General features: G+C 46.3%; 1 protein-coding gene across 7 annotated transcripts; it reads right to left on the bottom strand.

Annotated features, from left to right (window-relative positions):
• Positions 1 to 25,846: 25,846 nt before the first annotated feature.
• Positions 25,847 to 143,332, bottom strand: PLPP4 (phospholipid phosphatase 4). 7 transcript variants are annotated; one of them, XM_082720204.1, is made up of 7 exons: positions 142,681 to 142,997; positions 99,870 to 99,978; positions 89,943 to 90,033; positions 84,984 to 85,047; positions 83,226 to 83,350; positions 36,035 to 36,205; positions 25,847 to 26,399 (listed from the first exon to the last, which is right to left on the bottom strand). In XM_082720204.1, exons 1-7 carry the CDS (start codon positions 142,734 to 142,736, stop codon positions 26,200 to 26,202), a joined length of 816 nt encoding a protein of 271 aa, XP_082576330.1. In that variant the 5' UTR covers positions 142,737 to 142,997; the 3' UTR covers positions 25,847 to 26,199. The 7 variants fall into 7 exon arrangements, with proteins under 7 accessions (XP_082576330.1, XP_082576329.1, XP_082576331.1 ...); XM_082720203.1 differs by lacking the exon at positions 142,681 to 142,997 and adding an exon at positions 115,096 to 115,176; XM_082720205.1 differs by lacking the exon at positions 36,035 to 36,205 and having other exon boundaries at positions 142,681 to 143,332.
• Between the last annotated feature and the right edge of the window lie 847 nt (positions 143,333 to 144,179).

Raw genomic sequence — 144,179 nt, 5'->3', positions numbered from 1 at the left:
GGATAGGTTGACTATTCAAATTGTAGACTCAATTTTAGGTTAATTTCTAGTTGAGTTCACAGCAGAAAATCTAATTATTAGTTTTAAAATGTGTTTGTTATTTTAACCTGCAACTTAGCAAGGGGCTTCTAGAAGTTTACAAAGATACAGGAAGGAAAGAACTGAACGAGCTATCCTTGGAGGCCATAACTTTCAGGCTTTTCTCGGCTTTCCCAAATGAAATGTAGCCTTCTCACCAGAGGTAAAATCATTATAGTGGGGCATAAAGTTTAAAGATGTACAGAAAGAAGGGTTCAAACACTTCGTTCAGCAATATTTGTTAAAGTACCTCCTGATATAAACTTTTGCTATCACTTCCTGAAAAAGTATTTATTTTGTTTATGCCATGTCCAATTATGAGTATGACTAATATCTGAACCAAGGTTTCTCAATCTCAGCACTATTGCTACCTGGAGCTAGATTTTTCCTTGTTGTGGGGCTGTGCTCTCTACTGTAGGGTGTTTAGAAACCCTGGCCTCTACCACTGGATGTCAGTAGAACCCCCACCACTCTCTCACCCCATCCCTCCATTGTGACAACAAAAATGTCTCCAGGTACTGCCAAATGCTCCCTGGGGGAGGACCAAATCACTCCTGGTTGAGAACCATTGTTCTGAACAAAGTCTAAGACTCTTGTCTACTTGATCTTTGCCACTGCATATCCTACTGGTACTTGGAAAACAAGACTGCCATGTGAGGTTGGACAGGTCCTTCAGTGCATGAGAGCACCCAGTCAAAGATGTAGGAAAGACCTGAAATCCAGTTCTTGCTCTGCTTGTAAATCCAAAAGCCCTAGAATGAGGCTCTGTTCTGAAGAAAGGCCACTTTAGAACTCCCATGGAGGTGACTTGCAGACTAGCTTCTATTAGCAAATTAAAAAATGAATATCATAAAAAATGATAATGGCAGATGCTAAATTCATCTAGCCCAACTCCTTCAGTCTTACAGATTGGAGAACTGAGGTCCATGGATTATTCTGGAAAGATAACTGTGAGAAAATCCATCAGTCTCTAATTTCAACAGAAAACTAGAGATAAGAAGGCTGAAGCTCTTGCTCTTTGGGGATCTTGACCATCAGATGGAAACATCTAGCACATATTTGGAGAAGGGCCCTTTCATGGGCAGAGCAAGGAAGCACAATCCAAACTTCAGGCAAGTATAAGACAAAAAAGTAGGACTCTTCTAGGAAAGATATGGAATGGCATGCCCTTGACCAGGCAGGAAATACCTCTGGAGAAGAAGGTGCTGATGTTGGCTGCTGAGCTCCGTTCAAAAGTAAATCCAGAGTCTGATTCACTCTGTGGCCTTTGGGCTCATGCCCGGCGCATATTGTTAGAAAGCACAAGCACAGCAAAGCCCAACCCTGGACAACAATATTGTTGACAGCGGAGACCTGGCGGCAGTGTAAGGGGGCAAACTGTCCAGGAGGACCGAGGGTATTCCGAGACACTACGGTTTCAGTCTTCCTCACACTCAGAGAGTTCTCTTCTCTCTACAGGAAAGCGTGGCTAAGCATAACACTCCTCCTCTTCCAGATGATCCCCACACCCGAGGAAGTAAGGTAAGCTATAACCTGTCTACCCTGCCCGCTGGATTCACTAGCTGGAACACATCCCTTCCCAAGCAAGTGGGGCTCTGGGTCTCTGAGCCCACGGACATCCTGGAACCTCAGCACACGGGTGTCTGTCCCAAGTGCATGTTGTTCTTCTTGCCTTTGCAGGTCAGCTTTGCCTTGTTCAAGTGCTCAGCCCCTCTCACATCCCCTCAAGAATCCTGACCAAGCCCATGACAGGTCTAACAGAAGCTGTAGCAAAGGTCAGAAACACAAGCTCAGAGACAGTCACTGACACACTGCTTCCCTCTGGGCTTCTGGCTGCAACCCCACGGCCCTTAGCCTGGTACCCTCCTGTACCCTCCTGCCGAGGGACCTCACAGTTTCCCTGATTCCTGTCTTTCCTGTTCCTCAGGGGCGATTTCAAACATTTAGGAAGCAATTACAATGCATCAACTACTCAGAGCCAGCGCCTGGAGGCCCCCTGCTGGGTCAGATGTTAATTTGCTGGTGGTTAATTACATGGAGGTGCTGGGTCCTAGGGACTGTCCAGGCCACACAGGGACAGGGTGTAGGTCAGTGTTCTAGCCCTAGTGGGGTCTTCCTGGTAGATATCAATCCCAAGTCTCTCCATTCTTCTGGGGTGCGCAATTGGACTCTGCCTGTCTCTTGCAAACTCATAGAGGCATCTGCAGCTTTCCTGAGGACCCGGGGGTACTTCGAGCTCTAGACAACCATCCACCCAAAGAGAGAGGTGATAGGGGCTAGAGAGAACTCAGAACACGATTCCTTTGCAGTTTTCATGTCCACGGAACACCAGCTGGGGCACGTTTTCGGGAAGAGCCTCATAATATAACCCAAGTTGCTGACTCCCCTGTTCAGCTGCCCAGCTTCACAGACGTTTCTGCGCGATCTGACTCTGTAACAATCCATAAGGCACCAACTATGCCAAAATTAAAGCGTAAAAATCAATCTGGCAGTAGCACACAGCTGGGGAGGGATTTATCTCCCATGCTGTCCCCAGTGGGCCACAACCCTCCTCTGGCTGCCGTGGCATGTGGCAGAGGGCATTATGTCAGCAGCATGAAGCCCAGCATGTCCCTTGGGCTGTTACTTCCACGGCAGGGGTTTGGGAATTAGTCGCAGGCACTGCAGTGACTGTGACAGGGAAAAGCAGCTCTCAGGCTAAGTGTAGTTAGGCAAGAGACTCTGAGGATGGAATTCTGGGAACACTATAGTGCAGGTGTAAGATTTGGTACCCAGCCAGGGTAGGTGTGCAATTGAGCAGAACAGGCAGGAGATCTGGGACCAGGAGAATGAAGGGAGAAAGTGATCCGGGCCAGAGGGGAGGCAGAACCCGCAGCATTTCAGACTAAGGTTTTCATTGGTAGAGACTGCCCATCAGATGTATTAATTTAATTAAATCTGCTTGGCATTTAAAACTGACTACATATCTACTTAACGTGTGTGTGTGTAGATTATAATGTGAATTTCATCTTTAATGGCTCCTGTTATTCTCTTAAAATTCCGAAATTAAATTAAAAGAAATCTTGGATATTGTTAAGGGGAAGTGATACACTGAATCTGTATTTGGCAGAAGTTTCTGCAGCGTGGACTGCCCTGCGTAGATTTCTCTTTTACATGTGTTCAGTGGGGTCTCATCGAAGGGTGTGTCCTACGTAGATTTCTCTTTTATATGTGTTCAGTGGGGTCTCATGGAGGGGTGTGTCCACCTAGAACCTATGATGTGATCTTATTTGGGATCTTCTCGTGGTAATTGAGGATCTCAAGATGAGACTATCTTGGATAAGGGTGAATCCTAAATCCAATGACAGGTATCCCACTAAGAGAAAAGAAAAGGAGAAAGCACACAGAGAAGATGAGGTGAAGACAGAAGCAGAGAGTAGAGTGGTAAATCTGCAAGCCAAGGAGAGCCACAGATTGCCGGCAGCCACCAGAAGCCAGGAGAAGGCACGGAATGAATTCTCCCCCAGAACCAACCTTGATTCAATACCTTGATTTCAGACTTCTGGTCTCCAGACTGTGAAAGAGAAAATTTCTGTTATTTCCAACCACGCAGTTTATGAAACTTTGTTTTGGCCATCACAGGAAACTACTACACCTTGTAACTGGTGACCAGGTTGGGGAATGGCATATAATGCTAGTTTGGGGGTCAGAATAACCTGGATTTGGATTTGAGTCATGCCTCTGTCATTTTCTATTTGTACAACTTCAGACAAATGATTTCTTAATGTTCCCTTCTGTGCAACCAGGTTAGTAAATACTATTTATTTCATGATGTTATCAGAATGAAATGAGATGCAGTGACAGAACACCTGGCACACAGAAAGTACTGGATAAATGTTACGTATTATCATGACCTATTATTAGAAGTTAGTTGAACACCTAAGCTAATGACTAGCTAAGGGGAAGATGGGCAAGCACACAAGTAACTTTGAAGTAGGCATTCCAGAAAGAGACAACGCCTCCTCCTCTGAATATTTGGAAGAAGTGCCAAAGAGAGTCCACTGGTTGTATTTGAAAAGAGGAGAGAGAAGAGAGAATTGGGCGAGGAAAGACGTGAAGGGAGGACTGGTTTTAAAATAAAATAAGTATTGCTATTTTGGAAGCTGAATGGGGGGTATTGCTCTGCGTTTGGGAGGAGGATGGAAGTGGAGAGATGATTATTCCAGAGAGAGGGAGAAAAGCTGTAATTATAAAGGGGATGTGCATGCCCCACATGCTGGGTGATTTAATGAACATGATTTAAGGAGGCAAGAGAAAGGAGAAGCCCAGGGAAGGATACGTCTCCTAAGTAGGATGCCTTCAGGTAAGAGAATGGGTATCTGTCTATCTCCTGGGCTGAAAGAGATGACAGGTCACAGATTTCTAGGCAATAGGGCAGAATGAGGGAAAGAGCAGTGCCCGGTACTCATGTTGGGCAGTTTAAAACACCCCAAAGGGTACAGAACATGTCCATGGGGTCTCACCAAGACTGAACTAGTCTGGGGGTGTGGCTTTGACAGCAGAAAGGATGGAATATGTTCTGGAAGAAAGAATAGGTTGAGCAAAGGTGATGGGTGCATCATAAATGAAGGTGGTACAGGAGGGAGGAACAGGCATGTGGGCATGTACAGGGGAGCCACGGGAGAGAAAGGGGAGAGGGACACGGGCACCTCTCACTCCTGAGCAAGGGGGTGCTATGAGCAATGCTCTGGAAGGTTACTCAGGCAGCTCTGGGTAGAATGAGTGCGAGAGGGAGGAGCTATGAGGATAGTGCTTTATTAAAAAGTTTAAATTAGTGCCAATATTTAAGAATCGATATATTTTACTTAAAAGCCAGACTACTGGCATCTCTTGCCAAATCAGAAGGTCTGACAGTTCCAGGCCCATATTCAGGTGTGGTCACAGAGAGTTTGAGGCAAGGAGTTGCTAATGTTTCAGAAGCTCATACTCTCTTTGCCTGGCTCCACCTTACCCACCACTTCACTCATTTCCATGACCTGCTTAGGCCCTGCAAGCCCGACATAACTAATGTAGATGTTACCGAGCAAAGGGTGATGTAATATGTTCCTGCCCTCTCTCTGCAAGAGCTAAGCTAAAATGCATCACTGATTCCATTGGTAATGTCACTTGAATCTTCTTTATCCTGAACTATTTTTGTTTGTTTTGTCTACTAGTTTTATGAATTACTGAGAAAAGAGTGCTAAAATCTCCATCTGCAACTATGGACCAGTCTGTTTCTCCAATCAGGTTTATGGGGCTTTGCTTGATGCATTTTTGAAATTTTGTTACTAAGTGTATACATATTTAAGATCAAAGTATCTTCCAGAAAAAATCAATTCTTTCATCATTAGTCTAATACAAACACTCCAGCTTTCTTACAATTATTGTTTGTCCTTTACCTTGAACATTTATATTTATATTTAAAGAGAATTTCTTATAGAAAGTATGTAATTGAATCCTACTTTTTTCATCTCTGCTTTTTTCTTAAAAAATATTTTATTTATTTGTTTGTCAGAGACAGAAAGAGCACAAGCAGGAGGGGTGGCAGACAGAGGGAGAAGAAGGTTCCCTGCCCAGATGCGGTGCTCATCCCAGGACCCTGGGATCATGACCTGAGCCGAAGGCAGACACTTAACCAACTGAATCACCCAGGCATTCCCATCTCTACTTTTTAGGAGTATTTATAACATCTACATTTAATGTGAGTATAGATACGGTTGTGTTTAAATCTGCATCTTGTTTTGTCTTCTCTTTGTCCCATGTGGTCTTTGGTCCTCGTTTCTGGTTTCCTGCCTACTTTTCTATTAATTGGATATTTTTAGCATTCATTTTTTTAATCTCCTCTAATAGCTTATCGACTCTCTTTTTTTTAAGTGGTTGCTCAAGGATTTAAAATATGTGCCTGTAATTAACCAGAGGCAACCCAAATAGCATTAGAAAACTTCAGGTATAACCTAGGAGCTATGTAATTCCATCCCTCTAGCCCTTCTTTATTATATGTGCTATTATTATGCCATATTTTTCTCCTACATATGTTATAAATCCTATAATAAACAATAAGTTTTCCTTTAAACAAAAGTAATTCAAAATGAGTCACAAATTTAAATGTAAAAATAAACCCAACTCTTAGGAGAAAATATGAGAGAAAAATTTTGCCACTTTAGAGAAAGCATAGTTTTCCTTCTGCTTCAATTTTTTTTAAGCAGAACGAAAACTTCCAGACTCTTTCTATGAAGCCAGCATTACCCTGATCCCCAATCCAGGCAAAGACCCCACCAAAAGGGAGAATTTCAGACCAATATCCCTGATGAATCTGGATGCTAAGATTCTCAACAAGAGATCTCAACAAGATCCTAGCTAATAGGATCCAACAGTACATTGAAAAGATTATCTACCACGACCAGGTGCGATTCATCCCTGGGTTGCAAGGGTGGTTCAACATTCACAAATCAATAATTGTGATAAGTCAATAAGAGAAGAGAGAAGAACAACATGATCCTCTCAATTGATGCAGAAAAAGCATTTGACAAAATCCAGCATCCGTTCCTGATTAAAACGCTTCCAAGTATAGGGATAGAGGGAACATTCCCCAACCTCATAAAATCTATTTATGAAAACCCCACAGCGAATATCATCCTCAATGGGGAAAAAGCTGACAGCCTTCCTTTGAGATCAGGAACATGACAAGGATGCCCACTGTCACCATTCTTGTTCAACATAGTATTAGAAATCCTAGCAACAGCAATCAGACAACAAAGAGAAATTAAAGGTATTCAAATTGGCAATGAAGAAGTCAAACTCTCTGCCTTCACGGATGACATGATACTTTATATGGAAAACCCAAAAGACTCCACTCCCAAACTACTAGGACTCATTCAGCAATTCAGTAATGTGGCAGGATATAAAATCAATGTACAGAAATTTGTTGCTTTCTTATACACTAACAATGAAAATACAGAAAGGGAAAGTAGAGAATCGATTCCATTTACTATAGCACCAAGAACCATGAGATACCTAGGAATAAACCTAACCAAAGAGGTAAAGGATCTGTATTTGAGGAACTACAGAACACTCATGAAAGAAATTGAAGAAGACTCAAAAAGATGGAAGACCATTCCATGCTCATGGATCAGAAAAATAAACATTGTTCAAATGTCTATACTGCCTAGAGCAATCTATACTTTCAATGCTATTCCAGTCAAAATTCCACCAGCATTTTTCAAAGAGCTGGAGCAAACAATCCTAAAATTTGTATGGAATCAGAAGAGACTCCGAATTGCTAAGGAAATGTTGAAAAAGAAACAAAACTGGGGGTATCATGGAGCCTGATTTCCAGCCTTACTACAATGCTATGATCACCAAGACAGCATGGTACTGGCATAAAAACAGACACATAGACCAGTGGAACAGAGTAGAGAGCCCAGATATGGACCCTCAATTCTATGGTCAAATAACCTTCGACAAAGAGGAAAAAATATACAGTGGGAAAAAAGACAGTCTCTTCAATAAATGGTGCTGGAAAATTGGACAGCTATGTGTAGAAGAATAGAGAAAGCAAAGTTTTCTTAGAATACAATATGTACCTATCATAAAGAACAAAAAATGATGAATTCACTTTATTAAAGTTTAAAACACTTATTCTTTGATAGACACTGTTAAAAAAATGAAAAGGCAAACCACAGGCTGGGAGAGATAAATTGCAATATGTTGATATGAAAAAGGACACATAACCACAATATATAAAGAACCCCTATAACCCAAGACAAATAACACAATTAAAAATGGGCAAAATATTGAAAACAGAAACACATTTCACACATGCAAATACATGCACATACGTGCACACACACACACACACACACACACACGAATGACCAGTAAGTACACAGGAAAATGCTCAGTGTCATTAGCTATGGTATTGAGGTACAAATTAACGCCCCAACTATATATAAAAACTCACCCACTAGAATGGCTAAAGTTTTACAAAGAATGACTATACTAAATGCTGCTGAGGTTGTGAATTAGTCCACAGAAACAGAGAGCAAGAAACTAACTCTTTCAGTGTATTTTTGTCTTTTATCCAAAATTTTCTTCTCATAATTAGCAACTGCTTTTATCCCCATCAGACTCTTTGAGTATGAAGCTGCTCCTGTTTAGCGACCATCTGATGTGCTTGACATCTAATTAACTAAACATTTACAAAAAAATTTCAGAAGCCAGCTGACAGCCCCTGCCTAGGAAGAGCCAAAGGCTTGGGCTTGCTAGAAAGATCAAGAAAATCTGCTTAACCATGGCACAGGAGAATAATAAACACTAGATACATTCCTTCCAGGGAGATGATGTGCCCATTTCTTTTTCAGTTCCCCTGGCCCTTGTAATATTGTCTCCATCCCAACCCCTTTAGTGATTTCAAAGCCAATGAATGAGAATTCACTGTGCAAATATTGACCACCCTCAGAAGAAGAAACCTGGGAATTGTAGAAATGAGTTTTTGTCAGGATGGTACCTTGGTTTCTCTATCACTCCTGGGGAATTATGCCAGATTTCTTTTTTTTTAATGGGCACATTAAGAAGTGACTCAACATTTAATAATGATGATTTACAAATTGCCGCCTAGCACAGCCTGCAGAAAGTGGCAGCCATTAGGTCTGTAGAATACAGTGTGCCAAGAACAGGTGGGAGAAGGAAATGTTTTCCATCTGGATTTCTAAGTAGTAGTTTAGGAACTTAGATTTTGCTTAGCTTCATAAAAAATGGATGAATGGCAGAGCCATGCCATCGTTCCAAATGTTATTATGCCATATGTCCTGGAGTGTAAGTGCTTCTGCCGTGCCTCTTACTCATGTCATTGTGTGGGTGGCAGTGCTCTGGCCAACAGTGACCATGCGGAGTTTGGGGCTGAGCGACTTTTATAACCATCTCACTGGGTTCCGAGAGCTCTCCAGAGCTGACAGCACACAGCTAATTAGAAAGGCAACTCAAGTTATTTACCAGATAATGAGGGGAAATGCCTGTGATTTAACTTTTACCTACTATCGCTCCCTGTGGGGTTTTTGAAGGGAAGTAATCACCTCCTCATTACGGCGAAGTGTGGCTTGGTGTGTGTTTTGTTGTTGCTGCCATAGTTTTTCCTCCTCTGAACTCTCCACGAGCCCAGGAGTTATTGTTCCCGAGCGGCTCGAGCTCCTTCAAGGTATTCCATTAAGATCACCAGTAAGATTTCCAAAAGTCAAATGAACACAGACTCTCAGCTGTTAGCTCGTCTAATATTTTTTCCTAATGTATGAATTTCTTCATCAACACACACTCTATGTTGTCTGGTCTCTGCTTTGCACAACTTCAGACAGGAGCTCACTACCTCACTTGGAAACCCATTTCTCCGTGAAGAAAATTTTTAAAACAGAACTGAAGTAGCTCTCCTTTACTGGTTCTAATTCTTTCTTCTGCCATTCAAGAAACAAGTCTACTCCATTTCCATGATGGCTTCTGTGTCAGATGCTGCTCCCACCCCTTCAACCATCTCCCAAGACATGTCAACGGCCAAGCATCCTCCGCTCCAGCCAAGGACACTGCAATAGAATTTTGACTGTTTCTTCTTCTTTTTCCCTCTTTTCCTGCTTTTTGGTTTTTCCTTCATTCTCCATTCCTTCCTTTCCTCCTCCTTCCTTCCTACCTTCCTTCCCTCCTTTGTTTCTTCTTATCAAAAAACATTTGCACTTGAGACACTGTTCAGAAACACAATCACAATCCTCCCTGTGGAAGTACTAGACCCAAATCTGCTCCACACAAGGGCAGCTGTTTTCCTAAAAACAGAATTTTAGGTCCTATTTACCCAAGGAATCATGCTTTGACATTTTGTTTTTTTCCAGAATGTCAATATCTATCAGACTCAGACCTCAACTTTTCATTACTCTATACATCATCTGAGCACAGATGGGCCTGAGAGTCAAGACACTTACTTGGCTCAATTCATATGACAAACTTCTTGGTCTACTGTAGCAACTGATAGAAGAAAAAGCATTTCATGAACATGAGGCCCTCTGATAAGTGTTCAAAGCTTCCCCATGACCATGTGAAGACATGGCCTCTGAGTGTACACCCAGCTCAGTGACTCTCTTGCCCACTAAATCGTGGTGTTTCTCTTTTCATAACCAACAGCTCAGAGTCTAGAAGTTTCCCATCTGCTTGCAGAGGGATATGTCATTCATGAAATGAGGCAATTGTGACAACCCTTACGAAACACAATCATCGTAACTGTAAAAGTAAATTACAAATGGTATTTGCCTGTCGTTATTACTTGCTATATTGATGGTGTGTTATCCGACTTTCTTCTCGTTTCTATGGAAAACAAACCACGAAGACCTCATTTTTCTCCTCCGGTCACATCTAAGAGCGAGCGGATTTAAATGTACATTTGTCTACTTCTATCCACATATTTGGCGACATTGGACAGCCCGATCCCTACGCTTTACAAATTGACATGATGGGTATCAGTAACACGGTGAAACTGCGGCCCTGAGCCATAGGCCAGAAATGGCAGTTGCAGCCCAGCTGCACGGACACACTCTGGCTGATGAATGCGGGCGGTGGAATTCAAACCAGCGTGCTGCTTTGCATTCCGCCTGCATCACCGGAGACAGAACAACAGTGTGCGAATGACGGCGAAAGTTGAGTAACACAAAGTCCCACTCCACAGGTTCCAAGCATCAGCCGGACGGTGGAGTGCCACGGCTAGCGAGCCCCAGGGCTGGAGGAGAGCAAGCCACGGACCGGGAGCAAATGAAACTCTTAAAATAACCTCAAGGCTCAGACTCCCACGCCAGAGAAGGGAGACCAAGGAGGCCCTGCTGGGCATTGCAGGGCTCGGACTCACTGTCATTGGCATTCGCTGAAAGCAGTGTCTATTTTGTTTAGACACATAAAGCGCAAAATGAAACCACCTGGATACAGAGGAAAGGGGGATTCGCTGGTTCAAGGAGCTGAAAGCCAGGGGCAGGGCTGGTTTCCTGCACAGCTGGGGGTGGGGAGCAGGTGACGTCACCCGTTTCGCTCCCTCCGTCTTTTGGCTCTGATTCCCTGGGTGGGCTCCATCTACAAGCAGATGCCCTTCTTCTGCTGGTAAGATGCCTGCAGCCCCTCGAGCTTCCCATCTTATCCTCTCAGCGACCCCAACCAATAAGGAGCTTCCTTTTCTGCAGTTCCCACCAAGGTCCTGGAATTCAGCTGCTCTGATTGGTCCACCTCTCAGCCAATCACTTAGGTCGGAGGGATGTGATCTTCTGATTGGCACATGCTTCTCCTCTGACACTGAGATGGGGCCAGCTCTACTCTTACCGCTTGGACAGAGGAACGAATGGGTAGTTCCCCCCACAGTTAAATGCTATCAGGGGGAAAGTATGAAGGACAGAAAACAGAAGTAGATAGTCACATGGCGGTAACAAAATTGACTGAAGGGGCCGAGGTAGAGTTTATGCATGGCAAGGCTCTGCTATATATAGCACTAAATACTGCCTTCTTTTGCCATCATCCCCGGTGAACCCACACGTTCTGGGGATTCTGTACCCAATTCGTGTTCTGCTCCTTCCAGCCACCATTTTGGTCATTGCCATTGCCAAAGTCCTGTAGCTTCCATCCTGGTCTTGTCGAGGATAAAAGCATGAGATTGTCCAAGACAGAAATGAATTTGTCCTCATTGGTAGTCAAACGTTCTGAGGACGATCATGCTTAAAATGTACAGGGGTTGCCTTTATTCCTGGCAGCTCGCTAAGCTTCCATGTTTTCTTTACTGACTCTCAATAGTGAAACCACTGTTATGGCTTATTTATAAAGTGAGTTTCCAATGTGAACTTGTAAAGTTATAGATGCTTTTCTGTTTCTTTCTGGTTTATTAGAAGCACCAGGGATTATCATTTTCTAAGTTTGTCGATTATGCTGATGCCTCTCCCAAGTGTTCTATTACTCTTAATACTAGACAACTGGGAGAGATTGTTCTGAAAGTCACCAAGAGCAGACAGGAGGCTTCTGGCTGGTGAATTCACTTAAGAGGCCAAGAGGAAATGTCTTCTCTCTAGAATCTGTTAGTCACTCCTACTGACTCATAATAATTCCGTCTCTGGGCAGAAGTTCCCTTGAGGCAGGTCCCTGCCATATGGCTGTTTCAACTGATGGAAGAATTCAGTGATGTTTATACAGCAAAGAGTTCTTGTGACTCCCAGGCAGCAGTTCAGGGTCAAGTAAGAGAGACCAGTCTTGGCTAGTAGGCATGGCCCTGGCTGGCACTGCCAAAAGTGTCACTTTAACCTCCATACTCTTCTTTCTGACTACCCGTTCCACTCCTAATCTGGCCATTCATTCCACAAACACCTGACTACAGATATCAGGGCATGAGTGAATGAGAGAGAGAACATGCAGTCTCCTCTGATCATAGTCCTATGGTTTCACAGGAGCCTGAAGGAAACCAAAATGTCACCTCAAAATGTGACTTTGGTATAACAACTACTTAAGGCTGAAGACTATTAACAAAATTTAACCAGATAAATGGGAAGATCTAATTGGTTTTATTAATGGATGCATGAATCAGGCAGCATCCCATCTAACAAGTAGGGAGGAGCTCTGTGGAGTTGTGCAAAATGGAAGTTTTTTATAGGGAAGAGGATGGGACAAGAAGTTAATAGCAAAAGACTAGAAGGGGTTTGATCAGGCGACGTCACCTTCCCTTAGGGATAAGGGCAGGGGGTCTTATCAAGTGCATTACCTCACCTTCGTTTGGGAAATGGACAGAGTCCATGTGACAGATTACCTCTTTGGTGCTGACCAGAAAATTCCAGATTGATTGGCTTAAAATTCTACTGGAGAGGTTAAAACTGCAATTAAATCTTGGTTTTCTGTCCTGGGGATGAGTGACAACACCTTGGGCCTATGGCTTTGTTTTTAGCAAGGCAATTAAGACAAAGCAGTTACCAAAAGAAAGCTCTCTGCTCTTCCCTATCTCCCTAAAAGCAGGACATAAATTTACAAAGTGTCTCTTTCCCTGTCTCTGTCAGGAAGGGAGACAGCTTTAGACCATTATCAATGTGGTGATAACACCAGACAGAGGAATCTACATGAAAAACTTCACTAGGGGTGCCTGGGTGGCTCAGTCAGTTAAATGTCTGACTTCTGATTTTGGCTCAGGTCATGATCTCTGGGTTGTGAGATCAAGCCCCCCACTGGACACTGAGCCTGCGTATGATTCTGTCTCTCTCCTGCCCCCTGAAAAAGGAAAAAAAAAACTTTACTAGCGAGGCATTATCTAACATTAGTTTTCCCTATGTTGAACTTCACAGTTTATTGCCCTCAGAAGCCTAAAACCGCTTTCCTTTGTCCTGTCATTTCTCTATAAACTTACTTTTTGTTGAAGGTGCTATATATGACTGGATTCTAAGCCATTTCTTTGAGCCACTCACCCCTGGGCACTCCCACGTGCTACCTGTGCATGACACATGGTAACAAACTTGGTTACTCTTCTTAGTCTGCTTTGTTACAGATGGCAGCTGAGAACCCGGATGGGTGGAAGGGATTTTCCGTCACCCCTACATGCCTGAAAGTCACCTTGAGAGTTAAACAGGGCAGGTATCCATGCCAGCCTACAGGTAGGAAGACAAGGCTTGTCCAGGCTCACACTGCCATCTTGGACCCTCTAGCGCTTCAGGAATCCATCTCAGAGCGAGGGAAGAGACTGTGGGTCTGCTCTGCAAATTCCCATCAGTCAAAATCATCTGCATATTAAGGACCGTGACCACCCCTGCTCTCTTCATGTTTCCTATAGCACAGTCTCACACTCTAAGCCTATTGAAAAACCAATGTCCCTCATCCCCCACAAGGAACCAACATGTAAGGTGGCCAAAGGGCCCTTGAATATGCCCACGCCAACAGACACCTAGAATTTATGCAGCCACCCTCTGGCAAACTTTCTTCTGTGAGTTTATGAACCACCTTCTTTGCTTTAAAGTCTTCCCTTTTCTTCTTTTTCATTTCTATGTCACTCACTCTTTGGGGCAATTATCATTGCTTACTGGAGATCTCAGTGTTCCGAAGGAGGAAAGATGTGCTTGTGGAACTCTGTTGAGGTTACGGCGGTACACACAACCCAACCCTGCCCTATCTTCTCCCTGTCGTGACTCGGATTATTGGTTGGTCTTCTGTGAACCCCAGATCATTCTCTTTAAGTGTTAAGCCACCGCATTGTTAGTCCAGTTTGGAATCATGGCTTTTACCCAATGTTAGGCCCTATGTCCATGGGATTCAGAGAAGGACAGAGCTTCAGAAATCATCTGGTTCAAAGCTTCCCTGTAGGTGGTCACTAATTCCTTTCTCTAAGAGTATTAAGAAATAGAAAAAAAAAAGAGCCAGTATTTCTCAGGTACTTGTCAGGTGCCAAGCACTTTTTCAACATGCTTTCCACGCACTGTTTACTTAATTCTCAGAGTAACCCCCTCTGGTGAATACTGTCCTCACTGCCATTTTACAGATGGACAAACTGAGGGGAAGAGAATCTAAGTAACTTATGCAAGGCCATGTTTTGGGCTGGGATATAAATCTGTGGGTTTGAGTCTGTGTTTGAGCAAACATCGCAGTGATTCTAGAACCGTCACTCTAACCCACCCACTCAGCTATATTTTTCCAACCAAACCAGCCTTGAGCTAACAAATATATGGGGAGTAAGGGACAATACTGAGAAGAGCGAAAAAATTACCCACCTACACAGTGCCGCTAAGCACACAACTTTCATCATAGTCTGGGTAAGACTTGGAAATTACAAATTAAATGGACAAGACTTGTCAAGTTACTTTTATCTTCTTTAAATCTTTAATTTTGACTCAGGGCGCCCACCCCAATTCTCCCGGCCTGACTGGCTCAGTGAATGGGGGGCCGATCCCTACCTGGCACTCTGGAAAGGCTCGGGGGTCTTCCCTGGAGAACCTTTGAGAGGCTCTCATTGTTGCTTGAATATCTGCCGACCCACTCACAGCCCAAACCTACATGCTTACTCGGATGCAGAAACTCTGCTGCTTTCTCTTGCACGCATCAGTCTTTGCTGAGGTTGAGGGCTCCCAGGCATAGGTGTCCCTCTCCTCTGGGCAGAGCAACCAGCTAAACCTCCACTTGCCTCCTGCATTACCCAAAGGTCCTCTTCCCCCTACTGAACCCATCATGGTTCATCGTCACCTCCCCAGTATGAGGAGCACAAGTGCAGGAATGTTTTGTGCTCAGACGCCTTCCCAGTGCCTAAGTCAGAGCTTGGCACACAGACTGCTGCCCCTTCCAGAAGGTCCTTCCAGCCTCTCTAACCCCATCCTTACAGTGACCTCAGGCCATCAAGAAAAGCAGGTTCTCAGAGGCTGGGAGAGAGAGAAACCTGGAAAATGGAATGGCAAAGACACTCATACTGTCTAGTTCTTCAGCAGCAAAGACAGAACCCAAAGTAGTATCTCAATAAATCGCCCCACCCCTCATGGACCAGCCAATGAGCATTTGGCACTATTTACCCATCTCCTAGCCGTTGGGGGAACAGACACATGTGTGAAGGTCATTTATAGCTTTCAAACGTCTTTCTGACTAAAATGACGAAGTTTGAGAGGTTCCTCTCTTCAGCCCCAGGATAATGAGACCATTCACACAGTTAAAGGGATTTTTTACTCTCCACAGGGCTCTTTTGTTCCACACAAGAGCACAGCTTTCTGTGTGGGGGAGGCGGACGAGGGTCCCCACAGCCTGACAAGCGCAGCACCCATTAGCTCAGGCAGCCAGATAAAGTGACGAGAGAGAGAGAGAGAGAGCGCCACATCCAGAGGCAGACACACGCTGGCAGAAGTGGGGAGAGAGGTGACAGAGTGTAGAAGTCACAGACACACGGCGACACACAGAGTCCCAGAAAAGGCACTTCTGAAGGACATGGAGACAGACAAGGCACCGCTGAAAAGCAAACAACAAGAGTTAGAACACACCAGGCCTGCATGACCAGTTAGCTGTTCTGTCATTCCCCAAAGTTAACTAATTTTGCATTAAAGCAGTGGCCATGCCACTGAGGCAGCTTAGAAAAAATGATTTCATTTTATGAGCTGTCTTACAGCAAACCCGCTTCAAGGCTCAGCCACTTGGAGAAAGAATCTATTTGCTCAGCCACCCGATGCTTAGGACTTGCCTCCTCACAGCTCTTGGGCCCTGGATTAAAGCTGCGCTGGCATCTCCTTTCCTGACCTTTCCAGCCAATGCCTCCTGCTGTGCAGGTGTGTCTTAACCAACGGGCCTGCAGCTCCTCGTGTGGGACAGACAGCTTCTGGAAAGATCTCTGTAAATCAAATTCTAATAAATTATATGGGATCGGATTGGGGTGTTGCTTTATCAATCAGTGTGATGGTCAACACTTAGTTAAGGAAAGAAGGCTTTTGTCACGTTAGTTGGTTTGCTTTAAGGTAAATAACCTTGTGTCTGGGTTTGGTTGCTATGTTTTTGGTTTTGGCCTCTGCCTCCACAGTCCAAAGGAAATGGCTTTGAACCTTCTGAAGCATGTTCAGAGAATAAGTATTCCAGAGCCTGTAGAAGGAAGGGCAGAAGATTTTATTTTATTCAGGAAGGACCCCGGGAAACTATGGAGTCATTGAGATGACACAGGACCAAGAATCAGGAATTCTCTTGCTTTCAGCCGTGCCACCTTCAGTGGGTAACCAAACTGTGATGAGCAAAGCTTATAGAGGTAATGGTGAGAAAAAACAAAAGAAGTGCCCACTCATTAATTCAGACACCTGTCAAGGACCCCTTCTGTGCTAGCTGTGCCAGGCCATGGGGACAGACTGAGGAGACAGAGGAGATCCCTGCTCCCATGAGCGCCACCCTCTGGTGAGGGTAGAAAGGGGGACTAAACAAATATCCATTCGCTAGGGCTGCTGTAACCCAGACCACAATGCGAGTGCCCTAAACGAGAGTCACGCATTGTCTCACACACAGTTCTGAAGCTGGAAGTCTCAGGTCAAGGTGTCAGCAGAGTTGGACCCTTCCAAGGCCTGGGAGGGAAGGACGTGCTGTTCCAGGCCTCTCTCCTCCGCCTGCCGATGGCCCCCTCCACATGGCCTCCCCTCTGTGTATGTCTGTTTTAGCCTTCTTTTTTTTTTTTTAAGATTTTATTTGTTTATTTGACAGACAGAGATCACAAGTAGACAGAGAGGCAGGCAGAGAGAGAGACAGGGAAGCAGGCTCCCTGCTGAGCAGAGAGCCCGATGAGGGACTCCATCCCAGGACCCTGAGATCATGACCTGAGCCGAAGGCAGCGGCTTAACCCACTGAGCCACCCAGGTGACTGTCTTAGCCTTCTTACAAGAAAGGACACTAGTCCTTAGATGAGGACCCGCCCTAAGGACCTCATTTTGACATGATTACCTCTGTAAAGACCTTGTCTCCAAACTCACGTTCTAAGGTCCTGGGGTTAGGACTTCAAAATATGTATTTTGAGGGACACAATTCAACTTATAAGAATATAAGGAACAATAAGGAACTATTTAAGAAAATAGGAACTAAATAAGGAACTAAATAGGAAAATACAGGAGCAAAATAAATGTGTGTGTGGTAGAGTTGGGGGACGGCTTGGGGCGGGAGCGCTGAGGAGGGGGCGTCGAACCGAGCCCTGAAGACAGAGCTGGGCGGGAAGAAGCTGAGGCAGAGCCGCGGGTGCGGAGGGCACACAGGGCAGAGGCGAGGAACTGCCCGCCTCGTAGTTACTGAAGAGAGAGGAAGCAGCCTCTCAGGCAAAGGGGCGAGGAGACGGGCCATGAGGCCGGTGGATCAAAACTGGAAGTCCGAGACAAACGGCAACATGATGCTCTGTAAAAGGTGAGTTTGAGGGAAAGCAGATCTGTGGTCACCGGGCACGAGGGGCAGGAAGAGGGCCATGGGGAGCAGAGGGACGAGAAGAAACTTCTGGGATGAGGAAGCTATTCTAGATCTTGATTGGGACGATTCCACAGCTGTCTACAATGATCAAAATTTAACAAACAGCACCCTTAATATCGGTGACGGTTCTTCCACGTAAATACTACCTAATGAAAGGGCACACACACACACACACACGCACACGCACACGCACGGGGCATGTGCTCGGCTCCTGAGTGGGATGTGACCGGGGGATGGAGCAGCATCACCGTAGTTTGGGGGAGAGCGGCTTGCACGAAGGCGACAGCGCAGGCGGGAAGGAGGGCACGAGGGGTGTGTTTTGAGGGCAGGTCCACGAGGACTGGCTGAGGATCTGACAAAGGACAGACAGCAGCAGGGGCGATGTCAGGGAGTCCGGCTCAGGCAGGCGAGCTGAGAGTGGTCCCCCGGCACAGCAGCTGAGCCTCTGTGTTCACCCTGCTCCCTCCCGAACCTCTGTGACAATGACCGCCGCGGAGTCACCCACCAGCCGGTCGCCCCTCCCAGAGAGTCGGAGAGGGGGACACAGCCGAAGAAAGGTCGCGCTCAGCCGTATCGTGCGCGCTCCATGTTGGGATGGACCGCATCGGCCTGTCCTGCTCTGACACGCGCCCGCGGGGGGCAGCTGACGGGGACCCTGGGGAGGCCGGAGCGCTGACCGGCCGGGCGGGCGGGAGGACACGCAGAATTGCCACAGGCCCGAAGTGTGTGTCGTGAGTACACGTGCCAGCTCGGGGGGTGGGTTTGAGGGGAGACTGCTGGGCTCAAATCCTCCCTTGCCGTGTGATACAGCTCACGTTTCGGAACCTCCCTGTGCCTCCCAGTCCTGAGCAGCACACTGGCGGTGGCTTCAGTGCCTCCCCCACAAAGCTGTCCTACGTGTGGCGGAGAGCCTGCGAGGGCCCCCTGGGGCAGCCCTGGACACAGTCATGGCTCAGGGAGCTAGTGTTGCTGTGACTCTTCACCCCTCTGCTCCAAGGGCTTTCTAGCAGCCTGCTGTCTCAAGCCACTCCTGCCCCACCCCCCTGGTCACAAGGCCCCTGGTCACCTGTCGCTGAACCTCCCGGACCACCCCCATCCCCGTCTGGAGCTGGGAGTTTCCCTCCGGGCCCTGATGGCTGCCCTGCACTGCAAGGATAGTCAGCGGCCAGAGGCACAAGGAAAGCAGGTCAGGCTTGTCTGAGGAGCAATAATCACATAAAGGGAGCATTTCTCGAGGAAGGAAAGCAGGACACCCCAGTCACAGTGCCACACAGATGTCACCAGCTGGATGGCCTTTCCTGAGTGCAGATTTTAGGCTGGACAAGACCCTAAACTTCTGTGCTGAGGAACCCCGGCTCAGCTCTTTGGGTAGGGAGACCCACCCCCTTCTTCCCCAGAGAACCTTCTTCCCCGCCTCTCCCTAGTCATCTGCCCACGGCCAGCCCCTCTGGAAGTCCATTTGGCAATCTGGAGACTCCTGTGGAAAGAAAGCACCTGCTAGTCCCTCCTGTGGCCTCCAGGCCATCTCTGCTTCCTCTGCTCCTCCTGGAGTCTGAGCGGTCTGTTCCCCAGGAGCCTGGCCCTTCCTCCTGACATTGAGGTGGGAGATGACAGATCCACAGCACAGAGACAACACTGTCCACGCTGCAGCAGAGCCACAAGGAGCACAGGCTCTGCGGTCACACAGGCCTGGATGCCAACGCTTTCCTTTCATAAACTGTGTGACCTTGGGCAGATGGTTTGCCTTCCCTGAGCCCCAGTTTGTTCATCTATAAAGTGGTAGAAATTGTATGAATGACCCTGTTATCACCCATTATACAGTATTCAAGTGCTCTTCAAAATCATGGCACCGGGTTCTTCAAGCAAAGGTAATATTTTAGGGCGCAACCTCTGGGCGAGGAGAGCTCAGGGTATAGAATTCATCTATCAAAGATTTTAAACAAAAATGGTCACCAGGTGAGAACGACATCTGATGCTCTTTTTCAGGAAAATCCAGTCATGTGGAACACCCCATGCCTCACACAACACAGTGACAGAGCACAAAGGACAAGAGTAACGCACACTTATTGAGCACCTACTGTGTACCAAGCTGTGCGCTAAGTAAGACCTTTCTGTACACGCTTTCCTCATTTAATGCTGACAAAAACCCAATCTTACACATGAGAATACTGAGACTTCAAAGGGCTTTGTGACCTGTTCATGGAGCTTTTCGAGCTAGACTTGAACCCAAGCACAGCCCAGAGCCAACTCCTACCTGTTGTGTGTGTGGAACTTAATACAGTGTTATGCTAGCACCTGTTCAAGTCTGCCTCAAAAGGCAGCCGCTGCTTTGGTTTAAATTTCCTCTGAGATGTCAGCAGTGAGCCACGAGTCCAAGTGTCCCTCCTGGGACCAGGTGCAGATGTAAGGTAAGGCGGCAGGCCAGGATGACCAGCCGAAGATCAGAATGTTCTACGACGTCCACTTCAGGCAGCAGCAGGCCCAGGTGAGGATTATGAAACCGCCGCACTTTCAGACAATCTCCAGTGTGTGGTGGAGGCGGGGGGGGGGGGCGTGCAAATGCACAGGAAAGGGGGTCTGACTCTCATTTTTTAAAATAAATCTGGGCCGCCACTTCACGACACTCCCCTTTCCTGACCCCTCTGCAGACACATCCACTCTCTCGCTCAAGGTTTTTCTTCGTACCTGGCACACAGGTACAAGCATGATTTTGCCAGAGTTGTTTCCATGTGAACCACAACATTCTGCGACCCTTACGAAGCTCCCAAGCCTTTGAGTCTTTCTGTAGCTTTTCCTAATTCCATGCTTTTCTCCAATAATTCCACCTGCTCCCCACCCCCCCACCCCATTCCGCTGCTTCCTCTTCCTAGGGTGGCAGGGGTCCTCCCTCCCGCTTCCTGACTCTTCTCCTTTCCCTGGGCAGGGAGACAAGGGCCCACAGGTCTCTCCCCACAGTGCCGATGCTGCCTTTACAGAGGGCTGGCTTTCCTCTCCCACTGCAGAGACATATGACTTACTGTGAGCCCCTCTTGGAGATACAAATTCTTATAAAAACCAACAGTGAAACTTACTATAATATTAACTCAAGCTTCTTAGGTGAGGATCTGGGCTCCCTAAGAGGATAAACTGTACCAGCTGGTGCCTATTGGTGGCAGCAGCCATCAGTAGAAGGCTCATACCTCAGGGCCTTAATACTAGATGGTCATCACAGTGTTGCCCCGAAAAGCTCTCCTTATTTGCATTACAGTGATCCTATAGTCTTCAAGGGGTTCTCTAATCCCAGACTGCTTGCTCAGAAACCCCAGGATTTCTGCAGCACAGCTGTCATGGTCCAGCTTCTTACCTTCTGGATTCCCAAGCCATCCTGCAAAGTCTCCCAAGGTTGCTGCTGTTCCCACCTTGCAGATGCAGGCAATGAGTTTCAACGAGATTGAAGCCATTTGCTCCAGGGCTGCCTGGCCCCATTCTGAGTGCTTCCTACTCTCCCCGCAGCACCTGGAGGGGTGAGCATCTGTTGATGACTAAGCACAAGTATGCAGACAAAAGCAGGTGTCCAGAACCATGGTGTGGAAGGAGCCAAGGGCATCCATGCCTGTGGTTTGTCACCAGTCCAGGGAGCTTTCTAAGACAGATCAAGATAAGACGCTGTACCAGAATAGCAGGGTCATCCCCAGGGGCTCACCCACCACACAACATTCATTGTATGAAGGTGTCTCTCACATTTTCCCCGGGAAAACTACTATTCCGGATTATCTGCAGAAATCCACCAGCAGTCATGAGCACATTGCAGCCAGAACTGGTGCCAAAAGGTGTCACTGAGAATGAAAATGGTCAGTTTCTTTAGTGCAGGACTTCTCAGAGCCTTTAATATGCTACTACATTTTAGATACTATGGGGGAGTTAAACCACCTGTATTACACTGTACTATATTATACTGTGTTGTATTGCACTATACTGTATCATATCATATCATACTTCCTGTATTATACTGTACTAGACTATACTATACTGCATTATTCTCTACACTATACTGCATATTACACTGTACTGTACTATACTGTGTCATACTATATTACATGGTATTGTATTATACTGTACTGTATTTAGTATGTATCATATCATACTGTATTTTCACAAAGCCAGACCAGTTCTATGAAAGTCCCTTTGGGAAATGTCAGTATAATATCAGTTACATCTTCTCTTTTTTCTTCCCTCCCAAAAGAATTTCCCCTGGACTTCTAGTACTCAATCTTCTCTGCCCCCCAGATAGCAGCACCGGTATGAATCACCCTGAATTTTAACTCTAATAGAGATTGGATTCCTTTGCATTAGGATGGTGGTATTCACGGGTATCAAGGTCATTTTCAAATATATCAATATTTCTGCTTGATATATATCAATAGTTCTGCTTGATAATAGTGGGGTTACCATATCCCCAAGCAAGAGGCATGATGAAAAGAGCCAGCCCCTGCCCATCAAAGTTCTCAAAGCACAAATATACACATACAAGGGGAAAAAGACTCCTCAGAGAAGCACCACATCTTTAAAATTCATGGGAAATTTTACACTGAGATTAGCAATTCACTTTTTTAAACCTAGGAAATGCGGGGAGGCTTGTTTTGTTTTGCAAAACAAGGGGGAGGGGGCAGAGAGCAAGATCAAAGCACCACCTCAGCACTTCCTCCTTGTCTTCCTTGTCTTAGCTTGTGCTGGGTGTTCTTCTGCTCAGTGCGTGCACCAGAGTTTGGAACCACCCGCCACTGCCTCTAGAGACTTGGGGAATGTCCCAGTTTAGATTACCACCTGCCAGGAAGTCTCTGAAATTTCCAGCTGGAGTTTGCATGATGGACAGGCTCATCTTTGGAGAGCCCAGTTTGAAAGCTGGGAGTGGAACTTGAAACCTGGTGTCATTGATAGGATCTCTGCAAACTCCTTGTAAACAGTCCCTCCAATTCTGGAGAGTGGTGACTAATGAAATGAAAATTCTTTAAAGGCAATTTTGGTCATAGCAATGGAAAGCAACTCTGGTAAGGGAAAAAAAGCGTTTCCCAGCACCCTACAGGCTGAAAATGGTTACTCTCCCTTCCAAGCTCCCCTTAAATCTAGGGGATTTAATTGCCATAATTGCCATGTGACACAATTCTAGTCAATGTAGGCAAAGGGAATTTTTCTCGGCAGTGTTGGGAAACACTTTCTTCCTTCTAAAGAGAAGCTCATGAGAACATTTATCTTGTCACATGACTGGATTTCTTTCTTCCTACATCTGAGCATGACTGAATGGAGATGTGATTCTTGGGGATACTGCAGCCACTTTGTGATCATGAGGAGAGGATCACTGGCATACTAGAGATGATCGTGCAAGAGGATGGGAAGGACTGGGGGCCTTTGAGGCCGCCTACCTCCCAGTTTCTTTTTTTTTTTTTTTAAGATTTTATTTATTTATTTCACAGACAGAGATCACAAGTAGGCAGAGGCAGGCAGAGAGAGAGGGGGAAGCAGGCTCCCTGCGGAGCAGAGAGCCCAATGTAGGGCTTGATCCCAGTACCCTGGGATCATGACCTGAGCTGAAAGCAGAGGCTTTAACCCACTGAGCCATCCAGGCACCCCACCAGTTTCTTTTTATAATATTAATAAACTCCTATTGGTCAAGCTATTTTCAACTGGGTTTTTTATTACTTGCATCCTAAAGCATCTTAGTGGAAATAGCAATCTGATGTAAAACCAAGAATTTCTACATGAGAATGCAGATTCTTGACTTCTCTCGAAAAATCAGAAGATCTGGCAACACTGGGCTTGTCTTCCTACCTGGCAGCTACTGGAACTAAAGAGAGCCAGTTCCTTTTACCTGGGGTGCATGTGCTTGAGTTGTGCAAGGCTTCCTCCACTCCTGACTCCTGACCTCCTCTCTCAGGTCATTCCTCTGCTAGTCCGTGCAGGAGTCTGACCTGTGACTGCTGGTCTCTGAATTGATCTGAGCAGGTTTACTCATTGGAGGAAGAAACATCTCAGGGACCACAGCTTCAGGGTGGAATCTGCTGGCAACACTGTGTCGCCTGCTTTGCCTGTGAGCCTGCATTAGGAGCCCTTCATGTCCAGAAGAGACTGGGGCAGACAGAAATGCCTCATTCATGCACTATGGTGTTACTGAGCCTTCACGTTCAAAGAGCACGAAATTAACATATACGGATTCACAAAATCACTCTTCTGTGAACGGACACAGAGATAATCTGTGCATAGCTTCATGCTATCACATCCTCTGTCATTTTATAATTTAATGAAAGCTTTGACATGGCCCATCAGAGAAATTTCCATTCAATTTTTAGCATTAATAATGCTCTGTTCTTCATTCCTTTTCAGAATACTTCCATTGATCTCTAAATATAAGTATTTATATTAAATTTACATTACGTGGCCCAGGATTTTAAGTCCTCAGTATGAAGTATAACTCTTACCTTCCTCCTGCTTAATAAGTAGAACTTTGGTAAGTATAGAATCAAATAAGTATTTGACATACATCAGGTAGTTTTGATTTTGTGTGTGTGTGTGTGTGTGTGTGTGTGTGTGTGTGTGTTTTTAAACAGTAGCAAAGGTTCCTTTTCCTGCATTTTTATTTTCAACTATTTTAGAAAAGTATAAACATTTAGTTGAATCATACTATTTAATCTTCTAATATTATATGAACTTGAGCTCTGGATTTCAAATCATGTCTATGGCTATGGCTATGATTAAGCTCTTTAAGTATATCACATCTGTTTTCGAAGTTGTTTATGGGTGTAACTGTTGTAATTTTTTGAAATCAAAAGTCTGACTTTAGATGAAAGCCAACTCAAGCCCTCTGTTCCCCCACCCCACAAGGGGAGGGTCTCCCCACAGCCCTGTGCTGAGCCCAGTTTGGAAGGACTGCAGCTGGAGAGGGCCGCACAGGGGCTCGCTTCGCACGGTGGTGTGTGCACTCTAGGCCTGAGTTCTCAGTGTAGACAGCTGATCAGAACATCCTGGTGGTTCTCACTGGCACCCCCAGCCCAGAGTTGCCAGGCAACAATCTATCTGTACAGCCACATGAGTCTTTCCAGAGACATTTTGTGGCAGCAGCTGCTGCAAGGGGACAGTCCTTAGTCATCAAAGTTGTGCCCCTTGGCTGCAGGCCCAGGGACCTGGAGAATCACAGGTGTGTCTGCTCAGAACAGAACGAAGGGAAGGCTCACTGCCTTGGAAAGAACAAACTGGCCCAGGAGCAGCAGGCTGTGCTCTCAGACTGATGAGGGTTCTGGACAGGCTGAGCTAGAACAGAGCATTCCTGATTCTGTTCCTGTACTTCCTACAAGAACCTGGCTACCGTGCTAAATGCTACTGGCCGGACTGGAGTGGGAAGGTGCCACTTTCTGAGGAAGACCTCTAGCAGAGCCCTGCAAAACTCAGGTCCTAGAGGAAAAAACTCCTCCCCGGAGGCCACCTCTTACTGCCAGAGGTCCCCCAGGCACTCCCTGCGAAGGCTCCAGAGCCCCCCGGCCCTCAGAAAACCGCAGTGACCTCCTGTCCATCCTGGCCTCAGGCCCCTTTGTTTTCCCTGCATTTGCTGACAGCCTCTGTGTGAACTCATTCGTCTCATTTCCTTCTGAATTCCAGGATTCAAAGGCTCTGGAAATACCAGGCAGGAGCCTCAAACTTCAGCTCCATTTTGGGAGCCTATGCCCTGGTAAGCTGACCTTCCAGGAAGATTCTAAAGCTTGGCGCCCGGAATGACCCACAGCCAGACCTGGACCCGCTCCCCACCCCGGCCTTGGCATCTCCGAATGACTTTGGCTGCCCTGGCCAGCCCACACCGTGTCTTCCAAGTGGGAGGTTTTATTAGGTTTTACGACCATGAAAACACAGGACGGTGGCGGTTACAGCGAACATTTCAGATAAAGGACCGGACCGCGTCGCACCCGCCCTGTCCCCGCGGCCTTCTTCCCTAGGTCTCTCACAGATTCTCCCTGCGTCCTCCCTTTGCAAATTCGGGAAAGTTGAGAAGACACATTTAAAGTAGCAGGAATACCACCAGCAAAATGGAAACAGAAGAAAACTTGGAGAAACAACGGATGAGAAACACGCTACAGAAAAACCTCTTCTACTGCGTTAGGGTGCGGGGTGGGAGAGCGTGCCCCGGGCTCAGCGTCCGTCCCCCCGAGACCCTGGTCATACGGGGCCTTCGGTGATGCCCTCCAGAGGCATGCTGGGCGCACTGTCAGCGGTGGGCCGCTCGTCCTTCTTCAGCGACGTCGGGACCCGGAGGCTGACGTAGGGTTTGTGACAAGCTGTGTTGGCCAGAGGGGGGTAGTGCTGTCTGTAGCAAATGTAGGCAAAAATGAGGCCAATGACTCCACCGACAAACGAATCTAGGCAGAAAGAGCAAAACGGGAGAAAAGTGTTATGACGCATTCAAATGTGGCCCGTTGCGTTTTCCAGAAAGCCCTCTGCTCACCTGCTGCCGTGAGTGGCTTGCTTGCTGGACCCCTTGAGAGACTAAAGCAAAGAAAAACCACGCTGGAGTTTTAGATCTTGGTGGCCTCTGCAGATCTTTCTATTTCAAGGACATAAAGATCCCTTGAAAATGCTTCCTTAATTTGCTCTTAGGTCTTTAATATGGTCCCAAACATCGCATGAACTCAGATTTGCATTCTTGGATGTTAAAACCACTTCTAGGTTCTGGAAGAAGTCCAGCCATGTCTATAGGATTGAGACACCCCGGTGGGGGGCTGTGCTTTCCTATCCTTCAGCAAGTTCCTGCTGGAGGCCAGCACTGCTGGAGAGCTACAGAGACCCACTGGGCGTGCGGTCTCTGCCTCGCGGTCAGTGATTTCTCAGGGAAGAAATACACTTCGGAGTCGCAAACGTCAGCATTTTATGGCGCACCAGGCCTGGCAACTCAACACGTCTCTGCTGTGAGAATCCCAGTCCCTCCAGCATCTCATCAAGTTGGGGGGTCGAGAGGGTCGGGGAGGTGGAGGCAGGAGGGGGCATCTGCAGCCAGAACAGGCCCCTCCACGGCGGGGCAGTGGGGGGCAGCCCCTTGCCCAAGCAGACATTCGGCTGATGCCTAACAGAGACCGCATCGGAGCAGTCCACGCCAGCAACCCTCACTTCGTGTGTGTGGATGTGCACGTGTTGCCACTTTAAACTGTGTCTGTGGGCTATTCTTGCCAGAAAGACCCTAGCACACTGGAAAACCTTCCCTAACAAAAGAAACTGGGGACCCCTTCGAAGATTTCTGCCAGGATGAACTGTCATTCTCCATTTGGGGTTTCTGCTTCCACATTTTTAATCTTGTTGGGCTGCACACACCTCTTAGAGGCAAATAGCATCACGGATTCCCGAGTGAGGTCACAAGGCATAATTCTTCTTTTTCTTTTTAATTTTATTTTATTTAAATCCGATTAATTAACACGTAGCATATTACTAGTTTCAGAGGTGGAGCTCAGGGGTTCATCAGGCGCACATAACACCCAGTGCTCATTCCATCAAGGGTCCTCCTGAGTCCCCATCCCCCAGCCACCCCATCCCCCACCATCTACCTCCCCCCCAGCAGCCCTGCTTGTTTCCTAGAGTTAAGAGTCTCTTATAGTTCGTCTCCCTTTCTGATTTCATGTGATTTCACTCATATGTGGAATTTAAGAAACAAAACAGATCATGGGGAAGGGAGGGAAAAATAAAATTAAGACAAGGCATAATCAACAGGATTATACCAAGTTCCTCAAAAGGAGAAGCTCTTCACAGCGCCTGTGGCCAGCAGCCTATAAAAATATGCCAGGACTCCAGGGTCTGAGGTCGGAGAGTTCCACTGCGGTTTTGATCTTTCTCTAACACCAGGGAGCAGCCGCATGGGGCCGTGGTTTCTTATTCGAGTCTGCGGTGACCCACGGCACCTGCATTTGAGTCACCGACTTACTGAGCAGACCAAAGAGCAAAGCCTACAAATAATGTCATTTGGCTGGCAAGTTTCTGGGGTAGGGCATCTCCTTAGGTGTACCACTGGCCATGGGACATAGAATCAACCCGAGCGAATGTTCTCCAGGCTTACTGGTGGAGCAGCACGCGAGGGCGGGGCGAGGGCCACCCACGCTGCTTTCCCAGTGAACGGGAAGAGGGGGACGTGGTATCACAGGTCCACCGGAGTCACCAGAAATAACAAGAGCAACGCAAGGTCCAGGCAAGCTGCCTTCTCGGCTGGTCATGCGGCACTTTGTTTATCACAAAGGTGGTGAACGAGATCCAAAAACTCACTTCCTTTAGGAGGGAGATGGTCATCAAGTGCCTCAAGTGGGCCACTGTTATGATGATGAAATCACTTTCACATCCTGTCGGGCCTGTGCTAACAGAAAAGCAGGCAGGGGACAGGCAGGACGTTATTATGGGAAAAACAACTTGGGATTGACTTTACCCTACATATGGCAGCATGGGACTGGAGCGTTCAAAAGGGGAATCAATGGATCTCGGCGTCCCTGAAGGACAAGATGCCAGTCTCCTTACTCAGCATCAGTGCTATTCCATTCCTCCCACGTCTGTGTTCCACATGGGTATCAGGTGTCCGGTGCTATGTCTGGCCCTCAGGCACAAGGCTGAACAACACAGACACCTCACAGTCCAAAGGGACCAGATGGATCTTGACTAGTGACAGGCTTATCCGTGAGCCACAGCCATGATACACATCTCAAAGGAGAAGCGTGGGTCTGTGAGACCACCCAGAGGAACAGCCCGTGCTAGTCCCGTCGGACTAGGTGAGTTTCATGGAGGGCACCGCCCCCTGCCCCCCAGGCCAGGCCTGCAGGATGGCAGGCGTGAGCCAGGAGAAGTGAGAAGAGGAGACAGCAAGGATGCCTACAGTCTTCCAGGCAGAGGACAGAAGGAAGGGGCTTGGCAAATTTGGGAAACAGAAGAACCGACCATCTTTTACAAAGGTCTGGTGTCTTTATCATTCCGTAGGACAGAAGTTGACCATCAGGTAGTCCGTGTACCCTCAAGCATGGACCAGGGACCCCGCTGGCTTTCTGGGAGACTGTTCACACTTCTTAACCTACACCTACCACTCAGGGCTCACTTCCCCTTGATGGCTTCCCTCGTCTTCACTCCCCAGAGCCCAGCAGTCATTACTCGGTAAATGTCCGGTGAGCCGGAGCGCATCGACCCACACTGACAAGATGGAAACCCTAAACCAGCTACATCACCAGCCACAAAAGACCCCACACTGTGTGATCCCATGTATGTGCAGTGCCCAGAATAAAGAAATCCATGGAGAAAGGAAGAACGATTAGTGGTTGCCAGGGGCTGGGGTTGGGGTTTCTTTTGGGGTAAAGAACATTTCCTGGAATTAGATAGTGATGATGGTTGCACAGCTCTGAACATACTAAAAACCACACAGTTGTGCACTTTAAGAGGGGTGAACTCCAAGTTACGAATTATACCTCAACAAAGTGGGGGGGGTGGGAGACAACACTAGAGGGGCTCCAGTGGTCGTAGAAAGAGGCTTTGCCTCAGGCAACGTGAATTTTAATCTTATTTATAAAATGGGCATGACCCCTTCCCCCTTCTCATGAGGTCAAAGGACAAGAGAGGATCCCACTGGGCTTGGCACAAACAAACAGAAAGGCTCTGAAGATGGGCTGTCATGTCCCCTGGGGGAACACATCCCTCTCTGTCACCATGGCGACATCCAATATCACTGAGCCACCTTGACTTGGGAACGTGTACGCCTTGGGCTGTATGACCCAGGACACTACAGGAAAAATCAGCTCTGACAAACTCAACAACCCCACATGAGAGTTTCTGTTCCTTTCATTCTACTACTAGTGAAGCTTCCTATTTTTGTGACTTTGAGCTATGAAAGAATTTCCACAGCACAGAGAATAGAAGATCTGGCTGGTGTACCGGGAGCTGGAAGGGCGGCCGCCATGTCTGTCTCCCCACACATCGGGGGAGAATATGTCTGGGACACCGGCACAAGTGACATAATGACGGAATGAAGTCTTCAAGTCACATTTTTTTGTTCATTTTTGAAGGGAAAGAACTTGTAGAGGAAAGGTTAATTTTAATAACACCCCCAAATTTAAGAAAACCAGTGTGAAGAAAAAGATGATGCTACTAAGAAAGAAACATGATTTGGTAAGACTCATTCATTCATTCATTCCCTCATTCAACATGTCGACTGGGCACTGTTAGGAGTTGAATTGTGTCTCCCCACCCTGTAAAAAAGATAAAGTGAAGTCCTAAGCCCAGTACTTCAGAACGTGGCCTCATCTAAGTACAGATTCTATACGGGGGTCATCAAGTTAAAATGATCCTGTGGGTGGGCTCTCATCTACTGTGACTGGTGTTCTTAAAAAAGGATAAATTTGGACATAGGGACAGACCCCCACAGAAGGAAGATGATGGGAAGAAACGCAAGTTAAACACGGGAGGTCGAGATGGGAATGATGCGCCATAAGGCAGGGAACATCCGGGGTTACTAGACGCTGGAGGAAACAGAAGGATCTTCTCCCTACAGGTGTCAGAGGAAGTGTGGCCCTTCTCACACCTTGACTTTGAACTTCCAGCCTCTAGAACTGTGAGACCATTTCTATTGTTCTAAGCCACCAGGTGTGGTGGCTTTTTATAGACCCTAAGGAAACGAACACAGGCACCTACTATGTGTCACGGCAACAAGAGACAAAAATCCCTGCACTCTAGTGTGGAGTTTCCCAACTACGCATCGCATGAGCTACCAGCTCCGTGTTGTCCATGGCTGTTTGCACACGACCACAGCCAAATCCTGGAGTTGCAACAGAGACCGTCCGGCTCACACAAAGTCCAAGATAGTTACTGTCTGACCCTTTGCAGAAAAAGCCTGCAGACTTCTGTTGTAGTGGATAAGGACAGACAATGACCAACACACCACAAACTACGCGGTTGGTTAGCCGGAGATGCGTGAGCACGATGAGCGCGACAGGGAGCGTGGGAAAAGCGCTGCGCTTCCAAGAGCGGCCATCACCAAACGTCCTCACCCAGAAGGGGACACTTGAGCCCAAGCTAGGAGGGGGAAGGGAACGAGGCCCACCTACAGAGAGAGTCGGGTTCTAGAAATACCCTGAACAGAGAACCCACAAGAGACACCAGAGAAAATGAGGGGAAGTAGAGGGAGAAGGATGGGAATGACGAGAAGCCTGGAGGTCATCAGCGAGACTTGTGAGCAGCCGACATCCCTCTTCCCTGGGGACCGAGCAACAGCGGAAGGCCAGGGCTAGCCTGGAGGCCGAGAGGGCAGAGGGCCTGACTCATGCTCCCCTGGCCTGGCCCAAAGCGCCGTCCAGTGGGTTCTGAGGGAGGGGGCAGACGACCGGGGGTGGCAGACTGCCTCAGCCCGCCTGTGCGGGACGCCTAGGATAGGAAGGCAGAGGTGGGCAGACTCATAAGGCCGAGAGGCGAGAGGCTCCCAGAGCCTGAGCAACATTCCACAGCTGATGCTGAACGTGAATACGGACCCTGCCACAGAGGGCAGCCCACCGTGGAGCGAAAATGGGTTGAAATCAGTTCACTCCAGACCGAGAATATCTGTGGGAGAATATCAGTGTTTCTGTTTTACTCAAGGCGGTGGGATCTTGTTAGGAACAGAAATATAATTTCAAGGGCTCCTTTTCTTTTCTTTTCTTTTCTTTTCTTTTTAATTTAATTTAATTTTTCTTCCCAGTGTTCCAAAATTCATTGTTTATGCACCACACCCAGTGCCAAGGGCTCCTTTTCAAGTCACTTTGTTTAGAAAATCTAGAGACTGCTTCTGACAGAGCAAGGAAATACCTGGTCAACAGAGTGTATCCCTCAACTGTGTGTGTGTGTGTGTGTGTGTGTGTGTGTTTAGCGGGGAAGGGGTAGCAGCCTCTTCCTGGCTCTTCCCAACCACCTCATCTGCAGGGCTGATCATCTCCTGAAGTCTGGTAACTACACAAAAATTAATTTCAAATCACAAACCCTTCACAGCCCAGTCAGGGAAACATGGGGTAGGCAGTGGTAGCCCCTGAACACTTCAGCCCGGACAAATATGGCGTCTGTGACGGCCACGGACGCTTGCTAACCTCGGGCTGGGTGGGAACGAAGGACTGTTTCCTCCCCTGAGACCCACTTTTCTGTATTACATTCAGAGGGGATGTTCTTTCTTAGAGTGAAACACCACACAAGCAGCCAGGGCTGCTTAAACAACATTATGATTCCAGAAACCAGTGTCGGTTGGAAGATTACTCCCAAATGTGGAGTCGCATGAGGAAAGCCTAGATCCAGATACGGGAATTTGAGGGGCAGAGTGAGCTCACGATGATGTCCAGTCACATAACAAACAATACCTTCCTGCCACTCCTGTGATTTCTCACTGACTAGAAATCCTAAACCCACAAGCCTATGAGAGTTGAGGCAGAAGTGAGTTCAGTAAGAAGCTCTGCCCTTTCTCTACATTTTTCTCCACACGTTTTTCTCAGCAGGGGAGTTCCCTAAGTTTTAACTCTTGAAAACACGTGGCTAATCACAAAGGTCAACCTCTTTTTGAGGTGCTGGGCTTGGCAGTTAGCATCACCCATGAAACCCTGCAGCTTCCACTTGACCTGAAAGGCAGCATATCACAAAGACATGGAGACTCTCAGCCATGTACGGCCTTGGGACCCAACCATCTGGCTTTATTTCTGCACAAGTCCTGCTAAATGCTTCACAGGCCTCTTCCTGCCATGGCCTGTGCCCTCCATCTTCTCCACTTAATAAAACAACAGGCTTGTCTGGTTGGAGTGGAGCTGGGAAGGCAGAAAAGACGAGAAGGGTGTTGATAACAGAAAATAACCATGGTAATGGAAAGAGGGAGGCATTTGGGATTGTGGGCTATTTATTGGATAAGAATATATAATTGAGTCATTGGATGTACTTCTATATTAGACACAGTTGTGTAAGTCAAAATTGAAATGGAGTCATAAAAGCCTCATCATATTAATGCTGTTAACTAAAGTCTATAATGAGAGGGACTTGGGTTTTGCTGACGCCTCCGGGGCTCTGCGTGGATTCTCACCATGACGGGCGGCGCCTGCCCACGGTCACTGGGCTCAGTCTGCGAAGGAAAACAACTTATTTCTCTCCATCAGGCATCCTGCCTCAAACGCACACCCGCACTGCCCATCCCTTCTCCAAGCTGGAAACCTGGGAGGCCTCCCTGGTGACTCCCTTAATGAGTGAGTGTTCAATGAATAAGATTCCCCGCTCGTTGGACACCGCAACTGCTTCTCAACCTCAGCAGCAGCCATCCAGGGCCGGGGAGGTCTGTGCTGTGAGGGAGGCACCGTCTTGTACACATTGTAAGAGGTTTAGCAGTAAACCTGGGCTCTCCCCACCAGGCTCCGGGAGCAGCCACTACCACCACCAGCCCCCAGTTGTACAGACCGAAAAGATATCTGCAGATATTACCAAATGTCCCTGGAGGTACAGTCACCCCCTGCTGAGACCACGGGTGTCGACAGCAACAGACGGTCTCATAAAAGGGAATTCAGGTCAAATGAGCCAGACTCATTTCTGAGCCCGTTAAAGAGTCCAAGGAAAAGCACGCATGCTCCTCTCCTGGCTGATTCTGGGGTTAAGAATTGAACAGACGACACCAGTGAACTGGTCTTTGGGCCACACCAATGACCTAGAACACCCCACGTACATTCAGTTTTGCCTGTGGGAGTCTAGTATAGCTCAAGTCTGGCCCTAAACATCACCGAACATAAATTCTCTTGCTCTGCTTTCCTATCAGCCCACAGAGCGTTACTAGTCTCCATCTACTGCTCCAAGCTCCTTTCTGCATCAGCTGGAGAAGACAGGTCTCAAGCCCTGTTGCTAGCAGGCCTCTAAGGCCCCGGCTGCATCACGAGCCCACCACCTCCAGAAAGCCTGGGATTATGAGTCTTCATCCTTTTCTGATGTACCGGCCCCAGCAAGGTAATGAGGGAAAACCAATCAGGACCACAAGAGAGGCCGATCTCAGGTCTGAAGGTTTCAGGACAAGTTCTGACTGCCTTGTAAGATGAAGCAGCGCTCTATTCAAGGATGAAACCCTTCATCGTTTCACAGATCCAAAGTGCCCGAAACAAAGTGCAAACCAGGGACTCACGGCTTATAAACAGACCACGTTCCAAAATCACGTCTGCCTCTAAATCAGTTGTTGGGGAAACACAACCTATCCTTCTCCAGAAACAATGCGGGAAGCAACAACAAGGCCAATTTGCGTTTGTGTAGTATGTTTTCGCTCACAAGATACATTCGGATCCATGATTTCATTCGGTCTGTAAAGAAGCATGTGAAGTACTGGGGGGGGAGGGGGATTGTTCCCAAGCTCAGAAGAAACTTCAACTCACAAGGGAGAAATAAAAAAGGCGTCCATAAGACACCAGCCAGCCCGTCCGGTTCTTCATGGAGAGACGCCCTCATCATCTGAGCAATAATGATTCTGTTGGAAACCAGTGCCGGGCGCGGTGGGTAGGCCTTGGGGCTGCTGGCCCGGCGACTCTGCCCCTGCCGCCCTCCCCTGCTGGAGCTTTGTGTCATCTGGAGCTCCGTCTGAGTCGTGGTTCAAAGCAGATCGCAAGGGAGGGCACAGGGCTCAGCCTTATGGCTTCTAGTGACTGCCCCCCTCAGGAGGGCCTCAAGACCCTGATCCCTACTTGACCCATCCACCTGCGGAGACCATGCCTCAGTCTCTCTCCTGACCCCGAAGCCTTGGCTCTTAGCTCAAAGCTGCTGCTAGAAGGGAGCCCAGAGCACGAGCTCCAGGAGGCTGGAGAGTGGAGCTGAGGCCAGGGAAGGAGCAAGAGAAGCTGCAGAAGAACCAGGAGGAGTGGGCGGCCCCAGGAAAGATGGGGAGATGATGTCCCCAGCTAGAAGCGCCCCTCCCGTCTGGCCTCATCTGCTGCATCACCACCCCTGGAGTAAATCGCTGGGAAGAGGCCAGAAGTGTGCGGGAACACAAGGCAGCTGGCTGCCGAGACAGGAAAGGGGGAGGAGGAGAACCGCCTGCGGGCAGCCGGAAATGGCCAGGGAGAGGATGGGCAGACCACAGGCTGATGGGGAAAGTCATTCAGATCGCGGGAAACTGGATTTGGCACATGTATAATTCAGTCTGTTGGCTTAAAGTCGACACACTGGAGCTCTTCCCCACTCAGCTCTTCCCCGCTCAGAATTCATCAGAAATAACCGACTTGCATGTTAATGCAGACGCCTGGCCACCGCTCCAGACCCAACCCCGGAGCTGGCTTCCTGTGTCAGGGTAGCCTGGTCTAGGTGACCTGAGGCTCGCCCTGTGGGGAACGTGGCCCTCCATCCTGCGCTGCTGGGGGCGCAGAGTCCCATGGCCGTCCCCTCTGGCCCTGCTCCCTGCTTGCCATGGCAGGTGCTGGGGGCGGTCAGCTGGCTGTGAGCCGCAGCTTATCTGCTGGGGGACAGGGCGTGCTGCAGTTTTATTCCAGCTCCGCATGTGTTGGCTGTTACTTTCCCTTGTCTCCAATATTCCAGGAGTCACGTACAGGTAAAACTCACAACGGCCTCATAGCAGCGGCTCAGAACGCCACTGGCATTGATCCCTGGGCTGGACCCGTCCTTTGGAAGTGCATCTGTGGTGAGAGATACGTTCTTGCATGACAGATGTGAGATGTGAAAGGAGCCAAAAACCACTTGGCACCAAGTCTAAAGACTGAGGCAAGTGATGGAGCAGGGTGATCACGGTTGTTGTCTGAGGCCCAGGGTCTGCCTTCCTGCTGGAACCTGGGCACAGAGGGAAAAAAGGGGCTTTCGTGCTACCTCCAGTAAGGGCAGTATGGAGGTCAGAGCTCACACGAACAGGCAGGTTTTCTCTAAAACTGAATCTGTGGTTATTTCAACCTACACTGGTCTGACAGTGGGCAGCTGGTTCTCCCTGAATGGGTACCTTTCTACACCCCTCCCTTCGGGAGAGTGTCAGACGACACCATGAGGACTAGGCAGGCCCTGGGCAGGGACTCACCTTGCCAGTGATGCTTGTAGTCACACATACGGGACAGGGCAATCATCATGGCGCAGTACAGGGGCAAGATGGCGGCACAGAGCCGCCAGCTCTTCCCCCGCCCACTCTCGGTGAAGCAGTGCAGCTTGCCAGCCAAGTAGAACGTCGTGAAGCCCAGGCCAGAAAAGGCAACTGCCAAAGAGAAACAGCAGGTGTTACACTAGCAGGTGGTAAGCGGCAGGGATACAGCATGTCCTGGGCATCCTGTCCACCATCTTGCACACCCCAGGGCCAAGGCATACTGGCACCAGGCACGGTCTAGGCAATCTGTGCTCTTGCTAGAACCACGCTGGTATGAAACTTTTAACAATGAGAATGACCTTCCAGGCTTGTGTCTGATCAAAATCTATTCTATTTCATTCATTCATTCATTCATACACTCAACAATGATTTAATGGGTAGCTACTGTGCATTAGACAGACACTGCTCTAGGTGGGGGAATATCAAAGTGTGTCCAATGCTCTTTCTGTGTCAAGGGTCTCAAGGTCTGGTTGAAAGACACAGCCATGTGTAGAGAGGATTTCAATATAATGTGTTGGGTTCTAGAAAAAAGTGTGCACAGAATATAAGACTGTGATGACTCCTTAGATTTGAAGAGTGAGGGAAAGGGAGAGATTTGGGGCTTGGTGGTGCTCAGTAAGATGGGTTCAGCACAACTATGGAGCAGTGAGTTTGATGGAGAGGTTGGCATTGACGAATGCCTTGTTTTCTTCTAAAAACTATGGCTATTGATTTTTAGAATTGTAAAGACAACTCATGACTACACTAAATCTGTTTTTGAAAGTGTAGAGATCGAGTGTAGCTTGTGTAATTCCAAGACTTCTTACCCAGTCAGGTTTAGAACACAGCTGGAACTCAGTGAGATTTAAAGCAAGTTTTGTGCGGGTTTAGTCTTCCGTGGGTTTAGAGTGATCTGCAACCCTGGCTACCCATGGAGTAGGAAGGTGAAAACCTAAAAAAACCTAGGAAGCTTTACAAAATCCTCATAGCTTGTCTTGCTGCTGAACATTCTGCAGCTGCCGGTCTGCTGGTCTAAAGCACATGTGTGAGTGTGAGTGTGTGAGAATGTATGTGTGTGGGAGTGTGTGTGTGTGTACATGTATAAGTGAGTGTGCACATGTGAATGTGTATAACTGTATATGTGTATGAGTGTGTACGTGTGTGCGTATATTTGAGTACGTGCATGTGTGTATATGTGAGTATGTGTGTATAGGTGTGAGTGTGTCTGTACGTGTATGTGTGTGGGTATATGTGTATGTTTGAGGGTGTATGTGTGCATGCACGTGAGTGTGTGAGTACACATGAGTTGTATGTGTGAGCATGTATATGTGCGTGCACATGAATGTGCATGTCTGTCTAAGCAAGCATGTCTGTGTGCGTGTGTGTGTACGTAGGAGCATGTGTGTGCATAAGCATATGTATACGTGAGTGTGTGCGTGTGTGACTATGCATGCGTGTACTCCCCGAGTGCTTCCAGCGCCAGCCAGGGTTGAGCTTTGCACACTCGTAGAAGCCGCAGCCCCTGCCTCCTCTAGACACCAGCCTAATCAAAGCTTTCCTCTTGGAGAGAAAATCCCGCAGAGGGGCAGACTGCTTGGTAATCAGCCCCCACAGGGACCTGGTAAGAACCGTCTTGCAAACACTCTGGATGCCAGGCCACCCACCGCGTGGAGAGACTGCCGGAGCCCAAGCAGCAGCCTCAGCGTCCCCAAGTTAGGAACAGATAAAGAACGTCAGGCTGGCCCAGACCTGCGGAGTTAGACTCTGCATCTCGCAGGGTCCACGAGAGACCAGCGGGCACTCTCCAGTCTGCGGGCCTGCCCCAAACACACTCAGCCTCTTTTAAGACTCCCTAAGAGGGCACCTCAGGGAAGTAATCCAAAAATATGGACAGCTCTAGAAGATATCGCGGCCGAGTTATTTATAATCATGGAACAATGGAAGATGGGGAGTGCAGAGGCACAGAGAAGCAAACTGTGATATTTCCATGCAGGGGACTGTGACGCACTGTGTGCAGGAAAACCACAGCTCACACGGCGCGACAGACCATCCTCATGGTACCATGTTAAGGGGAAAGAGCTGGACCTCAAATTGTAGGTTCAAGATAATCATGGCCACAGCATGTAAAAATGGTTAAACTGTAGCTTTACCAAATTATCTCTGACAATGTATCTTTTTTTGAGAGAGAGAGAGAGAACAAGTGGGGTTGGGGAGGGCAAGGAGGAACGAGAAAAATTCTTCAGCAGGCTCCACGCCCAGTGCCGGGTTGGATCCCACGGCCCTGAGATCATGACCTGAGCCTAAATCAAGAGTCAGATGCTTAACTGACGGAGCCACCCAGGTGGCCCCCATAATGTGTCTTCTTAAAAGGGCACAAACATGAGCTTAGGCCAAAGTAAGAATGTTTCCAACAACCAAGTTAAGGTAAGTGAAAGGGGTTGGTTTTTGCTTTTTTTTTTTTTTTTCCTTTTTAAACAATATTAAATCAGGTTTATCTCAGGAATAAAAATGAAGCACTTAAACATTTTTGAACAATGATTAGCACTTAAATAAACAGCAAAGCAGTGCCCATGCATATTAAATACTCCATTTAAAAGAAGAATATGTAAGGAGCTTCACTGTCCAGGCCTGTTTTACATTTTTGCTATGATGGAAGGTTTTTAAGTGACTTACGGGCACTCGAGAGTGGTCCCCTTTGGCCTCCACCCTAGCAAGCATGATGGGTTCTTCATTTCCCGTCCTTACCCACACGTTGCTCTGCTTCTTCTATCCCTTTACACCCTCCTCTACAGTAGCAGAATGGGAGGGGGAGGCTGGACAGTTGGCTCTGGTGGGTACTGGCCTCATCCTGAATTCTTAAGGGGGAGTAATGGAATTCACTCAAACCAGACAGCTTAGCAAGTCTATCTGGCTAATTATGCTGAATGTGGGAGCATAAAAGAACTGTCCTGGGGCTGTGTAGGGTTATGGATGAAAGTCTCCAAGATTTCAATCAGAGAGGCAGCCTTAAGTGTTGCCAAACTGGCATCTCTTGGGAAAAGAAACACAACCAAAAACAGGACAACCACGAGTACAAGGCCAATGAGGGCAGGAGTTTGTCTGCGTCCCCGTAAAACAAATTGATTCGGGGACTTTACGCCAGACAAGTCCTAGCTCAAGCAGCCACCCGAGCCTTGAGGCACAACACGGGCAAGGAAAGGGGCTGCTGAAAACCCTCTAAGTTCAAGACCTGGGGCAGGTAGCTCAAGGCCAGGCCCTCAGACTGCACTAGATCACCTCCTGGTCCCCCTGGAACTCGAATTTGACCAGCTTTGGCAGCCACAGGCTGGCACACATTCTTTGGAGAGCAGGTAAAAGGCACTCTCCCTCATGCCCTGGGACCCACGCCACAGTCCTCCAAAGTGTGGGAGTGTCTGTTGCTTTGAAAAGAAGCAGGGACTCACAGGCATTTTTTATTATTATTAAATTATTTATTTTCAGCATAACAGTATTCATTATTTTTTCACCACACCCAGTGCTCCATGCAATCCGTGCCCTCTATAATACCCACCACCTGGTACCCCAACCTCCCACCCCACCCCCCTTCAAACCCCTCAGATTGATTTCCAGAGTCCATAGTCCCTCATGATTCACCTCCCCTTCCAATTTCCCCCAACTCCCTTCTCCTCTCTAACTCCCCATGTCCTCCATGCTTTTTGTTATGCTCCACAAATAAGTGAAACCATATGATAATTGACTCTCTCTGCTTGACTTATTTCACTCAGCATGATCTCAAAAAATGGGCAGAAGATATGAACAGACACTTATCCAATGAAAACATACAAATGGCTATCAGACACATGAAAAAATGTTCATCATCACTAGCCATCAGGGAGATTCAAATTAAAACCACATTGAGATATCACCTTACACCAGTTAGAATGGACAAAATTAGCAAGACAGGAAACAACATGTGTTGGAGGGGATCTGGAGAAAGGGGAACCCTCTTCCACTGTTGGTGGGAATGCAAGTTGGTGCAGCCTCTTTGGAGAACAGTGTGGAGATTCCTCAAGAAATTAAAAATAGAACTTCCCTATGACCCTGCCATTGCACTCCTGGGTATTTACCCCAAAGATACAGATATCGTGAAAAAAAGGGCCATCTGTACCCCAATGTTTATAGCAGCAATGGCCACGGTCGCCAAACTGTGGAAAGAACCAAGATGCCCTTCAACGGACGAATGGATAAGGAAGATGTGGTCCATATACACTATGGAGTATGATGCCTCCATCAGAAAGGATGAATACCCAACTTTTGTAGCAACATGGACGGACTCGAAGAGATCATGCTGACTCACAGGCATTTTTAAAGGCTGGGTTCGACTGTCCGGATCCTGCGGGCACCCAGCAGGAGCTGCTTTTCTACATATTCTATTGGGCCTTTGGGCAACACTTTTAAAGCAGCACTTTATGCCTTGACTTTTCTAGATGACACGACAGGCTCCAAATTCATGCTAAACGTCATGCTTGTTACTTTCTCAGTGGCATTCACGGCAGCTGTTGAGCCAGCAGAACGTCCTTTGGCAAAGGGCTTTGGAGGCTCTGCCTTGTGGCCTGGAAGGCACATGGGAGCCACGGACACAACGAGCACTTTGCATTTCTGCTTTCCCGAATACTGTCCGAATTAGAACTAGCCTCTGCCAAACCGCACTGAATTCATAGGATCCCGCATTTTGTTTTGCCGCCTCCTCCCGGGGCGGGGAGGGCTGGGGGTTTGGGACCAGCCTATAATCTCCCGGGAGCCATCCAGCTCTCGGATCCTGGGGCTCACTGGGGCTCAGATTCGATTCAACTGGGAGAGAAAGAAAACAGGGAAGCCTTTAAAGAAAGGCTTTCCAAGGCGAGCCAAGCGACACCCTATTCTCTTCTCCAAGAAACATGCACTTGAGACCCTGCAGAGCTGAAAAACCTTTTATGCTCATGTAGAACAGGTGAGACCCAGTTCATTCTGCCGGCCTCTCCCCTTAAACACAGCCCCTCCCCCCACCCTTCCAGCATGATTAAGAAATGGAACTGAGAGCAGAGCAGTCAAGGCGACGGACATTTCAGAAGACGGAGATCATGAAATAGGGGAAATGTGTTCCCATTGTGCTAACATCATCAACAACAGAGATATGATTAGAGCGCGCCCAAGCAAGTGGGCAAGAGGGTGCTGCGATTCTAGCTGTCCCTCGGACTCCAAACTTGTTCATTTGCTCTCCAAAGTTTGAAACACACACAAGCTCTCACAGTGATCTATGAGGAAGAGCATATGCCCCTTGCTTTCAGAGCCGGTAGCAGGTTGTCTGAGCTAGAAACAGCTGATTGTAAATATTTATATGTTGATCTGGCTGTGAAAAGCAAAAATGTTCTTGGAGCCTGTAAACTAGGAAGCAGATGAAGGAGAATGATTTCCCCACCCTGTTTCTGGCACTTTCAGCCACACTCCTGGCATGGTCCTCAAAGAGAGGAGATAAGCAAAGCATCGCAATACAAACTCCTGGCCCAGGACATCTCAAGTCGCCTCCCCTGTACAGGACTCTCTGCCTGCCTGGGGATTCTGAAAGGGAATCACTGGTTCTTCTCCCAGGCTTCATAGACCAATTGCCACAGGTTTATAACTCTCTCTTTGCAAAGAAAGTTCTATTTATGGAGTTAGCTTAGGTGAGATAAATGTGGTTTCCCTCCCCACCCATCCCCCTCATTGACTTTTAAAGCAAGTTGAAGACTTTCGGACCCCAGTGATTGCCAGAAATGAGAAAATTGGCATGCACAAACACAAAGATTTCAAAATAAAATGAGATAAGAATTGGGGGAACAGATTCTGCTTTGCGTGTTGTGTTTTTCACTTTTGCTAATTTTAATGAATTTCCCCAGGCAAACTGATCATTCCTGGCACCATAAATGGAATTGTACCCTGATGAGGTAATCTGTACAAATTTTCCATTTTATGATGCTCAAACAGCTAGAATTTTCTTCTCCAGGAGGGAGAAAGGCAATACCAGATGGCTGAATAAATCTTAATACTGAAGGGGGTTTTGAGAACATCAGTGCATCTCTGCAAGACCATCCAAAACCAGGACATGGGAACGAGCATGTCTGGTCGGTACCTGGACATTTCTCATCACGGCTCTGTCATGAACTGAATACATGACATCGGGCAAGTCACTTTCCCTCTCTGGGCCACAGTTTGGTCTGTAAATTGAGAGACTGAACCATGGGGGCCACCAAGTCATGCCCACGGAGGTCAGGCAGATAGGGAACAGGAGTAAAGTAAACTGGTATTAAAGGCAACTTTTTGCAGCAGAAAAACCTTCTGGGTCTATCTTTCATTATTCCACTATTGTTAGGAACACAGATAACACTTCACTTTCTGAAAAAAATCAATGGCTCATTTGTGATGGTAAATGATAACTAACACCTGACCCCACAGTGGGACAACAGCTGGGAGTGGGGAGGACTGGGGAGCACCTGCCTATTTAAAGATGCAGCTTTGCCATGTCCAATGCACCCGCATTTAAAAATGCAGCTGGTGTCTGCCACGTAGAAATGTGGGCTCTGTGGTCCTAGAAGTTTTGATCTTCTGCAGAGAAGGGAAATCCCAATGTGTGCGGTAAATGTCTCTGTTTTAACATATTAACAGCTCATCAAAAATTAATACAGTGCAGACCAAACGAAGCTTATCTATGAGCCAACACGGCTGGATCTGCGGACTGCCAATTTGACAGGTCACCTGACCCCTGTCTTCCAGTGCCATCTGGTTAAATCCCAACTGTGCCTGAGCTGAAAATTACAAGTCCATTTGTCCCTGCTCTCTACACTAAAGCAAAGAAGTACTTGAGCTTGGGATGATTTTGTTTAAACCAATAGCAACAGCAAATTAAGTGACACAGGAGATTTGGGACTCAGGAACCCATTCAACAGCAGGGACTACGGACAGTCCCCAACTTAAAAGGGTGCAGCTTACTTTTTTTTTGTTGTTTTGTTTTTACTTTATAATGGTGAGAAAGCAACATGCATTCAAAAGAAACCACACTTCAATTTCTGAATTTTGTCCTTTTCCCATGTTTGTGACATGCGATACAATCCTTTCTCATGATGCTCAGCGACACCGGCCGCAGCCCCTGGTCAGCCCCATGATCCCCAGGGCAAACCACCAGCACACTTACAGTCGTTCTGTTCTTCACTTTCAGATCAGTGTTCAATAAGTCACAGGAGATATTCAATACTTGATTATAAAATAAGCTTTGTGTTAGATGTTTTTGCCCAGCTGTATGAGCATGGTCGGGGGGGGGGGGGCAGGCTAAGCTATGAAGTGTAGTAGCTTAGGTGTGTTAAATGCATTTCTCAACTTATGGTATTTTCAACTTACCGTGGATTTATTGAGGTGTAACCTTATCAGAAGTTGAGGAAAATCTGTATTGTGTGCACCTAACTCCCATAAAAGCTCACCCTCTTGGGGTCTCAGTTTCCTTATTTGTGTAATAGGGTTACTAGCCCTTGCCTTACAAAGTTATCTTGCAATTTAGTTCATGAGGAATTGTATAATGCTTTGCTTAGTCCTTGGCACCAAGTGATCATTGCCTAACCCATAGCCTTGGTTCCGTAAAGTTCCATTCTGCAAGAAAAACCTTCACAAAGTCTACTCTTATAATCTGCAGTTCTCCAGTTATATAAGTGCATGCTTGTTCTGAGAGAGTTCTAGAGCTAGGTATCAGGCTGATAAAATTCTTCAGCCCCCAAGGCTCTCAGTAGATATAAAATGATCTTAGCCAGTAAAATGAACAGATTTGAAGACTCGGGGAGATGAGTCAGGGGATATATCTTTCTGATCCCTCTTTGCAGGATGCCTGAAGCTCTCAGATGAGAGGGTCAGAGAGCCAGGAGGCTGTGTGTGCGCTAAGCGACCATCACAGAGCTTTTCTCCTAAGACTCCCTAGGAACAAGCTTCATTGTTTCGGAACCTACTTTGATGTCCCTGTGGCCCCTGATGTCTTAATGTGACTAGTTTCTCCTCCATAGTTTTCATGTCATAGTTTCTTAATTCACAGTTCAGCGTAGCCAAGATGCTTGTTCTGTTTTCTATGACAAGCTAGACTCATTAATACTCTAAGATATCGGTTAAGAGATTTTTGCTTAAAAAGAAAAAAAGATGAATGTAGATTGCTACAAATCCTAAAGAGAATGTGGATCTACAGTGCATCTGTAGCCTAAAACCATTCAGTGGAATTTAAGGAATGACAGCTATTTATTCTGTATAAAATTATCAATAGAAGATCATTAACATCGGATTTCACTACCCAAACAGGGTTACAATTTCAAGGGTCAATTTTGATGAAACCCACAGAGCAGACTCAGTATCCACAGTGATTTTTTTTTTAAAGATTTTATTTATTTATTAGACAGAGATCACAAATAGGCAGAGAGGCAGGCAGAGAGGGAGAGGGGGAAGCAGGCTCCCTGCTGGGCAGAGAGCCCTATGCAGGGCTCAATTCCAGGACCCTCAGATCTTGAACTGAGCTGAAGGCAGAGGCTCAACCCACTGAGCCACCCAGGCGCCCCACCACAGTGATTTTTAAAAAGTGGCCTGCCTTCTCTCCAGTTAAGGAGCAATTAGATTGTTTCTGCTCAGATGAAGGAGGCAAAAAGTCTACTCTTTGGTGAAAGAAAGAGATTGTCAAAATCCTTAAAATATTTTTAATCTTATATCAATCAATGATTCTTCTAAAGTTTCTTTTAAGGACAAGAGTTCATCACAATCAATATAATTCAATAGCCCCCAAAGTATCAACTAATTCAACTAGACAAATGAAGGGAAAGGATTTAGGTCCTGATTTACCTTAATAGGCATCTACACATAATTCCTTTCTTTGTTGGGACCTAGATCCCCCTAGACCATAACCTCCATGAGGGCAGGAATACTATCTTCTTCACCCTTGGATCTGTACAGTCCTACAGTACAGTGATTGGCCCCAATAAGTATGTGTTGAATGGAGGAAGGACTTAGCACAGAGGTATATTATTGTCACACATTCCTTCATTCACTGTCTCAACACCTATCTACCGATGGCCTCAAGGAACCTCGGACTTTGCTGGACCACAGTGGTGGGAAGATGCGTAAGACTCAGTTCTTGCCCTGGAGGAGTTTTGTCTGGAAGGGAAAACAAGGGAAGCTCCATGGAGGAAATAAAATTGGAGGCTGGCAGACAGACAGAAGGAAAGACTTCTGCAAAACCACCTCAGTTATCTGGGATCCAGGGGCTAATATCATTCAACCCTGTCATTGAACTGCCTATGAGTCTACGCATGGTCACAGTGGCTGTGTCAGCCTCAGGAAGAATGATTTACTCTAAGTATTATCAGCCTTAAGATTTAATAAGAATTGGTGTGTTGGTGAGAAACTGAAAGCCATCTGTTAGACCAAAGGAGATTAGGTAGATCCTAAGCAGCTTGGGGAAGGCAGGCTGGGCCTGGGACTGTTGAAGCCAGCACCACCCGACTGTCTGCTCCAGAGGGATGGAGAGAACCACCTTGACCCACTACAGGAGGCCAGCTGGCCACGCAGACCTGTTGGAGACAACTCCAGAGATGTTACATAAATTGAGAACCTACAGCTAGTCAGAGATGGAGTGAAGATCTAAGCACAGGTGAGAAGAGCTGTGTAGCCCAGCTGAGTGCACTGATGTATGCATCCTGACCTCACTACCTGCCACCTGTGTGACCTAGGGCAAGATGCTTAACTTCTAAAACTCAGGCTCACCATCTGTAAAATGGACAGGCCAGCAGCTGTCCAACAGAGTGATTGTAAGAACCAATCACAGTGTGCCCACGATACACTGGACAAACTGCATGGCAGGCATGAGGCTCTTTACGATCGCCTGATCCCTTTCCCCATCCCTCCTCCTTCCTACTCATGCTCTTTCTCAAAAGGATGCTGCCTCCCAAAGTGAATCTGCAAGTGTGGAAGAGGAAACGAAGCAGATGCACGTACCAAGGTAACAAGGGTGTGAATCCCGTGGCACCATGACAAAGACAGTGTCGACATCTTCTGCTATTATATGACCCACACCAAGGACAGTGCCAAACAAGTCATGGGTGCTCAAAAAAATACAAGTGAAGGAACCCATTAATGAAAGGAAGGAACGGTAGGATAAGACAAAAGCCAGATCAGGGGGCTCTATGCCAGCACAGTGTTGAGCATCCCTTCTGCCTAGCTAACTCTACTAACTCTTCAAGTCTTAGCTTAAATGTCACTTCCTCAAGGCCCTCCCGGGGGCCCCCCATCAGGTGTATTGGGCTCTTACTATGCCTTCATAACACTTAACACCACACTCTTCTTTATATGTGATTGCCTAGCATCTATCTTCCTTCTACTGGATTCTGAAGCTCTCTGTGGGCAGAGGCTGTGCTCCCTGTGCCTGCTCTCACTAGGTGCTCAATAAGTGTGCACAGTGAATAAGTGGCTGCAGTTCTGACACGTGGGGAAGCTTTCACTAAAGAAGGAGGAGGCAAGGATGCACCCAGTGACGGAGAAGGGGTAGAGTCAGGCACTGGCTCAGAATAGCATATGTGAGGGAGACAAGCTGGAGGGTTCATGCAGTTCTTCCGTGCCATATCCCACCCTCCAGAAATATACATAGTCAGTCTCTCTTCGTCTCTCACACACACTTCCTACAAGGTTCTCCCTACAAGGATAACCCCAGAATCCTCCTGGAGCCTTCTGAACAGAAGTCCCTCTGTTCCCCAGGGACAGACAGGCACCCGCCCCCCACCCCAGATATCTGGGCTAGGTTCCAGGGCACAAGGAGAGATGCTCACAGTGTTCTCAGATGAAGTGAAGCTATAGAAAGGGAAGCAACACAAGATTCCAAGTGTCTGAAAGGCAGACAGGTGGAGCGGTGTTTCAGTAAAGTAGAAAGGAAGGGAAGAGGACCCCGAGCTGACTTGAGCAGGTTCCAAGAATGTTCTGTCAGGACGGCAAGACCATCAGGTGCAGAGGGACTCCATCCGCCAGGCACTGTGCTGGATTTCATTACTGGCCTTACTTCATCCTTGGGACAACACAGTGACATAGGTATTAGGCCCATTTTATGGATGAGAAATGGAGGCCCAGACAGGTCCAATTACTAACTGAAGGTTAATACAGCCCTTAAAATGGGTGAGTTATTTCTTTTGATGGGGAGGGGCAGAGGAGAGGGAGAAAGACTCTTGAGCAGGCTCCACGCCCAGGGCAGAGCCCAATATAGGACTCAAACTCACAGCCCTGAGACCACGTCCTGAGCCAAACTCAAGAGTCGGGTGATTAACCAACTGAGTTCCTTCCTTTCATTAATGTGTTCCTACCTGGGCACCCAATAGTGAATTATTTCTACATGGAACAAGAAATCACAATCTTCTTAGCATAACTACAGTTACGGCACTGCTAACTGCCTATCTGTTTTGATACCCCCAGGAGGCGTGTACATTTCAGGGTCACCACCAAAGCCCGAGGATGCAGCATACTGCCTGGCAAGATAAGTGATCAACACATGGTAACCAAATGAATATATAAATGGTAGAGACCATTTATTCATTTCACAAACTTAACGGAACTCTATCAAGTACTCCGGCAACAGGCCAAGGTCCTCGGGGTCAGAAAAATATGATGGCCATGAAAGGTCACGTCCTTCCTCCCCTATTTCTAGGCAGAGAGACACTTAAACGTCCTGAGCCAGATGAGATTCCCATCCCATGATAGAAATGAGAGTCCTGTCTTGTTTGAGGAAGAGCAATGGGGGGGGGGGGGAAGGAACCAAAAAGCTCATAATTAGTCTGAAAGCAAATGTCAGGGACAGGAGACGCAAACAGAAGAGGGAAAGACTGGGAGCTCCTTGCGTAACCCCAGTCCTGCATCTGCAAATAGGATTCTGTTCTGAGAAAAAGAACCCACGACCAGCTCAGGCACGATGCACAAGAAGTGCCGGGGGAGCTCCAGTGGCTGGGAGATGAGGGACTCTGGGGGAAGAAGGTGGCGGTCCCTTTGTTAGTCCTCGGAGGCACCCTCCTGGGAACAGGTGAAACAACAGAGGAGGAGTAAGGAGTTTTAAATGACAGAAGTCACTCTGGCTCCCCCATCCGCCCCCCCCCCACCCTACACTGTTTGATGACAAAGCCTTGTTAGGAGTCATAAACGGTGCTCGTCACCCTAGATAGAGCTATGAGCAGTCACCAAGATGGGAAGTGCTTTTGCATGTCAGAGCACCCTGACCTATAGAAGGCCTAAGTTGCCAAGACAACTTTGGCTTTTTTTTTACTGTGATTATATGCCACAATGATCTGAAACATAAATATAAAAATATGCCCTCAAAATGGGGAAATTATCTTTTTCCATAACACTATCAGGGGGAGCTGATAAAAGCAGGGGCCAACTTCAGATCAAGATAACATTTTAATGAAAAGTAATTTTATTTTGCCTCCAAAGGCCTTAGCGGAACATAAATTTGATGGTGAAATTTCAGTAGCAATGCATGCGCTGGAGAAGCAACTAAAAAGGCAGTCGCCATGACTATGCCCAGTGTGTTCACTGGATCAGCCTCTCCACGGGGTGCATGAACTTCAGGAGAAGGCTTTGAAGTCTTAACGATGGCTACTGCCCAGCTATCTGTCAAGGACATTACACTACCTGCAGTTGTTGGGGAAAACCACCTTCTAACCCACCCCAGCACTAGCCCGGATCAGGGATCTCAGCTCACACAAGAGGAGAACATGTGAGATGATAGACTATGTATATATTGGTCTTTGCCCCTGGTTCCTGGCACAGAGCTCCTAAAGCCCTTATAAACTCCCAGGTGATAAGCCCTAGGAGCATCTCTTGTTCTAGTGCGGTGGCTCTGGCTGGGTTCCTGGATGGGGGCTGGTCACCAGAAAGACCAAGCCATGAAGAGAAGCTTGGGACCTTCAGCTACACCTGCCATTCTCCAGCAAGGAGAGAAGGGCTGGAAACAGAGCCGGTGATCGATCATGCCTACGTGATCAAGCCTCCATGAAAATCCCCAAACTGTGGGGTTCAGGGAGCTCCCAGGCTGGTGAACCTACCAGGAGGATGACCTCAACTCCATGCAGACAGAAGCTCCCGGGCCTTATCTCTGATCTCAGAAGACCTTCCTTAAGACAACATCCAAGTGGCAACTTGCTCTACACAGTAAACTGAATCCCACCTGCGGGGCTCAGAATCAACCCAAAATAGAAGAAAAGTAGAACTCCTCCAGGTGTTACACGATCTGGGTTCCGGGTCAGAGTGGGGACCCCACCAGCAGTCTTACTAGTTGCCAAATGGGGACAATGATCTGTCTCACCCAAGTCTCAGAACATGATTTTTGTGAAAGTACTTGGTAAACAGAAATCCACCATACAAAGGAAAGGTGGCATTAGAGACGCTGGGGAAACCGATGAGAAACGCCACAGCTGGCCTCAAACGCAGATCTGTCTGCTTCTCGGTCCGGGACGAGTCTCCTCTCCCAGCACAGAAAAGAGCTGACACGTCCCCAACCCAGGATTTCATTGCTGATGGAAGTAACTAAATGCTGAGTGAAATACAAAAGCGAGCAGCAATCTTTTCCACTTATCACTGAACTGACACGCAGAGAAGAATTAATGAAAGCAAGTTCCCTCAAAATGAAAGGAAAGCATGGGTCTTAGATACAGGGAAACGGCCAAGTCAGACTGTGCCCTGAGTGTGTTCACAGAAGCCAGCAGACCTGGAGCCCCTACCCTGAGGTCGCCATGAGGTCCAGGGGTGAAGAGATACAAACCCAGGCTTAACCCAGCTGGTGAGTCTAACAGGAGACCCCAGAATAAAGCTTACTCAGAGTAAAGAAGGGAGAAACAATAAGGAGCCTTGCTTGTCTCTGTCTTTGTGCTGTGTGGAGACCTCACAACCGTGACACGCCTCTCGCAGGATTTTAGTGTCCAATTTGTTCTTCTCATATGGTCCCCACACAACATAATGGGCAGAACTAAGTCTGGATGGACCCGGAGCAGGTAGTGATCTCTGGAAAAATTCCCCCTCAATCCAGACATAAAAAATATTCCTCCAAACAAAGCTTTAGGAAAAAATTAAAAGCCCAGTTAATGGGTGTCTGGATGGCTCAGTCAGTTAAGCACCTGACTCTTGATTCTGGCTCAGGTCTTGATCTCACGGTCGTGAGACTAAGACCTGCACGGGGCTCCCCACTGAATAGGCGTCTGCTTGAGATTCTCTCTCTCCCTTTTCCCACTGCCTGCTCTCTCTGCCTCAAATAAATTAAAAAAATAAAATCTTCCAAAAAAAAAAAAAAAAGCCAGAGTAAGAAAGCTCGAAACACAAAAGATTTCAGGGTATTTATAGGAAAAACAGACTCATAACAACTTCAGATATTATAAGGCATATAATGTAAGATAATTATTTGCAGTGTATTTAAGGAAATTATAGGGAAGCCAGGAAAAGCAGGACAAAGAACATGTACTATAAAAAAATAATAATGAAGCAGATTTTTTTAAAAGAACCAAATAGAATTCTATAAATAAAAAAATAGAGTAATTGAACTTAAAAACTTGATAGATTAAATAAGCATGTGAGACATGTTGAATGGAAAATGAATAAGTTGGAGGACAGATTCAAATTTTTTCCAGAATGCAGTTAGAAGGCGGGGGTGGGGATGGGGTGCAGAATTCGCAGGACAGGTTACGTGACGTGGATAATACGGTGAGAAAATCGGACAGTGGCTCCAGAGTAGAGGCAATGATGATAGAAAATAGGGAGGAGCAACGTTCAAGAGACAACGGCAGGAGCCTCTCAGAATACTGACAGACACAAACCTGAGATTTAAGGAGCCCAGTGAATCTTGCACAAGATATGTGAACGGAAATCCATGCCAAGACACATAATAATGAAACTTTATGACACACAAGAAAAGCAAGATGGTAAAAGGACCCGGGATGGAAAAACACAGTATTAACAAAGGAGCAGCAGTAAGACTTACAACGGAACACACAAAAACACCAAAAAAAAAAACTGAAGCAAGAGAACAGTGAAATACAATCGTCCGAGTTCAGAGAGACAGTAACTGTCAAATTAGAACTCCACAGTAAAGCCATCTGCCAAGCGTGAGGTCAAACAAAGGAAATTTAGAAAAGTCAAAAACAAGGTATTTATCCAAAAAAAAAAGAATATCCAAGAAGGAAATGTAATGGCTCTGTTTGAGGCAGAAGGTGGACGGGCTGAGGTGGACAAGGATGGTAAGCAGAAGTATCGGTCCACACGCGGGTCACACGCACACAGGTTGTCTGCAGGTTGCATGCGCATGGGTTATACACAGGTTACACATGCATGGGTTGTACATGGCTCACACACACCCAGGTTGTACATGGGTTCCACGCTCATGGGTTGTACAAGGGTTACACACATGGGTTGGTGGTTCTGTTGGGGGAGAGAGAGAAAGAATCAAGGTCGAATGAAAACACTAGAAATCTACCAGGTAAGTGAGGATGCAATTGTCAGAGAAAAAGCACTCAGTGTCTCCATACTAAATGTTCAGAAGGGAAAACCAAAGATATTAAATGACTCAAGACTTGGTTAACTATGTGTGTTAAACTAGAGAATTGATAGAACCTCTGAAGAAAAGAGGAAAATAATGAAATTATAACATAAAAATTGTACAGGAAGGAAGGAGAAAACACTATGTAATGAATGATATAAATAAACCCTAACATAGAAGTAATGACAACATCTGTAATTAAAATTAGCTCCTCAGCTAAAAGTTAAAAAAATACATACATTAAACTCAGAGCACAGGCATAGAATAGGAAAAGATGTAAAAAGTAAATAGTAACCAAGAGAAAGCTTATTTCAATGGTAAAGTCTGATACTGTTTATTATAAAAACAACTTTAGAGATAAAGACAGTCATGGCTTAATTATAAAGGTAGAAGAAGGTAGAATAGGAAATATGACAATTCTAAACTATGTTTGCACAGCCCTTCAAAGTATGCAAGCAAAAATATTCAAAATTATAAGACCCCAGAACTATGACATCTACTCTGAGGGTAGAACTTTTTAATGCACATTTTTGTAATTAATGAATTAAGCATAAACAGAAAAATTAGACACATGAGATTTGGCTACCACAACAAGCTTGGACATAGGTACAGCTTTAGATCTTGCAATTTTAAAATTTACATTCCTTTTTAAACCATATGAAATGACAACAGACCATATACTAAGCCACAAAGCTAGCCTCAAGATCGAAGGATTGGTAATTTTCCGATCCCATAATCCAATCACAATGCAATTAAACTATAAATTGTTTTAAAAAATATAACAAGAAAAATATATGTTCAGGATTTTTTTAAAAAGCCCTTGTAATCAACTTATGAGTCATAGAAAAAAATGGAAATTAGAAAATTTTCAAAAGTAAATTTAAGGAGAACTGTGTATTAAAACTTACAGAATGTAGCTCAGCAAAATTTATGGGAAAATTCACAGCCTAAGTCGCTTAAGTTAGAAAAGGAAGAAAGAACAGCAATGTGTATAATTTTAACTCAGTAAGTTAAAAGAAAAAAGAGCAGAATAAAATGAAAGTTGCAAGTGGGAAATACTAAAGATAGCAACAGGAATAATGAAAAGTGAAGCAAACACATAGCACAGAGGCTCATAGGAAATGGGCATATTGAAAAGAGTATCAGATTAAACTCTGACAAGATAAACAAGAAAAGAATTCAGGGTAGAAAGAGAAAGAAGGCACATATAGCCAATATAAAAACTAGTAATGCAGATATTACTTGAGAACAAGTGGATATTATGAAATACTTGGTATCAATAGATTTGAAAGTTTATGTGAAAGGACTAAGCTAATCTAAAAATACATACAAATTATCAAAAATATCTCAAGAAAAAACAGGTAAAACAAAAGAGCTTTATAACTGTAAATTGATTCAGTATTTTAAATTCTAGGACCAAATATTTTATGGGCCTACCTGTCAGACATCCCAAAAGGAAATAAATCATCTTACACAGACTCTTTACAAAGAATTAAACATGAGGGAAAACTCATTTTATGAAGCTTAACTGTGCTATTCAGATCTTCTATATTTTCCCACTTATGTTTGACCTGTCAGTCACTGAAATAAAGAATAAGGCTTCCAACAATTTTGGTGGATTTTGTAGGTCCTGTCTTTCTTTTTTGTACTCCAGTCTGCTTTTGGTAATAGTGATTACGAAACCAGACAACTGCGGTACCAGAAATGAGAATTATTAACCAATATCACTCAGATATTGTCTTTAACAGAATATTATCAACCAAATCTAGCTTTAAGAAAAAAGGGGAACACAGCTTAACCAAAATGGGTTAATTACAAGAATTAACACTTGTTTCATATTTTAATAATTAATGACTATAAATCATCACATTAGCAAACTAAAGGAGAAAAACACAACTTTTTGACGCGCAAAATTCAAAACTCATTGCTACAAATTAGAAATAAAAGGAACCTAATAAAAAATGTCTACAAAAAGTCATATTTAGTAGTAAAATGTTTAAAACATCCCCTTTACATCAGTAATGGGACGTGGATGCTAGCTATCCCCACTTCTAAAACACTATAGGGAGGTCCTAGCTGGTGAATATAAAAGAATGAAATAAAAAAGATTTAAGAATTGGAAAGGAAAAAATAAAACTGTCATTATTTATAGGTAAATAGATTTTCTTTGTAGGAAACCCAAAATAATTTACATATAAGTAATCAGAATTACTAGGGGAGTTTGAAAGAATTTCTGCATTAAAATATCAATATACCAAAGTCAATTATATTCCTGGATAACAGAAAACAATCAGATAGAAAACACAATTTAACAAATAAAATTTACAGTAGCAATATGAATATAACTATCTAAAATTAATGTGCTAAATGATATGGAAATAAAACTACTCACAGACATTAAGACTGAAATACACAATTATACCATGCACTTAGACAGGAAGGTATCACAGCTCCCCAATTGAACCACAGATTCAATAAAATGCCAATCAAGGTCTTAATTAGGATTTTCATGCAACTTGACCAGCTGATTCTAAAATGCATATGGAAGAGCAGATGGTTGAGAACAGCCAAAACACTACTGAAGAAGAACAAGGTCAGAGATGTCGTAGTCAATCCTCTAATTCTAATGATTAAAGAATTATATTCCCCAACCCCCTTGAAATTAGATGTGGTCATGTGACTAGTTCTGCCAATGACATACAAGCAAAACTGACATGTGCCACTTCTAAGTATTTAAGACATGATCCTCCAAGCTCTATTCTCCCTTGTGGGAGCACACAGTGAGATGACAAAAGTGTCTGGGCCCTGAGTGACTACAGTTATACATGTCACATAAGCAAGACACATTTTTTTTTTTTTAAGAGAGAGTATGCACATGAGTGGGGTGGGGAGGGGCAGAGGGAAAGAGAGAGAGAATCTCAAGCAGGCTCCACATCCAGCGCAGAGCCACACATAGGGCTCAATCTCACAACCCTGAGATCTGACCTGAGCTGAAATCAAGAGTCACATGCTTAACTGACTGAGCACCCAGATGGCCCCAAGAAAATCTTCTTTAAAAAGTTTTAAGCCACTGAAATTTACACTCAAAAGACAGCCCAATCTAGCCCAACATGGGGATTTGCTCCACTAAATCTCACATTATTGTAATGCAGAGTGATTAGAACACTGTAGCATTGCTATAGAAATAAGCAAAAAAGATCTATGGGTCAGAACAGAGAGAGCCAAGGAAAAGACCCATCCTTGTGTGGACAGGAAATATGGCACAGCCTGGGTTATAGATCAGTGTAAGTCACTAACTAGCGCTGGGAAAGATGGGGATCCATACGGAAAAAATAAAACTGAACCTCTATTGTAAAGCATACACCATACCCAGAAATCAATTCCAAATGGATTACAAACCTAAAAAAGACAACAAAATGGAAAGCAGTTAGAAGTTAGCAGAGGCTTGAGGTTGGAAGACGTATTTTGATAAAAACACCACAAGTACTAATCATAACGAAAGGACTGATAAAACTGACTGCATTTATTATTGAGCATCTGGTTCATCTAAAATCCTGCATTGGATACTGGCTTGACCACCAGTGAACACTGAAAATATCTGAAGATGGCTTGCATATGTCATGAGATGAACATGTACTCAAATGGAAAGGGAGACATTATTGACTGAATTTTCATTTTGAACACACACACACACACACAGACACACACACACACATTGTCCAACCCAGAAGAATATGCACGAAGGTGTTTTAATGTTGCTGACTTCTGGGAAGTAGTAACTTTCCATTGTATGCATGTACTACTTCTATAATAACAAAACAATTATTACAATGAATGAATTAATAGAAGAATAAACATACAAATTAAATCTGGGGGGCAAAACCAAACAAATAAACAAAAAGATCATGAAAAAGGTAGGCACAGAGAGGAAGAGGTTTAATGCACAAATAACCAACAAAGAACTAATATCTAGAATATTTTTTCCAAAAAAACCTGGAAGTCAGCGAAATAAAAGCAGGCAATCTAACTGAAAAATAGGCAAAATACAGGAAGAGTAACGTCTTATAAGGCCTAAATCTAAATTCCATTAAACTTAGAGGAAAAGATAGTCATCAGGAAGATATACATGGTAACCCCCAGACCCCCACCCCCAGACCAATAAAACCTACATTCTGATGGCCCCAAGTACAGACTAGGCTGTGGGCAGGAGAAACTCTCCTACCTTGCTGGTGAGATTATAAGAACATTTGGCATTATTTCTTAAACTCAGAAGATGAGCAAACGCCCAGAAATCTTACTGCCAGAAATATATCTAAGAATTATTTTTGCAATAAGTACACCAGGAGTTCATAACAACACTGTTCATAATTGGTACAAATTGGAGATGACCCAAGTGTCCGTTAACAGAATGATTTTTTTTTCCCAAAAACTGAGGTATTCATGCCCTGGAATATTACACAGCAATGACAATGAATGAACTTCTGCAATCTGCATTAATAAAGAAAAAAATCTCAAAAACAATGATAAACAAAAGAAACAAATCACAAAAATGCATTCTATATGACTCCATTTATGTCAAGTTCAAGAATAGGAAAAACTAAGCAATAATTTTAGGGATGTGTGTGTGTATGTGTGTGTGTACGTGTGTGTGTGTGCATGTGTGCAAGACTATCTGGAAAAGAAATAACTTATTTTTAAAAACTCAAGATAATGGCAGCAGTGGAAGAGAGAACAATAAGGCACCATGAAGGATCCTACCAGAATTCTTAGAGTATTTTTCAATTCTATCTGGGGGTCACACGAGGGTCTGTTTACTGTTATCATTTAATATTTATTAATGCTGTTACTTAACTTATTACTATTACTGTTGTAACTATTACTAAATTTAATATTATTACAAAACCATACAGATATGTTTTATTTGTGACTCTGTACATATATCTCACTGTTAACTAACCATCCCTATAAAACAACAGCAGGGTACTAAAAAAATGATCTAGTCTAGAAACAAGTGCAGATAAGACCAGACAGAGACAGCCACCAAACTGTTTGCCATATATTGTGAACTATTCAGCCATTCATTTGGTCATCAAGTAAGTCAGGCTACTTAAAAAAGGGACACCAAGTTCAAGTCCCCTGCCCTGGTCTCCTTTCACTGGAAAGCTTACCTATAAAAGCTCCATGACCACAGGGCAGGTACTGTGCACACCAGGGTATGGGTGTCAGCTTGAGTCACACACCAGGGAACCCAAAGTACTGGATTTGGTTTTAGGAGATGCTAAGTATCATAATAATGGAGACTTTATTGCAATTCTATGACAACAGTGATTTGCTAACTAGAAAACAGAAGCAATGCTCCTGAAGAAAAAGCAACAAAGGAAACCTACCCGAACATCGCCTCATTATTCAAGTGCAACCAACTCCAACTAATACTTAATTACAAGAGGCATTCGGAGGCTGCCAGTAGAATAAGACACGGCATTCTCCCGAGGCACTTGATTGATTTCTCAGATTATAAAACCCAAGCCACTGAGAATTCTGAAAACATTGATTTAGCAAGAGAGAGCCCAGGGAGCGCTCAAGGCTTGTAATGAGAATAAATACAGAATAAATGAAACTGGCCAGGCTGCCTGTTACAGATTTTACACTAGGACGTTTTTCAAGCTTCATTGCTACTTTATTTTTCTAATGTAACTATTTCTTGTGGGTGAAAAGACAGACCTCATCCCTTTTCTCCTGTACATCCAAAACACCCAACTACAACTCTGTGTCTTTTGTTCCAGATCTACACAGGCTCAGAAATACGCTAAGTCAGGATGTGGATTGTTTATTTTCTTTGAAATTGATTAGCAGCGAAGCATGCTCCACAAACATGAACATTAAATATCTTGTTACAAAGTTTTCGAGGAAGAAAACAACTACTTTGTGCATACATGATCAACTGGAGATTTTTTTCAGCTAACATCTTACATTCCATATAAGGTAGGTAAGTATTGATGCAAAGTAACATCTAAGTGCCTGGGTTTGAATACTAGTTTCATTATTTACTATCTTTGGAAGCTTGGACAAGATACTTAACCCTATGGGTCTCACCTGCAAAATGGGATTTATAAGAATATCTACCATACAGAGGTATGGTATTCCTGAGGATTGACCAAGACAATGCATTTAGAACAATTCAGTGCATGACCAGAATATAGTAAATCCTCAAGAAATGGTAGCTGTATAGAGTCAGGAGAAAACCTCTAAGCTTAGTTCAAAATCCTCCACAGCCAAATGAACTTCCCTGTGTCCCTTCTATTGCAAACGGCAAGCTTAAATTTTATACTCATATTCACACCATCTGATGTCCTACCCATGAAATTAGACCACAACCTGCACCCATAAACAGGTGCTTGGCCCAGAAATAATTTAACAATTCTTTTCCCACTGCGATTTCCAAGATGAAAAAAGGGAATAATTATTCCCTAAACACTGAAAACCCTTCCCTATGAGACTGAAAAGGACTTCCAGGAAACTTTGCGAAAACATGGAAAACAAGAAAGGTGCCAGAAGCCTGATGACAAGCAAAGACTTTAATTTTTTTCCTTATGATTTATTTATTTATTTAGAGAGCGGAAGGGAGCACGTGCAAACGAGGGGAGGGGCAGAGGGAGAGGGAGAGAGATCTCAAGCACACTCCACACTGAGCACAGAGCCCAATGCTCGGACCCTGAGACCATGACCAGAGCTGAAACCAAGAGTCAGATGCTTAACTGACTGCATCTGCCAGGTGCCCTGGAAATAATTTAAAAAAAAAAAAAAAAAGGCTTAAAGAGAAAATTGGAATTCTGGAAATGAATGATGGAAACATCTGCCATTGGTCTCTGGCAATCTTCATAGCCTGGAGTGTGATCTCCTGACAGTGCTCACCATTTTCCCAAGGCAGAGAAGAGAGGGAGTTAGTCACACAAGCCCTTCGTCTACAGAAGCCAAGGATCGGGGTGATGCCCACCTCTACAGCCTGGTCGGTCTTCTGGAAGGCTCCTTCCTACACTGTCTTGACTTCTTTACTGGGCTTCGACACATAATTCGGTGCCTGGCACTCAGGAAGAACCAATACATGTCCTTTGGGTGAATGAATGTCAATCTTGTCAAGGTCACCATTGAAAGTGACAGACATGCAACCCAAATTACATTCCTTCATTCCTTCATTCATTCAAGCAGGCATGAAGCTAGTCAGACTTCCCAAATCCCATGCTTTCTGCCTTGCACAATGACACTCTCAGTGAGTCTAAATTTTAATGAGGTATATTTGCCAAAATCTCACCTGAGAATTTTAAGAGTGAGCAAGAGGCTGGGGGTGGGGAGCGGTGTGAGGTGCTATTTTGGTAAATGACAAAAAGGCTAGGTTTTTCTTTTTTTCTCTAGAAGCAAAACTAAGGGCTTTGCTATTTGGGTCCTACCTCTTACGGTGGTTTGGGTTTATTTCTCCCTTACTGGTACTATTCTCCATTCCCTTCCACACCTACTTTCCAAATTTGGCACTCAGTTTAACCAACAGCTTCTAGGAGATTATCAGCACTCTCATAACTTCCTAAAGGCAGGAAGAAGTCATATGCTGCCCAGAGTAGGTGGGCAGAGCCTGCTGCCATGCATCCAGATGAACAGGTGGGGAGGGGGAGTGGCCAAGTCAAGAGAGCAGCTCAGGCCATGTCAGATCTATCTCTCTACCTCCCTGTGATTCTCTAAAAGCTTCAGACCTCCACGGGCCTCAGGAGGTCTGAAACTTATTCTCAGGGACAGGCAATCTCACTGCAACAAAAAGTTACTTAAAGTGAATCTACTCACAACAGAAAGCGACTTTTCATATTAAATAGTGCAGAAGAGTTTTACTGAGGTTCCAGCTCAAAAAAATTGAACTACAACTTAGGAAAACTTTATCTATATTTAACACAGTTGGGTTACCATTGCAACGAAATGAATTTCTACAACAAACAATAAATCAAGTTTTGGTTGTTTTTGACACAATGTAGAAAATAAGAGTGTGCAGCAATAGTGCCCATTCTGCCCTCCAAATCACTAGGAGGAACTTTCTGCTCATTTGTTATAGAAATATCAGTAGTATTCATCATTTACCCCCAATTCCATTTCATAATCCTTTGATATTCAAATTTGTCTCTTCTGAGGCAACTCTACTGGCCTCATCCTACTGGATTTGCCTCTTCTCAATCATTAAACTGGTCTCTTCGGTCCAGCAGTCCTGCAACATCACTTTCACTGATTTCATGAAATCCTGAATCTTTCTCAAGATGTGCAGTCTGCCTCCACCACCCACCTGCAATGTGCTGGCACCATACTGTCCTATTAAGACATCCAATAACCACTGAGAACCGAGCAGGGGTGGCAGGTTCCCACCAAGAGCATAGATGTTTGAGAGCAGATTAATTTCAGTGGTTGATTCACTACTATAGCACATTGATGGCAGCTTCCCCATGAAGCTCTTAATTGCAAAGAATCAGATAACAATTTGGTTGTTGAGCACCCCGATGTCCTTGCTCCTCTCAAATGCAGTGGGCTCAGTCTATACTGTACCAATCATCAGAAGAAGAGAATTTAAGGGCCGGGGTCCCAGCGTCTTTTTATTGCAGCTTTTGAAGGCTTTTTCCTGTGTGGATTCCAGCAGCTGCTGCCCTAATCACTCAGCTCCTTGGAAGAGGAGAAATCAGCATAGCTGAGATACCTTTCCAATCATTGATGCGAGCCTACAGCTTTGGGGAAATGAAGCCCAGAGGTGAAAGCTCATTTGTGTTCTATTGTGCCAAAGTAGGTCATGGAGTCAGTCAGTTCAGCTGAAGAAGGAGGAGGAGGAAGAGGAGGGAAGGGAGAGGAGGGGGAGGAGGGAGAGGAGAAAGAGGAGGAGGAAGAGAAAGAGGAGGGAGAGAAGGAGGAGGAAGAGGAGGAGAAAGAATGGGAAGAGCCAGCCACTGGTCCTTGTCAATTCAGTCAAATGGTCCATCTGGTCCACCAGCGGCTGCTTTCCTGGGAATGAGCATAAAGGGTGCATGTGTGATACAGGGAATGATAAAGTTCCTGAATCTTCCCAAGACACTCTTTGATGAACAAGGTGATAAAATAGGGGGCAAAATGTCAAAACCCTGCAATCCAGTCAGATTGCAATTTTCTATCCGGAGGAGGGACAATGACACGGTGCCCTGATTTTAGCTTCAGCCATTAGAGATGCTGTGATCCAATGAAAGGTCATGCAAGTGGCGGCGGCTGAATATCTGAATTTAGAAAAAATTGACTTTATTCCCTATGATGACACAAGTTTCTGTCATTGAATAAGATCCTGGCCTGCAGGATGTAGAGAAATTGTGGACTCCACACGACACAGAAGCGCGCGCACACACATTTACTAGAAGTAATGATCACCACCACCACGTGGGGTTATGAGGTTGAGAGTTTTATCATGAAGCTCTTCAACAAATAGTTGTTTAATTCCTGCTACATGCCTGACCAGGTGTCATGCTCAGCCCTGGGGAACAAAGAAACCGACTTGGTTCCTGGTCTTATGAAATCGAAAGATAAAAATAATTATAAACTGTGAACTGTTCGGAAAGGAACAAATAGGCTTTTTAAAGAGAAGAGGATGGATGGGGTCAGCAAAGGCACCTCTCTGTATAAATCTGGAAGATGAGACAGAGCTAGATAAGCAAAGAGCATCAGAGAGAATGTCCATGGTAGGGAACAGCAGTGGAGCCCCGAAAGGCAGAGCGGTTGACACAACCAGGGACGGTCAGGTCAGTGTGGCTGGAGTAGGTCATGGCTTTAGATGAAGCTAGAGGGTTAGGCAGGAGATGGATTTGATTTTTTTTTTTTTTCCTGACAGGGAGAGAGCTGGGCAGGGATGGGCAGAGGGAGAAGGAGAGAGAGAGAATCCCTAGCCGCTGAGCCTGGAGATCAACACAGGGCTCAATCCCATGATCCTGAGATCACAACCTGAGCTGAAATCAAGAGTAGGATGCTTAACCGACTGAGCCACCCAGGCCCCCCATGGGCTAGATTTTTATAGGGCTTTGTAGCACACAGTTATTCTAACACTTTTGAAGAAAAACAGTAATCACAAATCCATTGGTTGCTGTGAATGACCCAATGATGAGCAGAAGACAGTAAGAGCCCACAGGTCTGAATCACTGTGTCAGCGGACAACAGTGACCTCAGGTGACCCTATTATTTTCCAATGTCATTTCAAATGCCACTTGAATGTAATCACAATTGATAGTCTGCTGGGTTTTCAAGTTAAAATAAATGCTATGGGAAAGGCTTCCTCAGTGACCAAGCTGTTCCTAAATAGCCTTGAGATTCACGAGTATGTGGACAGTACATCTTGTATGTCTGAAAATTTCTGCTTTTGGCCTTGCTTTTTTTCACTGAGATAAAATTTATACACATTGAAACGCATAGATCTTCAATCCTGTGGGTAAAGATACGCAGATAAGAACATAAGGAAAATCCCCCAAAGATACTCCCACCATTTCAAGTGAGTTCCTCCCCAGTCTCAGATGCCCCACTCAGAACAAACCTCTCTGATTTCTACTCCCTAGACCAGTCTGGACTGTTCTTGAACTTCTCGTTAACAGAATACTATAGCGGATACTCTCCTGTGTCCTGCTTCCTGGTCTCAGCATAGCGTTTCTGAGGTGCACCTAGACTGCCATATTCACCAGTAGTTTACTCTGTTCTACTCATAGACACCTGCGTTGTTTCTGGCTTGGGCTGATTGGGAATAAAACTGCTGCAATAATCTAAGTCCTTTCAAAGACATGTGGTTTTGTTTCTCTTGGGTAAATATGTTAGAATGGACCTGCTGAGTCACAGGGTAACTATATGATTAATTTTATTTTAAAAAAATGACTGCCAATTTACAGAGCAGTTACACCAATTTCGACCAGCAATACATGAGAGCTCTACTTGCATCGTCCACGTCAACATTTGGTGTTGCCGGTTCTTCTAAACTTAACCATTAGCTAATGGCTAAGAAGTCGTCTCTCACTGTGGTTTCAATTTACATTTCCCTAATAAGTTTTAACTGAGCACCTTTTCACATGCTTACTGACAGTCATACGCCTTTCTTTATGCAGTCTTCTGTTTGCCTGCATTTGTATGAGGTTATCTTTTTATTATTGATCTATAGGAGCTCTTTACATATTCTGGATATGAGTGCACAAGTCCTTTGTATGACATATGAATGGCAAGTATTTTTTTCCTTTTTTTTTTTTTTAAATTCCAAGTATTTTCTATCAGTCTGTGACTTGCTCTTTTCTTTTCATGATGATGTCTTCTGAAGAGCACAACTTTTAAATTTTGGTGAAGTTCAATTTATCATTTTTTAAAAAGATTTTATCTATTTATTTGACAGAGAGAGAGAGCACAAGTGGGGGGCAAGAGAGGGAGGAGGAGGCCCCCCACGGAGCAGGGAGCCCCGTGTGCGGCTTGATCCCAAGATCCTGGGGTCAGGACCTGAACCAAAGGCAGACATCTAACCATCTGAGACACCCAGGTGCCAACCCCTGTCATTGTCTTTATTTTCAGTGTTTTTGTGTTTCTTCTAACAAATTTTTTACTATACCAAAATACCAAAGATATTCTTCCACATTATCTTCTAGATGATTTCTAGATTTAACTTCTATTATATGGTTCATATCAGTTAATTTGTACATATTATATGAGGTAGGAGTCAAGGTTAATTTATTTTTCATACTTTATTCGGGCTTTCTAGTATCACTGATTTTAATCTTTCCTTTCACCACTAAGTTACCTTGGCATCTTTGTCAAAAATAAATTGACCTGGGGTGCCTGGGTGGCTCATATGGTTAAGGGTCTGCCTTCACCTTGGGTCATGATATCAGGGTCCTGGGATCGAGCCCCACATCAGGTTCCCTGCTCAGTGCAGAGCCCTCTCCCTCTGCCTGCCACTCTCCCTGCTTATGCTTTCTCTCTGTGTGTCAAATAAATAAATAAAATCTTTAAATAAATAAATAAATAGATCACGTATGTGTGGATCTATTTCTTGGCTCCACTCCATTCTCTACCTATCCTTAAGCCATACTAGCTTGATTACTACAGAGTTCTACAAAATCTTGAAATCAAGTTCTATCACTATTTCAAGTTTTTAATCTTCTTTCTCAAAATTGTTTGGCTATTTTAGGCCCTTTGAGTTTTTTCTAAATTAAACCCTATAGTTCAATTAAAATATATATATATATATATAGCTTTTTCAATTTCTGTTAAGTTTATTCTTGTGTTTTCATAAGCTGATGCTACTGTAAATGGTACTTTTAAAATCTGCACTTTCTAATTCTTTCTTGCTATTGCGTAGAAATAAAGTTGAATTTTAGATTGGCCTTGTGCCCATGATCTCTCAAAACTGCTTATTTAATTCGGTTTATGGATTTCCTAAGATTTTCTAAATAAATAGTAGTGTGATCTGCAAATAAAAAGAACTCCTTCTTCCTTGCTTTTTATTTTTTTCTTGCTTAAATGCACTGATTAGAACCCCCACCCACCTTTTAACAGATACTGGGACAATAGACAATCTCTTATGATAGTCACAATCCAAAGGGGAAAGTATGCAGTCTTCTCACTAGTAGGTATAAAGTTAACAGTAGGTTTTTCATAGATGTCTTTTTATCAAACTAAAGAAGTTCCATTTTCTTCCTAGTTCAATGAGAGCTTTTACCATGAAAGTGTTTTTTCTACATCTATTGACGTGATTACATAGTTTTCTCCAATATTTTGTTAACTTGGTGAATTTTAACAATCAATTTTTAATTTTTAAATCAACTTTACATTCCTAGGATAAACTCCAATTCTTTTGTATGCATTTCTGTACTTGTTAATTTATTAAGAGTTGTGTGTCTATATTCGAGAGATATTGGTCTATAATTTTTTCTTCCCTAATATCTCTGTCATATGTTGTTATCAGGATTATTCTATAACCGTATTTGTATAGTCTCACAGAACTAGCTGGGAGGTGTTCTATCTTTTCAAAAGTTTTGTGGAAGCTTGGTATTACTTCTTAAATGTTTGACTGCAAATTCCAAGGAAACTATCTGAGCCTAGAGATTTCTTTGTACAAAGGTCTTGAACTACAAATTGTATTTTGGTTTCATCTCTATAAGTTCTGATGAGCAACGGTTTGCAAGGAATTTGACCATTCCACATGCATTGTTGAATTGTTGGCGGGCAACTGTCCACAAATGCCCTTATTATCTTTTTAATGTCCTCAGGCTCTCAGGACATTAAGAGGCACTCTGCTTTCTTTCCTGATACCGGTCATTTGTGTGTTCTATTAGCCCATATCAGTCTTGCCAGGAGTTTATCAACTCTATAAATCTTAAGAAATAACAAGTAAGGGCAAGTCCAGTGGAATTGCAAGTCTTTTATCTCAAAGTTCTGGTACTCCAGACAACTGTTGAGGGGCGCCTGGGTGGCTCAGTGGGTTAAGCCTCGGCCTTCGGCTCAGGTCATGATCCCAGAGTCCTGGGATGGAGCCCCACATTGGGCTCTCTGCTCAGAGGGGAGCCTGCTTCCCCCTCTCTGCCTACTTGGGATCTCTGTCTGTCAAATAAATAAATAAATAAATCTAAACAACCGTTGCCATGAAAAGCAACCCCCAAATCTAACAACAATCATCTTGGCCCACATGCAGTCATTATTCCTAAGAAATTCAACAGCATGTGACTAAACCACATGAAAAGATTAGTTCACTTTGAAAACTCAGTGATCTAATAGTCCTAACAGTAATATGAAATATTATTATAGTTACTTCGAAGATGGGGAAACCGAAGCTTAGAGAAATTAGCCATTGCCAAAGACACAAAAGCTATTTTGGATTCACACTCACGTCCTTCTGATTCCAACACCTGTGTACTTCCCACTTCAGCCTCAAAGTGGCCATGAGTTAATGACTCAGGATCGTATTACCAGCATTGGGCACCCTGCCTCTGGAAAGGCTCCCCATAGGACTGGGATAAATGCAGATGGAAAAAGGAACATAAGAAGAAAAGATGTCCCTCGGTTTTTTCACATGGCCATGAAGGGGCACACCATAATGAACAAAATGCTATTGTTGGTGGAAATTACAGAAGCAACACTTTGGTCAAGTCTAAATGGTTGTAGCTCTTTTTTTGACTTTTTGATAATCATTTCCTACTGGGTCTCTCCTCCAAATTACCATTTTTTAAAATAAATATAATTTCAACTTTCACTTCAAAACTTGTGATTGATAAAGAAGGGAAATGTCCCTTGCAAGCTTGTGACGTGCGATGTTTGATCAAAATGCCATTTCCATTGTTTTGGTAATAGGTCCTCATAGAGTGAGGCTTTGCCTTCTCATTTCTAGACATTTCTTTGAAAACCATTTATTTATTTTTTTAAAGATTTTATTTATTTATCAGAGAGAGAGAGGGAGAGAGAGCGAGCACAGGCAGACAGAGAGGCAGGCAGAGGCAGAGGGAGAAGCAGGCTCCCTGCCGAGCAAGGAGCCCGATGCGGGACTCGATCCCAGGACGCTGGGATCATGACCTGAGCCGAAGGCAGCCGCTTAACCAACTGAGCCACCCAGGCGTCCCTGAAAACCATTTATTTTGTCTTAGTTAAAAAATACTAGGGATTAACTAAACGCTATTTTCAGTATTATTCTTATTGAGTGTCTTGTTTTAGACAATAGAGAAAAATAATTTTCCTTCCCATTATCTTTGCTCATCATTCCTAAAGACTGTTTTTATAAAAGGCAGTTATTTCAGGAGTACCCATTTTAGGAAAATACATACTGTCTGGCTTCCCTGAACTCTAGCAGGAAATGGAATACACATGTTAGTCCTATTCCCTGTAAACGGCTGCTGTGCATTTCACCTCTTGCTCAATGCACAGAACAAATCATGCCATGCTAAAAACACAGAACAGTGCTTTCGTGTTCTTCTTTGCATCTGAATTTACAATGGGCAACGGTTTTCTTGGGATCTCTCTCGCACTATCCACACGGCCGCTCTGCAAGAGAAACCACGTGGAAGACGATGGAGAAGCGAATGAGGGACTTCATCACCACAGCTGGCTTGCAGGAAGACCTGGGAAAATGAGTCCGGCCTTGAAAGATGGGGCGGCAGGCTGTGCACTCACTTTCTCAGCCCTACTCTGTGCCAGGCAGGGGTGAAAGGGGAATATGGGAAGAGCCAGGAAGGCATGACTTGCAGGGGAAGACAGTGAGCCATAGGCTAGGGCAGCAGCTGTGGGGGTCTGAGACTGCTTGGCTGGAAAGGTACGTGCTGGAAAGGAGAGGGGCGTGCTCTCCCCCAAAGTGAGCAGGAGAGCCTGGTGGCTAATATTGTGGGTCAACTTGGCAGAATCACAGGGAGCCTTGGTATCTGGCTGAACATTACTCGGGAGAACGTCTGTGAGGCGGCTTCCAAACTAGCCCTCCTCAGCGGGCACAGGCATCATCCAATCTGAGGGTCTGAGAGAACAAAAGGTAGAGGAAGAGGGGACTCTCCTCTCTGGCTGACAGCTGGAGCGGGGACGTCCGTTCTCGCCTTCCCTCGGACCAGGCTGCACACCATCAGAGCTCCTGGTTCTCAGGCCTTCCAGCTCAGACCAGACTGCACGTGGCCAGCTGTCCCACGTCTGCTGCGTGTAGACGGCAGATCGCGGGACCCCTCACACCCCATAATCACGTAAGCCAATCCTCATTATACATACACACCCTTGGTTTTGCTTCTCTGGAGAACCCTCATCAGAGAAGACACTCACGCGGGTTCAAGCAAGGTCTGGGAAGAACCCCAGAAGAAACTTCCCCAAGAAATTCTTACAGAAACTGGTGAGTGACCGTGGGTGACACAGGTCCCCACGTTCTCAAGGCGCTGCATTTAGTGCTTCTGGTGCCAGCATTGGGGAGGGAACAGAAGAAGGAAGGCCGAGAGGGGCATTTGGGGGCCGGGGGAGGGGCAGCATCCAGGCCGATAGCTCCTTCTTGGGCAGGAGTTAGAAATGAAACCCTGGAGGACAGCCAAGCCTCTATCCAGACACCTTTATGCCACACGGCCCCTTCCAGGGCAGAGGGAGGGGAAGAGACAACATCCGGGGACCCACCTCTGGGTCTCAGGGGCCTCGCCGGCTCTGGCCCTTCCGACCACAGGAACTGGTAGGCGACCACAGGCTGACCACCCAGGCAGAGCACCCCATGGCCAATAGCTATGATGGTCGGTGGCAGGATCACCTGAGCTCTGCCTTACCATCTACACACAAATCCAGGGCTGCTCAGACAAGAAGGATCTGGAAGCTGACGGTGCTCAGACACGGACTCCAATCCCTTGGGTGTCCCTGGGGCCTCCAGGTTTCTGCAACTCTGTGACATTACTCACTCAGCTCGCAGCGGGCACCCCTGCGGCCAATGGGTCCTCCAGCTCCTCCTCGCGCCTGTCCCCAGCAAGGGGGCCCAGCCCTGACGCCCACACCCACGCTTGTCCCATGTCCCAGAGATGCTGGAAGCTGTGGAGAGGCAAGCGAGCCTCCTCACCTCCTCCTACCGTTCATATCATCTGGGGACAGAATTCCTGTAGCAGCCTCACTTAAGATAAAAGCATGCGGAGTGCCCCCAGGAGAAGAAAAACTCCATCTGAGTGAGCGTGGCACATGTCCGAGAGAATTTTTGACGACTTTGGAAAATGAGGTCATCATTTACCAGCAAGCAGGTGTCTGACGGTTCCAAATGACCGAGACAAGGAGGGAGTGGCATCGGCGGTCATGCGACTGTGGGTTTGGGGTGGCTGTCACCGCATGGAAAGCTTTTACTGGCCAACTTCTCGGCACCAGCTAAGGAATGCATGCGCCTGCTAGATGCAGAAACCGAGCAGACTTGCACAAAATCACTTCTTGCTGAGGTTCACACGGCTCCCCATCGTTGGCCAAAGCCCTTCAGGGGCACCTTCTTTCCTGGCCTGGGCAGCCAGCTCCTCTGCCACAGACTCAAGTCATCACCCCCGTGCTGCTCCGAATCCCACCTCCTAAACAGACTGGGGGAGGCTCAGGGAGCAGTGGTTCTCACGTTGCCTTTCAGTTTTGTGGACAACCGGCCCAGCTGGACCCAGAGGCTTCCTTTGCATCTCTAGCAACCGCCTTGATAAACTATGTTACTCACTTAACAAATGGATTGATCATGCTCTTCCTGGGCTTTCTCCACCTCTAGTGAGCAACACAATGAAGGAAACAGCATGATGACTTTCAACTGGGCCATCTAAGGTCAGGCAGTGACTCCGGCAGTTTGTGTCTGGGCCCATGGTGGCGGACCCACAGACAGATCTCACTCTGGGTGTCCCCACCTCTGTGACCTTTCTAGGTGTTCATTAACCGACGTTCTTGGAAATGAACCTCTCCAGCAGGCCTCCCCACCTCCAAGCCCAAGGCTGGCAGGCCAGGGTGCCATGTGGTGCCACGTCCCCTAGCCCAGCTCGAGAGAGGCTCTCCGAAGCATAGGACGGCTTTCAAGAATAGTTCAAAAATGGCACACTGCCATTCGTAAATGCAGACCATAATTGGGGAATGATTTTTTTTTAATGTTTTACTTTCTTTTCAAAAATTGTAAGACACTGTGTTTTTGAAGCATGTCGATCTATACATAGGATCAAATTAATACTGTAGGTGTACACATCAGAACCAACACAAAAGGCCTGCGTTGACTGAATTTATCACACGGCTCTCACAGCAACACGTCTGCCAGGAAAGAAGTCACACATCATGTAATCGTCAGACCCGTTCCTTGTGGTAGGGAAATAAACCTCGGAGGTCCATTCGCAGGTCTGGTCCGCACCAGTCCGGTCCGGTCACGGCTGCCTTAGGAGCCAACACATTCGAGCGGACACCTGGTGTGGGGACAGAGGATGCCGTTTCTCCCTTGTTTTCTCATCTGCCAAAGGGGACAGAGACCAGACTTCTCCGATCTTCCCAGAATCAGAGTTCAAGGGGGAATGGCAATAAAGGATCTCATTTCACGCCCCCCCCACACACACCTTGAAAGGTAGGAATTGGGACTCTATCTACAGATACGTGAACTGAGACACACAGTCTTGGAATGATCTGCGTGACACTGTGGGGACTGGAGCCAGGCCAAACTCGGGTCTGTCGGGGTCTGAAAATCATTCTTCTCTACCATAGTCAATACAGAAATGCTAAACGTGCAAGTGTTTATTTATGTGGAGCAATCCAATGATTACAAAAACAAATAGGCCATTTTTAGTGCCAGGCTAGCTCTTAAAATGGCACTCTTTTGACATCCAACAATATGTAGCTACAAACATATGGAGAAAGAGGAAATAAATGAATGCCCGGAACTCTGAGTGGGAATCCGAAAGTCATAAAATGATCTACACGTCCTGGCCCTCTTCCCTATCTGCAGCTAACCCATGGCCCTCTCCTCCACACGCGTCGTGACAAGGGACAGGTGAGTGCAGGGTCTTTCCGGTAAGAAATGTTCTCACCCCCTCTTCTCGGATCTTGCCCCACACTTCCCCTAACATGAACTGTCCCAGACGCCTCTGATCATGTAAGAGACACCACTTTAATTGCCAGCTATTATATATTTTTACTCCCAGTGTGTCAGGAGTGTCATTAAATGGCCTTTTGTTTAATGGCCAGTGCTGTCCATCGGGGCTCTCAGGAATGGCTGTTGGGGATGCTCATGGCTCCGGAGCGCCCCGCCACAAGGGTAGGCTGCTCTCTGCCCTCTACACCCTGTACCTGGTGTTGCATCTGCCGAAAGAGACTCGTTCTCCTCAGTGACACAAGTACCCTGTGGGCTCACAGAGGCCCTGGCCTTGAACTCCGCCACAACAGGGACTGGGTCTGTCTTACCCCCCACCATCTCTTCCTGCACCACGCACAGGCCTGGCACGAACTCGGTGTCCAATCAAAGCGTAGGCACTAAATGACTGACTCATGACAGAAATGAGTAAATACTTTATAAAGCATTTAGAGAGTCCTGGAAGGTTTCCCTTAGATGTGGTGACAAAGTCCCCATTGTCACCTGTCACAGCAGCTAGGACAGCAGGTTCAACAGCAGGAGGAGACAAACCCTGGGGCTGTGGCACCAAGCCGTGGGGAGGAACAGGGAGGAACGAGCAGCTGCTCATGAGGCTTCCCCACTCTAGCCAGAGTCAGCAAATGCCTGTCACTTTTCTTTTCCAGAAGGAAATAAATGGAAGCTTGTTTTAGTTGTAAGGTATGATAAGTAATACCCAGGCAAAATATACGAACATTAGACCAAAAGGCTATATTCGTAAAGGACAGAAATATCCATATTTTTTACAAGGTTACTAATCACCATGGGATGTGGAGAGGTTCGGGCAGAGGCTCTCAAGAATATTCCCTTTTGGGGCGCCTGTGTGGCTCAGTCGATTAAGCCTCTGCCTTTGGCTCAGGTCATGATCTCAGGGTCCTAGGATCGAGCCCCGCATTGGGCTCTCTGCTCAGCGGGGAGTCTGCTTCCCTCTCTCTCTCTCTCTCTGCCTGCCTCTCCCCTTACTTGCTTCTCCCTCTCTATCAAATAAACAAAATATTAAAAAAGAATATTTCCTCTTTCTTTCTTTTCTTCCTTCCTTCTCGATGAAATATTGCAGAGCTCCTCATAACTCAAAAACGAAGGGAAATAATCCTATGGAAAAGAACAAGCTGTAGCCTGAAACCGAGTCCATTTACTGGTAGAAACAGGCACGAAGAGGCTCCCCAAACACGTTTAACCTCTGAATGTCTACTTATTAGGGGAAAAAAAAAAAGGAGTCCTGAGTGTCAACACTCTGAACTAAAGTTGTCTTGTCTCCCCCCTCAATACGCACCAAAGTCCCCAGGTCCTGCTCAGGCTTCCAGACGCCAGTGACACAAGTGGTCTTCCCGGTCATTAGCAAGATTCCCAGCTCCATCGGAGGAGGCGGACTACGACTACGAGCCGGCCGCCATGCAAGGTGCTTCCCCACCTTTAGCCCCTTCAATCTCACAAGAATTTCTCTGGCAGAGAAGCTGAACCCTCTCAGAAAGCTGATGACACCAAGGGAGAACCACAGAGCCTCAAAAATCAAAGTAAGCTACGCCATCCTATCCCGCCCCTACCCCTTCATGTTCTACGAGTCAAGGGGAAAACTGAGCGATCAAGGGTTTGCTGCTAGACTTCACAGCTGGGGGGCAGGACAGCTGAGCACCTGACCCTAACAGCTCAGGTCTCTCTCACTCTAAACAAAGGAAAGTGTGGGGTATTCTGGGGACTTGGCATCGATGATGAATTTGGAGTCTTGCTCACACATTTGTAGCATCTACATGGCTTCCGTTAAAGCTTTATTCAGTTAAGACAATAGATTGGTTAGTTCAGTAACTATTTGGGCATTCACAGTACTGGGCCCTGGGACACATCAGTGCTGGAGAGGATCAAGGCTCCTGCCCTCACAGAGCAGGAGTAGAGAAAAACAAGCAAACCACCAGGTTGCATACAGACACAACTAAGTGCTACAACAAAAAACGGTGGCTAGAGCATCTGGGGTGTTCAGGATGGCTGCTTTCCTAAGGCCACATAGACGCTGAAACTCAAGGAAATCATGAGAGTTAGCCAGGGTAATGTCTTCCTTTGGGTTCCCTCAGGATGAGATCCTGAGGTGGATTCAAGTGCAAGTTGTCTGTTAGGAAGATGATTCAAGAAAACACCAGTGGGGAAGAAAGACCCGGATGGGAAGGAAGCCATAGATGGATGACATTGTTAACACAGGTTACCACTCTGGGAGGCAGGAGCCCACTCCCGCTGGGGCTCTCGGAGACAGTAAAATCCACCCTCTGGCCCTGGTCCACGTACGGGGCAAGGGAGCCAGGACAGTTTTACACCAGCGTGTGAGTCAGCGGCTGAGGGCTGCTGGAGGGCACCGGTGCACGTTCCTTCCTGGCACACCCAGTCACCCACAGGCAGAGAGAAGCAGGGGCTGGCGGCTGGGAACTGGATGGGTATGCCTGGCACCGTGAGTGCTGGAGGAAGGTGGGCAGGCTTCTGACAGGGTCTGAGAAGTGAGGGCAGGGCAAGTGCAAATGCCCAGAAAGGAAAGAATGTCTCATTTGGAGGGAGCTGTCAAAAGTTGGGGTCTAGGGGCACCTGGGGGGCTCAGTTGGTTGAGTGTTCAATCCTTGATTTTGGCTCAGATCATGATCTCAGGGTTGTGAGATGGAGCCCCACATAGGGCCCCACGTTCAGTGGGGAGTTTGCTTAAGATTCTCTCTCTCCCTCTGCCCCTCCCCCTTTTCATGCTCTCTCTCTCTCTCTCAAATAAATAAATCTTTAAAAAAAAAAGTTGGCTCTGAAGTCAGACACTCTGGGTATAAATGCCAGCCCTGTGACACGCAGGCTGTGTGGTGTGGAGGCCAATCATTTTCCTCCTCAGCCTCAGTTTCCTCATCTGCATAAGAGGACAAATGAGAGTGCTGACCTCATAGGTATGTTGTGGGGACTCAACAGGATAAGTCCTTTAAAGCTGTTAATGCAGAACCTGACACATTTTGTGTGTTCAATAAATGACAGCTGTTTGCAGGCCATCCAAAGGACAGAGCAGCTAGACCACGGGAAGTGAGGCTGGGAGGGGGGTGAAGGACGGGAAACTGAAGAGGCTGCCAGGGCCAGAGCATCATCCGGGCCTGGATTATCCTTTAGGTGCCTGGGAAGCCACTGAAGAGTTTGAAGCGCTGGGGTGTCCTGACATCATCTTTCTAGAATGTCATACTCTTCAAAAGCTTGAGATGCTTTTCCTGCTTCCAGATCCCCAGAGCTGAATCCACTCCCAGAACGAAGGTGCTATTTAGCACTAATTAGCAGACTCCAGAGACTGATGGGAGCAAAGAAGTGCTGGTTTGAATCATCCAAAGCTGCCCAGACTTGGCTGGAGAATCATCCTGTTTCATTTTCCTTCGGCAGACTTCACTTCTTAATTAAGTTGGCTCCAGCTAACATTCAAATGACTTTGCATTTCCCCAAGAAGATGCCAACAGAGGTAGGAGAGGCAGCCCCCAGACCCACCGGGAGACATAGGAAGCAAATCTGGATTGAAAACTTTGTTGTGGAAACCCCCATAGGAATAACTTACATACTTTTATGAGTTCTACCCAGAAGGGAAGAGAAAACACACTGGTAGTAAGGATATGCATGCTAGATGTGAATCTGAGAAGACACAAAGAAAAACGCTGGTGGTTCTGAAGGTAATGTTTCCATGGCAGGGCCCCATCTAAGGAAGGGGATCCACTCAGAAATGGGACAATTTCCAGAGATGGGGATTGTGGGACAGTGTTGGCTCATAATCAACTGGTTGATTGATTTCTTTCCTTTTTTCTTTCTTTCCCTTTCTGTCTCTTTCCATCCATACACACATATCTGAAAGATACCCATTACAGAGGATATGTGATGATTTGAATTTCTATTTTTGGAATCCAACTACCATCTTGAATGGTCTCTGGGCCCATATTCAGAAGACTGTGTTAAGAGTCAATGGTTTGATATAAAGATAAAAGGAGCCCACACAAAAGAGGTGTCTATTGAATAATTCCTTTACAATTCAAGTCTATTCCCTCTCCAAGGGCTAAGAACAAGGTATCTATTATAAAATTTTTTTCACAGTTGATAGACCCAAGAGCCCTGCACCTATAAGAAGTCATTACATAATATGGGAAGAGGTAGGATGAGGAACAGAGGACATTTCCTAATGATTAAAGAGTCAAAATACCAAGAATCCACAACAATCAATCTGTATGTGCCTATAAACAAACCTCTTAAATATACAAAGCAAAACCCAGTAAAATTAGAAGAAGAAACAGATGACTCTATTGTCCTAGTTGAAGAGCTTCACACCATATTCTTAGTAACACTGAGAATTCTTAGAGAACACCGAGACAAAAAGAATAAAAGCAAGGATCAAAAATTTTCGAACGACACCATGGTAACTTAATGGACACATATGGAAGGACATACTTAACATGTGCACAAATAAATACGTTTTCAGGTGTGCATGGAAAGTTCCTTAAGAAAAAGTTTTCAGTAGGGAATAAAACAAACCTCAATAAATTTTAAAATACTCAACATGTTTTCTGCTCATAATAAAATGAAGTTAAGACTTAAACCATTAAGATAGCTAGAAAAGTCATTTGGAAAGTGAAAAAGTCATTTCTAAATAAAAAAGGTCAAAGACAGAGTCAAAGATCAAAGAACAAAAAACAAGGGCAGTTAGAAAATATTTTGAGCATAACAGCAATAAAAAATACAATACTCCAAATTGTGGGGGCACCGCTAACACAGAGCTTAAGGGAAATCTATAGCTGTAAATGCTTCAGTTAGAAAGGAAAAGTCTTAAACAAGTATGATTTAAATTTCCAACTTAGGAAATTAGAAAATTATGAGAAAATTAAGCAAAAATTAAAAATAAGGAATAATACAAACAAGAGCCGAAATCAAAGATGTGAAAAAGAGACAAAAACAGAGAAAATAAACAAACAGAAAAGTTGGTTCTTTGGAAGGATTAATAAAATTGATAAGCCCAACATATAATTAATCAAGAAAAACATAGAGAAAATACAAATTACTATAACAGAAACAGAAGAGGGTTGTCAGCACTGCTCGTACAGACATCAAAAAAGTCAAGAGCAAAATATTATAAACAACTTTATCCTAATACATCCAACAACCTAGATGAAAGGTATAAGTTCCTTGAAAATGTGATTAAAACTGACATAAGGTAATTCCACTTCTAGGATGGCAATGTGAGGACCTGTGTGGACCCACTACCAAGCGAAACAGAAGAAAATTATTTTTTAAAAAACTTTTTAAGTCTGTGGATGGTCCCAAGAATATACAAAAACTAAATAAATATTTACTCAAGAAAATGCACTAAAACTCAGCAAGAACAGCAAGAATCTGCGGCATTTGAACCTGACCTGTTCCTTCCTCCTCACTCGAACCCTAGTATGATAGAAAACGCCACTCTAGGCAGGAACAGCCCAGAACACAGCGCTCCCTCCTTCTCTTCCCTCAGCAATAAAAAGAAATTACTGGTGACTCCCGGGTGGCTCAGTGGGTTAAACCTCTGCCTTCGGCTTAGGTCATAATCCCAGGGTCCTGGGATCGAGCCCCACATCGGGCTGTCTGCTTGGCAGGGAGCCTGCTTCTCTTCCTCTCTCTCTCTGCCTGCCTCTCTGCCTACCTGTGATCTCTGTGTGTCAAATAAATAAATAAAATCTTTAAAAAAGAAATTACTGATACTCGTGACAACCTGAGGAATTTCAAGCCATTATATTGAGCAAAAGCTGCCAGCCAAGAAAAGGATATACGGCACGATTCCAATTATATGGAGTCTTAAAATAGGCAAAACAAATCAGAAGTTTAAAAACTAAAACAAAAACACAAAACCTGCAGCGGCTATCCTGAGGGAATGAGGATGGACTGAAAAGGGACATAAACGAACTTTCTTTCTAGGTTTATGGAAATATTCTATATCGACGCAGGAATAGGGTTACATGATAGGTGCACCTGTCGGAACTGAATGGCGATGACTTAGCACTGTGATATAAATTTTACCTTAAATTACTAAAATAATTTCTTCCAAAGGATCATTAGTACTGAATGTGGTAGGAAATGGACAAAGAAAAGCAGAAAGCGAGAAGAGCAGGACCTCATGCCGGGGCCGTGGGTATTCAGTCAATTTGTCTTCTGTTATAGGTCTGAACTTTTGTATCATAAAAAGTGAAAAAAGAGGGGTGTCTGGATGGCTCAATCATTAAGCACCTGTCTTCGGCTCGGATCATGATCCCAGGGTCCTGGGGTCAAGCCCCAAATCTGGTTTCCTGCTCTGAGGGAGCCTGCTTCTCCCTCTCCCACTCACCCTGCTTGTGTTCCCTCTCTCACTGTCTCTCTCTCTCTGTGTCAAATAAATAAAAATAAGATCTTTTTTTAAAAAAAGCAAAAAAAGAAAGAAAGAAAGAAAAAGGCATTCAGCTTGTATCTAGCTTTCCCTCTTACCCTCCCCCCTTTTTTTTTTCTTTTTAAATAGAAATCAAATAGTGGGTCGAGTTTTAGGGGGAGAGTATTTTGAATTCATTAATACAGTACCCATTTCTCAACCTATCTTACTCAGTCAGACCGGGACCTTTGGAAAGGGGACAAATTTCACATGTGAGTGACTGACTTCTGCCACATGTCTACCTAATTCCCTGAGACGAGGGTTTCTCAGCCCGGACACTACTGACATCGGGACCAACCTAAGTCTGTGTCGTGGGGCCCGTGTCTTGATGTCTAGCAGCACGGGTGACCTCATGGGGCCTGTGTCTTGATGTCTAGCAGCACGGGTGACCTCATGGGGCCCGTGTCTTGATGTCTAGCAGCACGGGTGACCTCTGTGTACTTGACGTTCTCGGTCCGTCCCCCCAACCCCGCCACTGACTTGTGAAAACTACTTTCTTCAGACATTCCCGAAAGTCTCCCGGTGGGTAAAACTGTAAAGTTGATAACTCCCACCCAAACCAGGCATCCTCAACCAGGACAGCACTACCCCCCGCCAAGGGGATAAAAACTGGCTCCTGGGGAGATGAAAAAGTCTTAGGGATTGTCATTGCTGGTGGCCCCCCCAAAAAGGGCCGTGGTACATACACAGACAGAATATTGGTGGCATTAAACTCTCACAGTAGAAAGGAGGAATTCGTGGGAGAACGATCTGAAACCAGGAGGAGGAGTAGTAATGGAAGAGAGATTAAGAAACCTCTCCCATGAAGAGGTCTACCGTCCTCCTGACAGCAATCATTCCCTCCCTGCGTCTAACATCCCCAGAGAAAGGGGAGTCTTCCTCTGCTTGAGAAAGATGTGGCAGATGAAGCCGTTACTTCCCAGAACCTTCGAAATTGCCTTCAAAGCTTGAGATGTAGGAGAATACAAATGTAGGGGAAAAGCCATGAGGGGCTCTTGCTGGGTCTGAGGCTGTCCCGTGACATGCCGGAAGCTTTCCTTTAAGTTCTAATGGAAACCACACAAGTTGAGCTGACCTCAGATACATGACCATGGGTCGGTCCTGGCCAGAACAATGACCTCAGCAGCCCTGCCATTATAGACCGTTTCTAAAAGAAGAGAAAGGGGCATTTTTCAAGTTTCTCATCTACTCAAACCCACCCAGCAAAACCCCTGGATGGTAATTCCAGTTAACTCAATGGTGCGAAAGAAATGAATCTTAGAATTTCCTGTTTTCCTTTTCCTGTGTCTTTATGCAAAGGCTCGCCTAACACTTGAAGAACCAGCTGGTTTATAATCCTGAATATTCATGCTTCGTGGAGTCACACCTGGCCAGTTAGCATACATGGGACCCTGAGATCATTTCGCAATCCATACTTAAAATGCATTCAGATTTGTTCAGGGAAAGCAAACTCCCAGACGTTCAGCCTACAAAGATGCCGTAGTGGGCGCACTCCACTCTCAAGGACTCTATTATCAGAGTAACACCGAGGCTGATCGAGAACCTTCTGACATGCGGTATATCTGTAACTGAGGTATTTGAGCGTTTTGGTGGTGTTTCGGATTTTTAAATGTCAGAAGGAGGAAAGAACAACAGTGAGACAGCTAATTTTACGTGTCATCAGGGACAGACCCTGGTGCCCAGTTGTTCTGTCAACATCGGTCTAGATGTCGCTGGGAAGGTATTTTTAGATGTGATGAACACTCCCAATCAGTGGACTTGAAGGAGCTTCACTCACACTCCCCAGCTGGGCTGGGCCTTGCCCAATCAATGGAAGACCTTCAGAGAAAAGACTGAGGTTTCCCAAATAAAATTCTACCTCAAAAGACAGCAGCATGGAAATCCTGCCTGACTCTCCAGCCTGTTGACTGGCTCTGCCCACTTCAAATTCAAGACTATAATATTGCCCATTACCTGAGCTTCCAGCCCGCGGGCTGACCCTACACATTTCAGACTGGCCAGCCCCCAAAACCATGCAAACCAATTCCTCAAAATAACTGCTCCCTTTTCTTCCTCTCCTCTGCATCCCCTCCCCCGCACACATACTCTTTGTCGGTTCTGTTTCTCTGCAGAACCGTGACTGATGCAAACAGGACCACACATTCTACCTCAGATGAAGCTAGAAGCACCTGGAGTCCACACCACAACGAATGCCAAGGTAAGCAGCTGGCAGAGAGGATACCTCCCGGAGCCAGAAAACGGAGTCTAAAGCCTGCCGAGGCTGGTGCTGATGGGAAGTGGGAGGTCCCTTATTCACCAGCTGGGGCCTGCAAAGCTCTGAGCGGGAGGCCCTGGGAACTGCAGATTGAGAGGGGAAAGCAGGGGATGGAGATGAGAACCAGGTGGGAAGTCTCTATTATGACCAGTCAAGCTCTACACCCATCCTACAAACCAGGAAGAAAACTGCCACCTCCCTGATTCTTAAAGATAAAAGGTTAAACGATGTGAGGCTTCCGCACTTTTGGAAAAGCAGGCAAGTAGAGCCCAGGGCTGAGGAACAAGACAGAAGCGAGGGTGAAGGCTTAGTCCGCAAGGTGACCTACAAGAACCCCAGCCTCCCAGCCCAGCTTCCAGAATGCCAGGTGCAGGTCCACCTGCCAAGAGCCTAGGGAGCCTCCGCTGGGGAAAGAAATAACCTCAAAGAAAAGGCCAGATGCTAACACTCGGGGTCAAACAGAAAACCTGGCTCACTCCCCCATTCATCCTTCAGTGAAGCTTAATTAATGAGCTCGACCCTGTTAGCTTAGTGCTTCCAGCTTAAATAAGAATCCCAGTAAGGTACATGACCGTGGAACTTCAGATGGCCAGAGACAGAGAGAAGATTCTAAGAGGTTCCAGAGAGAGAAAAATAAAATCAAGGAAAGGAATGCTACAGGGCTTCTCTCAAACACTCTCTAAATGAGAATCCTGAGCCACAATGATTTTTCTACCTAGAATTCTGCATCCAGCAAAAGAATGGAAAAAAAGACACTTCAAACATAAGTATCTCAAAACATTGTAGCTCATATATCCTCTCCTAGGAAATGATAGGAGAAAGTGCTTTTCCTCCCAAAGCTCTTCCTGTCCCCTCCTTGGAATTCCTAGTCCCCAGTTCTGGACCACTGTGGTTATGTAACCGGTATTCATCCTTGCCCTAAAGAGGACTTGGCCATGTCTGGCCGTCCTGCACCCTCCCGGACTACCAACCCCATAACCTACAAGAATAAATGCTCAAGAACACTTACTTTCTATTCTTCTCTCTGAAAGCTATCCTCTTTCTAGAATGTGAAATAATGCCCGATCAAAAAGCCCAAGACTGCAATGAAAGAAAATTCCCTTTTCAGAATATCCCTGCTTTAAAGCTATATTGCCTTTCTCTGCTTTAAATCCCAAGTTTCTGGGGACACCTGGGTGGCTCAGTGGGTTGAGTGTCTGACTCTGGGTTTCGGCTCTGGTCACAAACTCGGGGTCATGAGATGAAGCCCTGTGTCAGGCTCTGCGCCCAGCAGGGAGCCTGCCCGAGATTTCTCTCTCTCTCTCTCTCTCTCTCTCCCTCTGCTCCTCTCCCTGCTCATGCACACACACTCTCTCTGTCCAAAATAAATCTTCAAAAACAATAAAAAAATAAATCCCAAGTTTCTGGTAACTTCTTGGTTTCTGGAGGAAGCCACTTGCTCTTTGAAATGGTGACTCTATTTTTCCTACAAAGGAGGCCTGGGACTCCTTACGGAGCAAGTACCACAAGATGGCCATTGGAGGGCTGGAAGCCACCTGAGCACGTTAGTAGAGAGCTGTTTGGCTGCTTCTGGTCAATTAAGCACAAGATCTTCTGTTTCTAAAAGAAACCAGTGTTGGTTCTTAGGTTCAAAGAAAACCAACTTCTCTGCAGGATGGTATGTAGACATCAACTACCTTCCTGTCACCGGTTATCTACAAAGCAAGCCTGTGATTCTTGAGCATGAGGAATTCATCTTCGGAGATCCTGTGGCCCTCTTAGAATGCCTGTGCCCACTCACTCCTGCGCAACCTACAAAGCTGATCTGACTGAAGGGAGAAGGAGTGTGTGTATCACCACAGGGGTCCACTAAAGTCATCTGCGGAGTCCAGCACCTCCTCCAGGAGCCAAGGGTCATGCCAATCACTTCCTGGTAGCCACAAAATCCAAACAACAGCCCTGATGGCTTTTCTAAGTGGATGTGGCAGCTCTCTGTAAGGCAATCACTGACCTGTCACAACAAAGAAAGAGAACAGATAAAAATACTCTCATCGAAGCCTAGAGGCTGGGTAGAATTCCATGTCTGCCAAGTAGTTAAAATCCATAACATTTTAAACAGTGTCTTAAGCAGAAGCTAGTAACAGCCTCTGTCCAAAAGCTGGTAGAGTACAGATGGGACATCAGCCACACACTTGACGTGGCAGCTGGCAGGTAGCTCTCAGAAAACGATCTGATAGGGAAGGTGTGCTTCCACAAGGAACCCTTCTGTGGGGCCTGGGCTCTACTCTCCAGGACCAGCAGTCTTCTGGGCTAAGTTACTCACACGACAGCTGTTTCCAGGCCAACGTCAAATGCAGCACTGGACACTGAACTGTGCTAGTAGGCCTCAGTCAACCATCTAAAAGCCAGCGTTTAGGATTTCACTTCTTTCAGCTTTGAGCTTTGGAAGCCCCTTCAAGCTTGGCACTGAGCCTCTGGGAGGACAAAACATGCCCTAAGACAACAGAGAAATCGGGAGCCCAGGAGTCTGAAATCCAGGTGTGGGCAGGGTCATGCTCCCTCTGAAGGCTCCAGGACAGGATCCTTCCTTGCCCCTTCCAGCATCTGGAGGCTCCACGTTCCTTGGCTTGTGGCTGTACCATTCCAATCTCTACCCCCATCTTTATGTGGTCTTCTCACCTATGTCTCTGTGTCTCAAATATTCTTATGTCTTTCTCTAATGGGGACATCTGTCATTGGATTTAGGGCCACCCTAAAACCGGGATGATCTCATCTTGAGGTCCTTAATTCAATTACACCTGCGAAGGTGATTCTCCAAATAAGGTCTCGTTCACAGGTTCCGTGGGTTAGGACTCGGACATATCTTTAGGGGGAACATTATTCAACTCCCTATAGTCCAACAAACCAGACAAGTTATTTATTTACATGAACATGGGATACTTCATTGTATTTCATCACAGTAAGCCCTGAGACACTATCGAGTTAGAGGCTGGTAGGAAGGTCAACTAAATGTCCTTGAACAAGTTACAGAGTCTGTCTGAGCTTCACTGTCCTTACGTTAAAAATGGGGATAACCCACCCTGGTGAGGCCATTGTGCAGATTAACAGTCATTCACGTCGAGTGCTTGGCACCCCAATATCTTGTTGATAGGGCTCCAGTCTCTAAAGGCTCTGAGAAAAATATTCAACAAACACAGCAGGAAAAGGCATCCAAAGACTCTTTGATCAAGCCACTTTCAGGAAATGTCTTACACACTTAGAAAAAACAGACAAGATCAAGGTAACAGGCCTGCCAATGGCTGACAATGTCACACCAGTGAGAAATCAAGGACTTCAGGCCATAAGAACAGCCTCTCCCAAGTGGCCGCCTGTGGCCACAGTTTTCCAATGATCCCAGGGTCACCAACCTAAATATACAGTGTGCCACTGCCTCTAGAGTCCCCAGAACACAAGCTATGTCTTAGTCATCTCTGTGTTCCCAACACCTAGCACCGCTGGCACCTCAGTCACCCAAAAAACATTGCTGGAATGAACCAGAACACTCTGGAACCTCAGCTCTGGTTACAGACAACGATACGGGTACATACTGCTGATTTAAAGCAGCATCCTGAGTACTTCACATACACAGTGACTACATTTGATGGGATAATGCCCTACACGCCCTGGCATAGCAGCTGCTCCAAATGTCAGCGACCAGCAGTCCTTCTCTTAACCCTCACCCCAGCCGGAATGGAAGCATCATCATTCCCACGGTACACCACAGGCGCTGAGGAAAGAGTGGGTAAGTCACAGAGCTAAGACCTGGCAGAGCAGGGTCTGTCACTACAAAGACCTGTGTCCTCTCCACTACACACCCTACACCTGATCGAAATATTTAGTCTTGGCTCTAAGGCTGGTCCCAGCCCACATATCTATAACCAGACTACACAGTGAGGCGTGCACCCACACACGTGTGTGTACTGTGTGTATGTACATGTACACACACACAGTACCATCGCTGAAAGAATACGCCAGAGAGAACATGGAGCTGAAAAGCCAGTTGCCAGGGAACACGGTAAATTGCCCTGCCCTGTTAAGCTCCTGAATCATCCTGCCAAAGGGCCAAGTGTCCCATGTCAGGCTCCACTGAGCTCACAGAAGCAACATATACAATATCTTGTAAACTCTATAGAGCCTCATCCCCAGGTTTATTACTTTCTGTTGAATTTGTGTTTCTAAGCCTACAGGGAAAGAAACATGAAATGTGCTCAACACTCGTGTCCCAGCACTTTCCTCTCCACCGAAACTCCCAAGGGAAGTGGCCAGGAGACATGACCAGGAATTAAAGGGCATCCCAGCCTCGGAACTTACAGGAGGAATGGATGCTGGGGAAGCTTTTGCGGCCCTCGGACACCAGGTCAGGGTCACCCGTGCAGTGCATTTCCGAGTTCATCACTCCATCTGGAAAGCAGCGGTAAAAGAAATCGGGGCGAGGTCTACAAAAGACACCATGGACATTTTCAATATAAAATGCTGCCATCACAAAGGAACCCCCAGCTGACCCCCGCCTTTCCCTGCTGCCCCCAGCTCCTCCTGCTGCTGTCCACACCAATGCTCCCCCGGCACCACTCCAGACTCAGTGATCTTGGAGAAAGCTCAGGTTTTGGGATCAGAAAGCTCTGAGTTGGAACTCTCACTCTGCCACATACTCATTTTCGGACCTTGGGAAGGTCCCATAGCCTCCCCTAGCCTCAGCTTCCACATCTGTAAAAGGGGAGATGAATACCTGCCCCAAGGGAAGGTCGTGAGGGCTGGAAGAGTGGACTGATGGGAGGCACCTAAGCACGGTGCCAGCGGAGAAGGTAGTTCCTGCCTCCAGCGACAGCTCGTATTCAGCAGCTGCTTCCAGAAGCCCAGACTCCAGGCTCCTCAGGTCCCCACATCTTGAATTTGGATGGTCAGTTGCCCCTCTTTGAATAGCGGGTCTCACCTAACCTCACTGAGACCGAGGACCCAACAGCTCAGCTCCATGGTACAGAGCACATGGCCAGGTAGGCTGTCCTCCCTGGCCCAGGTTGGGGACACAGACCTCACGGGGCGTGGGCAGAAGTGGGGCCCAAGGTTGAACCCCCTCCCGCAGGCACAGCTGGTACTTATGGAGCCATCACCAGGTACCACACACAGTGCCAAGCACGGCACCCCCATCGTATTACATGATTCTTATGCCAACTCCGGGACTTCCTTCATCTGACAGGTGCAAAAATGAAAGTTTAGAAAGATAACACTCCTGTCCAAGGTCACATCCAACCAGCAAGTGGAAAAGGCAAGCCTGCGCCCCAGTGACTGGATTCCTGCACTGACACACTTCACCCCGTGTTTTTCTGCCTTCCTCTGGGTGAGGATTCTCACAGAGATGGGTGATGGCTAATCCCTTCCCACTAATTCAGCTAATATTTGCTGAAGGCCAGCCATGGGCAAGGCTTTGCTGGTGCTGAAAACACACAGCCCCTTTTATGCACATAGTGGGTCACACCAACTCTTTCCATCCCTGAGATCTAGGCCTAATAATAATCTATCAATATCAATAAAATATCAATGATCATCATCAAAAAATCTCTCAGAACTTCTGGGGTAATCTCTCCCTCCTACTTGGCTACTGCTTCTCCAAGTGTGGTTATTCACCTACTGAACCAGAACCTCAGAGCAGACAAGGCCTGGGAACCAGCATTTTATTGGGGCCCCAAGACAACTCTTAACACACTAAGTTGGGAGTACACCACTGCCCCACGGCCAGGCACTGCCCAATTTGTAGCTACCTTCTTCCCCCTAGGTGCCTGGCTAGCACCCTCCCCCAGGCCGATAATCAGTAAATGCTGAGCTTCTGAGATGGGAGCTAACCTGTCCAAGGCCAACAGCCAAAGTCAGGCCTCAGATCCAGGTCTTTCTGACAGTTCATCTCTATGGAAACTAGCTCACTTCTGGAGCAGTCGAGGGAAAGGGCAAGATAAATGGAGAACAGAAATCATGTCCCGGGGGCAACCAGAAGTGTTCCTTAAGCCAAAGCTCAAAGGCCAATCCACAGATGACCTTGAGAGTCTTAGCCACCCTTGGTTTCTTCCTGGAACTTACCTTCCCACTATTAACTTAATAGTGTTTGTGCAGACTCCATTCAGAGCAAGAGCCAAGGACACCGCTACAAAACAAAACCAACAGACAGAAGAATAACCAGCTGGCTCTCAAACCACAATCATCGTCATCAACATTATCATCATCATCACTGTTACATCATTATACTATTCATTACGACTACGAACATAAGAGCCAATAGTTTAAAAGACAGGGGGAAGTCTGAGTGGCGAGAGTAAAATACATTAAGGCAAGACTTTGGAGAATGGCTCATAAAATCCCAAGCTTCTAGGACACAAAATTTATCTATTCTCCTTGACTAAAATTTTTAATACTGGAAAGGAAACTATCCATTATGCTTTGGCCTGATATGAACAGATTTAATACTACAGGATGTCGAGTTTCTTTCACATGTTCTTTACAAAACATAACTTTTTAATTTGTTTCTGGCAACTTCTCAAACATAATTCTAATCAGAGCAGCTGCTGGACTCCTTTAGAGTAGGACATTCCCACTCCACGATTATCTCTGTGTTGACCATCACCTGTTGACCGCTGTCCCTTTGTTACCAAACAAATCACCCTCTGAGAAGGTAAAGAGTCCCAACACCTCCCTGGGTTCTGAGAAGGTTTGCCTAGGTGGTGCTTTTTGCCACCTGAGGCAGTAGGAACTTCTGGACTATGTTATTAGTCCATTTTTATTATTATTATTATTATTATTATTATTAATTATTCTGGACTATGTTATTAAAGCCTGGGGACTTTTTCTTAGTAGCTTGGAAGGACACTGCTGGATAAACTACAGATCATTCAAAGGGTACCTCACAAGTCTCTCCTATTTTATCAAAACTGCACAAAGGGTGAATCAATGTGATAGAAGGTCAAATGCCTTGCATACAAACCTACAGATGCCCCATTCCAATGCTTTGTTGAATAACAAAGCACGTGAGCTACCATTTCCCTTTGGCAGCCATTGACTGTTCAACAGTAGCTAAGATTTATGTAAGAAAACAGAGCTGGAGAGATATTTCCAGGAAGCAGCTGCCTAGAGCAATGCATGGCTATTAAGGGAGACAAACGTGTTCTCCGAACAGAAAGTACCGCACAATGGCCACCACCGTCACCAAGGGCACAGGCCACAGAGACTGATACAAAACCTATCTGCTTTTAACAAGTCATGGGAAGCAGAGAGAACAGAGGGGCCAGTTCAAATGAATATCTTTGTCAAAAGGAAAACTAATCACCTCAGCGCGAGATGGGCCCCAATGGACCCTATCTGAGTGTGGCAAGAAGACGGATGGTGCGGGGAGAGCCAAGCAGGAGTCATAGCCCAGCACTGCCATTAACAAACCAAGCAGGCAACTGGGACGGATAAACTGGAAACCAGTGTGTAGGAATTCAGAGAGATCTACTGATAGAATTCTGCCTGCACAGACCCTTCCTTCTAAAATGCTGACCTTCCTTCTCTCTAGCCAGCTCAGAGCCCCCCTGAGAGGTCTCCTTTGCAGAGAGGAGGGAAAATGCCCTGGGCTTTCTTCACTGCCATATTCTCCCCAGAGCCAGGACAATTAACAGGCTGTGAGATCACCCAGCACGACTGGGGTCTTTTCCTGGTAGAGCCGCTTCGGCGGGCTCACGGCTGTGTTTTCCCCAGCAGGGCCGGCCTCCTTCTGATCCTGGTCCTAGCATGGCCTTAGCACAGCGGAGGTCTCTGGGAACAAGCATCGCCAGCTGATCTCCCAATGCCCTTGGGGAACTTCATAGACTGCTACATCAATGCAGAACACCATATACATCCCCAGTCTCAGCACTGGGTTGGCTTTATTCTAGCAAAGAGCAGTTCTTTGAAAAGTTTCAAGTAACTGAGCTAGAAAACCTGTAGATGTGATGTAACTGCCAACAGCCGGCAACTTCACTCTCTGATCCAGAAGCCTGAAGGAGACAAAACAACGGAGATACTGACTGATGACATTTAGGGTGAAAGTCCTCTCATCATTCTGGAAGTAAACCAAATGGATTATTTTCATCTGAATAGTACAACCCCTAGGGGACCACTAAGGGGGCTCTCACTGAGAGCAGAGGGTAGGCTAAGACCAGATCAAGAGGCATGAAGGGCTGCCTGAGCAGGAAATGAACAGCCCTAATCAGGAATGCTTGTCGATTAACAATAACCCAGTGGGTCTCTTTCATAAGAGGCATGCTGACAACATCCCACAGCACTGTGGTTTTGAGAGAACAGGCAAACCACAAACCAGGCTGTGTCCAATAAAGAAATTCAAAATAATGTGTCATGTGAGTTAGCCCACAAGTGGCCTGTATAGAGAACACTACTGGTCATACACATCCCAGAGGTTAGAGAGCTTCTGTTACTTTGTTTGTTGTTGAGAATTTGGAGCTACAGGATTTCTGTAACAGGAGACTCTTGTATCAACTGGCTGTTCTGCAGCCGAAATTCCTAAAAGCAGGATGCTGCACAGGCGCAAGCCTCACCCATCTCATCTGCAGCAGAAGCGTGAAGGTGGCCACTGTGGACGTGTAGGTAAGAGGCAGTCTTAGGATTCAGGGACCTGAGCACCAAATCACTCTCACTGAGAAAGTCCTGAATTCTAGATCACATTGGAAATGCTACACCTGGTTTTCTGTCCTGACTTTTTAAAGATCAGTCCTTCACCCCCTACTTCTGAGGATTCCTAAAAGAAGTGATTTTAAAAAACAAAAAAGTCGTGTACAACAGGAGGCTCCCCAGGCAGGCTTTCATCTATTTAAGCAAATAGAACATCCAAAGACTCTAACCTTCTCTGTTAACATATACAAGGCAGGGTGTGGTTTGCAATTTTGAAATGTCATCTAAGGGAGATTTCGTGGAAAATGAAAAAGTCTAGAGAAGTAACTTACTGCCACAACAACACCCAACTCCAACAGCTGGCAGTAAATTATAACCATAACCACAAATGACAGCTCTTACCCACAGTCAGATCATCTAGGGACTCCGAGCCAGGGAAACAACTAGAATAACAAGTGAGGCGAAGGGATTTCCAGGTCAGCTGAGAGAGCTGCCAGCAGGACCTTGGAGACACCACCGGGATATTTATCCCAACACTGCCCTGGCTGCTCGGGCTACATGGGGAGGGCACCTATGCCCTCCTTGGAAAACCTGACCTTTCTGCCACTTCGGCTGAGGGGAATCTGAGCATGTGATTGCCAAATCCCCAAACCACAGATAAGCAGCCTGGGTACACATCTGACCCGAGGCAAGCTGACCAGAGACTCGTGACTGTTGTGTCCAAGTGTGATAAATGAGTCGAGCCAGAGGGTCTGCCTGGGAAGACTCATCTATGAGACGAAGAGCTATTTGGAGGTGGGTCCTGGAGATGATGGTTCTATGGGTGTGGGCCAGGAGCAACCACCCCTGCAAGCCCAAACCTCATAGAAACCAAAGGCAGGGGCAGGATTAGGCAGGATGTGTGACGGGAAGAGGGAAGGCATATTATAGAGAGGAGTGTGTCTCCACCCCCACTGGCCCAGCTCCCAACTCCAGTCCCCACGAAGCTCTTCTGTCCATTCTCCCCCCATTCTTGGGTATTTGGGAGATTGCTCATACAGTCCTATAACTAACCCCTAATTTATATGAGCTAATTGGAGAGTGATTCTGTTCTGTTCAGTTAGAGCCCAACCAAAGCCTGGTTATGTAAGAAATATTCCCTGTTCTGCTTCAGAGCACAAATCCCCTTCGCTGCTCTGCATACCCCAGATGTTGCCCTTACCACCCCCACTCCTGTACCAAGAAAAGAGAAGACCACATTTTGCTACATTTCCATTTCCTCAAAGCCCAGTAATTTACAAACATACTCTTGGAGGTGGGAAATCTCATTTTTCAGATATCTCTAACTGAATGAATGGTAAGTCTATACAATATACCAAAAGTGGTTTATGTGAGGGTTTGGATAGTTTTTATTGGGATATCAAAAAAATAAACATAATTCAGTACTTCTAATGATCAGAAAGCTGAAAACCTGACTATTGGGTAGTTTATTTTGGTTACTAAGCAAGTGAATTAGCTTTGTTTTCTCTTAATACTGTCATTTACTCATTTAACTAATATGAATACCATAAAAATGTTTTTATCTTATTTTTAAAAAGCATTTTTTCTTTAAGACTTTATTTATTTGACAGAGAGAAATACAGTGAGAGAGGGAACACAAGTAGGGGGAATGGGAGAGGGAGAAAGAGGCTTCCCGTGAACAGGGAGCCCGAGGTGGGTCTCGATCCCAGGACTCTGGGATCATGACCTGAGCCAAAGGCAGAAGCTTAGGGACTGAGCCACCTAGGCGTCCCTGGTTTTTTCTTAAAAATGTCAAGCTCGTGTCATAGGCAGCTATGGCTTAGCTTGAAGAGAATTTCTAACAACGGTATCATAGTCAATGGCAAAGACTGTGGCACTCTTTATACAATAACAACTGCTTAACTGCCAAAATGCCTCCCCCCAAAAATGAGCTATGGGGTTTATTTCCAATTTCTATTATATTTTACATCTGCTTTTGACCTTTATGCCTCTAGCCAATGATGACTGGTCAAGAAGTCTATAGTTGATTTCTGAATTGCCCGTAATATAGACTTATTAGCCACAGACGTGGGATTGGACAGTCAATGGCAACAGTTTCAGATTCTCTTTGCTTCATGGCTGAGAGCTACCCTGCTGCGGTGTCTGAGCAGCACAGAGCTCAGAGGTACACTTGGACATTCGCGTTCAGCACAATGGACAGCGACAAGACTGCCCCTAAAGGTAAGATGCTTACTTCTCTGCATTGGCTTTTCTTAGGGTTAAAAGTTTATCTTTCCTTATTTCTCCCAAGCTTAATTTGACCAAGAGAAAAATCAGTTGGGTGCAACAGAGATTTTTAAAATCTACTGATCTAATTAAGTCCAGCCCCATCCCCTAGAGCAGGAACTGTGAATACTCTACCTAAGAAGGCTTCCTTAATTTCAGTCTTGTCTGTTCGCCGGATAATTTTCACCACACAAATAACAGCCAGGGGTGTGAGGAAAGAAATTGCCTGGAAAAAAATAACAAATAATCCCTTATGAGGACATCAGTTTGCTATCAGAGGGCTGACTGATAATTAGTTCAAGTTAGTTTCATTCAAACTCACTAGTTGGATGATCTTACTGAACTCCTGACCTCAAACAAAGAAAGAGGATTTATATCTATAGTTAGAGACTCTGAAGACTTTAAAAAAAAAAATTGGAGATCTGATTGTGGGTTATAATTGATTTGAAATTGCTGGGAGCCATGTTTAAAGTGGTCGCTTTTTAAACAGAAATGCATAGCCTATAATCATGATGACTCAGCTTTGCCAGCAACCCCCCTCACATCCTCCCCAGCAGAACGGTGCAAGAACCCTTGGCCTCGCATCTCCAGCTCTCTGGCAACATGGGAGTAAGGTGGATTTGCTTACAGTCAATTCATCCATTTCATCCATTTCTTTGGTGTTCTTTTGTTGAATTTCATTTCCTCCTCAAAGCAGAGTTTAATCCTTTCGCTTGCCACCTCTCTTCCTTTCCTCCCTCACCTTCCCTCCCCTGGCGCAAAGCACACAAAAGTGCAGTAAGTGTTTAATGAATCAAGTGCAGTAAGTGTTTAATGAATCAAGCTGGTTGAATTCAGATGCAAGCAGCACTCATTATAGAACCCTCTATGAGGCAGGAACTGTGTTTGGGTAGCATCAGGTACTGGCATCTCTTAAATCCTCTGATGACTCTGTGAGTGTCTTTGCAGGTTTGGAGACTCAGTGATGTGCCCAAGGACATAAAGTTAGTGAGTAGCAAGGCTAGGCTTTGGAGATCAGGTTTTCTGCCGGCCATATCTTGCCTTTATTCAGCATTCTACAATTAGTAAGTCGTTTTTGACATTCCAACAATGAAGAAAAAGTATTTCAGTTACATCTTTATGACTATAACATCTCAGGATAACAGTATCAGAAGTGACTCGATATCTTGCAAATCCACAACTGGCCCAATAGCGGCAGGAAAGGTAAGGTATGGTAACCAATGCTCACACTTCTGGAAATCTCCACCTGTACTCAAATGCAATGCTACTTTGTGGAAAGGGGCTTTCTAATCGGACTAAGGCACCGCTGGGAGACACTTTTCTGTTACAAAAACAGAAATCACTCAAATGAACACAGTCTTTCAAAATGACTGGAGATGTGATACACACTTGCTACAACCAGATTGCCAGAGCTCAGCACATCCTGGAGTCTCCTCTTTAGGAACTGTCTTTGGAGGCAGTTCATGAGACCTGAGAAAAGCCCTCTCCTTACTGGCCAGTCTCTTTCCCACCACAATGGTAGTCACCAGCTTGCTGAGCCTCCTGATCAGCTGTGGCCCTAAATGAATCAGCTGTTTAAACACCAAATGGGCAAGTCCTATCACCATGGAGGGTATTTGGAAGAATAAAAATCAAAGAGCAGCTTTAGAAGAAGAAATTCAGAGCTAAAGCAGAGAATTTCCCCCAAAGGCAACTGGAAAAGACAAGATTCACTTGAGAATTAATAGTTTCGGCAAACACGGGCAAGCTCCCCTGAGTGCCTCGGTGGCTCTCACCCTTGAAGAACAGTCAGGCTTGTTACAATGTTGAGTCCCTCAAGTATACTCACAGGACATGTCTGGCAATCGACACTTTGTAACAAGCATCTCAAATGATGCTGGTGCTGGTGACTGAGAATCACTGCGTCAGAGTTTTGAATTACACATTCAGTGGTGGAAGAGTGATGACTAAAGCCCTTGCTTGCTGACATCCAAAGTTATGGTTAAGGTCAAAAAAGCCCCCACCTCCTTGTTTCCTCTCACATCAGGCATGCAGAGCAGGCCGCACCCTCCCAAATAGGGGAAAGCAGCTCACTGAACAGTGAACAGCTTGGCAATGACCTCACTGACAGTCAAAGATGAGAACAACGTGCGACTGAACGAAACATTCCAAGGCAATCCCAGATGACGTACTCTAAGGCTAGAGTGAATAAAACCCCAGAAAAGATATAAATTGGCAAGACTTTCCCTACCTCGGAGGCTGTCTACAGGAGATCATGAGCAGGAATATACCAGCCAAGAGGGGACAGAGACACCACAGGGGAGACCGACAGCTCCAGGCCCATAAAGAGGGGCTGGAGAAGGCACTACAGCTACCCAGTGGCTCCAGGTTGCAGCTTAGTGGCCGAGGGGATCTCCCTGAGCACTGCTCCCTGCCCCAGCTCCCCTGCTTCCACCAGATCCTCACTCTGATGGCCCAACCAGACTGCACTTCATTTCACCCAGTCTAGGATTTTCCTAGGTAGATTCATGTTGGTTTCTCTTCTAGAAGCACTGACAAATGGCTTCCTGAGCCAGAACTAGGCACCCAGAAGGGCCAGGGCTCCCCAGCTCATGAGCTCCCCGAGAGGGAATCCCTCAGACGAAGCTCCCACTCAGAAGGCCACAGAAATCTCTGTGCATGCCCGCACGCCCATCTTTCTCTCCTGCCATCATCCTAATGATGTTTGGGCTCCAGTCCCAATTCTTCCTCCCGAATACATAGCTGTCGTATCCTCAGACAGCATGGTCTTCAAATCAGCACAGACAGAGACACATTTACATCAACCATGAGCTCCCCTTTTTACTAATATTTTCCAACTAGAAGACAGGAGTTAAGAGATTAGCCCCAGAAGCCAACACATTAGGAAAACGACTTCCTTTTGGGCAAAAGCACCTCTGAACTGAATAAAAGAGAAATGAATCCTCCTTTCACCTGAAACACCAGGTTGAATTACACCCCGTGTCCCGCGCCCCCCCCCCAAATCCCGGTGTACCCCCCCCCAATCCCACACAAGCGTTTAGAGGCTGCTCTTCTGCCACCCGAGCCCATGAGGGGAAGATGGACACAGAGACAGGGAGGCGGGGAATGGTTACTTCTACTTCCAAATGGATGTGGAGATGGAGGGCAAAAGGGGGCAGGAAAATTTCCCTGGTACAGTTCTCCCTCGGGTTAGTCTTTCCATGGCTTCAAAATTCTTTTGAAAATCCTGGAAATGAGCCCAGTGGAAAGACAGTGAATGGTTAGTGCTTCTTAAATGGGACCTGAGAGAGAAGAGAACAACCAGCCAGTCACTGCTGTGGGATGCCGGGGACAGAGGGAACTCTCTTCAGGCTTGAGTTTCCCTCACTAGTTATGAGAAAGGGGCTGCTCACTATACGTACGTAAGTCAGGCAACCGGGCTAACATGCTCTGAAAACTCACGAAAGGCCATGGTCTGTTCTAGGCACCTGAGGCAAATATACACACTAATACATCCTTACTTGATGGATAGGAAGCTAAGGCACAGAGAGGTTAAACAACCTGCTGAAAGTCACACAGCTAATAAGTGGTAAAGTGAGGATTTGTACCTAGACTGTTTAAATGAAGCTCTGTGCTTTTATCTTTTTTAATGTTAAAAATAAGTCAGAGTTTTTTGGTTTTTTTTTTAATATTTTATTTATATATTTGACAGAGAAAGAGTGAGAAAGGGAACACAAGCTGGGGGCATAGGAGAGAGAGAAGCAGGCTTCCCACTGAGCATGAAGCCCGACGAGGGGCTTGATCCCAGGACCCTGGGGTCACTACCTGAGCCAAAGGCAGACACTTCATGACTGAGCCACCAAAGCACCCCTAAGTTCTGTGCTTTGAACCATGGTGTTATAGCATTTCTCACCTTAGAAGTAAGAGGCATTAATAAAACATGGTAAATGCCGTTTCTCTAGAAATGGGAGGAGGAAGTAAGTGGCTCTTGTCCAGGAACATAGATAAGCCACAGAAATGTCAGTGGCAGGTGTCACAGATTAAGCACCTAGTACATGTGAGGGGCCCCAACTCTTTTGAAGGAAACATTACTCTTGCATAGCCCACAAAACTTAGAACTCTGAGCAATAAGTGAATTCCCGAAGGCATGCACGTGGTGGGCCCAGGAACTGGAGTCTTGAATCACAGGGATCGCCTAAGCCCAAATGCCTCATCTTGGCACGAGATGAGAAAACTGAGGCTGAGGTCATTCTTGCATTGAGAAACATTTTGTATTCTACGGACTGAGCGTGCCCTGAATGTGTCCAATCTCGTCTGATCTCGAAAGCTAAGCAGGATCAGGCCTAGTTAGTACTTGGATGGGAGACTGCCTGGGAATACTGGGTGCTATAGGCTTTTTAAAAAAAAAAAATTGTAAGCTACTGATTAATCGTACTCCACACAGCCCACACGTCAGAATAACATATAAATCATCAGGCAGGATCCAGGGCGCAGCTGGTTTTGCACGATGCTATGCACCGGGCTGAGAAGCCAGAGCTCTGCAGAGGGAAATGTAGGGAACCGACCCAGATTCAGGAAAGCCAGGTTCAAGCTCCAGCCCTGATATTTACCAGCTTTCTGACCACCAGCAAGTCACTCTACCTCTTCCCCTCCGAGTCTTAGTCTCCTCATCCATAAGATGAGGTATAGTGACATCCATAACAAGTATTGTTGCTAAGATTTGAATTCACCAGCAGTTACTGAATGCTTCTTATGTCCCAAACACTAAGCAAAGTGCTGTAAGTCTATCGCCCCATTTGATGCTTTCAGCACCATAGGAGGGAGAGGCAAATGTTATTTCCTTTCTATAGACAAGGAAACTGAGGCACTGAGAGGGGAGGTCATTCTCCCAAGCCACAAAGCTACAAAGTTGATCTCGGGCCATCCACTCTGGAACCTGCCCACCCAGAGAGTTCAGCAGAGTTAGCCTCCAGGGAATGCTGGCTGTTGGCTACAATGTCATTATTTCCCAGGGAAAACTGAACAAATGATCCAAACCAGTAAAGAAGAACCAGGATCCTGAGACCAGACATTTGGGAACAAAGCATTTTAAGTTCCCGCCCACTCTTCCCTTAGGTCTGAGCAGTCAGGGAGGAGGTCAGGGACAGGGAAGAGCCTCATCTGCCTGGTCTCTACCATTCCCTACATGACCAACATCTCCACCAAGGACCTGCCTGTGCATCGGCCAATGAAACTAACCCAGGAAGTGCTGTCAGTCCCCACCCAGGGCGCTGATGTGAGGCACAGTGCGGCCAGGATGCTTCTGGAAAATGACAAAGCCAGACTGGCACATCTGGAGTGGGAGGGGCATAAGTATATCAAGAACTTTTAACAACCAAAGGGTCAAAGCCAGAGTGCCCTGATGTTAGGATGTTTGCTGGAGAAGAGCTTGTCACTGGGGTTCATTCATATCAAACAATGGGCGCAAAGTACCTTAATTCCTGGCTTTTGACAGAAAGGTGTGCTGAAAAGTGCTTATAGAGACAACTCAGGACGAGCAGTGCAGACAGCTGAAAGGGCCTGCTGTGGGTAAACAATGACAGCCCATTGCAGAGAAAAGAGCTGTCTAAGACTTAACCAAAAAGTCTAAAAATTAAACTGTCTATCACGAGCCAGCTTTGTCTCTTTTCCTTTCCTCTTCCCCGCAAAATTGACTTTCTGTCTTCCTCAGAAGCATTCTCTACTAAAATAGGAAACCCTGTTATCAAATCAACACGATGTCAGTAACATCCTACAGAAGTAAATCTTCTGGACCTGCTGTGGCCAGGACAAAGGACAGGTCTTGAGTAGACTTGTTTTTTTAAGCCAAGGAGAGCAACTGGGAACACTGATCATTCCTTCAACTCACTACTTGAGTTCCCCTGTTCCAGAGCCTGGCTGTGACCATCCAATCACGTCTGTGTCCCCCATGAGACAGGGAACCATCTACTGTTCAGTAGTGCTCCCCCAGCACCCAGTACCATGCTTGGCTCAGACAAGTGCTTTCTGTCAGTCTAATTAAGTAATAATTAACTAACCTGAAGCTATCCAGAGTCTGCTTCTATCCCTGCCTTCCTCTGCCCCCTTTACACACAGATACACTAAACATACTCCTATTCACTGCGCCCACATGGCCCCTGCCATGTCTGTGCCTTTACACACCAGCCCTTCTATGTGCAGTCCGCTACTCACCACCTCTCCACATCCCCTGAGTCCTCACGGAGACATCACAGCTGAATGGGTCTGTGAGGATCTGCCCTCTGGCAGGTGGCATTCGGATCCAGGTCTAGTAACTGGTGGTTGTATAACCTTGGACAAGTTGCTAAATCTCACTGCAGTTTCATTTTCTCCATTGAAATTATGGGATTACAAAAGTGCTGACCTTAACAGATGGTGAGAAGATTATTTGAGATGCCACTGCAAAGTGTCAAGCACAATTCCTGTATTCAAGAGATGTTAGATGTTGTTATTACTGCCGTGACGATGATGATGATGGTGGTGATGATGGTAGTGGTGGTGATGGTGATGATGGTGGTGGTGACGATGACGATGGTGGTGATGGTGATGATGGTGGTGATGATGGTGATAATGATGGTGGTGATGGTGATGATGGTGATGGTGATGATGGTGATGATGATGATGGTGGTGGTGATGGTGATGGTGATGATGGTGGTGATGATGGTGATGATGGTAGTGATAATGGTGATGATGGTGGTGATGATGGCGTGATGGTGATGATGATGATGTTGATGGTGATCATAATGGTGGTGATGATGGGGTGATAGTGATGATGATGGTAATGATGGCGGTGATGGTGATGATAGTTAAGGATGACGACATGGGTAATGGTGGTGGTGATGATGCTGATGATGGTGATGGTAGTGGTGATGATGATGGTAGATGATGATAATGATGATAGAGGTGATGGTGATGATGATGGTGATGATGATATGGGTAAGGGTGACGATGAGGCTCCCTATAAGTTTGAATGAGCCTCTAGCCCTTTCTAAATTCTGTTTTTCTTTTGTGCAATCTCTCCCAGGATACCCTCTAAGGATATCTCTAAAGAAACCCCCCATTCCGAGTTCTCATTTGACTTCCCATCACCTGAAGCTCCTATGGCTTTCCTAACCCATAGCAGGTTCCTGGAGTGTTCCCTGAATGTACAAAGACACAACTACTAAGACAGCAACAAAAAGTATTCTAAAAAGCAAAATCCAGCACAAAGTCTCCCTACACCAAAAAGAAGATTTCCAAAGATGATATGATAAACCCCACACACTCAGGAAAGAACCATGACATCTTTTGAATAAGGAAGCAGCCTTCCATAAAGACAGCTAATGGTCTGTGAACACCCAGGAAATGCTAATTCAAGACTGAGTATATGTGAAAAGAAATCTCAGTCTGTCTCTCTGCTCACCAGGAACCCAGAGTCATCAAGAGAAACAAACTCTCAGAATCAAACAACCCAACTACATTCAGTTTCCAGGCTGACAGACATAGTCATCTTCACTCAAAGTGCCAAAGACAGAACAAATGAAGGGGCTTCTGGGTGATAGGATCACATTCACTCTGCTTAACTCAATCCCCTACCATTGTGATCTGAACAAGCAGCTCCTCTAAAATGCACACATGTGTACACACACACACACACACACACACACATACACACTCACACACCCCTCCAGAGGCCTAATTTCCCAATCAAAAGACATCTGGATAATTACGAGCTGTCTTCCAGTAACACTTTGGTTAAAAAGTTAAAAATGTTGCCTTTAAATTAAAACATTCCAACCAAAAGTAAAAGAGACCCCAGGACTTTTTTTATTATTAAGTAGCAAAACTTGAGCTTTCTAACGAAACCAACATAGTTATTAAAAAAATTACAAAAACATGTTTTATTACAGTCTTCCATAAATATCTGAAGGCTTTAAAGGATCAAAGCAAACAAATGATATTTTATATTAAACGTTTACTAAAATCCAGGAGGAAAAAAATCTAATTAATGTGGTAACAAAGTATTTTTCCTCTTTGTGTTACGTGTATTATAAAAATATCTACTGCTTTCCTTGGGTTATAATGGAATTGTACTAAATCTTGTGACCCAATGAATGAAATGCATCAACTACTATTAACAAAACAAAAGGTTGAACTTATCTCATTAGGGGACTCGAGGGTAGGAATCAGGATTTGAGGCTGAATACACTTCTATTCTCTGAGAATCACAGCACTGAATAACTCCTTTACTGCCTTGGGTCCTCCACTGCCAACATGCAAATGCGCCCCCTCCTACTTGTATCTGCAGCCAGAATTTTTGTGGCATTGGTATCTAGACTTCAAAACAATCCATTGTTCATAAATCTAGGACACAGGCATAAATTTCTCACCATATCCCACATGAACACTCATCTCCAAATTGTGTTTTATAGCACATAAAATGTGAAACCTGGGAGGAATGTGGATAAGTGGGAAGTAGGATCTTCCCCCTTTCAAAACCATGGAGTAAACTAGTTAGACATATGCAAATTCCTCTATGTCTAGGATTTATAGGAGATTTGAGTTGGAGCAGAAATAGAAAAAGTCTAATTTTCATATTCAAGTGTTAGGTAATGCCTAAACTCTTCAATTTCCCTGAAATTTACAAAAACCCAGCTTAGTTTCCAGTGGAAAAGCAATTATTAAAGAGTAATTAAAGGGCACCTGGTGGCTCAGTGGGTTAAAGTCTCTGCCTTCGGCTCAGGTCATGATCTCAGGGTCCTGGGATCGAGCCCCGCATCGGGCTCTCTGCCTGGCAGGGAGCCTGCCTTCCCCCCCCCCCCCCCGTCTCTTTCTGCCTGCCTCTCTGCCTACTTGTGATCTCTGTCTGTCAAATAAATAAATAAAATCTAAAAAAAAATACTAAAATACTACTTCAAAGCTGATGTGATGTTCTGGGCATTTCAGGATGTTTGCAGACACAAAGATCCTTCTAATCATCACTAATTAATAAGATTTCCTTACATAACATTGGAGGGATTTCTTTCAAAATGTCAAAAGATTCCTCGTGTGCCCTAAGAAATCTCTGGCCCCATCCCTTACGTTCCCAGAGGCACAAGACACAATGGCTGGTCAGCAGGGATAAACTTCAAGCCAGATGGCTGGCCACCCAAAAGTCACATTACTGTTCTGTAACAAAGAGGAGCTTAAATATTTCCTCTGCTACAGAAAGGCCTGATGGCAATTCCCCAGGAGGCGATCAGCATCCACAAGGAGTCCTGGACACTGGGCCCCTACTCTATAAGGCAGCCTCAGGGCTGAGACCGGGCTCAGAGGTGGCTGCTTGGATCTGAATCCTGGCTCTGGCACTCACTAGCTGTGTGGATCTGGGCACGTTCCCTCCTTTCTCTGGGACGCAATTCTGCACCTGCAAATGCGGATAAGACTAACCGCTTTCTCACTGGAATGATGGGTGGGATTCAATGAGCTAATCTTCTTTCCCAAGCTCTCAGCAAAGGGTCCGGCACATCAGAAATGAAATATAAAAGGCCCTGATTGCCATGGGGGGTTCAAGGTGAAGAGGTAAAAGTAAGGCCACTATATCCACCAGCTCTCTGGATGCTGGGCCATTCACTCTAGAGGCAGAAAGACACAAAACACTATCTTGGGACTGAGTCATACAAGGCAGTCTCATCCGTGGATGCCTGACCAGCTAGAACCAGAAGAGCCATTCACAGCACCCTCGATGGTGCCTGAGTCTGGTAAAATCGAGTTTTATCCTAGAAGGAGATGGAGCAGGGAAATCGGTTTCTGGTCTGATTTTACTGTAAATACTTGGGAAACAACTCGGCCCAGCTCAGGTAAGTGGGTCCCTTCTCTTTCCAAAGTGGCAGGTCGATTACCAGTTCTCACATGACCAAGCAGCGTCGGTCATGATCTGGAACTGAGTTTCATGTGACGGGCTGCTCCCCTCCTCTTTCTTCTGGAAAGCTCACAGTCTTCAGCAGGGGACAGAAGAGCAAAAACGGAAACCCATCTGGTTCATACTTGGGAGACCGGTCAAATCAGCCATGAAATCACGGTACTTACAAACATGAGGCGGGTAGGTATGTTGTCAGACTGCACCAAAGGATTTTTGTAGAGCCAGATCTCTTCTGGCTGGATGACTCTCTGGAATGGGTCCAAAAACTCTGTGAAACTGAAACAAAACAAAGACAGATGCATGAGGGCTTGAGTGCTCATCTGTCACCTGTAGTTCCCGAGAAGGCCACGGCCACAGGCCCTCGGTGAAGAATCCAGCCTCTGGGGGAGGAGAAGGGAATAACAGGCTGCCCTGGGAGGGGAACATGGACTGAATTACTGAGACTCTGTAGAACCTTCTGTCAGCACCTGCCGCCAAAGCCCGATTCTGGGCATGAAGGACCAGGGGCAAAGCTGACATACAAAGACCGTAGAAGTCTGGACTTCAAAGTGAACTAGGAGCCGAAGGGCAGAATAGGGGTGGGGGGGTCTCAGAGTGGGGCAAGGCCAGGCCAGCAGCGCAGCTCTGGGAAGGAAATGTGCTCAACATGGAGCAAAGGTGAAGGAGCGCCAGGAACCACATTACGAAGGAACCAAGGGCTCCTTCCCTCCCTTGCCCTGATGGTGCTGACACTTCTCCACCAGTAGGGGGCAGAGTGAGCAAGAAAAGCCTCCCAGAGAAGACTAGGTTGGGCAGGAGGAGCACAGAAAGGAAGGGAGGAAAAGAGACGAGACACGGGGAGGATTCTGGGGCTGCTGCCAAGAAACCAGACAGCATTATGCACCCACATCCTCCTCTCAGGGCCCTCCCAACCCCTCCCACACCCCAGGAGCCCACAACACCCAGGCGGAGGGAAAGCAAACACCGCCAAGAGTAAAACGGGGCAGAAAGGGGGCCGGGGGGACAGAGCCCGCAGGGGTATGGTTTGCTTTGTCAGACTGACCCACCAGCCCAGTTCTCTGGCTGGCGAACTCAGTTCAGAATGGGGGTCCAACAGAGCCAGGCAGAGGCTCAATGTCTTTTCAGACCTAGTCTCAGAGGTCTTGTGTCATCTGGTGACGTGTGAGTCATGCGGTCAGCCCAGATTCAAGAGGGGAGTGGATGCCCCTTCTTGGCAGGGATATAGCAAGGTCCCACCAGAGAGAGGCTGCTTAAGATGACAAAATTGGGTTTAAAATAATGATATGCCAACCCCCAGCTGTCATCACTGCAATGGGCCCACGGCTCCCCTCTCAGAGGCCCCAGGACCTTGGTCTCCACGCCTTCCCCACGCAGCTGGCCAACCACGGAGCACATCCCTCTTCACCCGGCTTGTCCCCCAGATGTTATTACCCTCTTGGCTATTTTTTAAAGCCTCATGCAGCCAGCCTTTTGCACACTTCCACATCCCACCCCAAGGAGCTGCAGCCAGAACGCATCTATCAAGCAAATTATATCCTCCGGGAGCAGCAGAGCCAAGAAAGATAGATGTCCCTTCTCCAGCCACGCTCCAGCCACCAGTGTCTGCCTGCGAGAATCCAGACAGTGAGGCAGCTACGCAGAGGACTTGGGTCTCCGAAAGCAAACAAGGGCAGAGATGGGCCCGCGGTGAGATGGAAAGTTCTGGAGACGGTAGAGGGTGGCGACCATGAAAGGACATCGCAGGCCTGGAAACCCCCTTCCACAAGCTCTCTGGAGGTGGTCTGGACGCCAGGAAACAGAAACCCAGCTTTCAGGGCACAAGTCTTGTACTTACGGAACAACCAGTCCCGGGAGGGGCCGGAGAGCTGGCAACTCCAGCCGGCTGCCCCGTGGTGCCAGTGCCGCTGACCTGTGGTCAACCTTTGATTCACAAGGGGCTAAGGCATCCACATCACAGGCAAGAAACTTATGAAAAATGCAGAATCTTGGGACTTAGCCCAGATCTACTGAATCAGAAACTTCATTTTTAATAAAAACCCCTAGGGGATGCACAGGAGCCCTAGAGTCAGACACACACAGCTCTCCGGCAGGAAATGGGGTGCTTCCCCGTTTTGGCCTTTTAAGAACCAAGTTAGCCAATTTTGCCCTATCCCCCCTCCTCCCAGACCATGACTCTCCATGAGACTTTGTAAACTAAAAGCCTAGAAGAAACTTCATGTCAGGGCTTAATTATGAAATCAGCATTCCCTCCATAAACAGCTGGTAAACGTCAAAATAAATACAATGAAAACCAAATACGACTATTAAATTCCACTTCGGCACTGTTGCCTGGGAGTCTCGCCTGCCCTCTCTCTGAAGGACCTCCAGAGCTTCCCCGCGAGGCAGCGAGGACGGAGGGACAGGTGAGGAAGACCAACAGCAGGTGCCCCCACCATGAGTGCGGAAGTGGGGACACCCCATCTGTCCTCTGAAATCACTTCACGAAGCCCATAAAATTCTCTCCAGCACTGCTGTGGTCATAGAAGCAGGTCAAAACATTTTGATGGGAAAAGAAAGGAGTTCTAAAGTAAACATGTCATTTTCTTTTGTGAAGATTCTAACTGCCCAAAGTCAGGTAACTTGCTGTTGGATGTGGATCCAAGTCATGCTTCTTTCATTTCTTGGCTGTTTGAATTTGACAATTATCTTAATCAAACTCCCTATCAATTCTTGGCAAAGGAGATCCGTGTTTCTGCCTTCTCCCCAGCTTTCTGATAATGCAGTCGGAAGAACTTGGGAAGCATACACTGTGAAGATTCAAAGATGTTATTCTAACTTTATGCTGGGCAATTCTCTCTTTAATTAATGTGTATGTCCTCCTTAGGCTGGGTTCCTATCTCCTCCCCACACCCCCCGGTCTTTCTTTTTCTCTTGGTGGCCAGTCCTGTTTCCACAGCCCAGCATGACTTCAAACAGCCTATGATATCTGCTTGTATAGGAAGGAGTGCAGTAGGGGACAGACAGCAGACCATCAACTCTGCCTACTGTTTGCTCGCTCAGCAAACCCTTACTGAGTGCCTGTGATATGCCTGGTATTGCTCTATGAACCCTGGTGAACAAAACATATGTGGTCCCTGCTCTTGCAAAGATTACAGTCAGGGGACCCTCAGTGCCAACTGATTGGGGAATGAGATGTTGAAGTCTTCAGTTACAGGTATCAGAGTGCTGTCTACACAGATCACCAGCCCACCCTGCTCTGAGGAGATGCCAGATTAGGAGCGTTCCAGTAGTCGGACCCAAGAGAGAGCCTCTAGCCTAGAGCCACTTATAAGAACCTTGACCCCTGGAAATGTTATAGGATGTGTATCTATCACTGTTCACATACTGAATGTGCCAACAGATTTAGCCCAGAGTTAGGAAACCAGAAGAATGGCTCATCTTGACATCACACTAGCAAGGATTTAGTGATGCCTCTGTCCCCCATATCTCTTCTAACCCAAAGTCAAGTTCTCAAAGGCCCAGAATCTCCCCATTATCTTCTAAAAGACTCCACAGACTTGCCAATGATCTTAAAGTCATGAACCTTGATAACATACCCTTTTCAAGAAAAGGTTAACACTTCAGTCACATACTAGACACAGATTTCTACCTCCTTTACTCCCAACCGAAAACAACACACGATTATACTGAAACATGAACTTAACCAGACCCTTAAACTTGGTGTAAATCCCTGCTTTGGCATTTGCCCACTGGGTGGCTTGAGAAAAATCACTTTACCTCTCTGAGACTTCATATCCCTCCCCCCGCAACCCCTCCCAGGATGACCGTACCTTCCAGGGCAGTAATAATATTGCTATCATTAGTGGTAAGAAAAGTTGGGGTCTGGCATGGTGTCTGGGGGCACTGGATGCCTCAACCAAATGCTCTTCCTGCAACGTGGGCATGAACAGAGCTGAGGACACACTGTGGATCTGAGAAGGATACCCCTTCCCATGATCCCCTACCGGGGGGCATGAGGTTCCGTGCCCAGGGAAGAGAATCAGACAGAATGTCAACAACTACCACTCACCACAGGGCCATTCTGTGAGCCAACAAGGACCTGGGCAGTCACTTCTGAACCTTGCAACATGCAGGAGGGAAAATCAAGACTCATGAGAGAGAAGTTTTCCAAGCAAGAACAAAGTAAAGCCATTTCTTAATTGAACTCTCTAGTTCAATTTGTCCTCTCTAGCAGGCCTCTCTCATGCAAGAGGGAAAACATGGACAATTGGGCTTTGGATGTGGTCAGCAGACAGGCAGCTACTACCGAGGGAGGAGAGGACTGGATTTACCATTAGTCCTGGGGCTGGGGTAAGATGAAGCTACAGAGAGAACATGCTGATTAATCATCTCTATGAGCCAGCAGGCCAGGGACGTGCCCCCGAACAGCCTTCTCCTGAGTCTGGTCACTGGCTGCCCCAAAGACAAGAGTAACAATTTTTATAAAAAAATAGCTAGTTGCCATGTTCGGAGCCATCTTGCACCATGCCCTTGACTGGGTGCTTTCCAACGTTACTCATTTACTCTCCGTAAGAGCCCAGTGAGACAGCAACTGCTGTTATCCCCATTTTAGAGTTGGGGGAACTGAGGCCACAAGGAGAAGGGTCTCTTGCCTAAGGCATCACAGCTCCACGTGCCATGGAATGTCCACTATCGCACGTCCTCCTGAGCACACTCTGGAACTTTAAGGAAGGAACATGCAGATACACCCACGCACACACACACACACGCAGGCATTGCCCACCAGTGTAAAGACATCTGCAATTATTTTAGTGAGAGGTAAAGTTTTCCACAATTAGAAATAGAGCCTTACTCTTGGGAAAGGCAACACGGGATCTCAGTTCTCAGTCAGGGGGAAGACTGAGGTCAGTTGGATGTTTGTCATGAAGGAGGGGAGGGAAGAAATCACGAGAGACGTGAAGCCCCCGAGAAGTTGCTTCCGCCAGCCCCTTCCTCCCGGCTCCTGGGACAAGCAGGTGCCCCTGCACCAGAGCTACCTGCCACTCACCTGCCCCTGGGAGAATGTCATCCAGGAGACCAGCCTGGCCAGATGAGGAACGGCTCTCTCTTCTCTGCAGCGAGCCTCACGAAGGATAGAAGGCAGGCTGAGCGAGGCCGACTGCTACCCGGGGCCGAGGCGCAGGCAGAGCCTGGCTCCAACGCTCATGCCCCTCCCCCTCCATGGGCACAGACTCCGGAGGGGCAGCCTGGGCTGGATTTCCACTCTCCCTTACTGGCTGCGTGACCTTGGGCAAGGCACCGCCCTTCCTGGCCTTGGTCTCTTCCTCTGCCAGGTAATGCTGACAAGAACACCTATCTAAGGGGGCTTGGACAGATTCTAAACAGGGTGAAGATGTGAAGTGCTAGAAGGGCACGGGCATATGTTGTTGGCCTGCGGGGGAAAGCCTTACACTACAGCCCAGTATCACACCCTGCCCTGACAGCTGAAACCACAGGGACTTCAAACAGGCTGACCACAAGCTCCCCGCCCCCTCTGCTTCCTCAGGTAAGGTCCCCCCACCAAACAATCCTCCTTACCAAGAGACCAGGTGCAATTTCTGCTTATCCTGGAGTGTTGGGTTTCTAGCCCTTCCCAGCCCAGGAATAGGCCAACCACATCCTCCTGCAGGAACCGGGGACACCCCACGTTCTTGGTACTACAGAGCCCGCCTCCCACAGGCCCTGCTGGTTTGCTCTCCGGATCCTGGCCCTGCCCAGCCGGCAGCATCCTCCCCTCCTGCTGTGAGTATATGTGACCAGGAAACTCCGTCCGTCTCTCTGTCCCATCTTCAGTGTCACGTACAGCCATCCCCAAACCCCAGGGTAGGAATCCCTCCTCGTCAATGGGGTAAAGACAGGGTATCAGAGCACATACCTCTGGCCAAGGCCCTCTTGAACATTATGGGATGAGACCGTGGTGGAAATATGTGGGCCAAGCCTGGGAATGTCCTTGACCTACCCAGCTCCAGGAAGGACAAGAAAGGACCCAGAGGAGGCAGCATGAATAAAACCAAGCCGCCGCCCCAAGACTCCCTGTTCATGCCAGCTCTTCTTCAGCTTTTAGGAACACAGCCCTATCCTGCCTCCCCCACCTGTGGTCGCCAGTACTGCAACCACAGACACCCGTGTGCCTCTGACGCACAAAGTACATGGCACCTCAAGGAACATTCTTCCCAAATACGTACACTCTGACCCTAATCAAGTGTTTGGATCCCACTTCCAGAGTATAGGGGCAGGAGAACAAGTCAAATGCCCTCAAACAAATAATTAGACAAGTCCTGGAATAAAGCTAGAAGGAATATTCCAGACTATAAGAATCTGCAGAGACAAAACAACCAAATGTAACATATATTTGACTGGATCTTGGGTCAAAAAAGTAAAAAAGCCATAAAAAGAAATTTAGAGGGTAACTAAGGTAATAACAAGGACTGGACCAAACCAGGTATCAGGTGCTCATCAGGGACTAGTACTAATTTCCTTCAGTGTCATAGCACTTGGATATGGCGAAGAATGCCTTGTTTTTAGGAGATGCATTTAGGGAGCTTAGGATAATGATCTGTCAGCAACTTCCTCTCAAATAGCTCAGAAAATTGTACATAAAACATATAACTACAGAATAAAGCAAATAGCGTAAAATGTTAATTGCCCCATCTAAGGGGAGTGGATGGAAGATCGTTCTACTGTTTCAACTTTTCTGTATAGTGGAAATTGGTCAGGACGAGAGGCTGGTATAGAGGGGTCCAGGAGCAGGAACCCCCAAAGGGGGGAAGAGCACAGAGGCAAGAGAGCAATGGAAATACAGTGTTAGCAGAGCTGGGGAGTTGAATAGCTTCTGTTCTACCTTGGCCGCTTATGACCTGTGTGACCCTAGGCACAGAACACCTGCTCTCTGAGCCCTGGGTGCCTCTCTAGAAGTGCAGCTAACCATACCCCGCACACCACCCACCCCGACCCCGCCTTCAGGGCCACACTGAGGAAGGAACAGTGAAGTCATGCACAAGGACCTCCACATAGAGCCCACTGTGCTGCGCTCAGCAGATGCTCCCTACCCAAGAGTCATCTTCTGTCACAACAGCATTTTCAAACCACAGCATGGAAAAAGCAGGACACACCCAAACCCGCCTGCCACAGAGCAGGGGCGTACATGGAAGTCTATTTTGCAGAAGCACCATATTCAAAACTATTCACATCACTCTGGAACTCCAAACATTTAATCCACCGATTTCGGAACGTTTCCGCAGAGGGTGCCTCCCCTCTGGAAGTAAACAGAAGGCAGAAAACATTTTAATTGTCTGAATTCAAACAGAAAATCCTGGTCTACACATACGCAGCCTGCAAAAGCGAATACATTGGGTCCAGCTGGGGCTTCATGACCTGGAGAAGTGGCTGAGGCCCCTCCCTATCTGTAAAATGAGCAGCACACTCACCTGAAATGTCATGAGAACTGGGGTATCATAACTGGGGTCCATGAGAAGCAGTCAACGATTGGCATGAAGACTACTGATCACTGGAAAACTCCAGATTAAAAAAAAAAATCCTAAAAAAATGCATACCACATAAGAATGTTTGGCCCTTATCTGGGTCCTGATTCAAAGAAATCTGGTGTTCTTTGGATCAGGGTTTACAAATGGTATGGTGCTCCTGGGGAACTGGTTCAGTTTTGTTGTTGTTGTTGTTTTAAGTTCTCATTGGTTGAGGTTTTCGAAGCATTGACGTATGAAATGATGCCATGTCTGGGCTTTGCTTTAAAATACTCCACCAATAGTGTGGGAGGGGGAAACGGATGAAATCAAAGTGCTGGTAACTGACGGAGGGTATTTGACAATTTCCACACCAAAAAAAATTTTTTTAATGATTTTGCTCATTGGCCCAAAAGATACTTACCAAATTAAGTGTTTTATCAACAAAAGCAAATGATGCTCTTGGAAAGCATCATTTCAGGCAAGTCTAACAACACAAAGAATAATGAAAAAAACTCAGCAAGAAGAAAGGAGAGACAAGGGAAGAGGTCACATCCTTCACAAAAGGAGGTTCCTTCCAAAACCTGCACCTCTAGACCTCAGTTTGAGGGGCCCCAAGCCCAAGGGAATGAGGAGTCCTCTCCCTGGCCCAGATGCTGCCCAGACTGGATGTAGGGAAGCAGACTCTTAAAAACTAGGGTGGTGGAGGTCAGTGACAGGGAGCCGTGGGTGACAGGTGACTATGGGTAGAGCCAGGCCACCGAGCTTGGAACTCCAGGAAACCCATGGAATCTGCTTTCCACTGGCTGCATGCAGGGCTTCCTGGAGCTCAGAGTCCTCCCTCCCCCCAGGAAAGCTCTCCCCTCTGCAACGAACATCCTCTAAGCCAGACACATCTCCAAGCAGAAAATGTTGCCCACACGGTGTCTGAGCCATAGGCAAACAAAAGCCACTCAAAAAAAAAAAAAAAAAAAAAAAAAAAAAAAAAAAACCAATCAAACAAACAACCTAGTAAAAGAAGCAGGAGGGAAGCATATATTTCTTTGCTAACAGACTTTGTCTCCAGTTAAGCTCTGACTCCAGAATGCCCAGTGAAGCATTCGCTCCTGGATTAAATAAGTCTTCAGGAATGGAGCCAGAGCGTAAAGCACTCTGGAACATTCTCCCTACATTGCATGGACCAGGCCACACTGAGCAGAACACTGGGGCAGAACAGAATGCCACTCCACACTCAGGACAAAACCCAGTGAAGACAGAACTTAATTTGAAGGGGCTTCTGGGCTGGAATTTTCATTCAGACACACCAGCCAGGGGCCCTTGGAGTGTCTCTGAGCTGTTCCCGCCTTCCAGCCTCATAGGACTTCCTCCTGGTGTCAGTCGGCAGCCGGCAGGGAGGCAGCAGGCCTTTCTTACCCAGGTCCTTGGCAGACAGCAGCAGAGCCCTGACTTGAACGAAGCCCCTGACCATGTTCTCCATGACCTGCTTGTCCACGTTCTAGAATGATCTTCAGCTGGGCTGCTAGATGAGAGGAGGCACATGCGTGACACAAAACAGCCACAGATTGGAAGGCTAGGGGCTGGGGGCAGCCACGATCTGAGGAAAGGCTGATGGCAGGGGCCAGGTCAGGGTGGAGAGCATGTGGGGAGCATATGAGACAAGACACTGGGGTACACCTGCCCTTGGCATGACCACCTGCTCGGCAGCTGAGGTCTGGGGAAGGCAGACGTTTCCCCTCTACCCTGAAGCATGGCCAAGCCTGTGCTTTTTAAGCAGATAAAGGATGTTCACGTTGGTCCCCAAAGCCTTTGGTTGTCTGTAGGCATCATTAAGTGTTTTCCTGACCACTTGCACACAAACCCTCAAATCCTTAATGCAGAGTCAAATTGGCCTGTGGACTTGGGCTTGACCTTGCACAGTCGCAGACACCCCTGTGCTGGTTTCTGTGGCCCCAAAGATGGCCAGCTAGAATCAAGGACCTAGCAATCCCTGCCTGTTAGTATGACTCGGCTCTATGGCCGGGACCCATCTGCTCGCTTGAAACCATCCTAAAAGAAGGATTGAGAACAGCTGGGTCATCACCGCTGCTGCAAAGATACAGCGGCTTCGGGCTGAGTGGAAGGGCCACAGCACAACACCAGCTCCAAGAGGGCACCAGGGATTCTTGTCCGCTTCTGATCAGAGCTGTAGCCCCAGGGCTTAGGGCAGTGCCTGGCATGCAGTAAGTGCTCAATAAACACATGTTGCATCAGGACTAAACAAACCCATGGCAGCTGTTTCTATAAAGACCCAATCTTCTGCCACACGGAATCCTCAGCCAGAGGCTGGCACCTGGCTGCCCTTGGACTGAAAGCAACTTATGGCTACATTTGGTCTGGGCAGCTCAGTAGTTTTTTTCTTTTTTCTTTCTTTTTTTTTTTTTTTTAATGTATAATTCATGGCCGATATTTAAAAACCAGGAGCTCTTACAGCCAAATCTGAATCTCTGGCTTCCAGTGAAGAATTTGATCTGGCAACATCAGGCCCACATCCCTCCAGAGCAACCCGCTGATGGCGGAGTAAGAAGAAGCTGCCCACTTGGGAGGGCAAAGCCTGCCCGGGGTCCAGCACCCACAGCTGCCCCCACTCACGCTGTGGCTGTGAATCCCCCCAGCTCGACTCTGCAATGTGACATCTGGGCTCATCTCTGTGGCTGCTGTAGGCTGACTGCGGGCTGGGCCCCGAGTGGGGGCACTTCACAGTCTCCAGGATCCCCCACTTTATGAGGCCAGAGCCCCCAGTGGACAAGTGTGTCCCTCTCTTCTCAGGGAGCCTGGATTTGTGGGGCGCTCATCTGTTGACTGGCTTGTTAGGACGAACAGGGTCACAGACTTGTGTATTTAGCCGTGTCTATACCCCCACCAGCACCATCAGCAACCGCTCCCCCCACCCCCCGCCGAAACACCAATTTGCCTCACTTTCTCCTGTCGCAAGCGACATCATGGTCCCAGCCGCTGGCACTGCTGAGAACTGGGTTTGATCCCACACAGACTGTCTGAATGGTTCCTAGTAACACAGTCAATGAGATGCTGTCTTCAGAGGCATCCAGACAGAAAGGAGGGGAGGGCGCAAGCCGAGTGTGGGAGGATGGGTCAGCTGATCGCTGTCTGAGTAGTTCCTACCTGCCGGGAGCCTGCTGCGCATGCGTTACACCTCCCCTCCATCACTCCTCACAATGAAAAAGTAGGCACTGCCGTCCCCATTGTCCAGAGAGGGAAACTGAGGCCCAGAGAGCCTCCTTGACCTGCCCAAGGGTATTCAGCAGGACAAGAAACAAGACTGAAGCTCAAACTCAGGCATTCTAAGCATGATCCTGGGCTCTTTCCAACGTCCCTGTTTCTGGAAGTATGGGCTAGAGGGCATTGCTGTGGACACCAACCACGGGAGGCTACAGACAGCAGCACTGAGTGCCGGGAGCAGCAGACAGACCCAGAGTCTGCCAGCAGAACACGGGAATCAGCCTGGCTTTAGGTAGCAGCACACTGGACCAAGAATCAAAAGAGCTGATTAGCTTGTAACTGTAGGAAGATCTCCCTTACAGTGGCATTTCTTCTTTATCAATAAAATGGAAATCTATTCACTTACTCATCTATTCGTTTGCAGTACAGCAGGGTAGTTAAATGAGAAGCACAGATTCTGAAATACATATACTTTGGTTTGACCTTGGCCAAATCACTCTATTTCTGTGTGCCTCAGTTTCTCATCTGGAAAAGAATTATTATCAATGAGATGACTGGCATAGAGGAAGCAGGCCCAATAAATGCTAGTTTCTACTCCCCCTTCATTCACTTGTGCATTCAACAAGCCTCACCATCTTGCCTAAGGAGAAGGTTCTGTGACCCTACTCAAAGGGGCTAGTGTTAACCCTGGGTTCCTGGGCCACCATCCTCCTATGCTCTGATCCATCTCCCTGCCCACTTTCTTCTTCCCAAGTTTCCCTCCCTCTAGGCCCTCCCTGAGGCCATCCCAGGACTTGGGCTCTTCTGTAGTGGGGACAACATGTATACCCAGGACCATGCCAGCCCAACTTGCTCTTTCCAAATTGACATCTTCACCCCTAACATCTGCACACCCATGTTCACCACAGCATTATTCACAATAGCCAAGATATGGGAAGAACCCTATGTGTCCAATGATGGATGAATGGATAGAAGATAGAAGATGTGGTATATATATATATACATATATATATATACATATATATATGTATATATATATATATACACACACACACACAAAGGAATACCACTCAGCCATAAGAGTGAGGACATCTGCCATTCGTGACAACATGGATGGACCTTGAGAGCATTATGCTAAGAGAAACAGGTCAGACAGAGAAAGACAAATACTGTATGATCTCATATGTGGAATCTAACAAGCCATGCTCACAGAAACAGAGACTAGAATGATGGTTAACAAGGGATGGAGGTGGGGGGTGGAAGAAACGGGGAGACAGTGCTCAAGGGGTAGCAACGTCCAGCTATTAGATGAATAAGTTCTAGAGATCTAGTGTATAGCATGGTGATTATAGTTAATAATACTATATTATATACTTGAAATGTACTAAGATAGATCTTAAATGTTCTTACCACAAAAAAGGCAACACTAATTATGTGACACAGTACAGGTGCTAGCTAATACTACAGTGAAAATCATTTCTCAATATACAAATGTACCAGAGCAACATATTATACCCCTTAAATTTATGCACTGTTATGTGTCAATTATAGCTCAGTAAAGCTAGGAAAACACTGAGCATAAAGACCAAGGAATACTGGAAAAGGAGGTTAACAGTATACTGCTAAAGAAGGCAACTGTTGCTTCTCTGCCTTAAATGATTTCCAAGTCTTTGAGCTGGCTATTTTATGAGTGTTATCATGCGTCTTCACATGAATCAGTACCCACTGCAGCGGGGCAATACTGCCAGTCAGACTGAGGGTTGCTGGAGGGGGGGATGGGTGGCTGGGGGATGGGCATGAAGGAGGCACGTGATGGAATGAGCGCTGGGTGTTTTATGCAACGGATGAATCCCTCAAATCTACCTCTGCAACTAATAATTCCCTGTATGTTAAGTAAATTGGATTTAGGATTTAAAATTTAAAAAAGAGATGCAGCACATAGAAAGAGAAAAAAGAAGAAGAATGACTGCCTTGTAGAATTCCGCAGGTGCTTCTAAACCGCTCTACACACTCTCAGCAGAAGACAGGACCTTCTCACCAGTGCATGTAATCGCTTTGTTCAAAAACATAACAATAAAACTTCCAGGCTGTTTCCAAAATATAACCAAGCAGAAACAGAAGGGGGATTCTCAACCTGTTGGGCAGCCAGCTGGCCTTATCGGAGAGGCGTCCCCAGATTCCACGGTCCTCACTGGAAGGTCTTAATTGGCTTTCGAGATTTTGCACAGCGCTGCAAATTTGGGTAATCGAGTTTGGGGAAAAGTGTAATCAAGCTGATTTATTCACAATTATCTCTCCCTATTATCCTCCTTGTTACCCCATTCTGCAATTACTTGCCTGGAAAATTTTTATGTAATAGAGACATGCAGAAGAAGGCAGCCGATCCCCTGAATCCTACAGCAAGGGGCTCGGCTCTTCCCGGGGAGCCTGGGCTCCTACAGGAGAGGGACCTCAGCACAGGTGGTGTAAATGAGGCGCAAATGCCCAAGGAGCCTCTGCTCCAAAGCCAGAGGTCCTCGAACCCTACATGCACTTGGAAACTCACAATCATTCCCTCTGGGACAGGACTCACTCCCCGTCAGGTCAATGTGCGTACACTGCCCGACCACCACCAAGTGCATTCCAAAGTAAGGGGCGCCTGGTTGCTCAGTCATTAAGCATCTGATTTTGACTCAGGTCATGTTGCTGGGATCATGTTCATGTTCAGGTCAGGTCCTGGGATCGAGTCCCGTGTCCGGCTCCCTGCTCAGCAGGAAGCCTGCTTCTCCCTGTCCCGCTGCTCCCCCTGCTTGTGTTCTCTCGCTCAAGGTCTCCCTGTCAATTAAATAAATAAAATCTTAAAGAAAAAAAAAAAAACACAAATTCTCTGGAGTATGACTAACATTCCCTCCATTCTACGGAGGGTCAAACTGAGGCTCTCAGAGGCCACGCAGCATCCGCGCCGCCAGATCTCTGAGCCACCTCTGCGTGGCTTCAGAACCCGTGCTCATGCTCACCAGATGCTCCTGCCTCATCAAGGGAAAGGTTGGGACAGAGGGGTCTGTTCTCATCCAAGGGTCAGCTGCTCTTTTAAAGGAGGATTTGGGAAGAAGTGAGAAAACCTTAAAAATCGGAAAGAAAGCCACTCACCAAGGGAAGCTGGTGGCACATCATGGTCGGAGGTTTTTGGCAACGCCGATCAGGAAGTCTACAGATGGAGGCCCTGCTCTCCATGAGGCCACCAGCATGCCTCCTAACCTTCCAGAGGGCACGTGTTTCTCTAAACCTCCATTTCTCCATGTGTAAAGTCCTTGGGTGGCCTCTAAGCAATACCACGGAATGACTTCTAGGGTTTGAAGAGCTTCTGATGTGAGACCAGAACAGAGCAAGAAGGTCCTGGGGACGCTTCTCGACCCCAAGCTGCACATCACACTCACTCGAGAAACTTGTAAGAATACCCCTGGCCTGGCCCTGTCCCAGACCAACCCAAACTGAATCTCTGGGGAACCATGGTGTGTCCCTGCTCTGGAGCCGCTCTGCAGGGAAAAGACAGGCAGGAGGCTACGAGGGGCCCACGAAACACGTCTCCTTTAAATTCTGCTCCTTTCTCTTTTCTGTGTTTTTTCTCTTTGATGTTGTCTTTACCTCTCAATCCGTAATAGTCCTTCTGAAAATGTGACAAGGAATCCAGCTTCTGGCACCAAAACACATGTGTGCTTGTGTTGCATTCCACCCGTGAACCCTTCTGTTTTGCAGGGAGTCCCCTCCGAAGACCTCAATAGCCATAAGCTAAGCCAGCACCACGTCCCCAGGGTCTGCGCTGCCCTGTCCTGGGCTGAGATTGGCCTGGGCCAGCAGCAGGTCCCTAAGCTCTGGCCGCCATTCCCAGTGGGCAGCATCAAGAAGGGTTTGGATTTGGAGAGAGAGATGAAGGGACACACCCCAGCCCTGACCTCGGAGGCACAACCCGGAGCCCGTGCGAAGAGTTTAATAAATGTCTGCGGAGCCCAAAGCAGCCCCGGGCATGGGAATTCGGAGTGAACGAGGCACAGTGCACATCCCCAGGGAGCCAGGGAGCGGGTGGGAGGGGCTGAAACCCAACCGTTTTAGTTTCCTTTTATTGTAACAAACGGTCACAAACTTAGCGGCTTTAACAACACCAGCTCTAGAGGTCAAAAGTGGGATGCGGGGGTGCCTGGGAGGCTCAGTTGGTTCAGCCTCCCGACTCTTGGTTTCAGCTCAGGTCCTGATGTCAGGGTTGTGAGCTCAAACCCCAGGTCCAGCTCTGGGCTCCGTGTGGAATATCTTTAGAGTCCTTCTGCCTCACCCTCCATCCGTGACCCACCCCCCAAATTGTGACTGTTCTCTCTCCCTTATTAATAATAAATAAGTAAAATCGAAAAAAAAAAAAAAAAAGTCTGTTGCATATCTCGCCGCTGGGCTTAGATGGACATGTTAGCAGGGCTGCATTCCCTTCTGGAAGCTCAGAGGACAATCATTTCCTTGCCTTTCCCAGGTTGTAGAGGTCTTCTTCATTCTTTAACTCATGACCCCCTTCAACGTCACGGCCAGCAAGAGTAGGTCTGGAACTGTGCGCCCCGCACCTCTCTGGCCCCCTCTCTGCCTCCTCTTCCTTCAGCTTCAAAGATGCGCATGATTAGACAGATCCCACCTGCTAACACTCCCCAACACTGGTGACCCGATGAGCAGCTTTACCTACCTGTGGGACCTGAAATCCCTCTGCCACATAAGGTAACACATCCACAGTTTCCAGGGATTATGCTGTGGACATCCCTGCAGGACATGACTCTGCCACATGCTGGTCATTTACGGTGACCAACTGTGACGACGCACTGCGAGGTGAAGGGAAGATTCCGGGCGCCCCTATTTTGTTGTTGCTGTTGACATGACATGCAAACATGAACAGGAAAAGAAGAGAGATGCAAAGAAAGTCCCCAAAATGATAACACAGGTGACCTCTGCCCAGTCACTGTGACATCACACTTGTCCACTTTCCTGTGTGACACTTACTACCACACTGATATCCGGGGACCGCTGGGGTCTCGCCAGGCTGGAAGCTGCGTGAGCACAGCGCCCGTGTCTATGTCCCTCCACCCCAGGCCCCCATGGTGACCACGGCAGACACTGGACAGGACTCACGCTGCCCCTGCACCTCCTGAGTGCGTCACTCACGCCACAGCACTCAGTCTTCACAATCCCCCCAGAGCTCGGCATTATTTTAAGCTCTGCTGTTTGCACCTGAGCAAAACTACTCCAGCCCACCTCGCTCAAAACGACTGTGGGGCCTGGGAAAAGGTCGCTGGCACTGTCGCCCCCCTCTGCTGATGGAAGACAGCACCTACTCCCTGTCCTGAACTCGAATATGTCTAATTTATCCCAACTCTCACCTGGATGAAGATGACGTGGAGCCCTAGCAGGGAGCGCTCCTCAGGGAAGGGGGGACACCCCTCTGCAGGCCAGGAGTCCGCCAAACTGGGGGCAGGGGCACAGGGAACCAGGACAGTGAGGATGTGGTCAGGGACAGCGATGGGAAAACGTGCTCCAGCCCCGCCAGCGGGAACGGCAAGGACTTGGGAGCCATGTGCGTCCGCACTAGACCCTGAACTGTAACTTGAAGCTGTGATCCTGGGGCTGTCACTGGCCCAGCAGTGAGGACCAGCAGAGGTGAGGATGGCATCCGGCCCTCCCGCCAGGGTCTGGAATCCACAGGCTGGCCAATCCACATCCCTCAGGGACTTGTGCTTCTCTAGCTTGATGCCGGCCACGTGGCTTCCCCCGGGGCCCCTGAACTTGCCGAGAGTGCCCCGACACGGGGATTTTGTCCTTGCCATTTCCTCGACCTGGAACATACCCCCCAGACACCTGCAAGGCTCGCCCTTCACTTGCTTCACTGGGACGCTGGTGCTCAAATAGCATCCTGTCAGCCCGGTGTTCTCGAACACTTCGGCATGAAACAGCAGCACCCACTGCGAACCAGTCCTCCCTCTCCTCCTCGGCTGCCTTTTCATCAACCGTTCGTCACCATCCAACAGACTATATTTTTATTTCTGTGCTTATTTTAGTCTTTCTCATTGGACTGGCATACAAGCTCGACAGGGGCAAAGACTTTCTCCGTCTGGTTGCTGCTATGTCTCCAGGACCCAGAGTTCTCACCTGGCGTCTAACAGAGGAAAGAACCTGTTGGGGAACGGATGTTCTCTGTCCACAAGTTCAGAATAAAAACAAAAACAAAAACAACAAAGAAAACACTCATACATTTGCTGATATCCCCTCCCACAAATGGTCTGTAATCATAGTTCTGGCTAGGAGAAAGAGTTGTGGAAAATGAGGTAGGTGTCCTACACACACACACACGCACGCACGCACGCACGCACGCACGCGACAACTAGGAAGGTCCAAGCATAGCCAGGCCAGGATGACAAGGGCAGAGAGGCCTGGACACGGACCTGACCTGGGCTGCATGAGATCCGGAGAGTTTGAGGATTTGATTCCGTCCTTCCCTCCACCCCCTCCGCCCCTACAAGGCAGAAAAGCCCCTCAAGCCCCACACAGGTGGAAATCCGGAGTCAGCCGGTTTTCATGGAAAGGCTCAGCTCATCTAGACAACAGCTTTCTAACAACCTCGCCCATGGGCCACACAGCTGAGAACCTGGAAGCAGACGGGAACGTGAGCCATCTTTTGTCAAGTGGGCCCCGGGGTCAAGTGCTCTACAGAACTGGAGACTAATTCCACATTTCACAGCTGAGGTTCGGAGATTCTGCAGCTAGTTAAGCGGCAGTGGGGACGCAAACCCAGGGTTATCTGGCTTCGGGCCTGGGAGCTCTACCCATCACCCCACACCACCTCAAGGCCTGCAGAGGCCAAGTGTCGTGTGTTAATGCAGATGAGCTGGGTCACTTGCCATCCTGGGAGAAGAGGGGAATCCAGCACCAGCCTCCCAGGATCATACACTGAGGCACTAGAGGGTCAGCTCCCCACCTGAAAACAGACAAAGGAGGCAGAAGGGGCCTCTACAAAGCAGGCACAAAGTCCCAGCCGCTGAAGTTCTATAATTAAAGACATTGGAGGGGCTGTTACTAAACCCCAAGGCCGCAGAATCACAGCATCAGTGTCCCTTGGAGTAGGAGCAGATTTCAGTTATCAGGGGCTTACTAGCTGGCTTGGAAGAAGGTCTCAGTGTCTTCATCTGTCCCATACAGACAGCAGGAGCACCAAACCCCACCCAGAGGCGGGGGGCACTGTGACACAAAGTGTTTGGCAGCCAGGGAGAGCCCAGGCAGGGTGTGCTGTTGATGTGGTGGCTGTTACGATCACTGGGTTTCAACTCCCCCTCCAGCACTCCGCTTTCACGGTTGGTTAATCGGTGATGCCCACCAGGCAAGCAGCTGGACGTGGCTGGAGAGTGGCACCTGTTTTAAAGCTCTTTCATTCGACAAACTGCATTGTCCTTTCTTTCTGACATCCCCGATGAGGTCCTGGAACCCCCAGAATGGTCTACACTCTCCTTCCTTGGCGGTCCACACCTGGGCATGGTCTAGTTAAGCATCTACAGTTCCATGCCCTGTTCCCCACAGGCAAACCTGTCACTGGCAAGTGGAGTACAAGATCCAATGGCGTGAGGTCTAGAATCCTGCCCCGTACTCTGAGAGGGGTCATACCAACAATCAGAGCATCCACGGGGCATCTACTGTGAGCCAATCATAGGGCCACTGCTCAGGGAGGAGCATCTAATAAGGCAGACAGAGGCCCTATGTGTCCTTGATGCAAAGCAGAAGATGGACAATCAGACAACAGCCACATGGTTCGGTGAGCATTGTAATGGGAAGAAGGGGCGCTGTCCATCTTGCAGGTTCAGGGGAAGCTGCCCAGAGAAAGTCAGAGCTCAGCTGGGGGCTGGAAGCCAGTACAGTTTGAGAGAGGAAGGTGGGAGAGAGGAACCAGAAAAGGACTCCAGGAAAGAAGTGCTATGAGGAGATTTACCATCCTCCAGATCTCGAGGTCCTACTGCTATCCATAGCATACAAGACGTAATTAATTTTAAAAAGCATATGAGGCATAATTAATTTTAAAAATTAGCATCTAGGAGGCCTGAAGTCCTTGCTTGGTCTTCTGTACGCAAACTGCCTTTGAGCCAGGCCTCTCCCGTTGCTGGCAGCTGCTGCTGGCCCTGCAGAAGGGAGCTGCAAGGCTTCACATGTAATCCTGTTAGGGTTTACCTTGTTAGTTTCAGACCCATCATTCCTGCCAAGATTTTTATGAATCTTGATTCTATTATCCTACATATTAGACTTCCATCCCAGTTTTGTGTCATTCGCAAATTTGATAAGCCTGCTGTCTATGTCTTTATCCAAGTAGCTGATAAAACCCTAAACAGAGCAGGTCAGATTCAGAGTCCTGAGGCATGGGGCTTGACAGCGTCGCCCAGCTGTGCCCCAGATGCATGGCCATTGTTTGTATTCTCTGGATGAGCTACTTGTTCAATCTCTAAGTACTAGAGTAGCCAGATGATATAGTCTCCTGCTGTACTCCAGGGGAACACAAACTAAGTAACAAGAACTGTAGTATCTCACTCATGCAGAACACAACTATCAAGACCATTCCTAAGAACCAGTGAACAATTTAAAAAGCCTCTAGGCATGCCCCATACTCAAGCACTTAACCACAGGAGAGCTATTTAGACCTGAAGCTAAACCTAGTCACTCTTACTTTACACACAGTTCTAATAAGATGACTATCTCCTTTCAAGGCCCTTTGCAGATTAGCAGCTGCAAATTATAGTAGAAACATCACTTGCTTTAAGAAAACAGTGTCCATAACCTTTCTCATAGATAGAAAAACATGTAAACTATAAGGAAAAAAACCACATTAATTAAAACCCTCCATTAGTGCATGAGAAAGGTGCCTTACACCTTAGTACACCAAAAAGAACCGCAGAACCACCTGAGGCCCCTGGTCACCAGCAATAAATTATATTATGTTTGTCATCCTTTGTTTTAGAATAAAGGTAACAACTTTTTTAAAAAAATGCATAATATGAGTTATTTGCAGTGTGAGGAAACATTTATTCATTCAGCAAACTTGTCTTGCACACCAAGATGCACAGGTAGGTTGGAAATGGGAAAGGGTTGGAAGGACCTTGCCCAGTAGCAGTGACCCCAACAGGCAAGGTTCCTGTACTTACAGAGCTTACAACCTGCTGAGTGGGGACAGACAATAAACAAGGATGCCAATATATAATGGACAGCATCATTTCTGATTAAAATAAGTATATTCAAACACTAAAACAGGGGATATGATAATGCAATAGGGTGGGGGATGGGACACTGAACAAAATGTTCAGCAAAGGTTCCTCCAGCAAGGGACATTTGAGCAGAAAGGATGAGAAGAACAAGACAGATTAGGCACTGCAAAGAGGAATGTCAACTGATATAACCTTTCTGCCCTTTGGCAGAAGTAGAGAAAAAACACGCTTTGTCCCAGAAATTCCTCATCCAGGAATTAAGTCTAAGAATACAATCAGGGATGTGCACAAAACGCATGAGCCAGATGGTTCAACTCAGTGTTGTTCACATCAACCTGAACCCAGGAACAGCCTACAGCTGACTGTATAAAATTATTTGCCTTAGTTTAATGGACTGTGTTGCAGCTATAGGGGAGATACCCTTCTGAGTTCTTGGCTGGAACCCCTATGCCAAAAGACAGATTAACAACAAAAAGACAAAAAAGAGGTTATTAACATGTATCCTATAGTTTCACATGGGAGATACCCAAGGAAAAATGAGTAGCTCAAAGCTGTGCTTAGAACTCCAGCTTGTACAGCATCCCCTGTAAAGAACAATAAATTTGTGGAGAAAAGAAAGGACAAAGGAAAAGAGTTTTTAGCACTTTCAAGGGCAGCAAACTGCAGGAAGGTCAATATATGAGAGAAAACTAATGGCACATAAAACCTAGTGGTGGTTTGTTATGTGAATTTCTCCAATGCCATCTCCAAACTGATAGGGTCCAAGACTGTCTCCAGTGACTAATTTCTGACCTTCCTGGAACAGAAGGAAGGAGGGAACTCTTGAAAATTTATGCCCCACTTTTAGGTAAAGAGGGGGAAGGCATGGAGCCTTCCTCATCTGTCTCAGCTGCCTTCGACTCAAAATAATCTTTATGTCAAAGTGGCATATTTTGGGGTGGTGTATCCTGCCAACCTTCACAGCTTTTACAAAAACAAGTTGAGGATGAATATTTATTAGCATAGAAAGATAATGAGGGTATAATGCCAAATGGAAAAGTCAGGTTAAAAAATCATATTTTAGACAAGGCAGAGCTTTTGTGCAGAAAAGTATTACGTGTTATGGCAGAGGAGAAGGAAAAAAAAAAAAAACCACTGAAAGAATACAAACCAAAATGTTAACTGTGGTTTTTCTCTGGCTAGTAGGATCATAAATAATTTCACTTTCCTCCCTTTTTCCTCTCCATATTATAGAAGTTTCCTGCATTGAGCTTATATTTATTTGGGTTATAATCTTAAAATATTGCTTATTGAAAATAAAAGGAAAAAATTCTAGCAAAGATAACATTTTGAAATGCTGTGGTTCTGGAAGAGGTAAACTTTGACTAAGAGGTAACACAGCATGTGAAAAAGCCCATGCCCTAGGAAGAGATGGGAAGTAACTAAGTGTGAAGTCTGCGCCTGAGGAAATGGATCTGACCCCACTGAGGACCCCACACAAGAAGGTGGTGGAAAGTCCGCTCTGGACATGGGCCCTGCCAGGGATGGAAACCTGGCAGACTACAGTGTGTGTCCAGACATTTAATCAAACACACACATGGCCACACTATCACACCGTCACCTTTACAATCTCCCTGCTTGGTGCTAGCCTGCACAGCCTCTAAATGACAGAGCCCAGTGGAAGAAGGTCAGAAGTCACCTTTCCTGGGGACCTGACAGAGCCACAAACCCACAGGGTATCCCACTACAGCATCTGGACTTTTCCTCACTGTATTTCTCCCTCAGGAGGAAAAGTGGTCCAACTTGAGTGCCCCATGGTCTCCCTCGACTTCTCCTTTGAGCTTCTCTGTACATCTCAAGGGCAAGCCTTGACCTCTGTCTTCCTGTATATAGGCCCAGGGGATCCCAACTGGAAGAGTCCCTTCCCACAACAGACATAGGTGCCAGCTGTAGTGAGGTGATTTCAGCAAAAGCTCAATATTACATGAGCACCTACTATGTGCCAGGCATGTATCAGGGGTGGGAGGGACAGTGATGAACACAAAAGTCAGAGCCCCCCTCTCAAGAAGCTCGCAATGGAATAGGACAAATGCTTTCATAACCCGAAGCCACACAGAGAAATGAAGCCTGGACTCACTTCTATCTGACATTGATTTGTACTTAGGACTTGACTCCATTCCGCGTGAAGTCGCACCTGGCTCACTCCAGAATGAGACCTGCTTTCCGACTTCCCTCTGTAGGCAGGGGCTCATGACTTCCCACAAAGCCAGCAGAAAAACCCAGGAGCCTGGTTTTAAAAACACCTCAGAAACAAAAAAATTGACAATGGGAACACTTTTTTCTGGAGTACCCCCTTCACAAAGTTCTGTTCGTTTCTTTTTTTCAAACTTGAAATAATTAAATTTAATCCAAAAAGTACTCAACTTACCTTTAGATTCTCCAAAGAGGAAGAAGAAAGCCCTCAGGCAGTAATTCTGAATGCTGACAAAGCAGTAGGGAAATTTTTTAAAACACTGTTCTCCTGTATTAATTCAAAGCAGGCAGCTCACATTCTTGAGAGGAAAATGAAAACCATGATTCATATTTGAGGCATCAAGTACACAGATAATTAATGAAGCTTCACCCAAGGCTCTTGATGCGTTTTATGTTGGCTTATTCTAAGGCAGCACTGTTTTCCAACATGGCCCACTGGCATCCAGAGAGAAGCTCTACTTCTCTTCTCAAGAAAGAAACAACAATTATGGTAGACTAAAACAGGTTTACCTTATAAAACATGTGGCTCTCACAGACAAGATGAGGTCAAGGTGACCAGAGGACCCCTGGGAGAAATGCACCCAAAGAGACATTTTTCTCTGAAGATGGGACCAGAAGCAGGGTGGGGAAATTTCTAGATTAATGCCTACCACCATGATGATGATGGTTTACGTTTACAGCACGTGCCCTGCCGGCCATGCACCAGCCCGCCAGAATTTATTCCCTGACAGTTTCGGGTAGGTTCTATTTTTATCCCCACTTTGCAGATTCACAAACTGAGAAAGGAGAGACTGAAGGAATCTAAGCAGAGATGGAGACAGCATCTGATGTGCAGTCTGGCTCCAGATCCCGGGGATCCCTGACACGAGACCCCCCCGGCCTCTGACCATGGATCTGTTACAACCAAGACCCCTGGCGGGCACAGTGTCCAGGAGACCAAAGTGTGGGTGGCTGCAGACGAAGCTATCACCCCACCCAACCCCAGCAAGAGAGCGACAGAAACCGCCAGCTACCCAAGCCAGGCAGATCTGAACCCATTCTACCTCCACCGCCTACTGGCAAATGAGCACAGACAGATCACCAACCCCGCCCTGCCCTTCCCCACCTGCAAAGGGGGAGAGGTAACAGCATTCACTTCATGCTGGTGTCATAAGGACTAGATGAGCTAATTGCACACAAAGCCTGAGAACCTCACCCGGTTGCACTGTGAAAAAGTAGGATTGTTATTACTGTATTTCTGTAAAGTCGTAAAGCTGCCTTTCTTTTAAATAATCCTATATTCTGATTATTCACTAATTTCCATAGAGACCTCTCCAGGTCATCCAAAACAGCGATGTGGAACAATAGTCGTTAGACGGTATTTTGCAAAACCGATCTGACAGTGAAAAATGTGGCCAATGAAATTATTAGGCTGTGCTGTTCTCCAGCTACCCCTGCTGAGTTTCTTTGCGAAAATAAAGATACTTTCTGATGTTGAGTGATATAATTCTTAATATATTAATGAGGTCATTCTGATTTTAGGCGTGATTTTTCACTTTTTAGATTTTCTTAAAGTGAATTAAATGTGCTTGTGCTGAAAAAGACCCTTACCTGGCACAGAGGAAGCATCCAAAAAGAAAGATGCTGTTACTCTTGGAGAAGCACTTCTAAGGGCAGCCCCCAAGGCTGGAGAGCCAGGAGTGAGGTCTGCCCAGAGGAGGGCACAGCTGGCTGGGGCCACGCTGCTCCCAGACATCCTCACTCCATTTGGTGTCCCATCTCTGAGCACTGCATTCTTCCCACCCAAACCCCAACTCCACTGGACCCTCCCACCTCCTGGCCAGTCCCCCTATAATGCCAATTCCCCTAGCCAGAAGGACTAGCCTTGCTGCGTCCCAACGGCCTGGTGAGGCAGGTGTGTGCTGTTCCTTGTCTCACGTTCTCAAGCCTGGGTCGGTATGGGACACAACCAGTGCACATCTGAATCTGCCGGAGTGAAGGATAGGTGTGATTTCTACAGCATCTGAAGTGAGGGGAGTGCAGTCTCGGCCCCCATGTGACCCACTGCTGCTCCCAGGATAAGGGAACAGGACCAGGGAAAGTGCTGTGTCACCATCCGTAGATACTCCATCCAAAGTGTAGGTATTCTCAGTGTGACGGGCAGTGCCCTCCAGCTTTCAAAGCTGGACTTCACTAAAAACAAAGAACAAAAACAAAACAACAATAAAAAAAACACCTCCAGAAACAACTACCCCTGAACTTCAGGTTCATCCCTTGTCCTGATACTTAAGACAAAGTCCACAGGAAACTTTAGGTCACAGAAACCATGAGGAGAGGACAGACTTGAAGGCACGACTCACTTGTCACCTCACGTGCTCTGGGACTGTGGACACATCTCTCCCACGTGTGCCACAGAAGTGTGATAAATTCAGAGGGGAACTGTCAACTGTCAGGACTTTTTTCCAGCTTTCCTGAGATCTAATGGACACTGCGTATGTGTAAGGGACACAGTGTGTTGTTTTGATACACTTACGTGCTACAGAATGATTATGCTCCAGTGTTAATTAACACCTCCATCATGGCACTGATCCATCATTTCTTTTTTGTGATGAGAAGACTGAAGGTTTACTCTCTTAGCTACCTTCAAATACATAATACAGTACTGTTAATTACAACCACTACGCCGTGCCTTGGGTTTCCAGAACTTACTCATCTTATACCTGGATGGTGGTAGGGAAACCAGTGTTGGCCAAAGGACTTCCTTTTGAGCAAGAGCTTGTTTGGATAAAAAGCAGCTCTCTTCTCCAGCTGCCTTCCAGAGGCTGTTTCGAAACACAAGTGCAAGGATGCCTGGGTGGTTCAGTCACTTCGGTGTCTGCTTTTGACTCAGGTCATGATCCCAGGGTCCTGGAATCGAGTCTCGCATCAGGCTCCTTCCTCGGAGGGGAGCCTGCTTCTCCCTCTGCCTGCCGCTCCCCACTGCTTGTGCTCTCTCTCCTTCTCTCTGTCTCTGACAAATAAATGATCTTTTTAAAAAGAAAAAGGAAAAGAAATACAGCTGCATTCAAGGGATCCCAACAGGGTGGGGAATGGACCAGCCCGACTGTGGAGAACTGATGCCGCAGGAGCAGCACAGGAAGTCAGCTGCCCCAGCAGCCTGTGGCCAGGAGTCAAGAGAGTGAGGTTCTAGGCCAAGCTCTGCTCCTAAACCATAAGGAGGATCTGGGAGACAATACAGAGGAAGATGGATGAGCAACGCCTAGAGCCCAGTCAGGTCAGACACTGGGTATAATATAATCCACTCTGTGGTGCCTTCTGGTAAAATGTCAATGTTCCATTTTCTCCCCTTCATGTCCGTGACTTCATGGGGGTTGCCAGGGTCATCTCATTATCAGAAAGTCACACTACCAATCCCTTCGCATCCCCTCTGTGCCCAAATCTGCTGTGCATAGTTCCAGCTCCTAAAATACTCAATTTAAATTTTTCACAGAAAGCACTTTCATCTCACTGATTAGCAGTGTGACACTGGGCATGTTCTTTAACCTCTCTGAGCTTTGGTTTTCTCATCCAAAAATAAGAAGAATTGTAAATTTCTATCTCACAGGGCTGTGTGAAGGCATGAGGAGTCCAAAGTGCCATAGCACACTACTCAGCATACAATAAGTGCTCAATAAATACTAGTTGTTATCATCTTCATCACCCCCCAGAGTCAAACCCCCCCAGCTGGCTACTTTCAGCAAATAATAACAACATCTTCTGTGTCAGGAAAAAAAATCAAAGCAAGGCATCTATGTTTCATGTTATTTTTCATGAGTACGTGTTCATATTTTTTAAGTTTAATATGTTCTCCCTACATGACTGAAATCTTTTCATTGGTCCACAAAACTTAATTAAAGCACAACACCTGGTACGTCTGGGTGGCTCAGTCGTTAGGCGTCTGCCTTTGGCTCAGGCCATGATCTCAGGGTCCTGGGATCGAGCCCCGCATCGGGCTCCTTGCTCAGCAAGAAGACTGCCTCTTCCTCTCCCACTCCCCCTGCTTGTAGTCCCTCCCTCACTGTCTCTCTTTCTCTGTCAAATAAATAAAATCTTTACCCAAAAAAAAAAAAAAAAAAAGCACAACACATTCAGGAACAAAATATTTCCATCATTAAGTGAAAAGATAAATGTGGGTCTTCTATATGACTCTGTCATCATCACTTTATATATACATATTCATTCAGGGCTAATAGGTTCAGACAAGATAACACAGAAAAGCAAATTCTGAGCCAAGCCTTGGAAAATACCTGTAGGATTTTAGGTGGGCAAAGAAGAGGCCAGGTGAATGTTGACTCAGAAAACCACAAAAATATTCACGGGTAAAAGTAAGAATCAATGAATTTTTTTTAAAAAATATAATTTATGTATTAAAAAACATGAACATTGTATCCAAGAAAAATTTGCAAAATATTTTTAAAAAGACATCCAGCCTAAGATGGCTGATTGAACCCATTCATTTTGTCTGTCTTTCCTCTCAAAAAACACCACTGAAAAGAAAGAAAACCTAAAGAAATCCATAGCTGGTCTGAACAGCCTTAAGGTATAACAATCAGCAAAGCAGAAGAAGGGGGGAAAAAAAACTATGAAAAAGAAAAAGCAGATAGAAATAAAATACCAGATAATACAACAAAGGTGAAACCTTCCTGAAAAGGAGTTTAGCCAGAAAAGAGAAACCTAAAATTCTGTGTGCAAATTCCCTTTAAATTACTGGCTAACTCAGATATTTCAACATGTAAGACAAGACCCCAAAGACCCCACTGGGACGTAACAGCCACAGTCTAAAAGTGAAGCAGAAATTTCAGCAGCTAGCCAGTCCCAGGAGATAGAGTTTGGACTTGAAGTTTTTCCAAGTTACACTTTCTACTGAAACATCAGAAGAGCCAAAGTACAGTAATAAAAAGCACATCCCAGAACTAAAGGATGCATCATAGGATCAAAGGCAAAACCAAGACAGACTTACACAAATATAGCCTAGAACCAAGGTTCTAAGGATGAAGGTGACCTAACAGTAGATCAACTTCCTATAAGAATAAAATCCAATAATCTTTAACAGACAGTAATGATCTAGTGTTCCTATGATCTATGACCCATAATGTCCAATAGGAAACAAAATATTACTACACATGTGAAGAAGGCAGTAAAATATGGCCCATACTCCACAGGAAAAAATATCAGAACCATAGATCACCTTGATATTGGAATTAGCAGAAAGGGGCTTTCTATTATAAATACATTAAAAAATTATAGAGAAAGATGAAGAGAATGGATGCATAAGAAGAAAACATCAACAAAAAAACTAACACTCTAAAAAAGAACCAAATAGAAATTCTGTAACTGAAAAAAATGAACATTGGAAATAAAACATTCATTGCTTGGGCTTGGCAGCAGAATAGACAGAGTAGAAAATAGAGAATAGGTGAATGTGATGATAAGTCAGTAGAAATTAGCTTAAACTGAGCCACAGGGAAGAAAGATAACAACAACAACAACAGTGATGCAACACAGCATCCAAGACTTGTGGAGTAATAAAAGCTGTCTAATATCTGAAAAAAAAAAAAAAACAAAAAGAAAGGAGAAAGAGATCAGGGCAGAAGAAGTATGTGAAAAAATAATGTCTTATAAATATTTAACTGATGAAAGACATCAAACCATTGCTCTGAGAAAGTCCAGGAAACCAAGCAGGAAATATACAATGAGACCAACCTAGACATACCATGGTCTAACTGCTAAAAACCAAAGATGAAGATAAACACTTAAAAGCAGCCAACAAGAAAACCACACGATGTTCAGGAAAGCAACAATGACCATGACAGGTAACTTCTCATCAGAAATAATTGGAATCTACAAGACAATTCCAAAGCCATCTCTAAATTATTGAAAGAAAACTGTCAACCTAGAATTCTACATCTAACAAAGATATCTTAAAAAAAAAAAAAAGACAATTCTAACAGAACAAAAGCCAAGAGAATTCATTTCTAGCAAATATGCCCTCCAAGAAAAGCTAAAGGAAGTTCTTCAGGCTGAAGGGATATAATCCTAAAGAAAAAACCAAATCTGAGAGAAGTAATAAAGATCACTGGAAATGGTAAGTATGTGGGTAAATATTTTTATATAATTTCTATAAAAGTATATCAATTAAGACAAATGTTTTATGTGATTTATACATAGAAGCGAATTCTATGACAATGTATCAAAGGCATAAGGAAAGAATTGAAAATATGTTGTGATAAGATTTTTACATTGTACTTGAAATGGTGTAATATTGACTTAATAGTGACAGGTTAAAAAATGTATATTATAATCTCTAGAGAAACTGTTAACATTTTTGAAGAGGTGTAGCTAAAAATACAATAAAGAAGTTAAATGGAATATCAAAAAATGGGCAGAAGATATGAACAGACACTTCTCCAATCAAGACATACAAATGGCTATCAGACACATGAAAAAATGTTCATCATCACTAGCCATCAGGGAGATTCAAATTAAAACCACATTGAGATATCACCTTACACCAGTTAGAACGGCCAAAATTAGCAAGACAGGAAACAACATGTGTTGGAGGGGATGTGGAGAAAGGGGAACCCTCTTCCACTGTTGGTGGGAATGCAAGTTGGTGCAGCCACTTTGGAGAACAGTGTGGAGATTCCTCAAGAAATTAAATATAGAACTTCCCTATGACCCTGCCATTGCACTCCTGGGTATTTACCCCAAAGATACAGATGTCGTGAGGAAGGGCCATCTGTACCCCAATGTTTATAGCAGCAATGGCCACAGTCGCCAAACTGTGGAAAGAACCAAGATGCCCTTCAACGGACGAATGGATAAGGAAGATATGGTCCATATACACTATGGAGTCTTATGCCTCCATCAGAAAGGATGAATACCCAACTTTTGTAGCAACATGGACTGGACTGGAAGAGATTATGCTGAGTGAAATAAGTCAAGCAGAGAGAGTCAATTATCATATGATTTCACTTATTTGTGGAGCATAACAAATAGCATGGAGGACATGGGGAGTTAGAGAGGAGAAGGGAGTTGGGGGAAATTGGCAGGGGAGGTGAACCATGAGAGACTATGGACTCTGAAAAACAATCTGAGGGGTTTGAAGTGGTGGGGGTTGGGAGGTTGGGGGAACCAGGTGGTGGGTTTTAGAGAGGGCACGGATTGCATGGAGCACTGGGTGTGGTACAAAAATAATGAATACTGTTATGCTGAAAATAAATAAAAAATAAATTAAAAAAAGAAATCAGTGAAATCAAAAATAAGAAATCAAGAGAGGAAAATCAATGAAACTAAAAGTAATTCCAAAAAATTAATCGAATCAATAAGCCTCTAGCCACCCTCACTGAGAAAAAAAGAGAACACAAATTAGTAATGTCAGAAATTAAAAAGGGAATGTCACTACAGATTCCACGGAAACTTAACATGAGACTAAAGGAATGTTATGAACAACTACAACTCTATGTTCACAGATTTGATAGCCGAGGTAAAGTGGACCAATTCTCTGAAACAATCTGCCAAAATTCACAAAAGAAGAAATAAAATTTCATTCTCGGTTCACAGACCTGTGCCCCTGGGGATAAAAATACATGTTTATAAAAAATTAAAAATTAAAAAAAAAATTTCATTCTTGGAAGATGAAAAAAGTACTAGACATCTGTTGCAAAACAACGTAAATATCCTTAACACTCCTGAAACGTGCACTTACAAATATTAAGACAGTCAATTTTCCTATGTGTTTGTTATCACAACTAAAAATTAAAATTAAAAAGAAATACGTCACACACACAAAAAAAGTTAAATGGAATATTAACAAGTACTAGCCTAAAAGAAAAGCGAAAAAAGAGACAAAAAGCAGAGAGGGCAAATAAGAAACAAATAACAAACTGGTAAACTTAAACTCAACCATATCAATAATTGCATCAAATGTAAGTGGCTTAACCACTCCCATTAAAGATGAACCATATTGAATAAAATTAAAAGGTACAACTAAATGCTGTTTATAAGAGGGATACATTAAAAACACAGACTGGATATATGTTTATAAAAAATAAAAAATTTAAAAAAAAACACAGACAGGTTACAAGTAAAAGGATAAGAAATATATTCTGTACAGACATTAATCTCAAGAAATATAATGTAGCTATTAGATATATAGGTATTAGATACAGGTATTAGATAAAGCATTCTTCGAGATAAGGAATATTAACACAAAGATGAAAACTTCGTAATACTAAAAGGTTCATCAGAAGGAGATAAGATTTAAGAACACTAACCTGACAGATAGATATAGGAATTCTGATCTCCAAATCACTAAAGGAAAAAAAGGACAGCAAAGCAAACTTGAACTATTCAGCCAAAAGCAAGAAATCAGGGGGGAAAGAGCAAGAGTACCACGAAAAGTAAACATAGAACAAGCTGGCAGCAATATGACAAAATATTAGTTATTTCCCCCCAAAATGTAAATGCTCTAACTACCTTAGGTTGAGAGGTAGCTTATCTTCACATTAAAAAGACCAAATTAGGGGCACCTGGTTGGCTCAGTGGGTGGAACATGCCACTCTTGATCTCAGGGTCATGAGTTTGAGGCCCCCATTGAGTGTAGAGATTACTTAACAAAGAAAAGACCAAATTAAGAAGAATGAATTCTGTAAAGTGAGAATACAGAGGATCTGCATAGTACAGTTAACTTGCTTTAATATATTTAGAGCTCTGTCACCACCAAACACAAACTATTATGTTCAAGCTGTATAAATTCACAAAAAATTGCGCACGTATATGACCACACAGGAAACCAGAACAAATTACAAAACACAGAAATCACAGCAGCCCCTCTTTTAGGCTAATACTTGTTAATATTCCATTCAACTTCTTTTTTGTGTGTGTGACGTATTTCTTTTTAATTTATTTTTTAGTTGTGATAACAAACACATAGCAAAATTGACTGTCTTAATATTTGTAAGTGTAGGGGCGCCTGGGTGGCTCAGTGGGTTAAGCCGCTGCCTTCGGCTCAGGTCATGATCTCAGGGTCCTGGGATCGAGGCCCGCATCGGGCTCTCTGCTCAGCGGGGAGCCTGCTTCCCTCTCTCTCTCTCTGCCTGCCTCTCCATCTACTTGTGATTTCTCTCTGTCAAGTAAATAAATAAAATCTTTAAAAAAAAAATGTTATAAAAAAAAATATTTGTAAGTGTACATTTCAGGAGTGTTAAGGATATTCACATTGTTTTGCAACAGATGTCTGAAGAACAGGGAACCGGAGGACAGAGATAAAGGGACTTCCAAGTTCACGGAGACAGTAAACAGAAGGGTAGTGCTCAGCCATTGTTCATCAGGAGATGAAGGGATAAAGCAGATGTGATATATATATGATGGGACCTAATTTCAGCAATAAAATGCATGAAATCTTGCCATTTGCAACGATGTGAAAAGAACTAAAGGGTATTGTGCTAATAGAAATAAGTCAGAAAAAGACAAATACCATATTATTTCACTCATAGGTGCAATTTAAGAAACAAAATAAATGAGCAAAGGAAAGAGAGAGAGAGAAAAAAACAAACCAAGAAACAGATTTTGAATTATAGAGAACAAACTGATGGTCACCAAAGGGAAGATGAGTGGGCGATGTAGTCACCTGACGGGGAGTCAGGAGGGCACCGGTCATGATGAGCACCAGGTCACGTATGCAGTTGTTGAAGTACTATGGCGTGCACCTGACCCAAACTGTATGATAACTACACTGGAATTAAAATTAAAACTTAATTGAAAAAAAGAAAAATAGCCAATACCAGTGTGAAAAGATAAAAATGTTGTATAAATATACATTACCAACATCCAGTATTGGCAAGGATGTCGAAAAACAGAATGTAGGCGTGTATATATCCCTTTGGACGGACAATTTGGCAGTGTCCAGCAGAATTTAAAATACACATGGCCTTTGACCAAGAAATTTCATTTGCAAAAGTCTATCACAGCGATATTTTAACAGGTGTGCTACAGAGCATAAGCACAATCGTAACATTGTATGCTGCAGGCAAAAATGAAAACACCTGCAAATTCCATGAATAGGTTAATATGATGAAACACTGCACAGCCAGTAAAAAGACTCAAGTAGATGTAAACTAAGTAAAAAAATTTCAACTATAGATATAAAATGTGTTTTCAGTTTTTATTCCGTTTTTATTTTATGTTATGTGTACTGATACTTTTATTGTATGTATATATTAAGTAAAATATGTAATATATACATATATATATGAATTACAGCAAAGCACAACATGAATGAATCTCAGGTATGTGCCAAGCAAAATACTCACACAAAAGAGTACACACTGTTTAAAAATTTGACTTTAAAAAGTGAAAGGAGGGGCATCTGGCTGGCTCAGTCTGTAGATCACAGGGTCATGAGTTTGAGCCCCATGTAGAGCCCCATGTTACTTTAAAAAAGTTGTAAAAAAATAAATCAAAATTAAAAGTCAAGGGAATGGAACTGGCACAGAGGCGAAGCAGGTCTTTACACTTTTGTATTGTTTCAACTTTCACAACTATTTTATAATTTAAAGAAAATGTGAACCTGAGGAGAAACATTCATTGCCAGCACACACATGCACTTTTGTGTAATCCTTCCTAATATTTGTGCAAATCAAACATATTCCCCATAGATTTGATTCTGAGATTGATTCTCATATAGTACTTTTTCCTCTCAATGATCACACCGTAAAATGTTACCGTGTTTCTTATGATTCTTAAAATTATTATTTTAAATAGCATAGAGTATTCTCTTATGTTCATAATTTATCAAACTATTCTTCAAGTGTTGACCATTTGAGTTTTAATTTATTTTATTTTTGCTTGACAAAGAGATGTGCTTTGTATGGGCTACAGCAATGAATGTCTTCATACATGAGGATTTTTACATCAGTACCTCAAGACATTTTTCTAAGAGTTCAAGTCAGAGGGCAGGATACTTTCACGGCTGTCCGTGCACTGCAACACCACTCTTCTAAGAAATTATGTCTATTTAAATCCCGCCTGCAGCCATCTGCTTCACCACAGTCTTGTACATCTGGATGCTACTCTTTACTTGCTGGTTTTCCTTTAGATATCTTAGTTGCTGTTAAATACAGAAGGGGGAGGGGCACCTGGGTGGCTCAAATGACTAAATGTCCAACTCTTGATTTCAGCTTAGGTTGCGACCTTGGGGCCATGCGTTTGAGCCCCAGGTCGAGCTCCACGCTCAACACAAAGTCCGCTTGAGATTCTGTCTCTCCCTCTCCCTCTGCCCCTCTGCCCCTCTGCCCCCCATTCTTCTGGTCGTGCTCTTCCTCTCAAATAAATAAATCTTTTAAAAAAATATATAGAAAGGTTGACTTCAACACATTCCCACTTCAGATATTTCTAAAGCAGTCCCCAGAGGATCACCCAGTGCCCTATGGAAGGATATTTCATTCGTTTCTTTCTCCCCTCACAACAGGAAACTCCTATATTGATTTTTCTGATAATGTATGAAAGTAATAAATGTTTACTGTAAAATAATGCGGACAATAAACAGTATGAAGAAAAAAGTAAATGTTATACAACCCATCCGCACAAAATAACCACCATTAAGATTTTGTTGTATATCTTTATAGCTTTTTCTCTTACAGATGTAAACACAAATTGATTTTATTACACTACCACGTTAAAGTAACATTATGCACACTTACGTAACCTACTTTTTATCACTTAACGACGGTGTATGGGTATCTTCCCACGCCAACAGATAGTTTCCTACCTCACTAATTCCAATGGTGGTGCATTCTTTTGTCCTGGCACAATAAAAATCATATGCTAGTCTATATGTAATGTTATTTTGTTCTTTTCAGATGCGTATTTTGCATTTCTATGGAAAGCACAGTTTTAAAGGTGCATTAGTTATTTGTATACTTGTTAGTTCCCTGTTAGTTCTGCTGCCCATTTTTCTTTTAAAGAGCTCTTTTCTTATTGATTGGTGAGAGTTTTTTGTATAGGAGCAGCATTAACTCTTCACTCTATAAATGAGGACAACAATATAGCCTTTTGGGAAGTTGCAAAGATTAAATCATCCAAGGTGTGACAAGGGCCTAGAGCAAAGTGGATATACAGGAAGCGGTAAAGCTGGTCTTCTCTCCTCCCTCTACAGCTGGAGATTCAGCTCAATTAAAAGATACCTCCACATATGTATGTATTGGCCATGTCTTCTTGTCAATGATTTCTTGGAAGATTATTTAGAATGGTCCCCTGAAACTTCCTAAATCCTAGTTCAAGGCTCAGCTCTCCTGTGGGGCTGCCAGTTGCATTCTTCTTATTATTATTTCATTGGGGTATTAGGGTATTTTTTGCATTGACCACCAACTCCACCTCCCCACAGGAAGGAAGATGGAGCAAGGGACGGAGATTGGCTTGAATACTTCCTAGGTGTCAGTTTTGTAGGAGACACCTGTCACGCATTGCATTATTTCAATGGTACAGCATCCCGGTGGGTGATACTCTTGTCCCCACTTTACAGATGAGAAGGCTAAGGTTCGTCTTTAGAATCAGCAGTCAGGAAATAATTCCCAAGCCCTCCTGTTGAGCCACGCTGCCCGCCCGCCTGCCAAGTGGGGACCCAGCCCATGTCATTCACCAGACCCACCATGGACTCTCACAGAATAGCTGCTCGAAAGATGGAGAGTAAAGCAGGATACAGACTACATCCCTATGTCAGAAGTAGATAAAGAAAGGCCAAATTCTTCGTTAAAAACCTCAAATGAATAACCTAGCCTTTCCATGCCTAGGTATACGCCCAACAGAAATTATAAAGTATGTTCACCCAAGAAACAGCAGCAGCATTACGCTTGCTAACCCAAGCCAACAAATAACCCAAACGCCCATAAACAGTGAAAGAAGAAAGACGTACCGTCATACCAGGAAAGGCTCTACAATGATCAGAATTAACAAGCTACAAGTGCAACACCGATAAACCTCTAAAACAGACTGAGCGCGACGGTCACACACAAGAGGTTACACTGTATGATTCTACTTACACGGAGTTCAAAAATGATGTTCAAAGTCAGGGAGGTGGCGCCCCGGTGGGGGGGATGGGGCTTGATGGGTAAAGCGTATTCTGGGAAGCCATGCAATTATAAATCATGCATTTTTTTCTTGTGTATATTATTTTTAGGTTGAGCTAAATGCAATTCCTCTTTTTGTAGGTCAAGACAGTCAAATATCAGCAACTGCATATGGTTCAAACTAATGCTTGAATAGAAATGTTTTTAAAACCCGCTGGTAAAGGAGAAAGGAAACGTCTAGCACTGACTGGCAGACTGCTACCTTTCTGACAACCAACCTAGATGCTCCTGCGGCTTCTGACCCTGTTTCTCGTTGCTTCGTCTTCGGTGGAGACAGAAAAACAACTCATCCCTCAGCTCTGCAGGATGGTTTCTCACATTCATCCTGAAAGCTGGTGATGCAGCCATCCTTGGGCGCAGAGCTGCCTCCTGCTCACGAACATCTCCAAGCCCCTCGATACCTCTGTGCCTTTAGCTGATCAATGAGAACACACGGACAAGTCTGGTTCTGTGTGAGTCCAGCTCCTCGCCACGAACCAGGGCTCCTAATCCATCCACGGAACACCAAGATTATATGTTTTAAGGAAATAACTATGACTAAGATGATTTTCATATTTAAAAACACTATCACAGAAAAATAAAAGTAGGGAGCTTTTATGAGCCTTGTGTGGGTCATAAAAGGCATAATCCTTATAACTAATTGAGATAACTTTACCCACAAGTTATGAAACTAATGCTCTCCTTTTTTGCCAAGCTACAAGCATTTATCTCCCTGTGGCAAAACATCATCAATTCTCAGAATTCCGGGTTCAGCAGACTCACTTTACAGTGGCGAATAATATTTCAAACAGAAGGCTGCTTCATTTATCAGATGACAAGGCAGAAGCCTCCCCAGGGAGGGGAGAGGCACTCGGCACACTCAGCCCAGCACCGACTGGGGGTGGACAGGGTGTCTGATGGAAAAGTCCCTGCGCCGGGCTTCTCCCAGAGCCCTGGGTGATGAGCACAGACTCAGAAGTAAAGGAGAGGAATGCAGCAGTTCTCTCCCCATGGCCCGAGGCAATTCTGCTAACACCCCTTCCGATTCAATGTCCTAAAATCACTGTTGTAAACAGCCGGCGATTGAAGTGAACAACGAGAAAGCACAGTGCTAAGGCCACCCCTTCGTTAAACAGGGAGCCAGCCACACTGCTCTATGTGGGGGAGGCGGGGGGGCCGATCCATTGAATGAGCTCATGGCAACTCACGTACATCACTGATGGGGGCAAAAGGAATCCCTTGAAACATATTTAAACAAGTTTATTATTTTATAGAAATCCTGCAGTAAATCATTTGAATCTTGAGGATCATTAACTGCCTATAGCATTTCTCTTCAGTGTACATTAAGGATTCATCTCAATTAAAGGACAGTGGTCCTAACTACCATTTGCTGAGCACCTGTGCTAAGCTGAACATGCCCTCATTTAACACTCTCATTCATGGGTCCTGAGAGTCACAGGAGTGGGGAGAAGCATCTAATCTTTGTTCTGAGTACTGTCGGCACTTAGAGCATCTTATCTACCAATGTCCAGTGACGCTGAGTATGGTTCCCATTTCCCACATGAAGAAATTTTAGGCAACATGCTAATCACTGGGCACAGCCAAACTCCAAACATACAAAGTCCATGGGCTTCCCTTATCCCACTTTGCCTCAGTGACTCTTTGTTTCTAGAGAGCAAGCAAAACTGTTCTGGGTATATCAGCCAGACTGAACAGACTTGTTTTCCATTAGCTAATCAAGCCCCCATATCATCATTAACATGAAATCTCCTTCTATCCCACAAAGCCCATGGCCAAGGGCATGGCTCTCCAGGGCTGCTGTTCCACAGCTCGCATGCTGCAGCTCTGTCATCGCAACACGGAGCTCCATGCTCGCCACTGTCAGAGAGGGACAATGACAGGCCACTACAGGATGTACGATGTGCCACATGTGCCCCACCTTACAGCAGGGGTTTGGGAAGGGTAGTCTTCTGTGTGGCCAGAAAGGAGAAAAGAACCAGAGGAGACCCTCCTACCACAAGAGGGTGTAGACTGCATGTTAGGAGATCCCGATTGTGATGGACAGAAGGAGCTGCTGTTAAAAATGCAGATTCCCAGGACGCCATCCCCAAATGCTGATTCAGTTAAGTGGGAACTGAGCCCCAGGCAATTCTGACACAGGTGGTCAGCAAACCACACTTGAGGCCTCGCCCTGCACTGCAGCTGATCGCTCGGAGGGCTGGATGACCACCAGAAATCGCGTGCAATCCGGAGGGCACTCAGGAGGCACCGACCACGATCATGCCAAAGAAGGCCTGGCTGGGAGTACAAACAAAACAACGAAGATAACAGTAGAGTCCCAGCCCCCACTGACCAGCAGTCAGCAGTCTGGAACCGGCCATGGAGGCGGCTGACCACAACCCAAGGCAGAAGAAAACACAGGCCCCCAGTGGGACACAGCGGCGGCGGCAGAGCTGGGCACTGTCACACAAGCAAACAGCCGCTGCACCGAAAGGAGCTATCGCTCTCCATCCTGGGCAAGCATCGGAGCACGAGGCTTGCTCGTTTCAAACCTCCCCAGGCTCCCCAGTCACTGCTTCTAAGGGCACCTTCTAAGGTGCCCTGTCAGGGCATCCACATTCTCGTCCCAGACTCACCTCCTGCTACTCTTTTTTTTTTTTTAATTAAATTTAAATTGAATTAAATTCCTCCTGCCACTCTTACCAACCACCTCCAAACCCACATTCTGTGCTGAGGCCACACCTAGTGACCTGATCCCCACCCGAAATACGCCTCCAAACCCTGCAGCCTCGGCTCCCGGACACACTGTCCGCAGGGATGTCCTCGGGCCAGGCCCTCCACACCTGCCACTCGATGCTCAAGACTCGGTGGGATGCCAGCTCTGGGCAGCCTTCCCTGGCCCCCGCCTCCTCCTCCTCTCCCTCCCGGGACTCATTACTCCCTCCCTCTCCATAAACTGAGCACTTTGTCCTACGACCACAACCGTCCCCGGCCTACAGCCCCAGACGGGACTCTGAGGGGTAATAATGAAAGTGTGCTCCCTTCTGCCAATACTCCAAAAACCTACCTGACAGCCAGTGCCCTCAAACAAACCGCCTGGACCAGCGGAAGTGCCAGGTTTCCCTGGGTCTGTTGGAATCCTACCAACGGAAGTGTACCAACCAAGGGGAAGAAAATAACCAGCACAAGTGCCTGCCCCCAGAAAAATGTCTGAAGGCAAAACTTTCAAAGCCAGTGATGACAGCAGGGAAAAGAGCAAACAGCGGCCCACTCTGTGCTCACCTGACCAAACCGTGAGCTCTGGGGAGGCCCGCCACCCCCAGTCTTCCTTCTTCAAATATCCCCAGCCCCCGGCACAGGCCCCCAACCCATGAAGGGTTCCAAGAAGGATGCAGGACCGATCTGAATTGAGGCAAACGCCACTCATTCCCTGAGCAACCCAGTGTCCCAAGCAGACCCATAGCTCCGAGAGGGACATCCCAGCCGGGGAGTCACCCGGAACCCCAAAGGGGAGAAAGAGGAAGAGGGCAGGACTGAGGACCGCAGGAAACACAGATGCACGGGTGAAAGAGGTAGGCCACCTTCCCCCTCCGACTGCATTTCTGATGCAGCATTTCTCATGTTTCCAGAGCCCATTCTGCAGTGCTAGAATCAAAGGGTTTTCCCGACAGACTGATGTCCTGGAGCCAAAGGCCAACAGGTACACAAGCCTACTGGTCTACTATCGGTTCTAAAGCCTTCCATTTAGGCTCTGACTTGCAATTTTCTCTCCACATCTCGCCCTCTGGGCTCCAGAGACCTAAGGAAGACCTTTCAAAATCTGTTAACTCTTAGGGAATGGGAACCTTCACCACCACCACCCCCCTTTGAAATGTTGCCCTGAGACTCCAATGTGAGAACCAGAGTGACAGCCCTTTCCACACATCATTCCAGAACATTCATTTGCTTCCCCGGAGACAACGGGTTGTAGAAGGAGACGGCTTCTAGCATGCGGTCCCCTTTGCTCTAGTCCCGGAAGCCTGGTGCTGGCCCATTCCCTAACAGTGGCCGGCAGCCCAGGACACGGGGCCGACCGCCTGTTCAGACCCAGACTACACTTCCTGCCACTGAGTCTCTTCGGCCAAGCTACCTAAACGTTGGTTTACCTGTAAAGTGGGGAGAACATCTCAAGCGCAGTGAGACCAGAGAAATCCCACAGAACGCCTTTTGCACAGTAAACCCGAGTGCCCCTCACGGGCAGTTATTTTTTCTGGAGCAGTAGAGTGAGGTCATGGAGTGTCCCGATGACACAAAAGGAGCACCTTTAGATCTCAGAGCTGCCCTTCTTAGCTCTGTGCCCGGGGCGGGTCCTCAGTCTGCGCTTCGACCTCTGCACGCATGAGCACAGCTGCCAATGTACCCTTCCATCGGGCATGTACAAGGCTTCGGTGATACGTGTGACTGGCTTCATGACAGCCTGGCACATACTAAGTCTTCAATAAACAGCACTTACGTGCCAGTGAGGGCAGTGGGGGGAGGTAATATACTCCAGTCCTAGGGCACCTGCCTGCGGGGCGGCTGGCTGACCTCCTCGGATCCACACCGTGCTGGCTCAGCAAGGTCCCGGGCCGGCTTCACATGTCCACCAAAGCTCCCAGGATCTCTGCTGGAGTCTTGCGTGGCAGCAGGACAGAGGCAGCCCCCTGGAGCTCCTGCTCGCTACTCCGCCCACGGTCCACAAGAAAGAGCAAAGGGGTCTCCATGCCAGCTTCCGAGCACTAAATGCAGCCTCAAAGCTACGTTATACTTTGATTTTTCCTAAACGCTGGGGTCCTCTAACCAATTTATTTCCTGTTAGGTTAAGCTTTATGTGCCAGCCCTGCTTTGCAGTACCCGTTCCTAGTTTTCTTCCAGTGGCATGAATTTCTTAGGCAGGGCTGCCCAAAAGGCAGTGTGCACCTCTTGGATGATCTATGGGGTTTTCCTGGAGAGCATTCTCTTGGGACCCTGAATCACCGAACCTCAGCACTACACCTGGTCTAGAGACAGAGAACTGGTTCCCTAAGGAAAAAGAAAAAGCATATAGCCATATAACATGTAACCTACAACCCAAGGGTCCAAAGCTGCATTTCATTAGAGCTAACTTTGCACTCCTAGGAGCAGGTGGGCATCAGCTGGTGGGATCCTGCTCTCACTCAGAGCAAATATAATCCAAGAACAAGTGTGTGCACAGGTGCTATTCCCCCAGAGGCACGAGTTAGCAGAGAAGCAAGGTATCTTTCCCCCAAAAGATGATTCTCTTAACCTGAGAAATAGGGGACCTACGCCAAGCAGGAGCAGATAATGAATTTCTCAGCAGCAGCGAAAGTAGATGCAGCTTGCCCAGAAATTTCTCCACCTACTCAGGTGAGGGCCTGCTACCGAAATCTCCACCTTCACGAGCGGAGTTGGGTACAAACCTTGGAATCTTGCCATCAGACCAGCACTGGCAAAAGGAACAATAAAACTTCCTCCAAAAGTCAGCCTCTGTCATCTCACCAGAGCTTATCTAAGAAAACAAAGGGTCATCTGTATCTGTGAGCGCCTAGTCTGTCCTTCCGACGGTGGCTATTGAGTCGATGATAACAGCATCTAAACATCCAAGATTCCCACCCACCCAGGGAGTCTCCCACGGACACCACAGCTGGTCTTCGCAGGTCAAAGAGCCACACGTTGGACACACTGTTAATATGCCCAATGGATATGAAGTCAGGGAATCATCCAAAAACACCTTCAATGCCCAGGTGTTTCCCTTTGGGTGAGAGCAGATCCCCCATTAATTAATAAAAGGGGAAGTTTGGAAAAAAGAATATAAACTGCCTGCCTGATTTTTACATAACATTCTTTGAGGAAGCAAAAAGCATGTAAAACAATAATTATCACATCTTCAAATCCACGCCACAGATCATCATCTATTTGTAAACAGCTCATGAATGTTTTCGGGAATATGTGAAGGGAAATCTATAAACAATATAAATATTTGCACACCATCGTGTCTTTTTTTAATCTGATAATTCCCAGCAACAATCAAACCAGGCAACCTGCAAGCCTACCTCACTTTATTTTAGCATCACTCACACACACACTCCCCAAATAAATGCTAAATCCTACCGTGTACAGAACACTGTTTGATCATTTCTATCATATAATAATTTAATGGGATTTAGCCTAGCTGCCAACTGCAAACTGTCCCCATCTGATCACACGCTATCACTAGTTTTAATATCTATTCCAAAGGTAGAAAAATCGAGGAGAAGGGAAAAGTGTTTTTTGTTTTGTGTTGTTGTTGTTTTCCCAACTGCATCAATACCCAACTGAAATTCTCATTCCTTTTTCCCACTGAATAACATCAGTGTTTGGTCAGAAGCTGGGAGAGGGAGCCTGTCCGCATCTGGGGGAACTCACCATCCTTTATGATGCTGTGAATAAATACTCGGGATGAATTTGATCCCTAGAAAAGGAAAACATGCAAGAAAGGGTCTTTCTTTCCATGTGTATACCCTGGGCTGCAGGAACAGAAGTCAACTCACAGCCTCCCACCTGCCATCAATGACTCCAGATTGGGGCAGGAATCCAGAGAGGGGCCTCCTGTTTGGAACCGCTGCCTGGGCTTTTCAAAAGAAGGCAGCGAGTCCAGAAAGTTCATGCAACTTTAATATTTACAGCGCTGTCAGAAAACAACCATGGGCAGATGAGAAAAGAGAACCTGACCAGCTAATGGAGGGTCAAGTGCAGGTGCGGCCCCTCTGTCACAAGAGATCAAAGGGACTGTGGAGTGGGTCTGAGCTGATGAGGCGTGATCAGGGTTTGCAGCTGAAAGGCAGAGACACGACCGCTCCCAGCCGCTTGGGCCCGGGAGGCCAGTGGGTAGCGGGTCCCTGGGGCGCCCTGGGGTTCAGACATCTCTGAAAGAGTCTGTGCCAGGGCCCCCTCCTCTTTCCAAGATCGCTATTTCCAGGTACCAGCCTCTCGGAGACAGGAGGGGCATTTCGCTGCTGTCCCCAAGAGCCCCCGCCTGCACCCGAACCGGACAACGGCTCCGCACTGAGCTCAGGGCGTAGGGAGCGGGTGGCTCGGGCTGCGGCCCCCGATTTCCGGAGCCCCCGCAGCAACAGTTTTCCAGCCGGAGAACTACCGCAAACGTCTCCTTGGAAAACGCTCACCTGAACCCTGGGGCACCAAAGCCAGGCACAGGTTAGGAGGCGGAGCCCGACCCCGGGCACGGCGAGGGGCTCTAGAAGAAGGGCCAGGAGGAAGGACTGCAAACGTCGGGCTTCGAAGATCGCACCCAAGGAGAAACTTCCCGAGGGCGCGAGCGGGGTTGCGCGCCCGCTTCCAGGGGAGCAGCCCCGATTCCCCGGGCAGCTGGTGCGCAGCCCGCGACCCGCGCGGGCGAGCAGACCGAGCGGCGGCCGGTCCCGCTCCCTGGCGCGGTGGGGGTGGCGGGAGCGTGTCTTAGCCCGGCTTACTCGGGTCCCTCCGCGGCCCGGATCCCAGAAAGGGGATCATGAGGGTCCCGTAGGACACATACCCGCACTGGGCGGGGAGGACCCCTCGAATCCAGGCCCCGAGGGGACGCGGTGGCGCAAACAAAGTTGGGGCGCAGAGATGCTCGGTCCGTGGGTCCCCGCGCCCGCGCGCTCCCGCCCGCGGCGCGCCACTACTTACACGAAGACCCCGAAGAGCAGGGCTCGGACCCCGATCTCGATGGCCAGCTCCCGCATGGTGCGGCCGGAGCAGCTCCCGGGGCGGCGGCGGCGGCGGTGGTGCTCTCGGCGGCTCTCGCAGCTCGACCGGCGCGGGCTCGCCAGACCCCGGGCGGCGAGGGAGGCGCGCTCCAGGCCGCGGGCGGGGGCGGGAGGCGGGCGCCGGGCGGGGGCGGGCGGGCGCTGGGGAGGGCTCAGCCCAAACCACCAGCCGCCGCGGGCCCCGGGGCTCGCGGACGCCGCGTCCGCCGCTCCCCGCCCCGCAGCCCGGCGCCGAGCTGGGGGCGCCCTGGGGACTCCCCGCGCCCTGGCGCCGAGCGCCGCCTCCGCGCCCTGGTCCGAGCCGTGCGCCCGCGGCCCCAGGATGGGAGGGGAAGCCCGGGGAAGCCCCGCTGCCACCGCGGCGGCCGCCGCCTCCCCTGCGCGCTCCCCGGCTCCCCCGCCAGTGGGCGGCCCCTGCGCTCGGCTCCCGGGGCAGCGCGCTCGCTGGGTCCCCGCCTGCGGCTGCTCTGCGGCTCCGGGCTCGGCTTCCGACTCCCGCTCTCCGGCCCCGGGCTCCCGGCTACCGCCCGCACGTGGGCAGATGGGAGAGGTGCGCTAGGGGACTCCGGCCCAGGAAGCCCCGGCACCCTGCTGAACAGAGCTCCCTCCCTCCCGCTTTTTGCTCTCCCTACGCCTTTCCGACCTGAAATTCGTTTCCCCCCCCCCCCTTCCCTAGGAAGTTCCCCTGAGAAGACTCGCAGCTTCGTTTTGCCTCAGAACTGCCAGCCAGGCTCCACGCCCTGGCACACGGATTGGGGACAAAGGTGAGCCTGGCTCCTCGCCAAGCCACCAGCACCAGGCAGCCCCTGGGACGAGTTCTTCCGACCCCCACCCTCAGGATCTTTGGGCCGCTGCGCTGTGAAAATCAAAAAAAGAGACTGGCACAATCCCTGCCCATGACAGGCCATCCGGGTCGCTGGTCGCTGACACAGCATTCAGTCCTGAGCACCTGAGGCAGCTGAGGCTGCAGGTTAGACCCGGAGCGTTATCCTTGGGGTTCATAGTCAAAGGCCAGACCATCACCCCTGGCTGGTGGCCTGGGAGTCACTGCCTCAAGCCAGAGCCCAGAGGGAATTTGGCTTTATTTTCACATCACCTGTCATGATTAAGTGTATTTCCTTAGGTTTACTAATTTAAACCAAATGGACACTCAAGATGCAAAGTTCAAACTAACCATTAATTTGTCCCTGGGGAGACCAGATTTCATGGGTTTTAGGAGAGACCTAGCCAGGAATTTGTGAGCAGGAGAATGGATTAGAGGGTAGTCCCTGGGAATGAGGAGCCGTATCTCAGTCTTGCACAAAAGGGGGAATAGGTAGGGAGAAAGAAGACCTTCCAAGGAGGGTTCTTGCATCAGCAAAGGACAGACAGACCCTACTTCCAAGGGGATGACAGACCCAAGCAAGTACCTAAGCCCAG

Source organism: Mustela nivalis (genome assembly GCF_964662115.1).
Source record: "Mustela nivalis genome assembly, chromosome: 2".
Classification (NCBI taxonomy): domain Eukaryota; kingdom Metazoa; phylum Chordata; class Mammalia; order Carnivora; family Mustelidae; genus Mustela; species Mustela nivalis.
The sequence above is the reverse complement of the archived record's forward strand: the minus strand, read 5'-3'. Positions and strand labels throughout refer to the sequence as shown.

What these genes read in the sequence shown, in the direction of transcription:
- PLPP4 (XM_082720204.1), bottom strand. Translation starts at nt 142,736, where the DNA reads ATGCGGGAGCTGGCCATCGAGATCGGGGTCCGAGCCCTGCTCTTCGGG. An exon ending in TACCTACCCGCCTCATGTTT is followed by an intron (nt 90,034 to 99,869) that starts GTAAGTACCGTG and finishes ATTTTTTTCCAG; the next exon opens with GCAATTTCTTTCCTCACACC. An exon ending in CTACAAGCATCACTGGCAAG is followed by an intron (nt 26,400 to 36,034) that starts GTGAGTCCCTGC and finishes CTTTCTGCCTAG; the next exon opens with ATTCGTTTGTCGGTGGAGTC.